Raw genomic sequence first — 144179 nt, 5'->3', positions numbered from 1 at the left:
ATCCGGTTTGTGGTTTTGTCCCAGGAACCGACCTAGACCCATAATGCATTCGGGTTTGGGTTTGATCCTATAGACTCAGACCCATTTAGTAGTGGGTCTAGGTCTGGGTCTGGGTCAGAACCAATGTTTTGGATCGAGCTTAGGATCCGATCTCCTAGAGGGACCCGAATCCGTTTAGGGTCAGTGTTAGTGATCGGATCCGACCTGGTTGGATTGGAGTCAGACCCATTTGGTTTCGGGTCAGGTCTGATCTGGTTTAACTGGGTCAAGATCCAAAACATTTTGGATCGGGTTATGATCCAGACCCATCAGGTATTTAGGTCTGGGTCTAATTCGAAAGACCAAGATTCATTTTTGGATCGGGTTATGGTCTAGACCCATAAAGTATTCAGGTCTGGATCTCATCCGGATAGCTCAGATCTGACATGGTTGGATTGAAACCGGACCCATTTGGTTTCGGGTCTAGTCTGATCTGGCTTGTACCGGGTTAGACCCGGATCCAGTATATACCAAGTTAGACCCGGATCCGGTTTGTACCGGGTCAGACCCAAATCCAGTTTATATCGGGTAAGAACAAGATCCATTTTGTACCGGGTCAGACCCGGATTATAACGCCCCCAACTCATACCCCTTGAAAATGCGGGTTTTTTTTTTTTTTGAAGCCAGTGCGGAAAAATTCTCAGAGACCCGGGGTCCTTACAGTTTCAATTCCAACTGAATAGCCAAACACCACAAAGGGAGTTACAATTATCATCCACAAGAACCAAAGCAAACCTCTTTATTTATGAATCAAGAATCAATTTTCAGAGACAATGTTCTACTCAATAGAAATTAAAGTAGCCATTGACTAGAACAAAAGAACTGAAAAGAATAGTAGAACTAAAAGACAAATAGAAAGAGTCACTCTATCCACTAGTAAAGCTGTCAAGAACCAAGTGTGACCCTCGTGCCCTCCCAGTAGCTGCTGACTTCACTGATCATCTGTTCCTGTGAAAAACCAATAAAGTAGGGTATCATAATCGAAATCGTAAGCACAACTACTTCTTAGTGAAACAGGTGAGACACAGGGTTAAGATAAGATATCATGCAATATTCTGAGAAAAATGCAATACGACATTTTATAGCATTTAAGAAATTTTTCATGCAACAGTTATAAGTGCTAAGCATGCAGAAATATTAAAGCAGTAACAAGTAACAAAATTTCAACATGCAATAAGAAGTAAATATTATACACTCATCATTATGTAATAATTGTAGGAACAATTAAAATATGCATGATCTAATGCATAGCAGGAAAATGCATGATTTATGTGCAATGCATGAATCCTTTTGTTATCTTTCATTTAAGTTTTTCTTTTTCCATATGCATGCCCTATTAAATGCATACAATTTTAAGTTCCTCTTTTTAATTATCGTTTCTCGCGGATACATCAAACGAGTAAAATCTTCGATGTCAAGTTAGGTTCTCAGGGTAGCTTAGCACAAAATTTGTATTTTATTACTGGGTCTCAAACTCAGCCCTCAACTGAATTACCTTTGAAACATTAGACCTCCACATCTAATGTCAGGACACAAAGGACATCCCACGCCCACAAGTATCACTTTCTTGGTACCAAAACAACAGTTGTGTCAAAACACACTACCTCTAGGTCAAGTGGTGGACTCTCCCTAAAACCGTGGTCAGGAGAAGGAACCTCAATATCGGGTTCAGGGGATGAAATAAAACACACAAAATTTTTGTATTCTCACAGCCTCCCCACGACCGGAACTCTAAGATTCTCATTCTCTAGATAGGAGATCTTAGAACGTATATTACACTGTTCTAAATTATTATCTTTTATTAAGAGTCAATTCTTTAAGTTTTACAAGACCATATGCAAAAATAAAGGTAAAAGCTCACATCCACCCCTGCGAGAACTCTTACGAGACTCCAGCCCATGAAGACAACAAGAACAATGTAGTAGTGTACAATACCAACATGTGTGGTTTAAGTGATGCATTTAAATATATATGAAAAACAACCAAGTCCACGACTCTCCAGGCCGGTGATGATCCATTTAGGCCATCGATGCATCACATATCAAAACCAAACTCATGTGCCAAATGCACGTGCACCCACGCAAAACAAAGCTATTCATAAGCATGTAATGTCTCAAATCGTATGCATCCTTGTCATGTGTAATTCTTGCATCAATATTCATGTATTCGTGCCAATGCATACTCCCTTGCATGTGTGTGCACATGAACATATATATAACCATCAAATGTGCACATCTATGTTAAAAACAAAACATCAATAATATGGCAGACGCATGACAACACATATTCACATGTTTTAATGCATCACTACAATAATGCACATAGAAATAAATTTATGCACGTATAACTTCGCATTTCCCTTTTTGTCAAGACAAAATATACTTTGCATACACTTGAACAACTGGTTGGGTATGACACTCCGGTACCGAACAACTTGCTGGCTGATTAGGCGAATCAGCCCAACAATTCAACACATACACAGGTGTAGTCATATGTACACACAATCAGCCACGACTTGTGCAAAAATAATGGGTTTGCATAGATGTCCATAAGCTGCCCTTGTCTTTTTTTTTTTTGAAGGACCACATGCCCTGCCAATCGACTGGGCCCGGCATAGCCTATCAGACCCTACAGAGTGCTGATAGACTTGCCGCTTGCTCATCCAATGCATGAATAACCCGATTTTCTTACCTCGCATATGTGTATGCATAATCATTTTAACTGGATTTTTCAAACCAGAATAAGACTCACATCTTAGATATAATTAAAACACTGATTCAAAGACCAAAAACATGTGCATATGAAATGACAGTTATGTAATATTCCTTTGTTTGGACACAACATGCCTTCACATACACCATCTTTTAATGCCTTGTGTCAATTTTTTTTTTGAAAAGAATATGTACCCATCAATATACATGTCTGCTAATGTATTGAGTAACTTAGGCCACTGGTTTACATCTGTAACACACATATATAGGTATGTATGTATATTTCCTCTTTTTGAAACCATTCAGCCCAACGTAGCATACCAGTTATTACTCTCTTTTTTTTTCTGAACAAATCCAGCCCAATGAAGAGTGTGTGTGTGTGTATATATATATATATATATATATTCTCTCTATTGAACACACAGGCCCAGTTTGGGCCTGTGTGTGCTGCCAGGAAACCACAACATAAACTATAACACAAAAAGAAACTATCAATACACATTATTATTATTATTATTTTGTTACCCGAGTCCACAGGCCAACACCCAACCAACTGGGTCGACTGGGCCTACCTCAACACTGCCAGCACTCGACCAACACCCAACCGACTGGGTCGGCTAGGTTTGCCAAGTCTGGCCAGCAGATGGCAGTCAACAACATACACCCATACCAGAAACAAGTTCTTTTTTTTTTTGAATGGTGTCATGCCCAGGTGATCACTCGGCTGGGCCTGCAACCCAAAGGCACGACCTGACAAGCCAGCCGAATCAGGTTCAACTGGTTTGTCAGCCGAAACCCACAAGCCAATCTGATGCCATACAAAAATTCTTTTTCAACAAAACAATAAGGAAAAATACATAAAATAGATGTATGCCATCGTAGGATTTTGGATCCACCATTCCACTATGGATTTCCGTCAAGAACCATGCACGTAATCCCTCTCTACCCGATTCTTCATCTGTTTCAAAAGGAAGTACATGTACCTTTGATGGAAAAGAACACAAGAAGGGCTGTGGAAGGAGCTTGGGTTGAGGATCAATGACCTCCCTCTTCCTCCTTCTTCCTTCTCTCTCTCCCTTTCTTTCTCTCTTTTCCTTTCTCTCCTTTCTTTTCTCTCTCTTTCTTCTTTTTTTTTTCTCAATAAAGAGTGGGAGAAGGGGTCACGTTCCCCCCCTTCTCCAACCCTTTCTAAAAGGTTTAGAGAAGAGAGTTTCCATAAAATAATGGAACTCTTCTCTCCTTGTTTCCAAAATTTTTGAAACTCTTTTTAAAGTTGACTTTTCTAAAAAAAGCTTTCAATCCTTTTAAAACTCTTTCCTAACCTCTCTTAAGCTGGAATAAGGATTCTTTTAAAGAGTTCCACTCAACCCTAAAACAGAAACTCAGAATTAATATTAATTAATTAAAAATATCTAAAAATTTCCAAAAATTACCAAATTAATCCAGGAGGCTCCCTAACCTTATTCAACCCCAAAATAAAGCTTGATGTTGAATTTAAAGCTAGGAAAGACATTGGGCATGGATTTGGATCCGGATCCAAGATCCAAACCCATACTCATAATGAAAATGGATTCAAATTTGGACCCAAACCAGATTTAAGTAGGACCCAAATAGGACCCCAAACCATAAAAAATTGGATAATAGTCCTTGGATTCAGTCTGATCCAATCCCAGATCCGTTTTGATAAACTACTAAAATTGTAGAAAAACGTGATTTTCGGGCCAACCAGAACTCGAATTTAGAAAAGTAAAATGCCATCACGCTCAGAATCTTGAGAATCATCCAACGATATATTACGCGAATACCAAATTCTAAATTTTGCCTGAAAATAACCCAAATTTCGCTTGAATTTAAAAGTCAAAATTAAAACTCTTTGCTACGTTTCGATTAACTCACCTCGACCTTGTCGATGAGACTTGGGTCAAACCCAAAGTCTAAGACATTGGTCTAAAAATTGAGCCTCAAACAATTTTTCTATCAAATTTAGCCAAATTTTGAAAATCTCATGAATTGACTAAGGACAAAAAAAATACGTGATCTTACACGGATCCAGCTTATACCAGATCAGGATCCTGGCACTATTTGAAACTGAACTGGATCTATGATTGATTCGGCCCTTTTTGAGACCGGTTCAAAGCCGTTTTTGACATGTTCCATTTGAGTTTTCACCGGTTCTGAAAAGCTAAGACTCTGTTTTCATAGATATATAAAGATACATGAATTTTAGCATACGATTATATGGTTTTATGAACTTTTGTTCATACTTAGTATCAGTTTATAAGGTTTAGAACCGGTTCAAACCCTTAGATGACCAGTTCGGGGTTGTTTCAGACCGGTTTGGGGTGTTTTCAGACTGATTCTTGCTTGAGAACTCTAGGTTTTTATCCATATGAGCTTGCTTTTGTTATTTTTCATGCTTTATAAAGTGTTTATTGTATAGAAAACCTGACTTATGCATATTAATTTATGTGTTCTATGTTGGTTAAGTCATGCATAATGATTTTAAGCATTAAGCATGAATTGTAACTAAATTCATGACATTTTATCATCAAAATTAGTTTATGCATATAAATGGAAGCATGAACTTGTATTTTTTGATGATATAAAGTATATCTTGTCATGAATATACAAGCATTAAAATGTGTTCATAGGCATGCTCCATAATACAAATATATTTTCGGTAAAAGATCTTGATTGACCGATTCATGTTATCACCAAAGTGATTTGAGTCGTGTTGATTAAGGATTCTTTAAACCATATTAAGATTTGTTATTATGATTGTGTGTGAGTTTATTAAACAATGATTTTACCCAAAGGTAGGTTGTTGTGTTCCAAATTTATATAGGGTGTGATAGTAGATATATATTTCAGCCCATGAAGCATGTTCGTACTCAAAGGTACAATGCTGAATTGCCTCTGGTTACATGATCTACTAGTCTCACCAACTAAAGTCAATTCCTTGATAATTGAAGAGATGAAGCGACTATGAGCATTGTTGTTTCCACCAAAGTGAAATAATAATGACTCAACTATACTTGTCTCAGAAAAGGTGAATAATAAGGGGTCTCACATTTACCTTTTCAATATGAATCTCGTATAGAGTGATTTATCCCCCACTCATACGAAGAATAGAACAACTGTTTTGAAGGTTGTCTATGAGAAGTGAAAGCACTTAAAAGGATGTCCATGAGAAGTGAGAGTATTTGAATAATCTTAGCATGTTGCTTTTGCAATCACGAGTGACTCAAAATATTTGAGGTGTTATCTCTCACTGCAGGACAGTGAAGGAATTTCTGAAATCCATTGAGATAAAAATTATTGATTTTATCTCAGGCCATTTGGATAAGAAGTTTCATTATGGATCTTGGGTTCTATTGAGAAACCACTAAAAATCTTTTGTGATAATGAAACAACTGTGTCCTTTTCAAATAACAAGCGCTCAATCTCGTGTCGACACATAGAGTTAAAATACTTTGTTGTTAATGAAAAGACTGAGAATCATCTGGTATGTATTGATACAATTGGAATGAAGGAAATGACTCTGGATCCTCTTACTAAAGGGCTAGCACCGAGATTGTATTTCCAACATGTAAAGGGAATAGGTCTTTTTTATTCCTTCTTATGTATGACAATACATTATGTGATCACATTTTATTCTTTATGACTTTGTAAATTATTGATTTTGCATAAAGGATCTCTCATATAGGTTAGAGAGAATAGCAGAATAACAATATTAAAAGGACCAATAGAATAGGTAAGAGACCAACTTATTCATAAAGGTAATTTCAATATGCTAAAACGCTGAAGGTGAATTATGGTGTAGTACATGGGAATATGACATTTTATAAAGGAGTGTTCATCTCTACAACTCATACGATTCATCCTTGTGATAAAGGGTAGCATGTGAACCCACATGTAGAATTAAATCGAGATAACGGTATAAACTTCGATTTAGTGCACTTTTGGTGTCAATGGGTCAAGTGAGAGAATGTTGGACACAACGGATCTGGGTCAAACCCATTTGGGTGACCGGTTTGACACCATTAGTGGGCCACATAATGGGGAGATTGTAGGTGAAAGTTACATACATAATTGCCTCTTTTCCATTATATAAGGGGGTTGGCCGCTACAAAGATGATGAGAGATTCATGACAATAGCCTACCCAAATTCCATATTCAGGTTTACGTGGTATAGGTTCCTGCTCACCGTCGACTTAAGACCTGGGCTCAATGTGGGCGTTGACCGGATGAGGAGAACGCTGAGCACCCGCACACACACTTTGTGGAGTCAGCAGATACACTTGCAGGTACGCTTTCTGTGTATGTTGATGCAAAAAACACCAACACAACTAGCTTCAGACGCACACAACAGAACACAACATGCTGTTGCACAGGCCTCAGTCTAGTTATTTGTTTTGAAGTGCCTCACTTTTACAAAGGAGGTATTATTTTTGGACCTCAAATAGGGTACTTCGCATGATCAGTAGTTAGAGCACACCCTAGTTGCTGGCAAATATCACCTAAGTGCTAGTAGATTCGCCGAAGGTTCATCAAAAAACATGAAACAAGCCACACATGTGTTGTGCACATGGCATAGGCTTGCTCAAGCCCTATGTGGCAGCTATGTGCACAGTGCACTGAATTCAACTCGTGCAAAACTTCAAGCGCATGTTACAAAGGGATAGATCATACAAGGTTTGCTGGTGAAAGACATGAATTTGCTAGAAATGCACGTACAGATCATCGAAAAATGTTCAAACTTCAAACACTCATAATTACCTCAATTCTTAACCAAATCGAGAGTTCTAATACTTGATTTTGAAGCTATCGATCTATAAAACACAGGTCATGGCTCAATTTCCAGAATTGTCTCATGGATCATTCCAGATTTGTATTCTAAGCTCAGATCTACCATTAATCTCCATAAAACTTTAATTAAACGGTTAGATCATTTCTTAAACACTTTAATCTCCATTAGATCACCTCCAGAACTTCAATTACTCATTCACACCAGATCCATGGTTGAATTCTAAGGATCAATCAATATATCAATCAGATTTAAGGAAATTGCTTACCAATTGCTTGAATTCTCCAAAAGAGGTTGAATGAAGAGCTTCAACTGTGCAAACTCTTCGATTCGATGATCAATCCGATGCTCAGCCTTTGGACACGTAAGAGATGCTGTAACACACTCCAATGCATGCCAAAATAGGGCTAGAACTTGTCGGATGTGCATCGATTCCCGATTTGTAGTTGATTAAACACTGAACCAAGCCAATGCTAGCTCACGAGTGGGTTAGACTCTCCAAATGAGATCAATTTGATCTCAACTAGCCTATTTGGGTTGAATGCCCTCTACTCTATAAGGAGTAGCCTAAGAAAATAATTCTCCAAAAATTGTATTGGATTCTTCAAAGTTTGATCCCTATAAATGAGTTCAATAGGCCTATTTATAGGCTCTTACAAAAGTCAAATACCACTAAGATCAAAACCACAAGTGGTAAGTGGTTTGATCTAACAAACTGGCCCAAAAAGGTCTTATTGGAATTCCATGGTGGTGCTGAGGTAACTTAGCCCAACCAAATGCGCCAAGTCATGGTGCACTTGTGCGCTGTGCACGTACATTGCGGGCATACATTGCGCCTGTGCACTGGCACATATGCGCATACATGTGTGCACCATGCATGTATGTTGTGCCCCTGTGCAAGCGCATGGTGCTACGTGGTGTGGCCCTTTTCCTAGGATCCAATGGTCTATGTCTGGTTTCCAGGAAATTTTTGTTTTGTCGGGCAACAGAATGATACTCAAGCTCAATGTCGATCAAGTCTCGCAACTCGCGGCGTTGGGCTCGAGTAGTCAGTGCCAGCGTGAGTGTGTGTAACGGACAAACCACAACGCATAAAGAAAACTCACACAAGAAGAGGGAAAAGGCTTGTTGAACAGGCTTCGTCTAGCCGAAGCTAGGGTTACAAGTTAGATGTCTTTAGTGTGCCACTACACTTGGCATACATGGGCAATGTTTGTGGGCCTTTGCCGTGTGCTGAAGGTGCATGGCCAGTTGGCCTTCCACGACCGCTCCACGTGTGGGTTACTCAAGAAGATGTGCTTTGGCTGTCAAGTGTGGTTAAGTACCGCGGTAGGGCCACGTGCTGGGGTTGACAGTGGCCCCAACATGGAAAATCCGAATTTGACGCAACAAGAAGGGGTTGCTCTTATCTGAAGGAGGGTGTGGTGACATTTGATGGAGTCTGCGGTGGTTCGAATGAAGTGCGGACGCATTAATCCACCATGCTTCCGCTATCCCTTGCCTTCAAGGGTGTCACTTGGAACTTTCTCTTTAACATTGTCACCTAGCCATAAGAGTGCATCCGATACAGGATTATTGGTCCCCTTTTTGTATTCCAAGTTGAAGTCATAGGCTTGTAGTTTTAACACCCATCTTTGTTGACTCGAGGTCATCACTCTTTGCTCCATCATATACTTCAGGGACTGATGATCGGTTTGTACCATGAAGTGTCTTCTCAGGACATAGGGATGCCATTTCTCGATTGCAGGAACTATAGCTAGCCATTTCTCGATTGTAGGTGCTCAATGCATGCACTCTTTTAGGGATGGCCTTGCTCATATAGGCAATTGGGTGTTCTTCTTGCATAAGAACCACTCCTACCCCATAATCGCTCACATCTGTCTTGATCATAAAAAGTTTAAAAAAATCAGTTAGTGTCAAGATGGGTGCACGCGTCATGGCCTCTTTCAACTTTTTAAAGGCTTCTTAAGCCTTGGTGGACCATAGAAACGAGTCTTTTCTGAGTAAGTCTATGAGTGGGGCTACAATGGTACCATATCCTTGCACGAAGCATCTGTAGTAGCCAGTTAAACCCCAAAATCCTCTTAAAGTTTTCAACGTTTTAGGTTGTGACCACTCTTTCATGTGTAGGATTTTTTCAGGATCCGGTTCCACGCCCTTGTGAGATACAATGTGACCCAAATACATAATATTATTGGTCCCAAAGGAGCATTTGGTCTTCTTAGCAAATAACACATGCTTCTGTAATAAGGCAAGCACTTTATGAACATGATCAAGGTGTTCCTCCCAGTTCTTGCTATAAACAAGAATGTCGTCAAAGAACACCAAAACAAATTTCTGCAGCATGGGTCTGAACACATCGTTCATAGCTCATTGAAATGTGGCAGAGGCATTGGTTAACCTGAATGACATGCCCAAAAATTCATATTGGCCATCGTGGGTCTGAAATGCCATCTTAAAGATGTCTCCTTTGGCCATACGGATTTGATGATAACCCGCCCGAAGGTCCAACTTAGTAAAATACTTTGCCCCATGCAATTCGTCCAACAATTCCTCTATCATAGGAATTGGGTGCTTGCCTTTCACGGTGATGGTATTGAGTGCCCGGTAATCTATGAAGAACCTCCATGTATTGTCCTTCTTTTTGACCAAAAGTACTAGGGAAGAGAAAGGACTGGAGCTCGGCCTTATGATGCCTCTCTCCAACATTTTCGCTACCATTTTTTTCATTACTTCCTTATGCGAGACTACATATCGATAAGGTCTCACATTCACGGGATTAGCATTTGCAGCCAACGTGATTCTGTGATCCTGGGACCATGGTGGTAGGGTAACCCTGTAGGCTCCTGGAATACAACCTCAAATTCGGCCAATAGAATGACCATGTCAGGATGTATTTCAACCCCTTTTTCTTCACTGTTTTCATCCACTTGTTGCACTAGGCAAAGAGCTACACAGTGCGTGGTCTGAAAAATCTTTAGGACTTCATGGCTATCAATCTCCTTGCCAGATGTTGCTCGATGAGCACGAAAGGTAACCATTTTGACTCCCTCTTGGAAAGCCATCTCCATCGCATCAAAATCCCATTGAACTTTCCTGAGACTTTGCAACCAACTCTTCCCCAAAATGACATCTACCCCTTTAATGAGAAGAAGGTAGAGGTCTACTTTGAAGTTTGAGTTTTGGAGAGCCACAGGAGCATCTTGACAGAAATGGAAGCTACAAAGGCATCTACCATCCCCAATCACCACTTCAAACATGGGATGCTCCTTAACTGAACATCCAAACTTCTCAGCCACCCCCTCTTGAATAAAATTATGGGTGGTGCCCGTATCAATGAGCATATTCACCTTATGCCTATTTAGCCGACCTTCCAAACACATAGAATGAGGACAGGTGAGTTCAGATATGGCATGATACTCAACCTCTCCAATTTTGCTAGAGTGCTCTTCCTCCTATGGGATACTTTCCTCCTCATCATCATCGATGATTTGGAGTATTTGGAGCTTTTGGCACTTATGTTCAAGGCTCCACTTGTCTCAACATTTGAAACACTCATTGTGTTTCCTTCGCTCCTCCATTTCTTTTTGTGTGATGGTCTAGATTTTTGGAGCGGGTTTGAACATAAACTTAGGACCTTTGGAAGTGTCTTTTATTTTGTTAGGTCTCGGAGCCGACCATTTCAACTTTTGTCTCTCCTCGTACAACTTGGCTACCCAATATGCCTCAGTTGTAGAACGAGCATTTGAGGCTAAAACCTCCAAACATAGTTCATCCTTAAGCCCCCCTACGTAAGATTCGAACAATGTGTGAGGATCTGCGTGGGACACCAAGGAGCAAACATCCTCGAACTCAGTTTGGTACTCTTCCAAGGTTCCTTTTTGTCGTAGTTGTTTGAGAGCAACATCATGATTAAGCAAGGAAGACAGACCAAACCTCTCCATGATAGCATTCTGGAGTTGATCTCAAGTGGGGCGCCTATGCGTAAGTTCCTCCCAATGGAACCAACGTAGAGCACTTCCTTCCATTTTTTAAATGGCCTCATCAACACGGGCATTCCATGGAGTGTTGGCGCATAAAAAATAACGATTGGCTTTGTAGAGCCAATCTCTAGCATTCCGTCCATCAAAGGTAGGCAAATCTACGTTGATTTTGCACCTATAGGTGTTGTGCCTATCTTTCCATGTGCGCTCCCATGGCGATTGACTTCTTACCAATTCATTATCATATTCACGCATAGGGGATCACGTATAGGGAAGTTGCCGATGTTGGGGCAACTCTCTCTCACGAATTCGTCATCCGTTTAGGCTCATGGCAAGGTTGGCAACTAAATCTTCAAGCCGACCGATGCGGTCATTCACTTCTTGTTTCGAACGAACCAAATGACCCATCACGTCTACATGAGAAGTACAAACGGGTTAGTAGAGACCCATTCACTCTCATGAGGAACCTCTAGACCATCCATTGCTTTGAAACCAACTGGTGCGGCCCTTTTTCTAGGATCTGATGATCTATGGCTGGGTTTCAGAAAATTTTCATTTTGTCGGGCAGCAGAATGATACTCAAGCTCAATGCTGATCAACTCTCTCAACTCGCGGTGTTGGGCTCGAATAGTTTGTGCCAGCGTGAGTGTGTGTAACGAACAAACCACAACGTGTAAAGAGAACTCATGCAAGAAGAGGGAAAAGGCTTGTTGAACGGGCTTTGTCTAGCCGAAGCTAGGGTTACAAGTTAGATACACAGGCGCGCAGGCCCAGTTTACAAGCTCTCAAGAGCCACCTCAAAGTACATGTAGGTGCCCACTCAAAAAATGCAGGAATACTTGCAGAGAGGGAGCTAAGATGAAGGGAGGCTGCAATTGCAAGAATTGCAGTTGACCACAGCCAACACAGTATGTAGAGTGCAGGACACAACTGCCTTGTTGCGGGTGCAGAGGGGGATGTTGTTGCAGGCGCAGTGCAGCCAATGCGGCAACAGTGCACTTAGTGTGTGCATGACACAAACACGGTGTTGCAGTGCACAGACGTGCGGTGTAGGAGGCAGCGCAGAAGGGCGCATAACTGATGCCGGCGCAAGTGTTGTGAACGCAGGGGTTGCGGGCACAGGTGTTGCAGGCACAGGTGCTATGGGCGCAGGCGTTGTGGGCATAGGGTGTGCGGCGCAGGTGATGTGCATAGATGCAAGATGCAGTGCAAAGGAATAGGGAATGTGCGGAGCACAAAGCGATAATGCATCGCACGACTAACATGCACAGGGCAGGGTGCGGGCAGCAGATGCAGCACAACCGTTCGGCATGCTGCAGGCTTGCGTGGGCAACACCGCAGTCCGCCAAAATCGTAGGCACCCGATGGGCATCCGTACGCTAACAAAGAGAGAGTGCGAAGCAACTCTAAATGCTGAGTTACTTGCGATAAGGGCTTCACAAAGACGATAGCCTCACCGCGCAGTTGATCAGCCCGTTGCTGTAAACCTTCTTTGGTGAAGGAGGAGGAAGAATGCTCCTAGATCACCGATCAATTTCTTGGCTCATCGGGCGTGCGCCTACTCCACCGATGTCGCCGATCATGTGTTGCCGATGGACCAAGCAGACCCAAGTGTTTCACAATACTTGCGTAAGCTAAAATGGCACAGTGAGAAGGATCTCACAACCTTGTACTGAAAAACCTCTCTTCAGTGAAGGGAAAAGAGAAAATGTCTAATAAGACAAAAGCCAAAGGTTGATTTCATATATTTTGCAAAAGATACATTACACACTACAGTAAATGGCTTAAATAAGCCTTAGGGAATTCAAAATACAGAAAATAGGAAAAAGGCACCAATTGAGAGAGACACGCCCAGTTGGTGTGTCAACTGCCACCGCACGCTACAGAGGTGCATGCTGCAAGCAGCAGAGGTGCATGCAGTAGTGCAGCGCCGTTGCCACACCATGCGTGGTGCATGGCGCACTGCAACGCACAAAACATGTGATGTGTTTGAAATTTGAATTGTCGTAGCTGTCGCGCATGGCCTGTGTGCACAACGATGTAACCGTTGCTGCGCACGACCATTGTGCACTACGACGCATTTGAATTTCAAACATGCATCACTGTCATGTGAAGCCCATGCGTGCAGTGGCGTAATCGCTGCCGCATGCAGCTCATGCACGCAACACGGAGCATTGTTGTCGTGTGAGGCTCGCATGTGCAACGTGATAACCGTTGCTGCACGTGGCTTGCACGCACAATGCAGCAACCATTGCCGTGCATGGCTCACACGCACAACGCGGCTACTGTTGTCACGTGCAGCCAACGCATGTGGCACCTCTACTGTGCGCCACGTGTGTGTGTGCGGTAGTGTAACTGGGGTTGACAGTGGCTCCGGTGTGGCGAATCTGAATCAGATGCAACAAGAAGGGGCTGCTCTAATCCGAAGGAGGGTGTGGCGACATTTGATGGGGTCTCCGGTGGTCCGAATGAAATGTGGATGCATCATACGCGCGTGTGCGCGAAGACTGTTTGTGCACGGGTTCTATCAATCCACCACGCTCCTTCATCTGATTGCCCTCAATGACAGACCCTGGATAGTCCTTGTAAAATTTTGAGGCGGCTATCCATGAGACTTTTACTTCACCTTCGGTTTCCCATTCAGTTTTGATGGATACTCTCTTACCTTTGGATGTATCGATGCTTTCTCTGCAAAATGCAAAATTCTGATAGGTATAATCTCATCAATGGCTGCAATCATATCGGGAGATAAGTCGCCTTTAAATTGATTGAGAAGCGATACATGAAAGACCAGATGTATGCGGAAATTGATTGGCAAGCTTAATTTGTATGCAGCTTTTCTAATCCTCTCTAATATAGTGAATGGTCCATAATACTTTGAGACCAACTTGGAGTGGCTATAAGGATGTATTGATTTTTGTCCTAATGTCCTTGGTGACCTCTTTAGCCATACCTTGTCTCCCACTTCAAAAATTTGGTCTTGTCTTCCTCTATCAATATGCATTTTCATCTCAACTTGAGCCTTGTCTATGTTCCTCCTTACAGTCTCTATGATTTTATACCTTGTCTTGAGTTGTCTATCAATCTCAATATTTTGAGCACTTTCATGCAAGTGATGTTACTCGGAGGTAGATAACCATAAAGAGCTTCAAAATGTGTCATCTTGATGGTTGAATGATAACTCGAGTTATAAGAATATTCGGCACATGATAAATAGTATGTCCACTCATGAGGTTTAGCTTTAGTAAAACACTTTAGGTAGGTCTCGAGCACCCGATTTACCACCTTGGTTTGTGAGAGTGCATCAACACACCCTGACGCCTCAGCTGTTTGCGCAACTGGTGCAACATCATGAACTAGTGTGCCACAGCTGCAAGACCATCTACGTTGCAGATTAACATAGCGGTGAAGGTTATGTTACTAGTGCAGAGCTGTTGATCATCACCAGTTGTGGAACCATTGATTTACTTGATTATGCTTATGTGCACAAGTGTCACTAAGTGATTGCGCACATTATTTAGTGCCACAATGTCTGTAGCAACGCTTGCAATTCCGTAGCACATCACAGTGTACAAGTTCATAGTGTTCATTGCATCGCAAAGCAACACAATTCCACACATGCATCCTTACTAAAAAAATTACATAAAGAATTAGTGTCGGTCGTGTGAATCCTAGATGCAATCTGTAGCTTGGCGAACTCCTCTGTAGCATCACAATGCCGCAATGTACAACCATAACTATTATAGAGAAGAGTCATGTCAAAGTGCATTTGAAACACATAAACAGATCGGTAAGACTGCAAATATGTTGCGTTAAATGGTGACCTACACACGCACACGTGATAACACAGCAGTGCCACAGTTTACTGCACACAATACGTGCATGCAAGTGAGCATAGATGCACCGCAATGCATGGTGCGTGATGCGCTACCGTGCAACATGCGAGATGAAAATTATGCGAGCAGGTGATCACAAGATGCATATAGAGAGTATTGCACAGGCGGACAACTGCGTAACATGTACAATGGCTGCCGTGTGAGCAGTCAGAATACATTTAGCGAGCGTGCAGAGATGGTGCGGTAATGCTACGTGAGCAACGCAGGAGGGCGTGCTACGGGCGAATTGGCCTATGAAGGCAAGTACTCGCTTCGCTTGGTCGGAAGGGCACAATTTGAACCCTATGTGCATGACAGACACAAATTGGATTATGAGGAGCATTCGGAAACCAATCTCTTTGTATGGCAAAATGTTAAGTATGACTATGCAACAGATGAATCTTATAACTATGAAACAGATGAATTGTATGACGATGCAATAGAGATCCTTGAAGAGGATCAATTTGGGCATGAGAATTATCAGCAGGGTAGGCAAGGGCATAGTGCCCAAGCTCAAGGAAAATTTGACACAAACATAGGCAATGCTGCTACGCAACACATGCCAACATAGGGTGAAATTGACTATGTGTGCGATGCGCGCTCTGTATCCGCAAAGGAAACCTTGTTGCATAATAGCAACGAAGATAGTTTTTTGAGCCATAAGGACGATCTTGAGGCAAAGATAGTTTCTTTGCTACAGCGTATGGTGGAACAACTTGCTGAAATGAGAGAGACACTTCGTGGAGAAGATTGAAAAGAATATTTGCTGGAGCCCTCCACAACAAATTGTACCATGGTTGTACATGATCCGTGTGATGATGTATGTGTTGCAACTGATGAGACCAAGACTAGTCCGCATAACGCGATTGCGCAACAAGTGTTAGTTCATGGTGCCAACAATGTGCGAACAGTCACATGCAATGCTTATGCAGGAACATATGACATTCAAGGTGCACACAACATGGATGTTGTGAAATATCCAACATACAAAGTGCCTGGCGCATTGAGCACAGTAGAAATCGCATATTCTGTGCAAGGTGATTATTTGACAAAGGACTTAGCACACCTTGAGTGCGTAAAGCTTTGCCCATGCACACGACCTTCCAGTTGGATGTCTATGCAAATGAAGAGATAAAGCTTCAATGGAAATAAAAAATTATTGAGAATAACATTATCTCAGTCCAAAAAATGGTAGAGAATGACCTAGACTGTAATGACCATAATTTTTAAGCATTTATTTAAATATATTATGGAATATATTTCATAACAGAGGAATTTGGGCCTGGGATCCAAATTGCAGATCCAAGACCCATAAAGGGGTTTTCCGAATAAATTTACCACGTAAATTTGATATGTACCTATAAGTACAATAATTTTTAATTAAGTAAATGATTCGGGGAATAATTATTTAAAAGGGGTGCGTAGATGGGTCCAGGATCCACATTTCGGATCCATATACCCGTATAGATATTTTAATATATATATATATATATATATATATATATATATATATATATATATAATCATAATAAAATAAAGAATGCAGTAAATAGTGGAGGCAGATCCACTCTTTATCCAGCCCGGATCCAAATTGGGATTTGGATCCTGAGTCGTAGAGTTCGGATCCATTACCCGAATCCGTAAATAAACCACAAATGGGGGTTAAATTATATGTATAATGTTAAATTCAAATTAAATAAATAATTAATATTAATTATAAAAAAAATAATTAATAATTTTGGTGCGGGGGTCGGACCCACAGTTGGACCCACAAGGATCCAACTGAGGAACCGCTAGCTTTTGGCAACCCGGATCCAGTTGTAAACTGGATTTGGTATCGCGGGTCACGGGTTCGGACCCGGACCCGGGGCATGCCTTATAAAACCTGTAAAAGAGAATCGTGCCTAAGGCACGATTCTTTCTATTAAGGAAAGGGGCAGGGGGGGTTACGCAGGGTGTAACCGATCTCCCCCATCTCGGCATGGAGGGGCGGGGGGGTCTTGGCCGATAAAAAGGAGTGGAGAGGGGGCCCTCTTCACTCGTCTCTCTCTCTCGTCCCTCGTCTCTCTCTCTCTCTGTTTGTGTGCATGCGCCAGAGGGTAGAAGATCGCCGAAAAAAGCTGCGGCGACCCACATCCACCATCGCCGACCTCCAGCGAGCTCCCTGTCAAGGCAGCAACAAGGAGCAACACCAGTCGGCCCTACCCATGCGATTGCAGCCTCCGATCGCCGGAAAACCAGCGAAATAAGGTACGGTGCTTCTTGGATTTTGGGTGAGGAATCGAACAAGGGTTCGATTCTGTGCGATGATTTGAGATGGGTTCTTGGGAAACCCTTCCTGGGGCTATTCTTTTTCTCAAGAATCATGGGGTTTTCAGTTTTTTTTCGATTACTGGGGAGAATACCTTTGATTTGTGAAAAATCTAGATGCTACAGGGGTGTTCGAATAATAGAGAGGGGTTTTCAAATTTCTGTTAAGGACATATACCTTGATAACCGTGACCCCCCAATTTTATTTCCCTAATTGATTCCTGAATTAGTGTAAGTTCTGAAATTTTAATACTTAGGATGTCTTAATGTGGTGATTTGTTTGATATCCTGGATTTTGCTGTATTAGATAATTGCTTGGAGCCAACTATAGGAAAATTGAATGCCTCGGCTGTCCTATTAATTAAAGTGTGTCCATGTGGTACTGTGCACTTTATTTGTTCCTTCAGGCATGAATCTGTAATCTTGAGTTGGATATTCTTTTTAGTCAATTAATGATTTAAGACTTTAGATGGTTGCTTGTTTACAAATTACTTTTTATGATTCCTTATCCACATCAGCTTCATTCAGGGTTTACCTTTACATAAAGTTAAATTATCATATGTTATACTAAGCTTGGATCTCGGATAGTGAGAGTAGAAAAGACTAGGTAAGCTTTTTCCCATTTGATCCTGATAAATCTGGCCAACACTCAAATGATGTTGGTAACAAAGTTTGGTAGAGAAGCACATTATCTGGTGTGTTTTTTTTGTGGCACCATGCTATAATGGCCTGTTAAAAATGCTGCCGGACCAATTCCTCTTTGTAAGAAATCCACATTAGTTTGGTTCTATCTCCTAGAGCAAGAGTCATTGCATAGTTAACTTCGATAGACGAGCCACCCCCTGGTCTAATTTGATAAAGAAAAGATTCACTTTTCTGGCCCTTGTATAATGTCCCGTGGTAGAAAGAAGTTGTCAATCTGTCTATTTCTTCTTTCAGAACCTTTCCAGTTTATCTTGGTTGGATGTTTCCATTCTGGTTCAGAATTCCATTTTTTCTGGGAACTTATTCTTAGGTTGTGGATTATAAGCAAAAGCAAAATTGGATGTGAATCTCTTGATGAAGAGAGACCTTCGTACTTTAAATACGTTTGTAAATATATATATATAAATATATGTGTTAAGAATCAGTATTTGCATGTTGTCTGTACTTGACCACATTATGCAGAAGATAGGCATGCACTTAATAAAGTTTTGAGTTGACAATCAAGTGGAGCTTGATAGAAATTTGTGTTGATGGGCAGATGACATTTCCAAACCGAGCCAGGGCCTTGATAGTTACACATTTGAAAGAATATGTGCATTTGACGTTTATTTCAGTGAAAAACATGCATTTACAAGTACGTGTTCACATGATATAATAAAATTAATCAAGGAATGACAACATACATTTTGGTATAAATATGTGAATCCTTGCACATGAATCTTTGAAACCATGCTTGTGAGTGTTGTTGTTTCATGTCCATGGTTATATTAGCATATATGGATGTACATTTGGAAACACTTGTCGTGGAGGTTTATGCTTTCACTTGACGGTTATGATTATGGTACGCATGAGTGTGAGCATGATTCAATCATTAGTAATTCTTCTTGAACATGTACGCTTGATTAATATGTGAAATGGTACATGTACGCTCACACACTTAAAGAAACCATGGATTTGGTTAATACCCATATGTGATGTAGGTAACACACACATATTGAAAATGCATATGAATGAATTATGACATGAATATGTTTGGGTTTATGATTTCATAAGTGCACATGCTTTTGGCACTTTGGCTTAGTGTTATAAATAAAAAACTACTTTTGTTTTGAGATATGATGCCTCGATGGCCTAAGTGGACCATCATCGGCCTTGAGAGCCGTGGGTTTCGTTTTCTTTTATTTATGTTTTTAAATGCATCACTTAAACCACATAAGATGGTTTGGCACATTACTACACTGTTCTAGTTGTTTATACGGGATGGAGTTCCGTAAGGGTCTCCGCAGTGGAGGATGCGGGTTTTCACTTTACTTTTGCATATGGTGTTGCAAACTTAAAGAATTAACTTTAATAAAGATATAATAAGAATAATGTAATATACATTCTGGGATACCTCATCTGGAGTATGAGAATCTTAGATATCCAGTCTTGGGGATACTGTGAGGATACAAAAACTTCGTGTGCTGTAATTTGGTCCTTTGAACCCAATATTAAGGTTCTTTCTCTTAGCCACGGTTTTAGGGAGAGTCCGCCACTTTGCCCGGGAGTGGTGTGTTTGACACAGCTGTTGTTTATGGTACCAAGAAAGTGACACTTGTGGGCGTGAGGTGTCCCTTGTGTCCCCGACATTAGATGTGGAGGTCTAATGTTCCGAAGGTGATTCGGTCGAGGGCTAAGTTGGAACCCAGTAATAAAATACAAATTATGTGTTAAGCTACTCTGGGAACCTACTTGACCTCGGGGATTGTACCCGTTTGGTATATCCGCGAGCCACGGTAATTAAAAAGAGGAACTTAAAGATGTGTGCATTTAATAGGGCATGCATATGGAAAGATGAAACTTAAATGAAAGATAACAAAAAGGAATCATGCATTGCACATAATCATGCATTTTCCTGTCATGCATTAGATCATGCATGTTTGAATCATTATCTATATCAGGACATGAGTTGGTGGTAGCATAAGATTTACTTATTGAAATCATGCTGCAAGATTTGGAAATTTAGTTCTTGATATATGGTACTGATTTACTGTTCTTGATTGGTGAGCATATGTAATTGTTGGTAGGTATGGATATTTGAATGCTGAAAATTTTATATCTCTACACTCACTCAAATCACTGTATGAAATCTTATCCATGTTCTTTCTCTAACCTGGTTTCTTTAGAAGTAGTTGTGCTCAGAATTTCGGTTCTGACACCCTACTTTGTTGGTTTTTCACAGGACATGATGAACAGTGAGGCTGGACTGGCTACTGGGGATGGATGAGAGTCATACTTGTGCTTGTCAGTTTCAGTAGGGGACATAGTGGCTCTATTTTTGCTTCTTTTAGTTCTTTTTACTTTCTGCAGTTGATTACTTCACTTTTAAGTTGTGTATGAGACTCTTACCGGTTCATTAATAAAAGAGTTTTAGTTGGTTCTTATGGATGATGATTGCAACTTCGTTTGTGGTGGTTGGGCTATCCAATGGAAAGTGGAACTGTGAGGACCCCAGATCTCTGGGAAGGTTTCCGCATTTAAAAAAAATATTCCGCATTTTTAAAGGGTATGGATTGGGGTCGTCACAGGTTTGGTATCAGTGCCCACCACAAAGACTTGCAATTTTATCATCTTTTGAGTATTAAATTTTTATTTTGGTATATGAGCCCTATCCTGAAGCGTCGACAAGTGTGACTCATCCTCCAGAGCAGTCTTCTTCACTGGTATGATTATTTAATACTTTTACTTAAAGTATGTGAATTCTGTGTGATTGATTGCAATTATAGTTTAATAAGTCTTGGTGTGATTACGTGAACGATTATTGTTCGTGATCAACCCTAAGGGAGTAGGATAAATAAGAGTCTAATTCGTAGAAAAGGTGTGCATTGTAGATGTCGCATTATACCCGCAGAGGTGCTTCGTCCTCTACTGCTGCTCCAGCGAACTGGCAGGAACAAAGAGACTTTATGATGGAGGTCATTCACACACTGACTGAGACTATGACGGCTCAGACAACTCAGACAGCACAGGCGATGCAAGCGGATCAGACTATACAGGCGGCACAGGCGGCGCAAGCGGCAAAGGCTGCGCAAGCGGCACAAGCTGCCCAGGCAGCTGCGCAGGCAGCCGCACGGGCAGCAGCTTGTGATCCTCTTGTTGATATTGTTCCAAACGCGGGTGGCGTTTCCTTCGAAAGGTTTCTGAAGTTAGACCCGCCAACTTTTTTAGGGAAGACCAACCCAGAGGCAGCCGAGAGTTGGGTCGAGGAAATAGAGCGAGCGTTCGACGTCCTGCTTGTCCCCGAGGAAAGGAAGACACCTTTCGGCACGTATCGTCTGAAAGGCGATGCCAAGAAATGGTGGGACACCCTGCGAAGGGTGAAGTTCGCCGATTGAGACGAGATCCTCTGGGAGACGTTCAGGGAAGAGTTTCTGGACACGTATTTCCCTGCGTACGCCGAGGAACAGATGCAATGAGAGTTCCTTAATTTGACACAGGGAACCATGAGTCTGATAGATTACACTACCAAGTTTTGGAGTCTCGAGAGGTATTGCCCGAACCTCTTCAAGAATGAGAAGGCTAGGGCGACAAAGTTTGTGCACGGACTAAAAGATGGGTTACGGACTCGTGTCCTGATAGGTCGGCCTCCTACTTTGGCCGATGCGATTGAGTCAGTCACTGTTCTGACCAAGGACTGGGAGAGGTCTAGGAATGTATCACAAAAGGGAGGCACAAATGGAGGTGATGCTTCGGGCGAAAAGAGGAAGGATCCACCTATAGGCGGAAAGACTCAGAGTGGCAAGAAGCAGCGGACCTATAATAGGCAACAACAAGAAAAGGCCCCACCAACATGTCATAAGTGCGGCAAGAACCATCCACTAGGTTTTTGCCTGTTGTTCAAGGGAAATTGCTATCATTGCCAACAGCCAGGGCACATTGCTCCTTTTTGTCCGAACAAGCCAGCGGCTCAGGTAGGACAACAACCACTGCAGCAGCAACAACAGATACCTCAACCGCAACAGAGTCAGCGGAAGACTAATGGGAGAGTTTATGTTGTTACGACATCCACCCAGGACGATCAAACTGATCTAGTCTAAGGTATCTTCTTAGTTGTCAATCGTTAGGACTCGAGTGATATTTAATTTTGATACTACTCACACTTAGTATATTCTAATTTCGCGGACGAAATTCTTTTAAGGGGGTAGGGATGTAATGACCATAAGTTTTAAGCATTTATTTAAATATATTATGGAATATATTTCATAACAGAGGAATTTGGGCCTAGGATCCAAATTGCAGATCCAAGACCCATAAAGGGGTTTTCCGAATAAATTTACCTCATAAATTTGATATGTACGTATAAGTACAATAATTTTTAATTAAGTAAATGATTCGGGGAATAATTATTTAAAAGGGGTGCGTAGATGGGTCCGTGATCCACATTTCGGATCCATATACCCGTATAGATATTTTAATATATATATATAATCATAATAAAATAAAGAATGCAGTAAATAGTGGAGGCGGATCCACTCTTTATCCAGCCCAAATCCAAATTGGGATTTGGATCCTGAGTCATAGAGTTCGGATCCATTACCCGAATCCGTAAATAAACCACAAATGGGGGTTAAATTATATGTATAATGTTAAATTCAAATTAAATAAATAATTAATATTAATTATAAAAAAAATAATAAATAATTTTGGTGCGGGGGTCAGACCCACAGTTGGACCCACAAGGATCCAACTGAGGATCCGCTAGCTTTTGGCAACCCGGATCCAGTTGTAAATTGGATTTGGTATCGCGGGTCACTGGTTCAGACCCGAACCCGGGGCATGCCTTATAAAACCTGTAAAAGAGAATCGTGCCTAGGGCACGATTCTTTCTATTAAGGAAAGGGGCAGGGGGGGTTACGCAGAGCGTAACCGATCTCCCCCATCTCGGCATGGAGGGAGGGGGGGTCTTGGCCGATAAAAAGGAGTGGAGAGGGGGCCTTCTTCACTCGTCTCTCTCTCTCTCTTTGTCTGTGTGCGTGCACCGGAGGGTAGAAGATCGCCGAAAAAAGCTGCGGCGACCCACATCCACCATCGCCGACCTCCAGCGAGCTCCCTGTCAAGGCAGCAGCAAGGAGCAACACCAGCTGGCCCTACCCACGCGATTGCAGCCTCCAATCGCCGGAAAACCAGCGAAATAAGGTACGGTGCTTCTTGGATTTTGGGTGAGGAATCGAACAAGGGTTCGATTCCGTGCGATGATTTGGGATGGGTTCTTGGGAAACCCTTTCTGGGGCTATTCTTTTTCTCAAGAATCATGGGGTTTTCAGTTTTTTTTCGATTACTGGGGAGAATACCTTTGATTCGTGAAAAATCTAGATGCTACAGGGGTGTTCGAATAATAGAGAGGGGTTTTCAAATTTCTGTTAAAGGCATATACCTTGATAACCGTGACCCCTCAATTTTATTTCCCTAATTGATTCCTGAATTTGTGTAAGTTCTGAAATTTTAATACTTAGGATGTCTTAATATGGTGATTTGTTTGATATCCTGGATTTTGCTGTATTAGATAATTGCCTGGAGCCAACTATAGGAAAATTGAATGCCTCGGTTGTCCTATTAATTAAAGTGTGTCCATGTGGTACTGTGCACTTTATTTGTTCTTTCAGGCATGAATCTGTAATCTTGAGTTAGATATTCTTTTTAGTCAATTAATGATTTCAGACTTTAGATGGTTGCATGTTTACAAATTACTTTTTACGATTCCTTATCCACATCAGCTTCATTCAGGGTTTACCTTTACATAAAGTTAAATGATCATCTGTTATACTAAGCTTGGATCTCGGATATTGAGAGTAGAAAAGACTAGGTAAGCTTTTTCCCATTTGATCCTGATAAATCTGGCCAACACTCAAATGATGATGGTAACAAAGTTTGGTAGAGAAGCACATTATCTAGTGTGTCTTTTTTGTGGCACCATGCTATAATGGCCTGTTAAAAATGCTGCCGGACCAATTCCTCTTTGTAAGAAATCCACATTAGTTTGGTTCTATCTCCTAGAGCAAGAGTCATCGCATAGTTAACTTCGATAGACGAGCCACCCCCTGGTCTAATTTGATAAAGAAAAGATTCACTTTTCTGGCCCTTGTATAATGTCCCTTGGTAGAAAGAAGTTGTCAATCTGTCTATTTCTTCTTTCAGAACCTTTCCAGTTTATCTTGGTTGGATGTTTCCATTCTGGTTCAGAATTCCATTTTTTCTGGGAACTTATTCTTAGGTTGTGGATTATAAGCAAAAGCAAAACTAGATGTGAATCTCTTGATGAAGAGAGACCTTCGTATTTTAAATACGTTTGTAAAAATATATATATATATATATATATATATATATATATATATATATATATATTAATATATGTGTTAAGAATCAGTATTTGCATGTTGTCTGTACTTGACCACATTATGCAGAAGATAGGCCTGCACTTAATAAAGTTTTGAGTTGACATTCAGGTGGAGCTTGATAGAAATTTGTGTTGATGGGCAGATGACATTTCCAAACCGAGCCAGGGCCTTGATAGTTACACATTTGAAAGAATATGTGCATTTGACGTTTATTTCAGTGAAAAACATGCATTTACAAGTACGTGTTCACATGATATAATAAAATTAATCAAGGAATGACAACATACATTTTGGTATAAATATGTGAATCCTTGCACATGAATCTTTGAAACCATGCTTGTGAGTGTTGTTGTTTCATGTCCATGGTTATATTGGCATATAATGATGTGCATTTGGAAACACTTGTCGTGGAGGTTTATGCTTTCACTTGACGGTTATGATTATGGTACGCATGAGTGTGAGCATGATTCAATCATTAGTAATTCTTCTTGAACATGTACGCTTGATTAATATGTGAAATGGTACATGTACGCTCACACACTTAAAGAAACCATGGATTTGGTTAATACCCATATGTGATATAGGTAACACACACATATTGAAAATGCATATGAATGAATTATGACATGCATATGTTTGGGTTTATGATTTCATAAGTGCACATTCTTTTGGCACTTTGGCTTAGTGTTATAAATAAAACACTACTTTTGTTTTGAGATGTGATGCCTCGATGGCCTAAATGGACCATCATCGGCCTGGAGAGCCGTGCGTTTGGTTTTCTTTTATTTATGTTTTTAAATGCATCACTTAAACCACATAAGATGGTTTGGCACATTACTACACTGTTCTAGTTGTTTATACGGGCTGGAGTTCCGTAAGGGTCTCCGCAGTGGAGGATGCGGGTTTTCACTTTACTTTTGCATGTGGTATTGCAAACTTAAAGAATTAACTTTAATAAAGATATAATAAGAACAATGTAATATACATTCTGGGATATCTCATCTGGAGTATGAGAATCTTAGATATCCAGTCTTGGGGAGACTCTGAGGATACAAAAACTCCGTGTGCTGTAATTTGGTCCCCTGAACCCAATATTGAGGTTCTTTCTCCTGGCCACGGTTTTAGGGAGAGTCCGCCACTTTACCCGGAAGTGGTGTGTTTGACACAACTATTGTTTATGGTACCAAGGAAGTGACACTTGTGGGCATGGGGTGTCCCTTGTGTCCCCCACATTAGATGTGGAGGTCTAATGTTCCAAAGGTGATTCGGTCGAGGGCTAAGTTGGAACCCAGTAATAAAATACAAATTGTGTGTTAAGCTACCCTGGGAACCTACTTGACCTCGAGGATTGTACCCGTTTGGTGTATCTGCAGGCCACAATAATTAAAAATAGGAACTTAAAGATGTGTGCATTTAATAGGGCATGCATATGGAAAGATGAAACTTAAATGAAAGATAACAAAAAAGAATCATGCATTGCACAAAATCATGCATTTTCCTGTCATGCATTAGATCATGCATGTTTGAATCATTATCTATATCAGGACATGAGTTGGTGGTAGCATAGGATTTACTTATTGAAATCATGCTGCAAGATTTGGAAATTTAGTTCTTGATATATGGTACTGATTTACTGTTCTTGATTGGTGAACATATGTAATTGTTGGTAGGTATGGATATTTGAATGCTGAAAATTTTATATCTCTGCACTCACTTAAATCACTTTATGAAATCTTATCCATGTTCTTTCTCTCATCTGGTTTCTTTAGAAGTAGCTGTGCTCAGAATTTCGGTTATGACACCCTACTTTGTTGGTTTTTCACAGGACATGGTGAACAGTGAGGCTGGACTGGCTACTGGGGATGGATGAGAGTCATACTTGCTCTTGTCAGTTTCAGCACGGGACATAGTGGCTCTATTTTTGCTTCTTTTAGTTCTTTTTACTTTCTGCAGTTGATTACTTCATTTTTAAGTTGTGTATGAGACTCTTATTGGTTCATTAATAAAAGAGTTTTAGTTGGTTCTTATGGATGATAATTGCAACTTCGTTTGTGGTGGTTGGGCTATCCAATGGAAAGTGGAACTGTGAGGACCCCAGATCTCTGGGAAGGTTTCCGCATTTAAAAAAAAATATTCTGCATTTTTAAAGGGTATGGATTGGGGTCGTTACATAGACGGTAATGATTTTCTTTATGGATCTAGCCTAACCACATGTGCAGAAGAGAAGCAACTTAAGCAGTCGGTTATATCCATGTTTTATCAGAACGACAACAAGGTTATGTTGCCTTATCCGTATGAGAGGGATAAAGGAACTGAAATTCCTTATGCAAACTATCAATGGAGGTCGTTAGGCCGATTCTTAATGGATAGAAATAAGCTACAAAGTTGTCAAAGGTAGTTCACAGTAACCATGCAAGAATGGCATGAATTTCCATTTGATCTGGGAGGTTGAAGATTTGTTAGGGATGGATTTGTGGCCACTAGTAGCATAAAAGAAGAAGAGCCAAATAAAAAACCTCGAAGAACATTTAGAAGCTTGAAATAAAGCATGGAGATGAAGGGCCATAACCCACAGGTGTGCCAGAGTCTTGAGGTCAAGACAAGCAGAGCGAGGTGGATTGATACAAACCCTCCTATAAGTGCCTAGCAGAGCATCAATCAGGGTGATGTGTGGGCGCTCATGCCGTAGAATGCATGAGCAATGCGGCATAGGTGGACGATGCACGAGAGGTAATGCGCATGGCACGTGGGCGTCAACGCATATACGTGTAGTGCATAGCATGCGTAGAGCGTAAGGCGGCGCAGTTGTGCGATGCACATGCGGGCATGTGACGTAGCGAGCGACGTGCGGGTGAGAGCACGCATGCATGATGCAGCACGCAAGTGCATGACAGGGGATTCAGAAGGGTGTTATGCGAGGCACAAGCGCAAGCACACAATAGGTGAGCATGCAATGCACAGGACTATAGAGGCGTTCATGGATGGTGAGTCAGCGAACGTGCTGGCAATGCGAAGGTGGCGTGTTATGATTGGAAGCCACTAGCAACCATGTTTGACCTGCCAGGTCAACAGTTGACCCAAATATGGCATCATTCACTGGTCTTCAAAGCCTGAGCCTATAAATAGAACCCCAACACTATGCATTGTATCTTTGAAATAACTTTTTGAATCTTTTATCATTTTGGAAAAGGGCACAGGCTCGTTTAAAGCCTCCGGGTTTCTCTTGGTCTATCTCTTGAGAGTAGACCTCACTTTGTGAGGGACAAGCCTTGGGAATTGAGTTAGCTCATTACCTAAGGAATCACACATTTCCATTCTTCTCTTCTCTCCATCCGTTCTTATATCTTCCTCTTAGTTTTGAATTGTATACAAGTGAAGATCTGTAACTGGATCACGTATTGGAATAATACATATTTGTAATTGCTTATAAAAAAAGGATCATTGATCAATTGAACAATTGGTGCAAATTTGAGAAGATGATCGACTGATTCAAGTCTTCATCTTTGTACTGAGATAGCTGAAGATTCATTTGCAAATGATTATCGTGAATTCAAGTTTTATATATCCAATCTGGTTAATACAATGATTTTGTTGCAAAACTTCACAATTTAGCGTAAGTTGCTGTAATAATACAAGTTTGCACGCTACTTGTTTGAGGAAATGAATTTTGATCTTGTGGCAAAGCTCTTGGGCAAGGATCTCTAGTAGAGACCTTATCACATGTGTGCAGGCGCGTGTGCACCACACATGTGTGTTGCACCTTTGCGGCGCCCCTGTGCGCATGCGTGGTGCTACGTACATATGTGCGAAGACCATGTGTGTGTGGGTTCTATCATGCACAACACAAAGGCAAGGTGCTGAATGGATGGACCAAGTATTTGGGAGAAGAGAGACATCCTGACGAGTCTGCTCACTGAGAAGGAAGTTGATGTCATCATCAACACTCCACCATTTGTCCCTGAAAGATTAAAGTATGGAAGGCAATAATGAGTGGGAAAAAGAGAGGGATGCTGACGAGTCTCTACCCACTAAGAAGGTGCATAAAATCAATTGATTATATTATGCGATCCTTTTACCGCATCGTCGTGTGAGCAATAAAAGTGAGCAAACTTCACCTGCAAGACTTGCCCAAGAGAACATCGAGCTAAAGCATAACACATCTCCTTAATGCTCTTGAAGAGAGAAGGGTCACTACACCAAGGTGTCTAATTGATGAGTGAATGTTTCATGCAATGACGAGCACCTATAGTAACGAACATCACTACAAAGCCTTATAAAGTGTCCTATAACCGCCTCGCTTAACTCTATAGTAGCACTCGTCGGTAGAAGATGGGGCATGTTGTAGGCAAGGTTACTCCCATGCTACTCCAACCAATAGAGATTAGAGGAAGTGTAGGAGTCACTTCTGAATTTTGGAACTAGATCATGCAACCTTCAATAGTGTTGTAAGTACCCTCGATGTAGATGATGAATTTTGAAAAGTAAACTCCACCACAACTCACACTTGCAGTGCATTGTGTCACAATCAATCTGCCATGAATTGACGTGAAGATAACTTGAAGCATTCACACTAACAATATCAATAGAGAAACCAAGAATCAAGACGGTTTATGTTCTGATAGTAGTCTAGGCAGCTATAATGACGTTCCAAAGCTAACAAGTAAACTCTAATAACAACTTGGGACACTTCTGATGCTAGTTTGATAAGCTCTGATACCAATTGTCATGGACATTTTTTCACCATTTTCTTTCTAGCGTAGAGTGGACGCCTAGCGAATCTTTGTACCATGTGACACACAACATGCCTTAGAGGTAGAGCTACGTAAGCCTATCAAAAGTGAATTTGATGTCATGCATATCCCATGCATGCTTAGTACAACAGAATATGCAGATAGAAGCCGAGTCGAGCTGGTCGATGCCAAAGCCTTCTGCGTATAAGTGTCTAAGCCAACGAGAGGCTGGTGTGTTGCCTTCCTATGATGAACACATGAGAAATCGAGGGTCATAGTGAAAGCTACACGTCCAAATGAGCATCACAAACATTAGAGTGAGCATTTAGTTCTCAAGAGGCACTAAACGAGGGACATTGATTTTTAGGACATGTAGGCCTCGCAAAGTGTATAGCGCACCCACCAAGAACCTCTCGTCATGGTGGAGAAGGTCTTTCGACACCCAGTCAAAGTCAGTTGCTAGTATGACCTAGTGAAACTCTCTAGCCAAGAAGAATCATCGTCGCTAACCATGCACTCATCAAGCCCATCATAAGGGTCTGAGGTTGGGCAGCACAATGAGGAGCAACAATGATCCCTACACATGCTTTATATGTTAAAATGTGGAATTTGCATACTCGTGAGCACCTTTGTGCACTTTGATGTACTACTCATTAGATATAGTTGTTGCCAACCCAAGATCACATAGTGGTGTACTAATGCAAGTCAAGAGGAAGGGTCCCTATATAGGTGTTGTGGGCATTTACTCCCGCCATTAGGAAGAACCTGAATAACGCTTGGGAAGGCAACACTTTTGGTCTCCAATGGTGCTCTAAGATGAAGTGTCGTATTTCACCAAAATGACTGCACCACGGCCTTCCTTACATATGAATGTGTTGGTGACATTTCAATATTGGCTTTAAGATTCTCAATGTGCATGAAAATACGTGGCCTCAAAGTTTGGGTGGGCCCAGGTAGGCATCAACACAACACCACCAGATAAAGTAGCTCATTTTTATGTTCTGACTTCATAGACTTGTTTTCGCATGCAAATACTCGATCGTGGCACATAAAATCTGAATTAAAGGTCTTTGTTTGCGGACATAAAGTTGAGACGGGCTACGGGTGACATGGCACCCCTAAAGCGTGGCACATGGCTGTGGATGGCCGAAGAGACCTCTGTGGCATAGAGCATAGAGCTAAGCAGATGCACTTGAGATATGTGAAGTACACTAATGCTTGCTTGTAGGGGTGCTTACGAGCATGTTGTATTTCCTCGTACTATTGTTGCATGCTATAGCCATCGACTTTCCACTTAGCAACGTGCATGTCACCAAAAGCCCCACCGCGATGCACACACACGTGTCCTACTCTCAGCCAATGATGAATGAAATTTATTACAGTAGGCTAAACTCCATCAACACACACATATATATAGCTAGAGAGAGAGAGATTAATATCCTAAATCTTATAAAAGCATAAGTAGAGGCACTAGGTGTGAAAAAATACATGCTTTATTACTTTTGGTAAAATGAGACTCTCATCATGTGTTGTAATATTGTCATTAAAAAATTGTTTGCCCTTCTTCATAGAGTTTTCCAAAAACACAAATTTGTTACTCACATGGCACATTGTAATTTTAACTAACAATGTCATATTGTAATTTTTAGCAACACAAAAGCATGTACCAACCTCTTCCTCTCTTGCTCTAAGGGTTTGGCGTAGTGGGGTGGGGTTTTGGGTGCTAGATGGGCAGTCAAGGTTTGATTCTCATGGGGTCACCCTTCTGCCCAAGCCAATGCGTAGCATAGGACCTGGAGGTAGGGGTTCTATCCTCGGAGTTTATACAGTTGCCACGACAACCGTAGGTATGGCAGGCTGAGCCTGTGCGACTAGGTCTTCTTACTGGGTACGGTTTCTTCGGGTTATAAATTAAAAAAAAAACCTCTTCCTCTCTTTTAGTAATTGTTATATATAAAAAAAATTAAAAGGATGGTAAAACACCCTCCCTCCTTCTCTAATGTTCTTGATTGCCAATTTTGCATGGCCATTATAAGTTGCACCTAACACTACAAGAAAATTATTAATTAGCGACAGAATATTGCGACAAATTTTTTCTGTCGCTAATTAGCGACAGATTAGCTAGAGAAACCTTTCTTCATGAATCTGTCGCTAATTCGCGACGGATTAGCGAGGAAACAACTTTTATCGCCAATTCGTCGCTAATTAGCGACATCAATTTTTTGTCGCTAATTCTTAATACAAGAAAACCATTTTAGCGAAGGATTTAGAGAGGGAATTGTGTCTTCGGTAATCCGTCGCTAATTAGCGATGGCTTAGCGACAGAATATATTCCGTCGCTCTTTTGGTATTTTGATTTACGACGGCTTAGCGACGGAATTATTCCGTCGCTAAATGTCGCGTAAATCCCTAATCCCATCCCTCTTTCTCTTTTTCCTGTTTCGCTGTCTTGCTCCCGCCCGCCGCCCGTCGGCCTCTATCTGGCCCCCACTGTCCACCACTCGCCAGCCGCCGCTCCCCGTCAGCCTCCCGCCACCGCCCGGCGACGCGCAAGTAATCATTTTCGACAGCAAGGGGACGACCCCCTTGCATTTCCGGCAGCAGGGGGTCGACCCCTTGCGTTTCCGGCAGAAGGGGGTCGACCCCCCTGCGTTTCCGACAGCAGGGGATCGCCCCCCCTGTGTTTTCGGCTGGGGGTCGACCCCCTGCATTTCCGGCAGCAGGGGGTCAACCCCCCTGCGTTCCCGGCAGCAGGGGGTCGCCCCCCTGTGTTTTCGGCTGGGGGGTCGACCCCCTGCGTTTCCGGCAGCAGGGGGTCCCCCCCCCCTGTGTTTTCGACTGGGGGTCGACCCCCTGCATTTCCGGCAGGGGGTCGACCCCCTGCATTTTCAGCAGGGGGTCGACCCCCCTGCATTTTCGGCAGGGGGTCGACCCCCCTGCATTTCCGGCAGCAGGGGGTCGACCCCCCTGCGTTTCTGGCAGCAGGGGGTCGACCCCCCTGCATTTCCGGCAGCAGGGGGTCGCTCCCCCTGCGTTTTCGGCAGTAGGGGGTCGCATCGCCCCCCAGCGTTTCCGGCAGGGGGTCGCCCCCCAGCGTTTTCGGCAAAGGGGTCGCCCCCTGTGTTCTGTGAAACTGCATCTGCCTCTTGTTTTTTTTCGGCAGGTGGTGACTTCATTTTAACCTCAACGGAACTCGCTTGTGCCCCGCCACCCATGGTAAGTAAGTGACAAAAATAATGCAAATCGGGTAAATACCCGTGGTGAGTAAGTGATGCAAGCGCATCACATGTTATTTAATTTATTGAATGTAACACTTTATTGTTCACACACTCACTTAGTTGTTGATATCTAAGACTGCTTTGTTGGAGTTCAGAGATCATGCTGAGCATGATTTTAATGTATGAATATGGAAGTGTTCTTATTTTTGGAGTACAGAGTCCATGGTAGGCATGGTAGTAGTTAGTGGGATATTGAAGTGTGTTTGCTGCAGGTACATGTTTGACATTTGTTTGATATGAATTATTTTGATGTATTGCAATGTTTGATGTGATTGTATCCATGCTTGCATGTAGTTACTTTCAATTTGATTATGTCTTCCATGTGAAATTGTATACTGAAAGCATGCTTCAAATGAATGTATCGTGTCATGAATAGTTTGCACATGAAAATATTAAGTTATCAATGCATGTATCATAATTCTTGTGATTGTATGACATCATATATTACATGATAAATTTGATATTTTCTTCATTATAGCATTCTGATGGTTCTCTTTTAACTGGTTAGGATACTATTCGTAACATCATACAACAAAATGACTGCAAACCGTGAATGGATGTACCGTAGGATAGTGGACAATGAGTTATCGCATGAATATATGGATGGTGTTGACAGTTTTATTGAATTTGCAATGACAAGTGTCAGTACAGTAGATCCCACGGGTCGGATTAGGTGTCCCTGCAAGATTTGTAAGAATAATCGATTTGTAGAACCTCATGGCGTTAGACATCACCTATACAGGAAGGGTTTTGTGAGTGATTATCAGAACTGGACGTTTCATGGAGAAGAATTTAGAAACGATTTTGATGCACGGGTGAATGTGGTGCACGATAATTCATATACGAATTTGATATTTGATGCCGCAGGAACAAAACTGGGTTCTGCTATGAGTTCTAGTGATGTAAGAACTGTCGTAGATGAAGAATCGCCAAACGATGCAGCTAGTAGATTTTATGATTTACTTAGAGATGTTGATGAGCCACTTTAGAACAGTTGTGAGAGTCACACTATCTTGTCTGTAGTTCTTCAAGTAATGAATTTGAAGTCCGAGTATAATTTGAGTCAATCATGTTTTGACCATTTGTGCATGATTGTAAAGAGTATGTTGCCCAAAGATGAGAAATTGCCACAAAATTTCTATCGTGCGAAAGTTATGGTCAACGCTTTAGGTATGGGTTACAAAAAGATTGATGCTTGTCCAAATCACTGCATGTTGTATTTCAAGGCGCAGGAAAACAACATATCATGCCCGTCATATGGGCATCCTCGGTTCAAGCCAAAGACAAGAGGCAATGGTAGCACGAGATCAAAGTAAGTTTCATACAAGTCGCTCCGTTACTTTCCTATCACTCCTAGATTGCAGTGATTATATATGTCTTCAAGGACAGCTAAACACATGAGATGACATGCAAATAAAGTTCGACATGATGAAAACAAGATCACGCATCTTGTTGACGCTGAAGCTTGGAAGCACTTTGATCGTACTCATCAGAACTTCGCAATGGAAGTGCGAAATGTTAGACTCGGTCTATGTACAGATGGATTTAATCCATTTGAGGGTAGATCAACTCCATACTCATGTTGGCCAGTATTTGTAACTCCATACAACCTTCCACCAAGCTTGTGTATGAAACGTCCAAATCTTTTCTTGTCTCTGTTGATCCCTGGTCCGACCTCACCTGGCCAAAATCTTGATGTATATCTAAGGCCATTGATTGATGAACTAAAAGTACTGTGAGATGACGGTGTTACCACGTATGATGCCCACAAAAAACAAAATTTCAACATGAAGGCCGTTGTTCTATGGACAATCAGTGACTTCCCTGCATATGATATGTTATCTGGTTGGAGCACACATGGGAGGTTGGCTTGTCCGTACTGCATGGAGGATTCCAAAGCTTTTAGATTGAGGCATGGAAGGAAGCCTTGCTGGTTTGAGTGCCATCGTCGATTTCTACCCAGCGATCATCCGTTCCGACGACAAAAGAATGCGTTTCAAGCAGGCACAACTGAAACGGAAGGTCCATCCTCAAGATTGTCCGGCATAGAGATTCTAAGAAGATTGCGATACTTTCCAGATGTATTAACAGATGCCTGCAGTCCTACACCCTTCCGTGGATTTGGGAAGGATCACAATTGGACGAAGAAATCTATTTTTTGGGAACTACCGTATTGGCCGACCCTATTGATAGGACATAATTTGGATGTGATGCATGTAGAGAAAAATGTGTTTGAAAATGTGTTCAATACAGTAATGAATATTAAAGGAAAAACGAAGGATAATCCGAAGGCCCGTATGGATTTAAAATTAATATGTAAAAGACCAGAATTGGAACTCAAAGAGTATAATGGCAAAGTATTGAAACCAAAGGCAAAGTACGTGCTCAGACCTGATCAAATAAAACATGTATGTCAATGGTTGAGACAACTGAGATTTCCAGATGGATATGTCTCTAACATTGCTCGGGCTGTGAAGATTGACTATGAACAGTTATATAGGTTGAAAAGCCATGATTGTCATATCTTTATGCAACGATTGATACCCCTAGCATTCCGTGATATGTTAGACAAACCTATATGGGGGGTATTGTCTGAGTTGAGCGGATTTTTCAGAACATTGTGCGCATCAGAGGTTGTTGTATCAGATGTAAAGAATCGCGAGGACTCTGTCATCACCACTGTTTGTCTGCTAGAAAAGATATTTCCGCCAACATTTTTCGATGTTATGGAACATTTGATCATACATCTGCCATATGAACTAAGGGTTGGTGGCCCTGTGCAATATCGATGGATGTACCCATTTGAAAGGTATATGTTTTTTTATATTTTTCTATTTAATTATAGATATTTAAAATTTGAAATGTATATTCTTGTGAGATGCATGTTCGACTTAAAAAAAAGGTTTGTAATAAAGCAAGAGTAGAAGGCTCTATTTGTGAGGCGTACACTTTAGAAGAGATTTCAAATTTCTCATCTATGTACTTCAAACCTCATATTCCAACACGTTACACATGCCCGCCCCGTAACGATGATGGAGAACAAGTAACTGTAGCTGACAAGCTGTCGATATTTCAACCACTTGGGCATGCATTTGGTAGTTGTCGATCAAGGCTATTGACAGATCGAGAGCAAGATGCAACACACATCTATATTCTTTTTAATTGCTCAGCGATCAACCCATACATCGAGTAAGTATATGTATATGCAACTCAATTATAAATCCTTTTATGTTCTATATGTGGATACATGGCTCGGTAATATAAGTATTTTTGGTTTGCAGACGATTTGATCTGGAGTTGCAAAGCGAAGTTTCACATCTCACTGATGCAGAAGTACAAAAAGAACGTGACACTAAGTTTGTGGAGTGGTTGAAACAGTTGGTAAAGAAGCTAACGTAAAATTTGTACTTATAAACAACACTAAGTTACTTAATTGATCGTGATCACAATCATTGTTTATGTCTGTGCGTAGGTTTGCCATGGTGATGTTAAAGATCAAGGAATATGTGATTTAGAAAATGGTCCGACCAAAGTTGTGCAATGCTACAACGGGTATATCGTAAATGGTTATCGATTTCATACAAAAGACTACGGTATAAACAAATCAACGATAAATGGTGGCGTGTGTGTCAAGGGTAGCAGCTACGGTGAAAATGAACATGATTACTACGGTGTTATAGAGGAAATAATGGAGTTGACTTACTTAGGCATGAATAACAGGGTTACGATATTCAAGTGTCATTGGTTTGATCCAACTGCAACAAGACTCGACAAAGCTTTAGGCATTGTGGAGGTGAATCATAAATCCAGGTTTGGAACATATGAACCATTCATATTAGCCTCGCAAGCTCAACAAGTTTATTATACTTCATATCCGAGTATAAAAAAGTCAGATAGAAATGAATGGTGGGCAGTTTGCAAGGTGAAGTCCAAACTATACATCGAGTATGATCAGTTACAGGAAGATGAGTTAGCTGAAGACAGCGATTACTATAAATCAGATGATGTCTATGACTTCGCTTATGGTCACGATGTTGCGCATGATATGCATGTCATATCTCCATTCGCCGATGAAACATTCATAGAAGAATGTGATCCAAATGATGTACCAAGTGGATGGGCAAACAATGAAGAAGAAGAAAAAGAAGAAGAAAGTCAAACTAGTGACGAGGAAGAATTCTCAAGCTAGTGAGCAAAATCTTATACTACAAACCTCTATTTAAATGCATTGCAGTACTTGATTCGAATGCATTGCAATACTTGGTGTGAATGATTAAAAATTTTATTTGAATGTATTGTAATACTTGATACGAATGATTTGAATGCATTGCAATACTTGGTGTGAATGATTAAAAATTTTATTTGAATGTATTATAATAATTGATACGAATGATTTGAATGCATTGCAATACTTGGTGTGAATGATTAAAAATTTTATTTGAATATATTGTAATACTTGATACGAATTATTAGAATGCATTGCAATACTTGGCGTGAATGATTAAAAATTTTATTTGAATGTATTGTAATACTTGATACGAATGATTCAAATGCATTGCAATACTTGATGTGAATGATTTGAATTATTTGAATGTATTGTAATACTTGATGCAAATGCATGAGTTGTATTGCAACACTTGATGTGAATGATTATAAATTTTATTTGAATGTATTGTGATACTTGATACAAATTATTTGAATGCATTGTAATACTTGATGTGAATTATTTGAATTATTTGAATGTATTGTAATACTTGATACAAATGATTCGAATGCATTGCAATACTTGATGTGAATGATTTCAATTATTTGAATGTATTATAATTTATGCAACGAATGATTTGAATTATTGCAATACTTGATATGAATGATTTGAATTATTTGAATGCATTGTAATACTTGATGTGAATGATTTGAATGCATTGCAATGCTTGATGTGAATGACTTGAATGCATTGTAATACTTGATGTGAATTATTTGAATGTATTGTATGACATATGTTATTTGTTAGAATATGGTTCGTGGAGGTTATAGTGGTCGCTCATTCAGTAGTAGCCAGGCTCAGCCTTCATCTTCACGGGCTCCTGTGATAGGTATATCATATAACTAATTGGATGCTTGATTAGTTCAAATGCGTATTCTGAGAATTTCTAACGTATTTTTTTACAGATGATGTTGCGCCTGTACATGACCCACCTACACCAGTTGATCACACAAGTCAAGAGCCAACACAGAAAACAGGGTCTTCTCAGGCTGGCACAAGAAGACTCATTCGAATAGTGTATATCGATAATCGACCGTAAGTATTTTGTTTTCAATTATTTCATATCTTATAAATATTTTATATTGATATTTACTGTGTAACAATTCATGTGCAGCACGAGGTTTGAGCCACAAGAAGTAGTACGGGAGATTACGAATTCACTTATTTAACATCTACCAGGACCGATTGCTCAATGAAAAGAGTACCCAAAGGAGGTGTTAGACAGATTGTGGTCCTTATTCATGGTATACAGTTGTTCCTCATAGTTAATGTGTTTCATATTTAATTTATTAAAGTAATGTCTACTAACTTTCTGAAAATATTTGTAGGCTTCGAATCGTTTCGCAACTACGGTGGAAGAAAATGATGCAAGGAAGGTGTGGCAGAAGGTGACTGCCAATCGATTTGCAGACATGCTGCACACTATGAAGACTGCAGCAAAAAAAGCATCTGGAGTAGTAGATGATCCATTACTGTGGAATGGTCATGGTCCTATTACTATCAGGAGAGATTACTGGGATGAAATGTGCGATAAGTGGGCGGGAGATGCATTTAGAAATCGCTCTGCGAAGGCTGCACAAAATCGATCGAAGATGCCCGAAGCCCATCTACACACAGGTGGATCTAAGACATTTGGGAGCCACCTGAAGAAAATGGTAACTCATCAATATATAATATTAATTTTATAAGTATTATTGCAAACTTGTGTACTAAATCTTTTGTCATTTAACTTCGCAGGAAGCAGAAAAAGGAGGCAGTGTACCATATAAGGATGTGTTTGTTGAAACACATAAATGGAAGACCACGGGAGTCTTCGTATCAGAGAAGGCAAGAACGACAACGGTATGTATTAATTCTATTAATAATCATTGCAATATATATGCAAGTTATCATAATGTTATCATTAATTATTAATGAATACTTTAAACATTATTTTGTAGGAGGCATATGAGCAACCGATGGTAGAGCGATATGGCGATGACGCTACTCAGCATCCATCATTTGATCCTACAGCATGGGTGACTGCAGCAGGTGAACCCAAAAAAAGGTCGCGTGTTCGGGTTTGGGAGTAATATGAACACTTCACCAGTTATTGCTTCTTCCAGTTACGGCTCACCGACTTCTTGCGCCGACATAAGCTCCAAGCAGCAGACTATTCTTTCCGGTGATGATGTATGCCAGATCGTTACTGAATCACTGAATAACTACTTCCATGACACCGTCGCCCCCTTTCTCCGAAATGAGATCAACAATCTTGTTCTTAACAGGGGATCTTCGATTTCAGGTCCCTCTCAGGTATAATCACATATTCAGTTTTTTGTCTGCCTTAGAACACATATGAGCATAATCAAATCACATATATAACTTTTTGTCTGCCTTAGAGCACATATGAGCATGATAGAATCAAATATAGAGTTTTTTGCCTGCCTTAGAGCACATATGAGCATGCTATAATAACATATAGAGTTTTTTTATTGCCTTAGAGCACATATGAGCATGCTACAATCACATATAAATTTTTTTACCTGCCTTAGAGCACATATGAGCATGCTATAATCACATATTCAATTTTTTGACTGCCTAAGAACACATATGAGCATGATAGAATCACATATAAAGTTTTTTTGACTGCCTTAGAATACATATGAGCATGATAGAATCACATATAAAGTTTTTTTGACTGCCTTAGAACACATATGAGCATGATAGAATCACATATAAAGTTTTTTTGACTGCCTTAGAACACATATAAGCATGTTATAATCACATATTCAGTTTTTTGACTGCCTTAGCACACATATGAGCATGATAGAATCACATATAGAGTTTTTTTATTGCCTTAGAGCACATATGAGCATGCTATAATCACATATAAAGTTTTTTTGCCTGCCTTAGAGCACATATGAGCATGTTATAATCACATATTCAATTTTTTGACTGCCTAAGAACACATATGAGCATGTTATAATCACATATTCAGTTTTTTGACTACCTTAAAACACATATGAGCATGCACAAATCACATATAAAGTTTTTTTACTGCCTTAGAACATATATCATTTATGATAGAATCACATATAAAATTTTTTGCTTTGTCTGCCTTAGAGCACATATGAGCATGCTATAATCACATATTCAATTTTTTGACTGCCTTAGCACACATACGAGCATGATCGAATCACATATATAGTTTTTTGCCTGCCTTAAAGCACATCTGAGCATGGTAGAATCACATATAGAGTTTTTCTAGCTGCCTTAGAACACATATGAACATGCTATAATCACATATTCAATTTTTTGACTGCCTTAGCACACATATGAGCATGATAGAATCACATATACAACTTTTTGCCTGCCTTAGAGCACATATGAGCATGATAGAATCACATATAGAGTTTTTTTATTGCCTTATATCACACATGAGCACATAAAAGAATCACATATAGTGTGTAATTTATTTCATTATATTTTGTTTATCAATACTGACTGTTCTTTTCTTGTGTAGGCTACTAGCGATAATCAGCGTAGTGGAGCTGAAGGGACAGATAAAGACAATGAACAAGAAGACGCACAAAATCTTGACGATGATTAGAGAACTGTGTTGAAGAAGTTCTATTTTTTTAGGTTTCCTAATTGTAATTGTTGAATTGTAAATAATTAAACTTGTTAATTTTAAGGTGGAACGATTAATTGTTATAGATTCTTGTTATATGAAATTTTTTGTGTGGTTTGTTTTTTATTTACAGGAAATATAAATTGTACAGGAAATATAAATTATACCGTTCTCGGTATTTAATTTTCAAATAATTTTTTTTAAAATTTTTTTCGTGTTTGCGACGGATTAGTGACGGAACCATCCATCGCTATTCATATAAATCTAGCGACGACATAGCGATGAAAGTAAATATGTCGCCAAGCCGTGGTCGTCGTTTAGTACCGGCGGATTGGTGACGGAATACAGCGCTCATTAGTCCGTCGCAATTAGCGACGGACCTGGCGATGGAATAAATCCATCGCTAGTTAGCGTCAAAATATTTGCGACGTAAGCATACCGTCACCTCGTTGTCGCTAATCCGTCGCTACGCCTGTTAGCGACGGATTGTGGTCGTCGCTAATCTGCTGCTTTGTTGTAGTATAAACCATTTTATGCATGGCATGCATAACTCAATTGAGAAATTGGGTATTGTAGAAATTAGCTATCCGTTTTCTATAGTCATCTTATAAATAGAGGACAAGAAATAGCTTCGTCGTTGGCACTACCGATTTTTCACTTCAATGACATCTTCAGCACTTTTTACTTTGGCTCATGTACCTCCCAATTTATATATGCAGTTTGGTATGCATTTTTCTACACTTTTTTTATGTAAATGTGTTAAAATTAGTTTTGTTTTTTATTTCTTTTTTAAAGAGGAAGCTGGGGTTAGGCAGAACCCTACCAGTTATACAACTATACCATAGGGATTCAAACTTGCAAAGTCTCAACACAAGGTGACGTGCACTAACTGCTCCTGCCACACAAGCAGAGCTCCCGGTGGTAAAACTCCGAAGCTAGGATCCCTGTCCCCAAGGGCTTATGTTGCGCGTTGACTTGCCCATGAGAATTGAATCTTGACTGCCCGTATAGCAGCCAAGGCCCCACCTCGCCAACCCTCTTGGGGCTTGTTTTTATTTCTTTCTCTCAATTGTTGATAAGATGCTTGGTTAATCTTTTCAAAACTTTATTTTTCAATTACAAGTGGTATGAAAGAATACTTTTGGCTTTATTTTTCAGATACATGTCTTTGAGAAAAAAAATCATTTTATAGGTAGACTTATTTTTATGTATTCATTAATTTTATTTGATCTTATAATAAACTTTTGATATAAACTTCACTCATCTAGAGCCCAGCCATATGGACGGGGCCTCTTGTCCTTCTAAGTAAGGATATAATGGGGAAAGGGAAGCATATTTAATGAGGGTCGGGTATAATTTTGTATTTATTAACTGTCGCTAAAAGGAGGCTAGTTACAAGGTTATGAATTTGAATAACAGAACATAAAACTAAGCATAATTTTGAATTGCTCCAAGGGGGTTGGCCTAGTGGGGTGGGGGCCTTGGGTGCTAGACGAGCAGTCAAGGTTCGATTCTCATGGGTGTCGCCCTGTGCAAGCCAATGCGTACCCTAGCCCCCGGGGGCAGGGGTCCTATCCTTGGAGTTTTACGCTGCTGGCATAATGACTGTAGGTGTAGCAGTTTGAGCCAGGGTGACCAGGCCTTTGTGATGAGTGTGGTTTCTTTCGGTTATAAATTTTTTTAAAAAAAGTATAATTTTGAATTATAACTTACAAATATTTTCAAGTATGAATTTGAATGATCAAAACAGTTTGGTATTTGTTTTTATAAATAACCTTTTTTTTTTTTTGCCAAGCCAAGGAAAAAAACAGCATCACCAACCACATGTTATGTAGGCCTCTGGTTGGTAAAACCCTTCGAGTCCCGCTGCCCACCAAAGAGTACACTGAACTTAACATTGAGGCCACGAAGGCGCCCATTGGGTTTCAAACCATAGTCATCTGATGACAGGTGAGAAACCACGAATGCCTCTGCCCTGGTTAGGGCGGCTGAGCCTGGTGGGCAACATCTAACAGATAAATACCGAACCAAAAGGGTTACATCTTTTTCCAGAATACTGATATCAAGTCTCTGGTGGGGGCTACCAGATAATAACAACTCCCATATCCATATAGCTACAATTTTTTATGGACCTAGTGACAATGCAACCAATCCTCTTGGACACTTCTCCCCAAATTTTTGTATCCTTGAAATATACCAAATCCTACTACTGGTAACTGCCTTGCCTTTAATCCAACAAAGCTTTGTCTTGCACACATTCCCCCACAAATTTGGTATCCTTGGAGTTTAATACCAAACCTTGTTAGTGGTAACTGACTTGCTTTTAACCCAACCCAACCCAACAAACTTGAATTTCAAGGAGCTAAGGCATCCAGAGATGCTGTTGGTCATGAAAATGAGAACGTTTGGATGTTTTTCAGCAGCATAAGAAATTTTTGTGGAGCCTATCTAGAAAGCAACCAACATTTTAGATGGTTTTCGGGTGTCATTCATTTTCCATGATGAACGACATCTAGATGCCTTAGAACGACTTTTCCATCCAAGGCTCATTGGACCTAAATCTGCTATTAACTCTCATAGCATTTTCTTCCAAGGACAGGCCTCCAACCCCAGCAACCAACCCCAAGTCTCAACATCAAAAGTCCAACCCCAACATAGCTTACTCCCATAAGTCTACCATCCTCAAAGGATAGGCCTCCAACCCAGCAACCCAGTTCAAATCATCATGTCATGTTGACTGTGGACCCCAAGGGCAATACACCAATTTCAGCCACTTTAAGTGACAAAAGAAAAAAAAAAGGGTAAACAAATAATTGAAAGAGCATGAGAAGTGAGAACCCAAGAACAAGTCACCCTATTATAAATAAAAAACCATCCCTTGAATCTAACCACATCTGATAAACTAAATGCCACTCATCCAGTTCTAACGTCTTGAAGATAAACATGGAATTTTGGTCTTCATGTGTTGCCGACATCATGGCAAAGCAAACCCTACTTCTCACCATTCACAGGAGAGAGAGAAAGAGAGAGAGAGAGAGAGACTTGTGTTAGTAGCAATTTTCAAATAAAATAAAAAACGAATCATTCTAAATTGAATCAAATCGAACAGATTTAAATCGGTCTATTAAGAAAACTTTTTTCAAAAAAAAAATAGAAAACAATAGTGACAGCCCTCCCAAGCCGTCACCACTACCCTGTTTTCGTGTAGTGCATGAACTGACGTGGGATGAGGAATGAGGACAATTTTCTTTAAGTTATTTCTTCTATAGTTTTCACAATGGGATGTAGGCCAAGCTTCCCTTTTGTTTCCTTTTCGTGTAAGTTGGCCAAAATAAGCCCATAACTCCTAGCTAATTAAAATCCTTGACTAAAAGCCGACAAGGTTAGGTCGATCAGACTTGTCAAGTTAGGACATAGACTTGGCTCACCGTAACAACCTGCTAAGGTGTGTGTGTGTGGGGGGGGGGGGGGGGGGGGGGGGCAACTTGCTAAGCGTGTCAAGCTGGCCTGGCTAGTTTGCAGCATCACCAAATGACTCACTACACCAGTTCTACTTTGATACAGTTAAGGCCTAGTCTAAAGTCATGATGCTAAGTCCATATTGACAAAACGTTTAAAACAGCATTTATCGGCAGCCAAAACCTTTTGAGAAATTAATTGAAATTTTTCATATTTCTCGTGATATTTACGTTCTTGTTGCTAGGCAATTTCTTGCATTTTTTTCACTTTTTTTTTTTTATGCCGATATATTTGTCAACTATAGTGCTAACAAACCAACTTATAATATAGACTTCAACAAATTAACCTTTAGCTCACTTAATCAACCAGCAATGCCACTTATTTCCAAAATATCAGTTGAATTGATTTGACCTCAAGCCCACCAAACAAAAGGATCATAAGTTCAAATCTGAACGAGTCTTACAGTAAATACACTAATTAGACAGCGATAGGTGCCAATATATATAAAGAAGTGATCATTGCAAGGGTTCAAAATAGCACTCCATCTTTAATAATATAAGGCCAAAAATTCTTTGTTTTTTTTATGAAAGGCAAGCTGGGGTTAGGCAGACCCCTACCAGTTATACAACTATGCCGTTGGGTTTTGAACCTGCAACGTCCCGTGCACTAGCTGCTCCTACCAAACAAGCGGAGCCCCGTTGGTAAGGCCAAAAGTTCTTACCCACCCTGTGACAATCATAAATAGCACCCATCATTCTCTTATTATTGCAGTTCCACCATCACCCCAACTCTACAGAGAGAGAGAGAGATTCTTTCACCATGCAGGCAGTATCTCCCTCTCCTGTCTTCCCCATCACCCAATCTCCGTTCCTCTCCTCTCCACCACCATTCTTTGCTGATCAACTGCGCTCCCCACCCCTCCCAACTAATGCCTTTTGGCAAAACTACGTCTTGAATAATGGTGACCAACCAGAATACATCCACCCTTACCTCGTCAGGTCCTCCAATAACTCTCTCTCCATCTCTTACCCTTCCCTCCTGGTCACTCTCTCCTTGATATCCCAAATCTTCCTCCCAGACCTCACCATCACCACCACCAAACCACCACCATCATCATCTCACCATACCATCTCCCATTTTGATGACCTCTCTATCATTCTAAACATCCCAGGAGGCCTTTCCTTCCCTTTAGTCCGCGGCTCCCCTTACATAACATGCGTAGTTTCCAGCAGTGCTGCCACCGGAATCTCAATTTCCACCACCAACACCATCCTCTCCTTCTCTTCCTCTGCTTCATCAACTTCTCACACCATCAAGCTCAATAATGGCCAGACATGGAAGCTCTACACCATCCCCAGTGCAGTCCTCACTGCCACCAGTGCAACTGTCTCTGCCTCTCAGTTTGCCGGCGTCCTCCGCCTAGCTGTCCTCCCAGACCCGAGCTATGAATCCGTTCTTGACCATTTTAGCGCCGTGTATCCAATATCTGGTGTCGCCACCATCACTAAACCTTTCACTATACAATACTCCTGGAGCAAACAAGGAAGTGGGGACCTCCTCCTCCTTGCCCACCCGCTCCACCGTCGACTTCTCTCCAACACCACCAACACCACAACCATCATGCCTGAATTCCGCTACCAAAGTGTAGATGGCGAACTTATCGGTGTCATCGGTGACTTATGGACTCTTAGTCCCAATCCAATACCGATCACATGGCACTCAATTTCTGGTGTGGGCAACGGATCTTCACCGGAAATTATCGCCGCTCTTCAACGTGATGTGGCGGGCCTTAGCACCATCAATACTTCATCTTCCTATTTCTACGGGAAGGCGATTGCCCGAGCGGCAAGACTCGCCATGATAGCCGAGGAACTGCAAGTTCCAAGCCTAATTCCAACCATTACTCAGTTTCTGAAGGACTCTATCAATCCATGGCTCAGTGGAAGCTTCCAAGGCAATGGATTTCTCTATGAGCCGAAGTGGGGAGGGATCACCACGCGAAGCGGATCAGTGGACAAGAATGCCGATTTCGGGTTTGGAGTTTACAACGACCACCATTTCCATCTAGGCTATTTTGCCTATGCCATTGCCGTGCTTGCGAAGCTTGATCCAAGTTGGGGAAGAAGCTTTCAGCCACAAATTTATGCATTGGTAATGGATTATATGTCGCGTAACTCATCGGCAACATATACGAAACTGAGGAATTTCGACATGTGGAAGCTGCATTCCTGGGCGGGAGGGTTGACAGAGTTCAAAGATGGCCGGAACCAAGAGAGCAGCAGTGAGGCGGTCGCCGCGTACTACAGTGGAGCACTTGTTGGCTTGGCATTTGCAGATCAGCAGCTGGTGATGGTGGGTTCAACTATGGCAGCATTCGAGATACAGGTATTTACCTCTACTAGGATTCTATTCTTTATCCATGGTATAGTTAAGGTGATGAATCCAGTATAAGATTGTGCTGGTGGAGCTTAGGGCTTTTTTTTTTTGGATTCTACATGTTTATGATGCTGGAGCAGTCACCATGCTGGAACCATCACATAACTTCCCCATGCATCATGTTGTATTTTTGTGGCCCACTATATATGGTCCTTGTCATGAACACCAGGGAAGAGAAACTGATGGTGTATGGTGGCTGACCATCCACCGCATTATGTATCAGGGATGTAAAGGATCTGATTGGGTCAGATGTAGCCTTTACTGAATCCGACTTGGCTAATTCCATTCGGAGTCACACGGAAAAAACGTAAAATTGAACCCGACTGATTACGAATTTGGATATGGGTGCCTATCAGATTTGGACATCCTTTCCATTCGGCAGATTCAGTTTGCTTTATAATTGGACTTGGGTTCAAGTCTGGTATCGGATAGCATCTGATCCATTGACATCTCTATCATGCATAGCCTCTGGTTCCACACCCTCAATTTTGGATATGGATCATAGATGGCCATTGAATGGATTCAGTATTGGAATATTATGCTGGATATAATGTAAAGGATCGGTGTGGGAGGAAACGTGGAGCTTAGTTTTGACTTAGACGGTTGGATGAGCACGCGTTGTGCATCAGTGCATGGTCGTGCAGGAAGAAAGTGGGGATTGGGGGCTGAACCACCTTCAACTGCTACAAGCATGATGGTAGCCGTTCATCTTGGAGATGAACGCTTCTAAGGTAGTGTAGCTTTTAGGGTTTACTTGGGTAGTAATACGTCTAATCAATATGAGGTGCACGATCACGCGTGCGTGGTCAAAACCAGGGTGAATGAAAATGATTTCACGCCTAACGATGACATTTGCATTAAATACACATTCTCCACACCTACTAATGGGATTAAAAAAATGAGCCACCATATTTGTTTTATATCATACCTACCATATTTGTTTAGTAGGAAACGGGTTTCGAATCATGACATGTAAGTGAGGCTTTTGAGGGCTTCAAAAGTCAATGGCCCCAATATACCAAAATTTTACCACTCAAGAAAATCATGTTTTTACTTCAAAAAAAAAAATTTTTTGATCCAGTATAGATGAATTCATCTTTGTGGTCAATTGAGCCGATACACCTTGCATCTATGTTTTTTAACTCAATAGTTTTGTACCTTCATTAGTATCAAATATAAAAAAAACATATTTATTGTAAATAATGTTTGAAATGTTAAACATACTCCATTTGCACCTGTCGAAGAAAGGCAGAGGGATTCAACTGTAATGCAGGAACTTTACTCTATAATAAGCTTTAATTTGCATGTACACATGGCTTGCATATCCCTTTGAGATGTGTTTGGGAGTATGAAAATTGTGAATGTTATTTGAATTGGCTTCTTCATATAAGTTGTAAGTATCATCTCATACTGCTTTAGCAAGGACTTGCGGAAGGGTTTGCCAACACAGTGGTTCGAACTCAGGATAAGGGAGACCTCCTCCCTATCTACGATCCCCCGAGGCCATGTGGGTGTATGTATGTGTGGTGAGGCTGGTATTGTTATTTCTGCATATAATGGGCAGCATCAGTTTCACATTTTGGTTGCCTTCAATACAGGCGGCACAGACATGGTGGCACGTGGGGGATGAGAGCATGGTCTACAACTCCACGTTCAGCAGCGACAATAGAGTCACAGGTGTTCTGTGGTCTAACAAAAGGGAGAGTGGCCTGTGGTTTGCTCCAGCAGAGAGGAGAGAGTGCAGGCTAGGCATCCAACTTCTCCCAATCTTGCCCATCACAGAGACCCTGTTTCAAGATGTTGGGTATGTCAAGCAATTGGTGAATTGGGCCATGCCTGCTTTGGCAAGGCAAGGGGTTGAAGATGGTTGGAAGGGTTTTGTTTTTGCACTGCAAGGTGTTTATGATAGAGGCCAAGCATTAGGAAACACAAGAAGCCTTAGTGGGTATGATGATGGCAACTCCCTCAGCAATTTGTTGTGGTGGCTTTACAGCAGATCAAATCAATGAACATAATTTAGGAGTCTTTGTCTTTTAAGTGTCCTTGGTGTAGTAAAACAGCGCGAGTAGTTTTTTCAATAACTTTTATGGATTTACTTTGTATACTCCCAACTGATTCTATGTTGGAGTCAGCTGTGTATTTGTATTGTGGTTGTATGTTAAATTGACTTAGCTCACAACATTTATGAAATATTTTCTCCGTTGTTGCCTTCAATTTTCAGATGCTCCTCGATCTTTTACAGCTAAGATCAATCAAGAAAAGGATGTCATGGTGTTGACATGATACTAACTATTGTCCTGATTCAATGAGTTAGGTTTGAAAGTTTGCATAATACACGGCACCTGCTATGTATATCTTTTGGAAGTCCTTGTAACATTGGTGATAGAATTATTTGCATTTTCCAAAAGTAATGTGAACAGAAATGCTTGACCTTCTATCTGATAGCCATCATTTTCACCTCAACCACTATAAATGTGCATGCTCTGTCTTATTACATGTGACCAAATGTTTCTTTCCAGAGAAAAATATGAAAGAAGCATGATATACAACACTTTGTCAAGGAGTTGACACCTTGAGGATTTTTGACAAGCCTAAATAATAGGCTATGAACAGGGCAAAAATAAAATTTGAATAAATGTTTAATGTTGGCTACATTAGTTGGTATGTGCAAACAACTTAGCAAAAACTGTTTTTTCTACTGAAAATAACCCATGGACCATCTAGATAGTGCTGTTAGTATGAACCAGTTGTTGAATTGTTAGATTTCAACCTGTGTATAGGCTAAGTCACACGGACTCCGCTATAAGGTTGATGCACCCGCGTCGATATGCCCCGACACAGGTGCGGACATGGGTGTGGCTTTGGACACGGGGTGGACATGATCAACCAAGTGTCGGACTCGGTCAATGCACTGAGGTTGAGTTTGTTCATATTTTGAACTTGATCAACTTTGACCAAGTCTGTTTTTATTCATTTTTAGGGCAAAAAGCATATAAAAACTAAAAAAAAAAGCAAACTTTATATATATATATAGCTGAGTCTTATTATTGTTATATATATATAGTTGTGTCCCTTAATGAGCACAACTTTGACCGAGTCTTATTATTATTATTATTATATATATATATAGCCGTATTCTCGTATCCAAAATTTTTAAAATTGCTCCGCACCCGTGTTGCACCCGGACCCATACCCGCACCCATGTCACATAGTCTTTAGGTTTTCTGACAATTCAAAAAGCATTGGTATAATTGCACCAATTTTTCCTAAGTAAAACAAAATGTTTTTTTTTAGAAAAATCGTAGTGTAAGAGTCCATTCTCACAAATCAATCATGTTGCACATGAATTAGATTCACTCAAAATGACTTGCATAATGAGTGAAGGTACAATATATACCATTGAGTAAACCATTTGAAATAGAAAGGGTATTGAACCTGAATGACTAATTAAACTCAATTGATTCCTTCAGAATAAAGGTGACTGATTTGAATAAGGGTCCCAATCCACGAGGGCTTAAGTATATTTTACTAGTTAACCTGAGAAATGTTAAGATAAAAACGGGTCAAGTGATTATGATCCTACATCTAAGATCAGACAAGTAGAAGCTTCCAGTGCACATGATTGTGATAAGAAGATAAGAACTTGTTTCTAGAAGAATCCAGCTCACGTCAGGAACATAAGAAGATGGCAAATGAGAAGTTTGAAAAAATACTGTTGTGTATCCTAATGGATGAGTCACAAATCCTTTGGATGTAGCAAAATGGAGCAAGGGATTCTTAAATCCAATGACTTGAAAAGCCGGGTGTAATGATATTTTAAATAGAAACCAATCACCTCCACAAATTGTGTGACTGATTTTGTTTCCCATGGACGTAGGCAAGCTAGCCGAACCACGATAAGATTTTTCTGGGTCGTCTTCTCTTTCTTCTTGCTTTCACGGATTGCTGTGTTGGTTTCATACCCATGCTCATTGTTAAGACCTTCCTTGAAGGTTCAGAAATGGTGGAAGCACAAGGAAAATAAAGGAGAGGTGAAGGGTAGGTGGGTCAGCTAGTTGGGAAGAAACAAGGGAAAGAGAGAGACTAGGAGGGGCGACTTTGAGAGAGGAGATAAATGAGAGGTTGGTTAGGGGGTTGAGAGGGAGCTGAGAGGAAGAAAATTATCTAACCAAAAGTGGTTGGAGCCAGTTATCTAGCCAATGTGGTTTAAAGACCCAATTCTCATTAAGATACATGAAAATATAAGCAAAAAAATTATGCAAAGAGAAAGCTTGGGTATTTATAGACTCAAAACTAACCACTCATGGCACTTGGCCTAGCTAACCTCCCACGTAAACTCAGCCTTTTTTATTGCCCCTTTTACCCTTTACAAATCTCATATTCTCAGCCAATGCCCCTTTGGATCCACCTAGGCTAGACACTCTAGCCAATCCACCTGAACTTGCTAGCGGGCTAGTGCTTGTTGACCCGGTTTGGCCTTGGGTCATATCTATTATCCCCTTCCTGAAAATGGGCCTTGTCTTCGAAGCTTGAAAATATGCCATGACTCAAATCTTCCTTGTTGAGTCGAGTCCTTTTTTGTTGGATCTACGAGCTTCTTGGTCTTCTCTTCAATACTACTAGGCCTTTGCTTTAAAATTAGAAAGTCTCTCTTAATTCTTTTCCATGGTGAGAATCTATGAGTAGTGGGAGAGCTTTTGTTCCTTATTTCCCAAGATAAATTCCTGACAAGCATGAGACTATACATGGCCTTTTGCTTCTTTGTGGCTTGAGCTTCTACTTAGTAAGACACCAACATGAGTAGCTCTTTGGAAGTTGTTGCCTTGGATTGGTTTTCTTCTTTTCTTACAATTTTTTTTATTTTCTTGCCATCTTGTTGGAATTCTATAGTCAATGTTCTTGAAGTTCCAAGTCACCTTTCCAAGGTCTTGGAGCTATTGAACTTTTATAATCATATTGGTGTGAGTTTTATTAAAATGATTTTTAAAACAATATTTTATGTAAAAACAATGTGAAATCCAAACATCAAATAAATAAAAACAATCTCGCACGAGTGGTGAAATTTGGGTCGAACTCAAGAAACGAGAAAAATACTTTGTATTCCATAGAAAAGCTAAACTACTTTTTATTGCCTTGAAAATAAATAAATTAATTAATTAACTAAAAGTGTAGCCCTCTGAAAAGGGCTTAAACAAATAAAAATAAAGTGTCATATTACAAACCCAAATTGAATGAAATTAAATAAAATAAAAGTCTAAGCTAAAAATAAATGAAAATGTATTTAGTGCTCTCAGCTTCTAGTCCCTTCTTTGTTGCTTGAATATTAACTTATGTTCTTTTTTTCTTCTTTGAGGATTCCTTGAGGGCTCTTTCTGAAGGCCTGAAGGGCCTTTTGAGGAGACTTTTTAGGGACCTCAGAGAGCTTTTTGGAGGTACTTTTGAGGGCTCATTGCACGTATGAATGCTTCCCTGCAAAAATCAAAAGATGAAACAAATAGAACCACTTAAAGAAACACTACTAAAATCTAATAATTTAATCAAGCAAAAATCAAGAAACTAACTCAACATGTAACAAACTTGAAGTAAACTAAATAAAGTAAGCACTAAATAACAAAATAGTAAAACAAACCAACTAACTATTATATAACAAATTAAAGTAACAAACTATTATTCTAACTAGCTAACAACTATGAACAATTAAACTAACTAGTAGAACTAACACCTAAGAAATTAAATGTGCATCACATAAACAATGTGAAAAAATCATAAATCTAATTTAATCTAATCTAACTAATTAATCAATGAACTAAGAAATTACAATCTAATTCAGAAAGTTGAAAGCTACAAACTCATTCATAAAAGTAACGATTACACTAGATCAAACTTAACAAACTAATTTTATTGAGTCTATATAAACTAAAAAAATTGAATACCTAGATGTCAGACTAGAGGTAGTGTCAAACACGCTGAATCGTGTTTGACGTTAGCTCCTCGATTTAAAACAGCGTGAATGCTATTTTGTATTTGCAAGTGGCTCGGCTATCCATGTACGATGTTAACACTAAGATGGCAGTAATCTAATCTACTTAATTAAAATAAGAACAAATTATGATAGAATAATAATAAAAAATAAAGAAAATTAAAGCATAGATCAGTGTCAATCACGCCTACTGTATGATTGATGTTGAGGTCGGTTGATCTAGCGTTTCACGCTGGTGGTCTGATCGACGTCAATCACGTCTAACAACATGTTTGACGTTGATCCAAGGTTGATTCTATTGATAGTGTGAACCGCTATTCAGATGACAATATGTGCGAGAATATCCATGCAAATGTCACAGTTTGTGTGCTTCAGCAAGGAGAACATGCAGGCCATGTTGTAGTGTTTCTGAACCATGCACCATGATTCACATGGTTCAGTGTCGCACAGATCTTCTAGTCGTGTGATGCTGAACCGTGACCCATGATATGCGTGAGCTCAGAAAAAAGAAATAACTAGCAAACAACTAAGGATCAATCTACAAACTAGCTCTTGCTAAAAAAAATGTATTGTTAATCTACATTATTTAAAATGATCAATCAAGAATCTAATAAGACAGAAAAACACAACAAAGCTAATTTCTATAATGCATATGACTATTCTAAGAAGCGAAAAAGAAGCAAATAAAAATCAGATTAAGCTATATACAACAAAGATGTGAAAAAAAATGAAATATGATGCAATGATACTAAATACTATGGAAAAGGGGAAGAAGCGACTCATTGAGCATCTCACCTTCGACAGACAGGTTGATAAAAAAAATAGCTTTTTCCCTTGTCGCAAACACCTCCCTGATGAAAAAGAAATAAAGACCAGCAAAGATAAGGGCAAAAAGAAGAAAAAAAGAAGAAGAGACGAAAAGAGGAGGAAAATCGGTGGAGTGAGAGAGGGAAAAGAGAGAGAGAGAAGAGAGAGATGCAGAGGAGGGGGCGTGAACTCTAGAGAGGAAAAAACATGTTCCTCTACTCAAAATTTTCCTTTTATAGTTTTCTAATTAGGTTTTCAGAAAATCTTTCAAAAAGAGTCTGTAAAAAATTTAATATTTTAAAAGACCTATCTTTCTAAAAACTTAATTAATTTCCTCAAATTACTCCAAAATGGCTCAGTTTACTCAAATTACATTTTTGATAAAAATCATGAAAACCTTAGCATACAAGCATTTATTTCACATGATCATGCATGAAAATGTATGAAATTATGTATAAAAATTATGCATAATCATATATTAGATCATTTTCATGGTATCACATATATATTCATACAAAATTTGTGACCTTTAATGTCAATAATCACATTCTTGCACACCCCATTCCATTGCAATGCATTCCCATTTGCACCATTACTTTAAATTGATTTTGAGGGTGGACTTAGATTGTGGATTTTTGATCCATGAAGGGACATGTAAAGTTGTGTCTCATCCCAGAATCATAGATCACAATTATCGATTGATTGTTAATTTTTTTGGTCACCTTCATAGTTTGGGGAGAAGCCACTCCAGTCATGGCATGGTAGGAGATTTCCATAATGTAATCCAGATCAATGCCCTTCTCTTGCTCACTCTCTTCACTTCCTTCATCATCATTGACAATGTTCAAATGAAGGGGCTCACACGTGTGGCCCAATGTCTAACTTTCATTATAATAGAAATATTGTCTCAATCTTCTTCTTTCTTGTATTTAGGATTTGGTCAAGTGTTTGATCTTGGGTTCTTTCTTTGGAAGCATTTCTTACTGCAACTTAGGATAAGAATTCAAGGGCTTCTCAGTAACTTTTTTTGTGGCCATGATTACTTGTAGATGCCTCCCTTTCAATTCTTAAGAATGGTTCGTTCTTAGGTGCTCCTTTTGTTTGGTTCTATATCATGCCCATTCTATTTTATTTTTCTTCGAGAATTTTTGCTAACTCATAGCATTGCATGAAGCTTATTGGTCTAGAGGGCTGCACTTCAATCATAATATCAGCCTCCAGACTAGCAATGAAGGCACCCATAAGTTCTCATAACCAGCCCATCACAAGGTTGCTATATTCTTAAACTCTGCTTGGTAGTCTAGGCTGTCACTATAAATAAAAAGACAATAGATATGAAGTATTAACTAAAGCTTCTTAAAGCCAATTAAAAGTAGTTATTAACTATTATTTAATTAATAGTCATAGCTAATAATGGGTCCTAGAACTTTTAACTACAGTTATTTGACTTTTAACTACAACTTCAATTATACTTAAATAATTGCATAGGGTATACACTTTTAACTACGACTATAAGGAGCCGTAGTTAAAATTTGTTTTCGAGTATTCGATACGACTTTAGGCCGTAGTGAATGCTCTCATGCTAAATTTTTCGTGTAGGGGGTAAAAAAAAACTACTCACCTTTTCCTTTTTTCATTCTCCCTCAAACCCTACTCTCTCTCTCCTCCTCTTCTCTCCTCGAACCCCTCTATGTGCCACTCTCATAAGATAAGAAAACCCTAATCCTTCTTCTTCCCCAAGAAATTTTATGTGCGATAAAACCCTAATTTCTCTTGTTCTCGATCACTTCTTCCTCCCTTCTTCGTGGATAAATTCCTCTCTTGCTTGTGTGAATCACTACTTTTCGTCTCTTAGAGCGCTTTCTTCTCTCGAGCCTTCAGAAAACCCGATAACCCTCTGCATGTTCTGCCTTCTTTTCTTTTTCCTGTACCATATTGACTTGATTTGGCAATTTTTCATTGTCTGGGCAATCAGATCCCTAATTCACATTCTTCTTGAATTTCTGGTTATGTGCAGTGGTGGAAGCATCAGTTTTGTGCATCTTCTTTAAGTCATTGTCTTTGTAGAATCTTTGGATCATATATGAGACACACGAGGCTGTGTGAGGGATTTGAGGATGGGCTTCTCCTCTAAGCACATTCTAAGTCCTTCATCGTCTAGGTCATTACAAGATTATAGTTTCTTGAGGCAAAAAAACCGAGACTTGGTTACTAGGGTAAATGCAATAAGGCGACAGTTGGCCGAGCTCAAGGAGATGATTACTCAAATCTGTAGGTCTCGTGTATATATTGAATCTTATAATTGTATAATTTTTTTTAAAGGATCATTAGTTTTTGTGATACATTTACTTAATAATTGTTTATTTTAATTTTCTAGCATTTGTCATCATCGTCCAAGCAAGAGAGCTAATGATCATGTGCCACTTTTTGTTTCTTAAAGGTGAACAATCTTATGCTACTTTTAGTACTTAAAATGATTGGTTGTGGTGGGTTTCTTAGGAATGTTATATTTGTTTTAGTTTGTTGCATTAAATTAATCATGCAAATTGTTTGCTATGATTAGACCTATTGGAAAAGTTAATGACTGTCAAAACATGTGCATTGAAAGGTTAGATATGGTGTTTAGTGTTGCGAACTAGTACCACCATAGATCATAAATATCATGGCTTATATATATATATATAGAGAGATAGATAGATATATATATATATATATATATATATATAGAGAGAGAGAGAGAGAGAGTATAGGTAGTAGTTGCCTACCATCTGCCTACCGAGTTTTGAAGAGTTTTTTTTCATGTTTTCCTTAAATCTGATGATATGGATGTGTTTTACATGCTTGATTTTATTGGAATATACTCTTGGATCTTTTTCACTTAGACATTTAGCTCAAGTGGTATTATATGCTTGTAAAGTGCACTAGTTATTGTATGATTGATGAACATTCATACCTAACATGTAACTTTAAAAACTTGCAAGTTGTTTTAATGCGTAAATAAAGCTGATATCTAGTAGAACCTTTTGCTTGCTATGTAATTTACATGTTGATGTTATTTGAACAAGCTCTGTTTTCAACTCTCAAATAACAGTATTGGATGTTCTTTTTGCAAACGGTGGTTATTAACCCATCTCGCATGGATATGGCTGCAGATATAGAGATGCAACCATTTTTGTGAAGTTTCAAATGTGATTGATGTATAAAGGGATACACAATGAGACTCAAAACAAAGTATTTGTGTGGTATAGCTGCTAATTTGTGTTGATGATTGTCTTCAATATGAAAATTTTGACTTTGCACATGAAGTGATTTCTTTTTGTCTATTATTGGAGTTGGAATAGAATTTTGATTTTGTATTTAGCGAGTTCAATTCTAAGTTAATGTTCTTTAGTGTTTGATATGGTAAGCAAAATTTCCCTCTATGTTAAGATCATATCGGACATTTATCTGTATTGTTTAGTTGTTTTAGATTTTAGTTTTTAGATTTTGTTTTCTTACTCAAGTCTTCATCTAAATCCAGCCTTCTAGTCTTTGAGATTCTTCCTTTATTTATGATACAGTGCTATCATCTAAGTATAGCCATGCAAGTTTTGGTTCCTTTAAGGCCAGTGATGTTGATATGCAAGAAATATCTAGAGATCATCTTTTCAGTGCTTCAAATGAGGGTGTGGCCTTGCTTCTATTTATTTTCTAACTAGAAAAATCAGCTATTAAAAGGCATTGTCAGTGTTCCTTTAAAATACTTGAAAGGCCATGCTTTGAACATGAATTTTATGCTATTTGAGATGACTCATTAACTATGGTGCCACTAGAATGCCTTTTCCTTCTCACAAGCATATGCAATTCAATTCCTTTTACCAGCATTTTAATATAAATCTTTTGATGAACAAAATCACATGTAAGCTTGGATGGCATAGAGGGAGATGAGGACATGAGAGCATTTTTTAGTGTCCTTTCTGTTATGTGGATATTGAAGTAACCCTTCTCTGTAGACACCTCTTGGAAGAGCATTGTTTTGATGTGAAGAATTAGGTATGGTATTGTTTTCATGGTTTTTATATTTAGATTTTCTTAGTAACAAATGAAATGTATGCGTTCAATGTGAATTAGTCCTACATCTTTCAGTTGCGCATGTAAAAAAATATCATTAACTACGGTCATGAGTTGTAGTTAATACTCATCAGTGACTATTGTCATTCACTAAGCCTTTAACCGTACTTAATAGTCATCATTGACTACGGTCTCTGGCCGTAGTTAATAATTTGTCATTATCGGGTCTAACTCGGCCATAGTTAATGGTTATTAGATATAGTATTATTCACTATGATTATTAGCTGCAGTTAAATCTTATTTACTATAACTTTTTTAGCATTAACTACAGCAAGAGGTCGTAGTTAATAGTACAAAATTTTGCATCTTTCAACTTGTTTGATTAGTGACAAGGTGACATTGTGATTGATGAAGGCTAATTGTCCAAACCTCAATAAAATAGCTTTTGCAAATGATTCCCAGCTTGGAGTCTCAATTTGAGACTCATACAATGAGTATCAAGTAATGGCTTTATCTTCCAAGTGAAAAGTGGCCAAGTGGACCTTCTCTTCCTCGAGTACATTCTTAATTTTAAAATATTATTCCACTTTGAATATCCAACTTGTAGGATCTTTTCAATAAACTTTAGAAAGTCTAATTTTGATTTTCTTGTAGTGAGGGAGTTCAATAGGCAGATGACCTACCTTCATGGTTGTTATGCATACTTGGACCTTGTGGTGAGGGCCCTTGGTTTCCTCTTGATTTATGGCCATGTGAACATTTGATTCCTTGCAATAGCTTTATCATTTCTACAGATGTCTCATCAAATTTTCCTTTAAGACACTTCAATCTTTGTTGAAGCTCGTTTCTAATATTAGCTCTAACTTTTTCAACCAACTCTTGTGCTCTTGTAGTCATGATTGATATTGTTGACCTCCCCTCTTCTCTCTATGAAAATGAATAAACAAAGAAAAGAAATAAATAAATAAAAGATGACAAGAAAAAAACAAAGAGAACAAAGTTTGAAAGAAATACTTACCTTTGAGTGAGAGCCTCAAATAGGCAAGAAGTGGGTGCGCCCTCTCATCTTTTCATATTTGGTGTGAGGCCCACTAGGGAAGGGAGACTCACACACCCAACCTTTCTATATCAATCTCTCATTGTCTATCTCTATCGAATTCTCTCTTTTCTCTCAATCGTTTTCTCTATCTCTCAACTCCTCTTTTCCCTCTCATCTCTTCCACATGATTTGTGTGAAGAGCCCAGCAACGGAGAGGTGTTGATCAGTGCTCGTAGGTGCACACTAGATCATTGGTTTGATCATTCTCATACATGTGTTTCTATTCAATTGATTGCAAGGTAGGGTACTTCGACCAAATCATGTAGATGGTGGACCAACGTAGAGGACTATGTTGGACGCACCTCAAATATGTGCATCGATCCACCTTAATTCGATGAGATCGATGGCACCATTGGTGCAACTCAAAACCCCTAGTATTATGTATGGGTTTTGATTTAAGAATGATAATGATATAGATTTTTTTTATCTTGAAATTCAAATAGCTAATTTTATGCATGGGTTATGATTAAAGAATGATAATGATATGGATTTTTTATCTTGAAATCCAAATAGCTAATGTTATGCATGGGTTTTGATTAAAGAATGATAATAATATAGTTTTTTATTGTGAAATCCAAATAGTTAATGTTATGCATGACTTGTGATTTTAGATTTTTAAGTTTTGGTGTTCAATTTAATTACTCTTTTAGGTATAGCAGTTTTTATCACATACGATTTAAGAATTTTAGTATGTCTGGTACCTTGTTATTATTTCACAGCGTTAAATGATACATGTAAATTGATTATTTCTTGTTAGATTAAACGATTTAAAGTTAAGTAAATAGAAGATTTCTTTTGATTCAGAAAATAAGATGATATTACACTTTATTTCTTTTTACCATTAATGTCATTACGAAAATCTGATCACTTGTTCCAGATCTACGTATAAGATTGTATTCCTAATTCATTTATGTTACTTGTTAGTTGAATCACTTTCAAATCTACTTGCTCACAACGTACCTACTCATATAGGAAAAAAAAGTTTTATGTGGTATGAGTGTGCAGGGAATGGATTGGAACTACACGATCCAGCCCTTTCCTCCGCACTGACCCAGGATCATGCTGGTCGGACCAAACCAAACATGGCCAGTCTGACCCAGCCCGACATGGGTTGGTGCTGCTTGGACCCGAGTGCAGCAGGGCGCACGACACCCTGTTGGGCACTGTTGTTGTTCATGACAGCATGCCACAAATTGGCATGCTGGGGTTTGCATGACCCCCAGCCTGCTGGTTTCGGGCATTGAGACTATAGTCACCATGTATGTTGCAGCCGAGTAAAAAAAATTATATAAAACTATGGCAGACCGGCTGGGTTCTGTCAAGCCTCAACTGACTACTACCTTGTGGTTGACAGCAGGACGTTGCACATTATCGAACACAGCAGATCCGCTCTGATGTGTTGAGCAAGGTAGGCAGCATCTGCATCTACTTCACTTGTTTAGGTGTAGCAGGTAGGGTTCAATCCAACCAGCCCGCGTATAAAAAAAAATTGGGAGGCAGCCTGCTGAAGATCTTGAAATAGGTAATATATATATATATATATATATATATATATATATATATATATATATATATATATATATATATATATATATATATATATATATATATATATATATATATATATATATAGATATAGATATAGATATATATATATTAAATCAAATGTTTACATTTCGTGAGTGTATCATTTACTTTTGTTAAATGGATACTTGTAAGAATAATTGTTTCTTATTGAAACAGCGATGAGAGTAAGATTATTTATGGTCATACCCATCATTTTATGTAAACATAAAGGCATTATCATACAAGTTACAATTTTTATCACTTGTGCATGAAAATATTTATATCTCTTCTTTGAACTTTGCAAAAACAAGTGATATGGGGTATGCTTTTATTTTTTGCACTAAATTATATTTGTTTCGCATATGAATATTATGACTGATCATGCATATATTTTGTATTTGATGCATATTATTTTATTCATGATTCATAGAAAAAATGCATTAAAAACTCATTTTTATCGTTAGTTTTGAGAAACCGCATTGAAATTGAAAATATCAGAAAATTGTGTAATTCAAAGCTTGCCCTGCATTTTTCAGTGTTTTTATTAGTTTTAGAATTTTCTTAATTATAGTTTAGTTAGGTTAGGTTTAATTAAATAATTTTAGTTAGTTTAGAAATACTCATTTTACATAAATATGTTTTACTAAGCAGAGTCCTTTTTGGAAATTATTAAAAATGCTTTGGACTAATTTAGAAAAACTTGTTTTAACCTAATTATTTTAGTATAAATAGGATTCTTTAAGCATGGAAAATCATTTTTTCCAACATTGGAGTTCACGCCCCCCTTGCTCCCTCTCTCTCTTTTCTCTTTCCCTTGCTTTCTCTCTTCATGTCGGTTTCTCCCTCTTTCTTCCTTTCTTCTTCTTTGTCGTGCTTCTAGCCTCGTCGTCGCCGACAGCCTTGTCTTCTTCATTCGGGAGGCATGTGTTAAGCTAGGATCAACCACCTTCTTCTCTCATACAATCCGTCGGAGGTAAGCCATCAAGTTTGCTTCTTCCCCCCCTTCTCCATAGCTTAGGATCATTGCATCGTAGTTCATTTTTAGTGTCATTGCATGTAGCATGATTTAATCATATTTTCTTTTCAGTATATTGCATATTAAATAATTAATTATTGTTCAGCATTTGAAAATATAAAAAAATATAGATGTCATTTTGATATAGTTTAGTTGTTTCTTGATTTATGCATAGAATAATCTTGATTTAGGTAGATCAATAGTTTTAACATAGGTTTTTATATTGTTTTTTTATTCTTGATTAGTTTAAGATTAGATTTAGTTTAAGAAAGTCTGCAACATGCTTTTTATATTCGGTGTTTTGTTTTATTTTGTTTTTTATCACGTAAATAGCATCTTTTTTTTATTAGCCGATATGCCTTTCTTTATCCAATTATCATTTTTTTTAGAATAGTTTAGATTGAATTTTGTTTTGTTTCTGTTGTCAGTCAAATAGTTTAGTCTTTTAATTCCAGAATTTTTCCATTCATTAGTTCGATTAGAGTTAGTTGTTTTAAATCACTGATTATCCTTTTAGATAGAATTATTGTTTTAGCCAATTTAGGTAGAAGTATTGTTATTTATATTTTTTTAGTTAATTTTAGTGCAACGTTAAATCTGTTTTTTTATCAAAAATTAAATTAGTATATGTTTGGTTTTATCTCATTAGAATAGTTAGATTAACTAGAAATTAGTTTATCTAGAATAGATTTAGCCGAATTATTTCCTTTCTCTGATTATCGTTTTCTTTTAATCGTTAGTTAAAATTAATTATTTTATGCAATCATGTTTTGTTGTAGATAAATCTTTTTGTTTTGTTTTGTTTTGTTTTGTTTTGTTTATTAGTTAGTTCAGTTTAAAAATTAGATTCACGGCAGTTTCTATTATGTGATTTACGTTATTCATTAGTTTAGAATTAGATTATTGTTTTCTTTAGAAATACAAATAGCCGATTGTTTTGCTTTTCATATTTCATTTAGTCATTAATTGGTTTAGGTTATTAGTTTATTTCAGTTTTTATTTGTTTATTCTGAAAATTCGTACAACACTTAGTTTATTAGATTCTTTTAGTTTTTGTTTTCTTGCTTTTTAGTTAGTTAATTAATTAGTTATGCTAATTTGTCTTCTAGTTGATTTGTTTTATAACTTAGTTCTTGTTAATTAGATAATTAGTTTTACTATTTTGTCTTGTAGTGACTTGTTATTTTATGTTAGTTAATTTATGTTTTGTGATTTTTCTTCAGACTAACCTTCGATTTTTGCATAGATTTCTTTCTTTGTTTTGTTTTTTGCAGAGAAGCAATTGGATGTGCAATGAGTCCCAAAATGTACCCCCAAAGAGTCCTCTAAGGTTCCTAAAAGGTCCCCTTGAAAGACCCTTCAGGCCCTCAGAAGTGCCCCTCAGAGAGCCCTCAAAGATCAAAAGAAAACATGCATTACCTGATCAATTAAGGGGACACAAAGGAAACTGAAGACTCAAGCACTGAAGATTTTTTCTCTTATTTTTAGACTAGGTTTATTTTATTTAATTCATTTGGGTCTGTAATAAAACCTTTTATTTATTTGTTTAAGCCCTCCATAGAGGCATCACTCCCTTGTTTATTTAGTTAATTATTTTTTTTTGGCAATAAAGTGTAGTTGAATTGTGTGTTTAAATATAAAGTATTTCCCATTCCTTGAGTTTGACCTGGACTCCAACACTCGTGCGAGCTAGTTTTTATTATTTGATGTTTGGCTTTCACTTAGTTTTTATTAAAAATATTGTTTTAAAAAGTGTTTTCCAAAACTCATACCAAATTTTTTGCGTAGTTGTTGAGGGATGACAATTAATATGAGTACTCACTTTATTGCCATTGTTTGTTTGCGTTTTGTTAGGTTGTTAGTTTCATTTTTGTTCTTTTCTTAGGACTGTTTAGTTTTCTTTCCCTGCTCATTATTTAGGATTGTTTAGTTTTTTTTCAGTATTTAGGTTTAAAACTACGTGTTTGCACACTCTAGATGTCAGCTTACCTTTCTAGCATGGCCCACCTATTAGGATACCCTTAGAGGTGACTGCACACGATTGGTACCGTGCTCTTAGTTTATTTTTTGGAGGATATTTGTTGAATGCAATTGTGTGGTGCTTGTTTACTATTTTTTAGTGTTATTTTTCTTTTACCTGCTTTGTGGTTTGTTGTGGTTTGGCCACATTGCACATTAGGTAAGTAGAAAATCAGTGTCTTAATATGGTTGTTGCATCGGTCTACCCTCAAGTGCATGCAAGGGCGACACTTGCTTGACCCCGAGCTTGCATAGATAGTCAAGGACCCAGAGTCCCTTATTTGAAGCACCCGTCAATCCGGCCCCATGGCTCAGGATCAACAGTTTACCCATCCTCTAAAGGAGTACTTCACTCTCAATGCTTACACTCCCGCCTCCTACATCACTAGACCTGATGTAGGAGCCAGTCATTTTGAAATAAAGGCCAGCATAATCCAAATACTTTCATCTTTCTATGGCTTGAACAATGAAGACCTCTACTGTCATCTCGACGAGTTCCTTGAGATGTGCTCTATGGTGCGGATCAATAATTTTGGGGATGATGCGTTGATGTTGATGTTGTTCTCGTTCTTCCTTAAGGACAAAGCCAAGCACTGACTGAAGGCCCTCGATACTATTCAGATTACCACTTGGGAACGCATGTAGTGTGAGTTCTTCATGAAGTATTTTTCAATTGGTAAGATAAACTACTTTCATAAAGCCATTACCAGTTTCTCTCATATTAAGGGAGAACAGTTTCATGAGACCTGGGAGAGGATGAAAGATCTTCTCCAGAAGTACCCCCACCACTAGGTACCTCGTTGGCAAGTGGTGCAGTACTTTTATGATGGCCTGACTGAGGAGGACATGTAAATGGTTGACTCTTCGTATGGAGGCATATTCATGCTCAAGAGCAAGGATGAGGGATAGACATTATTTGATACATTGAGTTAAAATGTCATGCACCATGCCCTATCATCGCGACTTGATAGAACCACACTTGTTCCTAGTGGTCCTAAGAAGAGAGGGATTTATGAAGTTGGGTTTGAGCATGATCTGCAAATCAAAGTGGACTAGTTGACAAGGAAAGTAGATAAATTATTGGCCAACCCAGCTTCGCTAAATCCAGTAGGAAAAGTGTGTGAGCTATGCCCTAGCCCTACACACTTTATTTTTTAGTGTCTGGCAGCACCACTATATCCTGAATTTGTTTAGAAGCAAGTGAATGTTGCCCAAGATTTCGCAAGACCGATGCACGATCCTTATGCACCTACCTATAACCCGAGATGGCAAAATCATCCCAACTTTGCATAGAGAAATTCACAAGTGTCACCCCACATGCCTCCCCAGACACAGCACAGACAGAGTAACCTCTCACAAGGTTACTCGCGACCCACTTTTCCACTGGTTCATCCTCAGTTTAGCTTGCCTTCTCCTCAGGAGCCCAATTGACCCCATCTTTTCAGGAGAAGCTGCTTGAGGCATTTTCTAACATTAAGGTCAACCTTAGTTCTCACACACTGTCAATAGCAAATCTATAGACCTAGATGAAATAGTTGGTTGAGGCCTTGAGCAGGCGAAGCGAGGAAAGCCTCCCTAGTCAGTCTATTGTCAACACGAAGGGGAAGAAACACATGTATCACGACCTGCAACTCACAGAGTCTCACCAAGAGCATGCCAACTCTGTTATCATCCTTTGGAGTGGGATGGCATTCTACCCTACTTCAGAGTCGACTGGCGAGCTCACTGACACACCTACTGACCAGTTGATTTCCTCCACCATGCCCAAGGAGAATGGGCATAGCCCACAACCTATGCCTTCTTTGTATATCCCCCAAGCCCCTTTTCCTCGATCCTTAGAAAAACTGATTGATTTCGGCAAGCAGAGGGTGCGCATGCACAAGATGCTTGACATGTTCAAGCAGGTTCACATAAATATTCCCCTGCTTGATGTCATCCAACAGGTTCCTGCCTATGCAAGGTTCCTCAAAGAACTTTGCATGCATAAGAGAAAATCAAGGTTGTTGCCCAAGACGATCTTCTTAACTGAGCAGGTGAGCTTCGTGTTTTGGCACCAATCCCCACTTAAGCTCAAAGACCCTGGGGCACCGATCATCTCATGTGTTATAGGGAACATGACTATCGAGCGTGCATATCTTTGATCCTGCCAACAGAGCGAGAGGACATGATGACTACTTTCAGGTGACCGATGTCACAGGAAAGTAATTTGATCCACAGTTGGATATGTGTCTTGATAGTTGTTCGATTTATGACTCACCATCACTTGAGACTAAGCTCTGTCCTTTCAGGTTTCAGAGTCATCTTAGGGTCCATAAGGGTAGAGTTGGAGGACACATAGTGCACAGTGTCACAAATGACACCATTTTTCTTAGAACCCCTGATTAAGCATGACTTCACATCCATTGATCTCATGAACGATGAAGGGTCACCAGAGATCTGTATGGCTGAGGACGTAAAACCTAGCACTTTATGGGAGGAGCCTATATTTGTGATATACTATTAGTAGTCTTTAGTAGTTTTTCTCTTTTTAGATAGTTTTCTTCTTTCATGAGCACAAATGATAGAGCATATATGCATTACATTTTTGGTATATGAGTTACAAACTGTGAGACAGATGGAACCTTTGTAGAGCCATTCACATGCCATATTAAGTAAGGTTTCATAGTGTGAATTAGGTAACTTCTATTTCTTTTCTCCCAATTTTTTTTTTCTCATATGCATTCACTCAGTTTCATGCAAGCATAGGGGAGTGTCACTGAGGACAATATCATTCAAGCATGGAGGAGTGTGTAGTTTGCACACCCAAATTTTTTTGTCTTTGTACTTGCACACTGACGACAACTCATAAAAATTAGGCTTTTAAGGAATGAGTTTGAACTTATATGAATGCTTTACAAAATCTAATATTTTTAGAAAAAATTTAAGCCCCATGAAAAAAACTGATCTAAAAAAATATGGTTATTTATGTGGATTTCAAAGAAATGATGATAGATGCACGTTAGAGTTTATTTTGAATCATAATTATGAATATGCAGAGTTTTATTTTTGAAAAACTAAGCAAATGAACAACATTACATTCATGAGATCAAAAAGTGAATAGAGCATACATTTAGTTGTTTGATGTATTTGTATTCCCTAGTAGTTGGGCTCATACACAAGTTGAAGTGTTTGAGTTTCATGTTGAAAAGGATAACAAAAGAAATCAATTCTTTATCTAAGTTGATATATATGGCCTATTTTGTTTGAGCAAGTACAGTCTGAGGGGTGTTTACACCTGGTGCCCTAAAGTCGTCTGGTTTGGAAGTCACTGGTCCGAAAGCCCGTTACATAGACTTTATAGAGAGCCTAATAAATGTTGACATTACACATGATAAGAAGCAGACTATACATAAAACTATGAAAATTGGTTTAGTGACTTGAACAAGTAAGTCTAAGGTATACTTAGTATTTGGTGCCCTAAGGTCTTCTGGCATGGGAGTCACTGATCCAAAGCTCGTTACACGGGTCATGAAAACTGAAAATTTGATATAGTGCTCAACAGAAAGAAAGAAAAAAAGGTAAAAAATTTGAAAATCAAGAAAAAGAAAAAGAAAAGAGCATAAAAGAAAAAGTTCACTACTTAGAAGTAAATATTGAGAAAACCTGTGCAGAAAACATACGAGTGAGGATTAGTAAATAATAACATGTACATATTTGATTTTTTTAGAATAAAGCATAGATGATTATGATATTTAGAAAAATAAAAAAAAAGGTTTTATTCTGTGGTGGTAGGTAAAAGACTCTAATCATGTTTCGATAGTGTAATGGCATAAAATATTTGTGAAAACAAACTCCTTAACTGTCTGATGCTTCTTGATTTAAAATCTTTATGCATACATGATAGATATGTTTGTAGGTAGCATCACTGCAAACCCTCATGAGACCTTACTTGTCTACTAGGGTAACCCAGGGGTTTAAAGGGCTTGTTAACCAGAAGGTTTGCTTGATAGAATTCCCTTATGACTTTGATAGAATTGATAACCAGAAGGTTTGCTTGATAGAAATTGGTGACCCGAAGGTCGATTGATTGTTTGAGCTAGGATCTTAATAAAAGATAGGATCATAAGGGATGGTTCAAAAGGGGATTCACATTGGTTCCATAGGAACAACATCCATTCTGTAAGAACAATATCGGTTCTGTAGAAACAACATTGGCTCAACTAAGAACAACATCGGTTCACTTAAGAACAACATCGGTTCAATTAAGAACAACATTGATTCGATTAAGAACAACATTTGTTCACTTAAGAACAACATCGGTTCAATTAAGAACAACCTCAGTTCGACTAAGAACAACATTGGTTCAATTAAGAACAACATCGATTTAATTAAGAACAACATTGATTCAATTAAGAACGACATAGGTTCAACTAAGAACAACATTGATTCACTTAAGAACAACATCGGTTCACTAAGAACAACAACAGTTCAACTAAGAACATCGGTTCACTTAAGAACAACATCGGTTTAATTAAGAAAAATAATTTTGAGAAAAAGAATCGGTATAAGGCTTGAATTTGAAAGAGCGACCAGTACAATAATTGGATTCGGTAAAAGAACCAACGCAAAGCTGGATTTTGGTGAAAGGACCAATTCAAAAATTGGATTTGACATAACCAGTGTAAAACTAGGTTTGGCAGGAAAGTTTGAGTCAGAACTCGAATATTCAAAAGAAAACTAGACAAATTAGATTTGAAAGAAAATTCGAGTCGGAACTCAGATCTTCTACACCAATTCTTAAATTTGAAGGAAAAAAATTAACGAACTGGATTTGAAGAAAACTTTGAGTCGAAACTCGGATCTTCTAGACTAATTCAGAAGTTGGATTTGAAAATTGGCTTGAAAGCTGAATTTTAAAAGCTTGGTCAGTGCGAAGATTGAATTTTAGAATGGTGCGACCAATGTGAAACTGGATTTTAGAAATAGGCTTAACCCGAAGGTTAATTTTGACTTGATCGGCAAAATGGTTTCGACAAAAGATTCGACCCGAAGGTCGACTTTCAAAAAGACTGGTGTTTTGAAAGTGTTTGATAATTGTGATGGGAGATTTTCAATCTTCACCCTCACGATGACTTGGACAACTACTGGGGTCTTAGGATTTATCCCTTATCTTGAATGGGAAATAAATTTGATGCAAATTAATACAAATGGATGCAAATAAATGCAAATGAATGCAGATAGATGAATGCAAATAGATGCAAATGAATGCAACTAGATGCAAATGAATGGTGAAAGATTTTGTTTGATCTTGCCTGCATATAGGACGTTTTAAAGTAAAAACAAATTTTTAAAAAAATACCCGTGTAACCGGGGAGTAAGATGTTGGATGAAAGGATAAATAATTGATATTTGAAGAGCGCTTTCTAAAGGTAACTGACTTCTTGATTGATTTGGGGGGCACTCTGAAAGGGGTCACTCCTCGCAAGAAGACATTTTGCAAAGAAGAAGAAAGTGAGGAAAATTGATACTTTTATTGATGCATCTGATAAATTGAGGAAAGAAATGAGACTAAATTGTTCTTTTAAAGGCAAAATAAAAAGAAGGAGAAAATATTGGCATTATCATTTTGAAGGAGAAGCTCGATCAGGATGGCTAACTGGTGTCTTCTTCATCTTCAACAAGGAGCTTTTTGTCGATGCAGTCTTGAACGATGTTCTTGAAGACAAAACAGTGGTCGGTGTCGTGCCCTATTGCTCGATGAAATTTGCAGAACTGTTCTTTGAATCTGCCCATAATTGCTGGGGGATCAATGACTTTAGGCAAACGGATCATATCTCTCGCGAGCATGTATTCCAAAACACTATCGAGTGTCTATTCCAGAGGGGTGAACTTTCGATCAGTACTCCAGTTCTTGCGCTTTCGTTTTTCCTGATCTTTCTCTTTATGCTAGGGACTAAATTGGAGAGGCTTATCATTGTTGAAGAACTTTCCTTTTTGGCCTTTGAATCACTCTAAATTGTTATTATGATTATTCTTGTTGCATTTGTTATTGTTGAAGGAATTGACAGAAAGAGTGAAGTGAGTCTTCTTCTTAGCATCTTGACTGCTTCTTGCAATGATAATGCCCTCATAGACCTCGTTCTTCATTCTCATCTCGAGCTATTCAGCTCGTTCAGTGAGCTCAATGAAAGACTTGGAGGGTGAAGTAGAAATAAAACTTCTCAGAGGTTGTGAGAAGTTGTTCAGGATAATCTGGAGTGTGTGCTTCTCTAAAATGGGGGTTCTCATTTTGTTGCAGGTGCTTCTCCACCTGCAAATGAAGTCTCTGGCTCTCTCATTGTCTTTCTGCTTCAGATTATAGAGATGATTGAGCGTTGGCAGTGCTTCAGAATTGAAAAGAAATTGTTTGATGAACAGGTTGACCACCTTATCGAATTCTCGCAACTCGATTAAATTGATATGCTTGGAGTACCATTTGGCTGTTATGCCTTTTAGGCTGCGCGGAAAGCATCTGAACAAAAGCCTAATTATCTCTCTTGAATCGATTGCACTCTACAAAGAACATGGCCAAGTGAGACTTGGGATCACCAGTCCCATCAAATTTGACAAATTTGCGGGAGAGATCTTCTAGACTATCATCCCCTTCAAGGCCATTGTAGAAGTCTTCACTAGTGTAGACTTTCTTGCCCTTATCGAGGGCCTGTAGGTCTTTGACCATCCTGGTCATTTCCTTCAGCTGAAGCTGGACTGGATCATCGATTGCTCGGGTCTGCTTCTTCAACTGGTTAAGGGATTTGAGCTCTTGAATGAACAACTCCTGTACTTCTTCAGAATCTTCCTCCGTTGAATCTGCCCCTTCAGACTCATTGTTATATTGAACCTTCTTCTGAGCAATTTTGATGTGCTTCTTTACTGATTTGCCCTTGACTTTCTTTTTGGATGACACCTTTGTTGAGCTAGCCTTAGCTTGCTCTGACTGCATCTTGGTCATCATCTTCTGGAATAGATCATACATGGCAGGATTGATGTCATCGCCACCCTGTTGACCTTGTCCTCTAGCTGAACCTGGGGAACTCATTTTTTCTACTGCTACTGATATCGCTGACGCGCTGATATGGTGCAGTCTTCTTGTCTGATCTAGTCTGAACCATTCAACAATGTTGATGCTCTCTGTAGGACAAAGGGGATAATCAGAATGATGGAAAAAAATTAAGGGCAACAATTTTGACGGAAAAGGATAGAAGGAAAACAATAAATGAGATTCGGGAATCAGCTTGACAATTTTGGAAGAATATCTCATTACCAGGGATTGGGTCATCACTGGAATTGTGATAATTGTGTTGTTACTTCGATGAAGGAAGTACGCAACTAAGGTAAACCTAAAAGGGAAGGTGGGCGAATAATTTCCCAGTGAAGAAAAATAAGGTGAAAAGTTTTGAAAAGGGATAGCAGGATTGAAATCCATGAGAAAACACATGATTTTTGAAAGCTGCAGGCAGGATCAAATAAGGCTAAAAAATTGAGATCAAGATGAACGAAATGATGAAAAATTGCCTGGAGTTTTAAGGAAAAATAGAGGATTTGCAAAAATTATCCAGGGTTTAAGAAAATAAAATGGAATGTACATAAAAATAAATGGAAGATAGGGTGCTTTGAAAATCATCTAGTATTTTCAGAAAAATTATGGAAGAATAAAATAAATAAAAAGAATAAAAGAAAATAACTAAGATACATTCAATCACATCTTGTACAATCAAGTATGCTCATACAGCATTCCCTAAAAAGCTGACTCTAGATACACAAGTTTTGAAATAGTTGTAGGACCCTAACCCTAACTCTAAAACTCAAATCATTTATGTCCAATCATGCTATGCCAATATACTCGAGTCGAGGCCCGATGTATATGGCATAAAAGAATTTCTCTAGTTCTAGGCTCATGTGTTCCAATATCATTGAGCGTCTGCCGATATACTTTGGACTATGGCCCTAGTGACGTGGCAGGAAGGATCAACCCAAATAGGTGGCCTAGTTGTGAGGCTTTGTCCCGAACTATGGTTCTGGAAGAAAGCCCAGCAACGTGGTGGCTAGGTAAAAATAGGTGGGGTTGTTTTTGAAATATGATCATGTAAGAAAACAGAAAGCTCTAATGACCTAAAGAAGTAGAATTTTAAAAAGTTTATGAGAAGCAAACATTATTCTCAATCATATCCTAGATTGAGGAGGATTGTATTTGACCTAAGTCTAAGTGAGCATGAATAATGCCTCTTCAATCAGTCGTACCAAACCATGCCTAAGTCTATATGCAATACATGTCAGTTGGATTTGATTCTAAGCTCTTATTCACATGAAATAGAGCTGACATTGTAGAACACGATTTTGACAAATTGAATAGTGCAAAGCACTAGATTAATCAAGCGAAGACAAGTCCCATCACGGTCGCCAAACCTGTTATCATTGCAAAATTTTACTTTTGCAAGTCAAACTAACCTTTGAAAAAGTTGTTGAAAATAACTTGTCTCTGTTTTAAAGTGCGAGAAAAATCTGAAGAATGGGACTCGCCTGTCGGTACGAGGTCCAATCATTCCTGGTGTCATAACCAAGGGTAATCGAATCAAGGATCAATCTAGTGTTTTGCTTTGCTTAACTGTCTAAATCGATGTTTTATTTCTAAATGCACAAAGAATCAGACATATGCTATGAATTTTTGAAAAATGCACGTTGAAAACATGATGTATGCTTCAAATATTGGAAAATACTTGAAAAAAGACACTTTGAAAATTGTCAATTGCATTGAGAAAGTATTTTGAAGAAAGGCAAATCGATTTTTGAGAAATTTTGATGTTTTGAGAAAATCGATTTCTGAGAAAAATCAAATAACTTTGAGAAAATCAACTTTTCTGAGATAAGATTTTGAATTGGTCAAAAGAGTGGTCGTGTGGCCCTGTGAAATCTTTTCATGATGCAATCTAAACCTAGATGATGTATGAATGTAATTTGAGAAAATATTTTCTGAGAAATTTTGAGAAATCATTGATAAAAGGAGTTTTTGTGCCTTATAAAACTTAGATGAAATAGATTCAGCATATATCCCTTACTATGGCCACGAATATACATTGAATTATATCTCATTTGGTTCTAAAAGGGAGAAATACTTGGAAAACTTTTAAGAAAATGCAATGATTTCTGAAGATAGTCTAAGAGTGTAGGTCATTTGTGGCTAAAAAGAAGATAAATCTGGATATTGTTGGTATTCTGACTATGGTCACAAATACGAACTCAATCGAGTTTATTAACTTCTTAGAAGTGAGCGCACGTGCCATTCATGTAGACCATGATAAATTTGAATATGCATGAATCATCATTCATCACATGAATCATATTATTAAAAAAAAACTATATGCAATGCAACCCTAATATAAGCAGAAAAGTAAATTCTTATTCTAATTTTTTTATAATTTACATCAATAATAAATTGAAATAAAGAAAAAAAAATAAAAAAATATAGTCTTGCGTGTCCCTGTAAAACTAGCAAACTTGTTAGTGAAGATATGTCAGTTTTTCTGGATTTATCCAACAATATCTGAAATTGAGTGATTTATCTGGATATAAGCCTTTTTTCATGCTTCTCTAAAATAAATATAATAAATGATGATGCAGAATTAAAGAAATAATAAAAATAAACAACTTTGAAATTCAGAATTTTGGTAAAATAATCAAAATTCCCTGAAAAACAAGACTATGGTTTTGAAATCAGGGTTTTCATAAAAGATTTTTGTAAAATTTTTAATTCAAGGATCAAACAGATTCAAATCAACACAAAATCGGATGTAGAGCACCCTAGCATGGTTATGAGTATGATAAAACCCTAAAAATATAAAAAAATCATGAAAAATAGGAATATCATAAAAATATTAATTTTTGCCCGTGTTTTAGTTGAATCGAGACTCTGTGGGCATCCTGTTTTCATGATTTAACCAAATAATGCATCAAATGAATTACAAAATTTATAAAAATTGACATGGATACTTATAATAACCCTAAAACTAAAGTGCAATAAAAAAAATATATTTTTACTATTATTTTGATATGAAAATTAAAAAAAAAAACTAAAAATATATGATTTTGCCTGCGGGCATGTACCAGCCATAGTGTTAGACCCAAACCAGATACAAATCACAATGGAAATTTATACAATTTTATAGATAAAAACTAGATAGATATAAAAAAATATTCTTTTTTACAGATCAGAAAAACCATCTCCGATTATGGAGATATCATTTCAGCAATATATGCTTGATTCTGGCGAGCACGTAACCGGTCAAAAAAGAACAGTTCTGATTTTGGTCTGAATAAAAATAGCATAAAGAGTTCAAAAATTACCAAAATCACATTTATAAGACTAGACATGCTTATTAATTTGTGACATTTTATGGATTATCAATTGGATCTTCGGTTAGAGAAATACAATTCATGCAAGTTGAACTAGGGCTTAAATGATACATAATGGTCACTGTGAAATAGATTCTGATTTCTGACAAAGTAAAAATAGCAAACAATCATAGAAAAATCTAAACATTTTACATGATATACTAGACATCATAATAAACACATTGTAACTTACAGATCATCGATAAGATCTTCGATGAGGGAGATATCACTTCGACAAACCGTATATGTTTTTGTACAATGTTTTCACAGTACAGGAACCAGGTTTCAGTTTCTGATTTTTTAGCAGGGTTACAAAACTTAAAATAATCCATTTTTTTTATAAAATTCACTAACATATGCATGGTTTAACACTAAAAAAATCAGAATTTATTGACAAAAAAAATACACATGAAATAACGTCGTTCCCGCATGCCTGAAATCAAGAATGCATATTATCAATAAAGCACATGAATGGACCTAATTTAAGCATGTAAAAATCATACAAGAATGCAGATGATGTAACGAATCATGATTTGATACATGAACACATAAAATAAACATTAGCATGATGAAATAAACAAAAAAAAATAGGAAAAACACGGTTGGAATTTGATTTAGCCATTAAAAGAGGGATTCAACCCATCAAACAATCGAATCTCGATGTTTTTGGGGTGTTTAATAAAATAAATAAAAAATAAATATTATTAATGAATCAAAACATATAAGAGACCATCAAACATCAGTTGATCATCATCTTAAGGCCCTCACATGATTTTGTTTGAAATAAAAATAAGAGAAAAACATGCTAAAAGAGGCGACAATGATGATTTTAATGAAAAATAAACAAAAATTAAGAAAAGGAAAGAAGACCTTACCTTGGAGCTTCAATGAAGGAGGTTGGAGCTTGGAGGAGAGAGAGCCACAAATTTGAGAGAGGGAGAGGAGAAGAGAGCCTGTGGAGGTTGACCCCTATGGCCTCTATTTATAGGCATTAATTAGGGTAGAGTTTTGAGAATTTGGTTTTCTCAAAACTCTTCCTAATTAGCTTAAATAAGGTAGGATGGTTTTGGTGGAGTTTTAGCCTAACCAAACTCTAAACAACTAACCCTAATTAAGACTCCTAATTTTCTTTAAGAAATCTCAAATGTGGCGCCCCCCTTGTGGGCCTGCATTTGGTTTTTAAAAGTCCTAATTATAAGTTTTAAAAACAAGGTTTTCAAAAGTGAAAGTAAAGGTTATGTTTTAAAATCAATTTGGATCTTTTTGAAATTTTAATTCAATTAGGACACTAATCGAACTTGAACTAACCTAAAAACATTTTCAAATGTGGCACCACTTGCTGTGGGCCCCGCTTGTTTTTCAGAAAATGATTTTGAAAATAGAGGGGTTAAAAACAAAATTTTCAAAAAGAGTTTAAAACAAAAGGTGAAAATCAAAATTCTAAATCCTCTAGAGTCCTAGATGAATTAGAAATCTATGGAATGTGGCGCCAGGTATGTGGGCTCTGCATCTGAGTTTTTGAACAGGTTAAAATAAAGGTTAAAAAAAAGTTTTTGAAACAGATGAGAATAAAAGTAAAGGATAAAATTTAAGAAAATTAGAGTCCTAAACCAACTGAAACTCTGAAACAAAGTCCTGAAAATTTGAAAGTCCTAAATTTTGGTTTTTTGAACGACAAACAAAAAGATTTTTAAATATTTTCTTAGAGATTAGTAAGAATAAACAAAAGACGAAACCAGGGTTAGAGTCTTAATCAACTGAGACTCTAGAATAGAGTCCCAAAATTTTGAAATTCTTAAAATTGAATCTGTTTTCGAAAAACAAGTAAAATAAGGGTAAAGAAATAAAATCAGAGTAGAGTTCTAAACCAATTGAAACTCTGGGGCAGACTCCTAAAAATTTGAAACTCTACACTAAAGTCCTGAAATTTTAAATTTTAATTTTTTGAAAATAAATGAAGTTTTTGAAAGATTTTCTCAAAATTAAAGTTAAGGTTAGAGTCCTAATTCAACTAAAACTCTGAAACAAAATCCTAATCTGACTAAAACTCTAAAATTCTGATCTTTTTTAAAAGATTTTAGAAGATTTCCTTGAAAACGGGTAAAAATAGAAGTGAAAGGTAGAGTTTTAATCCAAGTGAAACTCTGTGATAGAGTCCTAGTCTGATTGAAACTCTAAAATTTTGGCCAAAATGAAATATTCTGAGAAATTTTCTTAAAAATATGTAAAGATAGAAACTAAAGATAGAGTCCTAATCCGACCAAAACTCTGTGATAGAGTCCTAGTCTGATTAAAACTCTGAGATTTTGGTCAAAATGAAGGAAATAGAAAAGGGATAAGGTTTCTTCTAATTTAAAACTAAAACAGAATTTTGAAAAGGTTCAACAAGGTGAAAAGACAGAGTCTTAAGTCAACTAAAACTCTAAAATTTGAGAAATGAAGGAATCCAAAAGTGACACCACCTAGATGGGTCTCATATGAGCATTGAGCTCAGATAAAAATTGATTTTAAAATGAATCCAGATCGCTTTCTAAAGAAAATGTTTTGAAATAAAGATCCAGGGGGTTGGCAAAGGGAAAAATATTGATTTAAGACCCAGATATTTGAGATTGATTTCGAAATAGGGTTTTAAAACTCGAATCTGGATTGAAGATTTTGAAAAACTAGAGTGTTGGATCGAAAAAATGATATGCAATGACATGTAATGCAATGAATTGACATGAAATGATAAGAAATGATATGAAATGATATGCAAAATGCAAACCCTGGATGAGGAATTTGAAGTTCTGGACCTCTGGCAGAGACAAAGAATTGAACATTCATGTTCGAGGATGAAAAATTGATAATTGAAATTTATCCAAAATGGAGATTGAATTTTGAAATATTTGAATTTGAGGCAGAATTTGGGCTCTGAATAGCCCTGACTCAGATGTCTACCAACTGGTTTCTTGAAGGATTTAGAGAGTGGGTCCCAGTGGCAAGAGGAAGGGGTTTGTGAGCGAAGGTAGAAAATTTAGGGTGTTTACAGCATCACATGCATCCTAGTTTGTTTTTAGTGTCATCGCATGTAGCATGATTTAATCATATTTTCTTTTCAGCATATTGCATCTTAAATAATTGATTATTGTTCAGCATTTGAAAATAAAAAAAAAATATAGATGTCGTTTTGATATAGTTTAGTCGTTTCATGATTCTTGATTAGTTTAGGATTAAATTTAGTTTAAGAAAGTCTGCAACACATTTTTTATATTCGATGTTTTGTTTTGTTTTTTATCACGTAAATAGCATCTTTTATTTATTAGTCGATATGCCTTTCTTTATCCAATTATCATTTTGTTTTAGAATAGCTTAGATTGAATTTTGTTTTGTTTCTGTTATCAGTCAAATAGTTAGTCTTTTAATTCCAGAAATTTTTCATTCATTAGTTAGATTAGAGTTAGTTGTTTAAAATCACTGATTATTGTTTTAGATAGAATTATTGTTTTAGCCGATTTAGGTAGAAGTAATGTTATTTATATTTTTTTAGTTAATTTTAGTGCAACATTAAATCTGTTTTTTTTTATCAGAAATTAAATTAGTACATGTTTGGTTTTATGTCATTAGAATAGTTAGATTAACTAGAAATTAGTTTAGCTATAATAGATTCAGCTGAATTATTTTCTTTCACTAATTATCATTTTCTTTTAATCATTAATTATTTTATGCAATCATGTTTTGTTGTAGATAAATCTTTTAGTTTAGTTTATTAGTTAGTTTAGTTTAAAAATTAGATTCACGTCAGTTTCTATTATGTGATTTATGTTATTCATTACTTTAGAATTGAATTATCGTTTTCTTTAGAAATACAAATAGCTGATTGTTTTGCTTTTCATATTTCATTTAGTCATTAATTAGTTTCGGTTATTAGTTTATTTCAGTTTTTATTTGTTTATTCTGAAAATTCGTACAACACTTAGTTTATTAGATTCTTTTAGTTTTCATTTTCTTGCTTTTAAGTTAGTTAATTAATTAATTATGCTAATTTGTCTTCTAGTTAATTTGTTTCATAACTTAGTTCTTATTAGTTAGATAGTTAGTTTTACTATCTTGTCGTGTAGTGACTTGTTATTTTATGTTAGTTAATTCATGTTTTTATGATTTTTCTTTAGACTAACCTTTGATTTTTGCATAGATTTCTTTCTTTGTTTTGTGTTTTGTAGGAAAGTGATTGGACGTGCAGTGAGCCCCAAAACGTACCCCCAAAGGGCCATCTGAAGTTCCTAAAAGATTCTCTTGAAAAGCCCTTCAGGCCCTCATAAGTGCCCCTCAGGGAGCCATCAGAGAGCAAAAGAAAACATACATTACCTGATCCATTAAGGGGACACAAATGGGACTGAAGACTTTTTCTCTTATTTTTAGATTAGGTTTATTTTATTTAATTCATTTGGGTCTGTAATAAAACTTTTTATTTATTTGTTTAAGCCCTTTGCATTAATTTTTTTTTTTACAATAAAGCGTAGTTTAATTGTGTTTGAATACAAAGTATTTTTCGTTTCTTGAGTTCGACCCATACTCCACCACTCGTGCAAGCCAGTTTTTATTATTTGGTGTTTGGCTTTCACTTAGTTTTCATTAAAAAATATTGTTTTCAAAATCATTTTCCAAAACTCACACCAATAACCATTGTCCCGAACATGAAAGCATGTGTTTGATAATTTCTATAGTTGTGGGCATTTGTATGGTTTATGAATGTGCAAAAAACTCAAAGCAAATTTGGTAGAACCTCGACAGTGCCACATGAGCACTTGGAATGTCTTTATGTATCACACCAATACTATGTTGTGATGGTGTCCTAAGTGCACGTGTGATCGCCCTTGAGCTGAGTCAATGGTCAAATTGGACCAACGAGGTACTCCATGTATGCCCAGATAGTATCAATGAATAAAGTACATGAACATAAACATAAATCAAGGCTTGACCGGTTTTGTACTGAGGCTTATTTTTGAACTTCATCGGTGTTTTGACACCATGAGTACACTGGATGGGTGATCATAATGTATCATAAAATAATGAATTTACTACCACACTGGTGTAGTTGGTGTTCTTGCCATGGTGGCAGACACATTTTGTACCCTAGTGTGGTACATGGGCTCTTGAAGCCCTGGTTGCCCAATAAGGCAGGTACAATAATGTCATAAACATTATATTAATAAGATTGATGCCCATCTGGTTTTGGTGCTGCCTTGGAAAAAGTTGATGGCACAAACTCTAGTGTGCTTGTGGTGTATACCCAAACTTACTATAAGCGGCAATATATAGCTCGATGGTTCCTCGCCCTAGAGAGTTAGGAAACTTGATCTAGTACTTTTGTCCTAGGGGGTTAGATCCTATAACTTCTATAGAAGTTTAATGCATCCTGGAATTTTAGCCTTTAGGAAAGTTCTCTCGGTCATTACACCACCCCTTTAGGAATTTGTTTCAAATAATCATTTGGGGAATTAAACCAGTCAAGTATAACAAACCCCTGAATAATCTCATCTATCTCGATGTAATAGAAATGTGCATACCCGTAGGGGGTTAATTATGGAACATAAAAGATAATCATATAGCTTTACTTTTTTTAATATAATTGACTTTAAATCATGTAGATGCACTCAGTTAGTTCTGTGATATACTTTGAGATATATTAATTAATGTTCTAACAGTAAATTATGTATGATGTATGTTTTTCGATTTGAACTAAGATCAACTTTGGTATATGCCATGAAGATGGCATTTCTAAATATTCAACATTTAGGTCATTAGAATGCATACTCTTATATGTCTGGTACATTATTTACGTGCTTTGAAACAAGATTCCCTACTAAGACTAGTGTAGTTTGACTGGCGTTGTGTCAAAAATCTATAGGCCAGGAATGATGATATGAGAGCTATTGTGGGTTGTTGTGGATGTGATCGTGATTCACACAATATCTGAGAAACATGGCCATTGTTTATTTAATTAAACAATTTATCATTTCTTTTGAATAAACTTCTTGTAATAATTTATTTAAATTTTTAAGTGATGAACCTCTAATTTTATATATTTGCTTTAATCAATGTCATGTTTGGCTACTAACACCTGCAACTCACCCAAGATTTTCACCATTTTATATTTTTATTGTGCTCACTATTTAAAAAAATTGGGCAAAATTTTAGGGCATTATAGATTTGGTATTAGAGTCAAGTTTAAAAAACAGGTCCAGAAGTGTGAATCATGTTCCATTCAGGCAACCTGATAATACTCTTTAAGTATAAACTATATTTAACTCAAATTTATTTAATTTTTCTTCTTTTTGTGAAACTTGTTTCGTGATTGATATATGGCTATGAAAATTCAGATGTGTGTGTTGATTGAAGCTATTCAGGATCTTGTAAAGATGGTACAACAACAGGCCACAACTATTTGGGATTTAAGGCTGACAGTCTTGGGAAGTGCCAACCCTGGAGCTATGATTGAGTCAGGTGCCCAACCAAGACTCGGTTGTTGGTGGTGCCATCACTTCATGGAAGGGCAAGTCTACCCCATAATGGGGAGGGTTGCATCTACTGTGGTGAGACAAACCACACTATCAAGGATTGCCAAATCAAGAAGGCTGCAGGTAGGAAGAGCATGACGGTGGTAACTCTCGTCGATGACAGCTTAAGTCACTCGATGGGAAACGAGGCGGAAGAACATCTACCAAAGCAAAGATGCCCAGGTAACGTGAGAGAGTACCTTAGGGCATATTCATGATGCTTGTGAAGGACACCAATCTTTTTTGCTTTCATTAGTAGTTGAATCGAGTCAAGAATAAACTCGAAATAAATAAGTTTTTTTATTATTATAAAAACAACAAAATCACAAAAAATTTTGTTTATTTCCACCAAAAACCCTAATTTCCCATAAACACATGCAAGATCACACTCAAAGAAGGAGAAAAACAAAATGATTTTTTTTCACAATCAGCCATAGTTAAAAGGGACTCACATGAAAATTTCACCAAAGGTGGATTGAGAGAATTATGAGTTGTGTTTCCTCGCCAACATTTGTTGTTTTGATTAATGGGGAATCGAGTAAAACCTTTTGGAGTACCCGAGGGATACTTCAAAGGGATCCACCTTCACTTTATTTGTTTCTTATTTTGATGGAGTGATTAATGAGAAGGCTGGTCCTCACAGAAAGGAGGGTGAGATTGATCCTTCCTCAATTTGGTCATTTTGTTGGAGACATAGTTTTTATGCAGACGAAGGATAAGGGACGTTCAGTTGAGAATTTTTAGAAGATTCTAGAACATTTTCAACATGTCTGGCCTTCTGAACAGCAAGGAAAAATCGACTTTCAGTCCTTTAAATTTAACTCGGGGTCATATTCTCTCTATTTTGGTTAGAAAAATTAAGGTCAGCCATTCCATTATTTGGGGAACCTATCTTTACGAGACGCCTCACCACCACCCTGTGCAATCCACTGATCGTGAAATGCAAAAAAAAAAATCTTAAATCTTGTCAATGAAAATTACTTTCAATTGTGGGGTGGCTCTCAGGATGTTAATGCACACTCACGTGGGACAAAGTTTGTATTCCAGTGCCTAAGTGAGATAGTATGGGCCATACATTCTCACCATTTGTAATCCTAGATAAGCACAGAAATCAGTGAACGTCCCCCAATTACTACAGTCTATTCTTGTAGGAGGTTTGGGTATTAAAAGGATCACAGATATGAACCTTGCTCTCCTGTCCAAAATGGCATGGTTGGTTGCGTCAAAAAATAAAGATCCGTGGAAGACATTAGTCATGACCAAGTACCACCGCACAGGCTTCGTCTGGTTTACTTGGAATAAGGATGGATGTTCTTGGGGATGGAAGAGAATTTTGAAAAGCAAGCCAATCTTAGAAGACCTTGCCCAGTCAATTTCTGGTTCGACCCGTGGTGCATAAACTTTCCTCTTGTAAAGAAGTTGCAAGAGGATATGCCTATTCTTATGCTGAAACATCTCCAAAATATGATTGTTTGTGATAGAATAAGCATGGACTTTCTTGACAAGTATGTTCTAATTGATTCTATTTTGCAGGATTGCAGCCAACATCAGGTGGTGAGCTGCATCGCTAATCGTGTCAATGACCAACCATGCCATCCCGAAGCTGGAGATAGGTTGATATGGCATTTTGACCAGGGATGCTTGCGATGTTTGTTGAACTCCAAGCCCTCCTTTTCATCTCAACAAATTTATCTGGCATGGAGAACACATCCCTCACACAGCTCTAACACTTAGGTTCGCAGTGGTGGATGGCCGACTGCCAACTATGGATAGGCTTCAAAGAATGGGTATTATGATGGTAAATCGATGCATCTTATGTAAGACTGTTGATGACTGACCACTTATTCCTTTCATGCATAGTAGCAAAGTTTGGCAAATGACAATCACCTTGTTTAGTAAAAGGAAAACTCCTCCCACTCCTCTCCTTGCGACTTTGAGATGGTGGGGTGAGCAGAAAATTGTAGAGAAGAATATCAAAAGGGTGTGGTTAGTGTCCTTCTCGATTGTTATTCGGAGCCTTTGGGATATTAGGAATTGAATGGTGATGCAAGGCATATGGAGAATGCATTCAGAAAAAAAAATAAAAAGTAAAAATATTTCATCAGGCCCGAACCTGCGAACTTAGTCCATCTAGGACATCTGATTGACAATTTTGATATTTTTGAGTTTTCAGAATTTTTGGTATTAAGATTTTATCTAAAAATGTGATTTATTAGAATTTAGGAATTATTTTGATTTTGATTTTTGTTTTTGAGATTTTTTTAATCTGATTAAATAATCGAATCTGGATTTGGGTGTGACAGCCCGTTAGAATTTCTTAATTAGGGCTTGAAGGGTGTATGTGTATTTTGATAGTTTTAATTTTTTTAGTTGGACCTAGACCCTCTCTATGTTGGTACGAATCTTCTTTGATGGGGGTCTTCATTTTTAAATTTAAAACCTGGAACCCAGGAGACCCATTGACCCAAAAAGAGGTGGATGGTCTGGCTTGTTCCCTCTACCCTCTATTGGGCCAATGTGGGGTGGATCTCTCCCTTTGGACCTAGGGGGCGACAACCCTAGCCCCTTCCTCCCCTTCACAATTTGGTTCCTTCTCCCTAAAAGAACCCTAAAGAAAAATGAGAACCAGTATGTTTTTCTGAAGAAAGAACAACCTTAGGTGTGAAAGATCATTCTCCTACTTTCTACCCTCTTTGAGGGTGCCTTGTGCTTGAGCTACTTAGATCCCATTTGGCCACGCGTCAATTGTGAACTGTTTGTGCGTGAGTTGAGAAACCGAAGGAGGAATGTGTTCATCGTTGGCCAGCTTCTATCCAAAGCTAACAAATTCAAACATCTCCCTTAAAGTTTTATTTTTCACGTTAAATGTTTCACATGTTCTATTTGTAACTACTGTATTTTTTTTCCTTTCCCTATTCTTGATTGATTTGTATTTTGGTTGTCAATATATATATATATATATATATATATATATATATATATATATATATATATATATATATATATATATATATATATATATATATATATATATATATATATATATATATATATTGCTGATGTCAAAAAACTTAGAGAAATAATTCTTATTTATCCTTAATTTGTTCATGCTGAATCATTGAAAAAATAATAATAAAGCATATTGCGAAAGCGTAGCCGAATCCATCATTGCACCGATAGATCTTGATGGGGTTTTGATCTTCCAAAACCTCTATTAGTGGTTTTTGCTTCTTCTCTAATCCAAATGAGAGAGAAATGGTCTCTTTTTTGATGGGGGAGAGAAAACAAACAGTCACTATATATGGTTTTAGGAACCATAATCCGTTTGTAACCGCCACACTATCTTTTTTTTCAATTCAGCCCATCATAAAATCAAAAATTGATATATGAGCACACATTAGGTATCTACACATTATTATAACTATACTCTATGGGATGTCATATAGCCCAACCCCAACCAACCATATAAGATCACTTTAAATGAGCTCATACCTTAGATAGTTTTTAATGAGTGATTAATTACATATTTAAGCCCACACAAAATATCTAACAAACTCTCACTTGGGCCACATATGTCATTATACAATCACACACTATACAATAAATGTATGAGCTCAATAACACTATCTTACCAAATGACATATCTAACAATATAGTCCATCGATCATGTCAACATAGAACCAAAGCGATCTTCATTATATTCATCATAAATAGACCCATTAATGATCACATATATTGACATAACCAATTAATGTGATCTGAACATGCCTATTTTCAACTGGTCCTACCTTATTCTTTAGTGAGATCACAATAAATGAGTACAACGTGAAACTGGAACCTGAACCTTATACTGTAATAAAAAGAAAAAAATTGTATCTTTATTCTAGAACATTCAAATGCAAACTCTCACTAAACCAACATATCATTAAATGATACAACACTCTTTCGAGCAGTATACTCATAAAAAACCTTAGGTGGTAAACCTTTGATAAGCAAATCCGCAATCATAGAGTTTATGACAATATGTTCAATAGATACTTGACCATTTTGCACTCTTTCTTTAACAACAAGGAACTTGATGTCTATATGTTTCGACTTTGACGAGCTCCTGTTGTTGTTGGAATATAGTACTACCGACTTAGTATCACAAAACAACTTCAACAGTCTTTTAATGTTATTCAAAATCTATAGGCTAGTGACAAAATTGTGCAACCATATTCCATGATTGGATGCCTCATAACAGGCTATGAACTCTGCCGCCGTAGTGGGAAAAACAATGAGTGTCTGCTTAGCACTTCTCCAAGAGATAGCTCATCCGACTAATAGATAAACATAACCCAATGTGGATCTATGATTGTCTTGACACCCGGCAAAGTCAAAATCAGAATACCCAATGATCTCTAACTTATTCAACTTCCTGTATGTGAGCATATAATCTTTTATTCTTATAAGTACTACATAACATATTTGACTATTTTTCAATGATCCATTCTTGGGTTACTCAAATATTTGCCTAATATCCCAACAATGTATGCAATATTCAAATGTGTACACACTTGAGCATATATAAGACTCCTTATAGCTAATGCATAGAGAATCCTTTTCATATCATTTACTTCAAACCGATATTTGGAGCACTGAGTGAGACTAAACTTGTCTCCCTTAGCAACAAGGGTGTCACTTGATTTACAATTCTTCATGTTAAATCTGTCAAGAATCGTTTCGATATAGCTCTTTTGTGATAATCCAAAAATACCTCAAGAACAATCGTAATGTATTTGAATCTCTAATACAAAAGAGGTGTTACCAAGATCTTTTATTTCAAATTTCTTTGTCTGAAATCTCTGGGTTTTGTGCAATGAACATATATCATTACTAGCAAGTAATATGTCATCGACATATAAAACCAGAAAAATATATTTATTCTCATTAAATTTATGGTATATGCATTCATCAACCACATTCATCTCAAAACCAAATGAGATGACAACTTGATTAAATTTATGATACCATTGACGGAAAGACTGCTTGAGTCCATAGATGGATTTCTTTAATTTACAAACCATTTTCTTTGTATCACCTGAAATAAAATATTCTGGTTGTACCATATATATTGTATCATCAATGTCACTATTAAGGAATGCATTCTTTACATCCATATGATGTAGTTCTAAATCAAAATAAGCCAAAAGTGCCATCATTATTCTGAAAGAGTCTTTCGTAGAAATTGGAGAGAAAGTCTTTGTATAGTCAATGTCTTCCCTTTGAGTAAACCCTTTCTCAACAAGATGAGCCTTATATCTTTTCACATCATCTTATGAATCCCTTTTGGTTTTAAATATCCATTTGCAACCCTCCATGATGAGCTCAGGCCATCAAGTCAAAGGTGAGCGAGACCTTGAACCCAAATGAGAGCGAGCATCTTGGTTGCACCCATCAAGCAACCATGCCTCTCTTTATATAATGGGAGGATAATGGGAGTTACATGCATGGCATTCATGTATGTGAACCCTCCACATGTCATATTGAATGTGAATTTTTAACATTCATGTAACCCCCTCTCTACTAATGTCCTTTATTAAGTATGTCTTGTGTCAAACCGGGTCACTTACAGTTAGACCCAATCCAAAATGTTCAATATTCTCCCACTTGACCCATTGACACAAAATTGTACATAATCGAGGTTCCTTAGTGATATCTCAATTCAATTTTCATATGGGTTCACATGCTATCCGATATCACAAATGAATTATATGAGTCATGGAGATGAACACCTCTGTTAAGATTACCTTTATGAATAGGTTAGTTTCTAACACATTCTATTAGTTCTTTAATATTGTTATTTTGTTATTCTCTCTACCCAAATGAGAGATTTTTTATACAGAATCAATAATGCATAAAACTATAGAGAATCAATTTAGCTTCATAAATGTGATCACATATAACCATAATATATTGTCATACATCAGAAGGAATCAAACAGACCCATCCCCATTACATGTTGAGAATATAATTCGGGTGCTAGCCATTAGTAAGGGGATTCACAATCATTTTATTCCTACCGATTATATCAATATACACTAAATGATTCTCAGTCATTTCTTTAATAATAAAGTATTTTAACTCCATGTATCGATTATGTCAAAACAAGGTTGAACTCTTGTTGTTATTCGAGAAGGACACGATAGCTTCATTATCACGAAAGATCTTCAGTGGTCTCTCAATAGAGTCCATAATCTCAAGACCTATAATGATATTTCTTATTCAAATGGCCTGAGATGAAGTCTCGTATAGAGCAATAAATTTCATCTATATGGTATGAATTGTAGTTGTAGACTGGTTTTTGCTTCTCCATGAGACGACATCACCTGCTAGTAAGAATATGTATCTAGTAGTAGACTTTCTATTATTGAAACATGCCCCTAAGTTTGTATCAAAGTATCCAATGACCTCCAGGTAGTCAACTTTTTTGTGTGTCAACATGTAGTCCTTCATTAGTTGCAAATAGCACATGAACCCTTCACATGCCATATTGAATATGAATAACCTCCTCCCCACTAATGTCCTTGATTAAGTGTGCCTTGTGTCAAACCGAGTCATTTACGGTTGGACCTGATTCGAAATGTCCAATAGTGAGTTGGTTTGTTGCAGCAAATTTATTTGGTTTGATTGTTATTTTCCTTGTGTTGCCTTAACTACTAAACTTGTATTGGATGGTTCTCTCTTAACTCATGTCTCATGCAGTTAGGAATGAACATGGTCAATCAATGTGTTCTTTATAGACAAAGTTGGTAGTCATGTGATCACATTGTTATCACTTACCCTGTTTAGTAAATTGGTGTGGAAGAAAGTTACATGTTTATTTGAAATATGGTGAGATCTCAATCACAATCTAGAAAAGGAACTATGTCATTCCCAATCACAATGTAAAAAATGAACTATGTAGATGGGGTAATGAAGACTAAATATAAAACTATTAATAGATGTTGGCTGATTGCATTTCAATTAGTGGTGTGGAGATTGGTCTATTCGCAACATAATCACATTTGAGAATGCAATCATGCCAATGCAGAAAGTATTCAGTAGTTTCTTGAATGCAGTTTGATGTGTCCTTCATGTTGGTTGAAACCATGTTCATCTTATCTTGAGCCAATGGAGGAATGTAGATTGTTGTGCCCCCCCCCGCTCCCCCTCATTTACATTGGCTAAACATTAGTATTCTTATATGCTTTGGTAGAGGGTGACATATTGGATTCACTGTTAGAGACTTTTCTAGGGTGTTTCTTATTGTTGGTTGGTATAACGATACATTGGTGTTAAATGTGAGAGAATGGTATTGGTGGAAGAAAATTATGGTTCAAATTGATATATAAAATAGTGTTATAATTGAATCATCTTGGCATAATGTAGTTTGGGTGGTGAATTCTCAACTTGAAGGAAGGGCATAGAGTAGATTGATTGATAAAAAATTATTAATTAATGATGCTATTTCGGTTTGAGAGTATCATGATGGTTGGTTGAGGCATGGTTAGGTGATTGGGTCTAACTTTAGGAAGTAGGCCACACAAAACACAAGAAATTTTTGCTGCATGTAGTGATTTTTTATGCCAAACACAAAACACAAAAGGCATGGTTAGGGGATCGATCCCTAAGAACTTACAGGGTACTCGAGCCACACAAAATACAAAACATCTCTACTACATGTGATTTTCTATGTAAAATGCAAATCACAAAAAATTGCTATACATAGTTATTTTTTGTATTTTGTGTTGCCCGAGCATTTGGTAAAGTACTTAAGCCTGATCACTGGATCTGCTCCATGGTTTGGAGTGCCTAAATCTTGTAATACTTGGTAGATTATTTGCCTCTAAAGATGTTTCAAATAATTATTTCATCCAAAAAGATAAGCCTTTAGGGCTTCCTTAAGTGTTTGATCTTCAACCTTGTATATAATGTTATATATTTATTCAATGCACTAGATTTGCCTAACCCCAACTCTACTATGCAAAAAAGTTATCTCGATGGTGTCATGTCTCTACATTAATTTAGATAGCATAATGTCCCTTGCAGTTGTTTTTTGTTTTTTGGAAATGTTACATCATGTTTAATTTGTGTCTTTTAACAGGTAAAACATTTTATGGCATTGAATTGAGTAACAATAAATAGTAACCAGAGCTCTCTTTCTCTCTCCTTTTGGTGTAGAGCACCAACCATTTCTAGTGGTGATGAATTGATCTTGCTCCTCTTTAAGGGAAGCGACCTCCAGTAAAGTTATTTATTGATTCTTGATAACTTATTTATTAACAACATTTAGGTTATTTATACTCTTCTCAATACAACTAAACCCCAACAAAACCATGTTATACATTGCCCCATATCTGTCCAAGTAGGATTCGATTTACAAGATTCAGATCCATATTTGCCCAAGAGTCTCAATCTGATTGGCATTGGGGGACACCCCTTTCTATTGGAATTCTTGTTTTTTTGGTTTCTTGAGACTCTTTTCTTACACTCTTAATTTCTTTAGGATTCTTGGTTAGACTCTTTAAATATGTGTTCTTTTATTCTTGATTAATTATGAATGAAGTTTGATTAAGATTATTCTCATCTTTGTTCTTGTTTAAGGTTTTTAAACTCGATGAAACATGTTTCTCCTTCCTCACGCTATTATCTCTTTCCCTACTCAGGACATTGCTTAGGAGTGAACACTTTTCTCCCTCCTCCATATTATCGTCCTTCCTTGGGATTCACACCTAGGTAAAAACATCTCTCCCTTTCTCTTGTTCTCCTTTATTGGTGTCAGGCCATGCTGAAGCTGGATATGCAAAATTGTTTCTCTTTAAGGTCGGGTTTTGACATTGGTATCAGAGCAAGGCTCCTTACAGAATCATGAACGATGGATCTGCATTCTTGGAGATAGATCAAATTATGTTTCATATCAACAAGAAATAATGTCTTTCTCGATTCCAATCAAGTACAACTGACCTTATTTTTGCAATTATTGCTGAGTTTAGTTAAAAGGCATCACCTTGTGATTTTATTTTTGTACCAGACACCCTATTTTCGGCAGCCTACTAGGCGTGAGGTTGATTTTTTTACAGCTCACACCAATATTGGATTATTGGTTTTTGCCTGGATTAGTCAGTGCTTTTTGGGAGGGTCTGGCCAACCTAGGCGTGTGGCTGAACTCAACTCACAATACTAACGATTTGATCTTGCATGCAAAAGCCCTATACCTATTGGGTTGTACGTGTTTGAGAGTTATTTTGTTTGATTATCAATCCCCAATACACACTTCTTGAATTCATAGCCATCTTGAAACCCCCAAAGATGGCATGTGTCGAAGATCTTATTAGCAAGCTCTGCACTGAGATCCAAGCTCACAATAATCACGTTGAAGAGAGGATTAATAGGGTGACGTAGGGCCTCAGGGATATGAACAAGCATATGGATGCACTGAATGGAAAGCTAGATGAGCGGTTTCAGCAAGTCCTTATGATTCTTGATTCCCTCCAAAACCAAAGAGCCTAGGGTCACACCTCGAGATATCTTGGGGGATCTAATATGAATAGTTCAGAATCGGGATCCACCAATGAGCCCTATTCAGTTTGCCAACCATAGTTGGACTTCCCAAAGTTTGTTGGTGAGGACCCCACCAACCAGTTATTCTGTGCCAAGCAATATTTTAAAATCGCCAAAATGCTAGAGGAAGATCGGGTTGAATTTGCCTTGATTCACATGGAGGAAGAGGCGATCCTCTAGTACCACTGGTTGGAGACCCAGTTGTGTATATTCTCTTGGAAAGCCTTCTTTAGAGCTTGGGTAATACAATTTGGTCTATCTACCTACGCCAACCACCATGTCACACTGTCAAAGATTTGCAAACATGGCAGTGTCATTGACTACCAAATAGAGTTCGAGCGAGTGAACAACCTCACGACGAGATGGTTTTATGAATCAATGATTGGGACGTTCATAGTAGGTTTCAAGGCAAACCTACAGATCAAGGTCCAAGTTGGGAGACCTATCACCCTGATCCAGTGTTTTGAATTTGCATGAGTGATCGAAGAGAAACTATCTAGGATGGGCTCATACTTGTCTTATACCATTGGGATGACCAACTAGATATTCATGTCCCATGAGGTTGACCATCCAATTGAGCTACTTTGGTCGTGCAAATGCAGAACAACTCACCTTTGGACCCACGCCCGAGTGCAATGGGTCTAAGGCCAATCTAGGACTATACAAGGAAGATCTGTCCAACTCAAAGAGGGCCAAACAACTTGAAGTTGTTGTTGATGCACATGCAACAAGCCTGTCATGGATGAATGTGAAAATAGGACAGTCAGCGGCTAATTGCCCACTTATTGAGGGTGAACATCGCACTCTACTTTGAAGTTTACCAGTCAAGGTGGAACTGATTGTTGCCTCACTCTTTGAAAACTCATGCATTGCCCTATCTCGAACTAGCATAGCCCAAGCACAACATGCCAAGAGTTGGTCTGGCGCTAGTCATGCTCAAGGACGCAATCACTTTTCAAGCAAAATCAAGTTACGTGGAAAAACCCCATCCCTAGTGTTTAACCCCGGAGGTGATAAGGATTGGTTGCCGTAGTAGTTTCTGGATATTTATCACCTTGAAGACAATGCAATTTTGAGATGGGTGAATTATTACAAGCCACTCCGGACTTGTTCAAGGAGAATCCGATTTACAAGATCCAGATCCATCCAAGAGACTTGGTCTGACTAGGTATTGAGGACGCCTCCTTTCTATTGGGATTCTTGTTCTTTTTGGTTTTTTGAGATTCTTTTTTTACTCTTATTTTCTTTAGGATTCTTGGTTAGTCTCTTTAAATACGTGTTATTTTATTCTTGATTAGTTTTGAATAAAGTTTGATTGAGATTATTCTCATCTCTTTGTTCTTGCTCAAAATTTTTAAAACTGAAGCAACATGTTTCTCCCTCTTCATACCCTTACCTCTACCTGGGAGCAGGACGTCGACCTAGGAGAAAACACTTTTCTCCCTCTGACTCACCATTGTCCTCCCTTGGGATTCACACATAGGTAAATATGTCTCTCCCCTTTTCTCGTTCTCCCTTATCAACACCAGGCCATACCTAAAGCCGGATCTGCAAAACCATCTCTCCTTAAGGGCAGGTTCTAATAAACCATTTAGTTATATCCCCCTTTCTTAGACTTCACAGATGCTTACAATTATTACAGTCCCCATATTATAAGCTAATACTACCACTATTACCCACTTTCTAAACTTTCTACTATCACTCTTTCAAGGCATACCATAATATAGAGAATCGAAATGAACATTGCACAAACTGGGTTTGGGTGGAAACCCAGTTTGGATAGATTTAGATGATAGGTTGGCTTGGGTGTGGGTTGATTCAGGTATATGTCAGGGTTCATGCATAGAACCATAATTAAAAATGAGTCGAGTACAAATGGATTTTGGTGTATGTTTTGTTTTTTTCTTACCCAAAAACTGACCTGTTTGTGAGGTGGAGCGAAAATTCAGACCCAAGTTACAACGATTGTAGGTCAGCTAACAGCAGATTTTTGTCGTTATAGGATCTCAGCATACTAAGGCTTCGTTTGTTTCATTCTCACCGAAAGGAAAGGCTTTACGTGAGAATGAACACAGATTTTCTAAAAAAATCCTGTCAACTCAGCTCATGTGAAAACTTTCCTATAGGGATGTATGACTGGATTTTCACATCTGGTAGGTGGTGAGAAAAACTGAAATCCACTTGTACCAAGATACGTGAGAGTTACCAGCTCAGCACTTTACCATGTAAGTTTCATGAAACAAACGAGCGGCCTAAGTTTTAAAATATGCAATTGACTTTCGATGCGTAATTAAGATTATATTAAAAGAATAGATAGACCAGTGCAACGGCAGTTGTTTTCCATCCTTTATTGTTGCCGTCATTCTTTGAAATATTGTTGTCTGCTTGCTTACCATTTCTTTCCTTGGATTCCATTTAATTAATTAGTTGATGGATGAGATGAGCAGAGCAGCTCCTCGTAGTCGTAGGTAACCGAGTTTTGGTGTGTAGCAAGGGCGTAGCTAGGGGGGGTGTAGCCCAGTCCTGCCTCCCGAAACAGTTAATTTTTTTTGTTTTTTTTTTAAAAGCCCAGCCCTCATTCCATATGAAATAGATTTTTATCCATTTTTATAGCACAGTCCAGTCCTAGCCCAGCCCTGACTGCAGCAAATAGTTTGATTTGTTCATATGAAATAGATTTTTATTAATAATTGTAGCCATTTTTTATTTTATCTCAAAAAAAAAATTTTTTGGGGGCGCTGCCCCCGAACCACCAACTATCACACAAATAAATTTTTTTCCCTACACCCCTGTTTGCCCCCCCCCTCCCTCACATGAATCCTAGCTACGCCCCTGGTGTGTAGGGATCATACGAGCGAGCGGCTTCGCATGCACCATAAACCTCGCTGTCACACAGGTGACCTGTTTTTTCTTGACTTGTGAGATCACCTTCCGCGAGTCATATGCTCCAAGTGAAAGGAGGATAGCAGGTGCGATCACAGAAGCAATACTCACAAGCTATGTTACATGGGTGCGAGTGCAAGTGTGGCACTTTCAAAAAACTTGGGTGCAGACAAAAATATAAAAAATTATATATATATATATATATATATATATAAAGTTCAAAAATTGAACATAAATGACTCTAGGTGTGTTGCGTACCCAAAATACCAAGGGTCAAGTTGATCACACCGGGCACCACAGCCACACGTGCATGTGCACCCGCATCGTAGGTAGGACACCTAATTGGCGGAATCTCTGTGACATAGCTCACAGGTAACAAGATAGAATAGAGGTATCGTGGCACATTGCATTTGTGGAATTCGATTGAAACTTTCTCCAAGGAAAGTATCTAGTCTTAGGTGAAATGATCAGTTGCGCACAAACATTTGTTCCTTAGGCACCTGATCACCCTCCATATTTTGAGCACAGGGTCTGTCAGTTGTAGTGCCCTGGAAGACGAACCAGTACTAAATGCACAAATTTCGTGTCATGTGATTGCACCCGATCGATCGAGACTTTTGTCTCAAAAGAAAAAAGAATTTTTTTTTTCATCATTTTTAAACCTTAGGATTCCTTTTGCTGCTTTTTTTGTTGCTATCCTTTGGCAATTCACATGCAAAAATGCCAAGGAGAAAGAGAAACCAGTGAATTGAACCGCCGAGGGAGCAGCCCGGGCTCCACGCTCCAAGCGACAGACAGGTGGACGAAATGAAGCTACTGCGCTGCTGAGTTGTATTTGGGGCCCACCATAGATTCATGAGATCCAAGGTTAACGGGCCAGGAAAGATGATTGTTTATTAGGCCAAAAAAAAAGAGGAAGCGAAAAGAGAGCAGCAGCATTAGTCTCTGCGGGAAATTTGTAAAATGTGACTAAATAGGCATCAACGACGTCTTAAATGATCACATGATTCATCAAGTATCGGTAATGACTATCGTATCCCCTTCTCCTATTCAGCTTCTCATTTTTTCACAGGCATCTTCTGCTTTCACTCGATCTGCGGTGAGAGCCCTCTCTCAACTCAACGGCAGCAATCATCATCATCGTCTTCGCCATAGCCCTCATCATCACGCAGCGCACTGAAGCCCCCTCTCTAGGTAATTCTCTCTCTCTCTCTCTCTCTCTCTCTCTCTCCAATGGCAAGAGAGCCGCTGCAGCAGAAAGAAGAGGAAGGGGAAAGGCCTGGGACCACCACCCCCTGCCCCCTCTATCTTTCTCTCTCTGTTTGTGGGAATCCTAAATTGGACAAGGAGAAGGGTCGCCATCCAGACATCCCCCCCGCCTCTAAGAAAATAAAAAGAAAAGGAGGGAGGGAAGGGTCTCTTTCTCAGAGGAGAGGGAGGAAGGGAAAGGGGAGAAGGAAACGGAGTCCCCACCCCCCCACCCCACCCCACCCCCACCTTCCTCTAATCTCTAAAAGATAAGCATTTGAGGAAAACGGGTCGTCTCCAGCTACCGAGCTCACTCCCTCTTTCCACTTCTCAGAAAAAAAATAAGAACGGAGGGGGGTCACTGGCTGGCGAACCCTCCCCTATTTCTCAACTCTCAATTTGGAAAAAGAATAGAGAAAGAAAGTAAAAGGGGGTGGCTGGCCCGCGAACCCCTCCCACCTGTCTTTCGAAAAAGGAATATAGGAGAAGGGGGGGTTGCCGACCATCGGCGAAACCTCTCTTTCTCAAGAAATGGAAGAATGGAACAGACGGTTTCCCGCTGGTGAACTCCTCCCCCCTTGCCTTCCAGCGAGCCCTAATTGAATTGTAGTTAGAAATTTAAGGCTTTAAGCTTCTTCTTTTTTACTCCGTTAGTTCTTTTTCATGTTGTTTAACAGTTAACATTTTCAATGCTGAAAAATGAAAGGGTTAGGAAAGATGCCGCTTGAAAAGGATCCTTTGTACTTTCCATTTGGGAACTTTATGGAAAATTTTGAACATTTTAGATGGTTCTGTTTTTAAATTATATGGTTGCTTGATGGTTGATAGATTTTTGTTCTTAGTTCATTTGTTGTTATTTGTTAATGTTAATTGTTATTAGTATGCTGTTATTGCACATTTTATGCTTTTGTTGAATATTTTTAATTTTGATAGGTGTCGAATAATATATTTATGTTTTCTCATTTTCATAACTTTCATTTTTGCCATATATATTTTTAGATTTTCCTTGTTTATAAATTTTCTATGATTTTCCTAAGAAAAACAAACTCTTTTTAAAATATCCTGAGATTTTCCCTTGCAGAGAAACTCCCAAGAATGAAATTTGGTGACTATGCTACACAATTAGTGGGGTCGAATAGCTTGTTTCCCCGCCTTTTTTTTTGTTTCTATTTTATGACGAGGAAGACTTTTAGCCCTCCTAACCTCAACTCTAACGTGATTACTTCCCTTGCCTCTCTTGCTTTTCTCTTTTTCATGTTGCTTTGTTTTATTGCCTTTTTTAAAAAGTTCACTTGAGAGAGAGGGTGAGATTCCCTTTTTTCTCTTGAAAAAAGCCCTAATGATGAGAATCGAGCAATTGACTCTTCTTTCTGATGTGATTTTTTAGGACAACCTTGAGGGTAGATTCCCTCCTCTTGTAGCTACGATTTCCTCTTCCACTTCTGTTGCAAGAGTGAGAGAGAGAGTTGCATAGAAACACAAATGGGTACCTGCTTGTCGACGGAAGGAGTAAGTAACCCCGACTCCTTCCCTCCCCGTTCCTCTTCCTCCTCATTGTCATCATCCAAGACGGGGAGGAAGAGCAGGGGGATGAGCTTCCGCAAGAGGAGGGCCGACTCATCCAAGAGTGGGGATGTGCTTGGGAGTTCCAAAGGAGGAAGAAGAGGAGGAACTGGCTCATGCATTTTGTTCAAGGGGGAGGATGATCTCCAAGATGTCCCTGGAAGGATGTTCCTCAATGAAGCCAGTGAAGTTGCCTGCCTCTTCACTCAGCAGGGGAGGAAGGGCACCAACCAAGATGCCATGCTTGTCTGGGAGGTACCACAAGATTCATCATCTTTTCCCTCTCTTTTTTTTCGTTTTGATATTTTGGTGTGTTGAAATGGATTTGTTGCGAGTTAGATATCAGATACTACCTCAAGATTGAAAAATGTCTTAGAAATTCATGAATAAGGAGGATGAGATTGTTTTATGTGGCAGCTGTTATTTATCGCTTGGTTTTTTGGTTTCAGCACTATTTACTTTTTTGCTAAATCCTTGCTCCTTGCTTGAGGAAGAAATTTTAAGCTGCTAGATGAACAGTTGGCTCAACTCTAGCCGTGTCTTGTCTCTAAAAAGACTCTTGAATCAAGAAAGCATTTGTGCAGTATCTTTGATGACCCGAGTTGTCCACTGCTATGACGTTATTGGAGATTCAATGTTTCATTTTGTCAGTCTTAAGATGGGGAAATCCAGATGCATTAGTATCTTCTGATTAGTACAATGTTTATTCCTGATTACATTAGATAGCCTTAGTATGGTACCATACATATCAATCCTACTGCATGCTTTTCAATCATGCTTACTTTTTTATAATTTTCCTAGCTGAGTAGACTGTTGCAGCACCTAATGCTTGGCCCATATTCACAGCCTTCGGTCCTTTAGTACTATGTTGAGTTTTCAAGGCTGAATTTGACCTCCCATGTCCCCTCCTAACTAGACCTTGTATGCGTTAAAGAATTTTTCTTCTAACTTTCTGTGCCATCAGTGTATTCCTGGTAGCTTTCTCGAGCGAAACCAGCTTAGATCTTATAATGAATTTGTTGTTTTTTTTCACCTTCGGCTACCTTACGTCCATGTTGATCATAGTTTCTCTTGCTGCTCAGAGCCCAATTTGGGGGCAAACTTTCTTCCATTGAGTAGTTCATTATACAGGCATCCATGAAGTTTACATGGAAATAGTAAAAAATAATGAATGTATGCCATAAACTGGTAGCTTGATCAAATTTCATTGTGTCTTACACAGTCTCTGTTCACCATACCGACTTATTATTCAAAAAAATGCTCAGGTGGAATTTCACTGTTCCATCACTCGTCAAATATGTTATGAACATGCACATTCTTCACTTCTTTATATACATTTTTAGTCTTGGTTATCTCTTGTAATACTCTAGGTTTAGTAAGCCACCTCAATTGTAGAAGGTATCAAGAGAGGTTTTCTAATGAGGTTGCTACTTGGAAATTATTCATGATCTTATTTCAAAGAAACACAATCCAAGGTATGATTCCTAACAAACAAATTATGCTTAACACATCAGCAGGGTTAGATTGCATGAAAGAGATGTTCTTAACCCTAGGGCACACCAGGGTGTTAAGAGGTGAACTCCAGGTTTACCTGCGCAAGGAGGAAAACGAGAAAAGAAGAAAAGATGGCTGCAGAAGGTCACGACTGAATCTCTCTCACGTGACTGATCTATTCAAAGCATATGTATATAAAGATTACAAAGATTAGGGTACAGAAATACCCTTTAATGAATGTTTAAAATTACAACATAGCACAACCCTTATATGGATACAGGTCTGGATTGGATTCAGATCCATAAATGATTCTTTTCACCCTCCCTCAAGTTGTACATGATCTTGGATCATGAACAACTTGCCTTTTAACATCCAAAACATGTCCTTTGTTAATCCTTTTGTGAATATATCTGCAACGTGTTCTTCTGTTCGGACAAAATTGGGCTCAATTTCTTTTTCTTCGACCTTTTGCATTACAAAGTATTGATCTATCTCAATGTGTTTTGCTCGACTGTGATAAATAGGATTGAAAGACATATTGATGGCACTTTAGTTGTCACATAGTAAAAATGATCGAGCAATCGATTCTCCTATCTCTGTGAGGAGATGTTTTATCCATGTAGCTTCTGCAGTCGCGGAAGCCATCGATCTGTATTCGGCCTCTGTGTTTGATCTAGCTATGGATTTCTGCTTTCTACTGCTCCAAGAAACTAGGTTTGACCCAAGAAAACTGCAATAGCCAGATATCGATCGACGTTCGTCTGGATCACCTGCCCAATCAGCGTCAATATAAACAATGATCTCATGTGCGCCTTGATTCAGCCCACTCTTTCTGTACACAAGGCCATCGCCGCCAGTACATTTTAGATATCTTAGTATTCTCTTAACTGCCTCCATATGTGATGTACGAGGTTCATGCATAAATTGAGATACCTGATTGACAAAATACACTATATCAGGTCGAGTGAATGTTAGGTATTGTAACATACCTACTATGTTGCGGTATCTAGTAGGATCTTCATATAAGTCTCCCTCTTTAGAGCTTAGTTTCTGATGCATGACACTTGGGGTTGCCAATGGTTTACAATTCATCATACCCGCTCTACTGAGAATATCCATTGTGTACTTGTGTTGAGTGAGAGTAAGTGTATTACATGTCTTGTCGACTTCCACCCCAAGGAAATATCGTAGATCTCCGAGATCATTTTAAATCTCTGATTCAACAATTTCTTTACTTCCTCAATATGAGTTTCGCAGTTACCTATAATGATGATGTCATCTACATATATCAATAGGAGTGTGGTCACACTCTGCTTCTTGTAGATGAACAATGAATGATCAAGAAGAGACCTAGAGAAGCCATGTCTCTGTATTTCAAGCGAAAAACTCTCGAACCAAGAACGAGATGCCTGTTTCAAACCATATATCGCTCGTTTCAATTTACACACATATTGATCAGTATCTTGTTCTGCATATCCTGCGGGCTGCTCCATATAAACTTCCTTCTTGAGATCTCCATGCAGGAAGACATTTTTAACATCTAGTTGACTTAATATCCATCCATGTTCAACAGCTAGACTCAACACAATTCGAATGGTCCCCATTTTCACCACAGGACTAAAAGTTTCATCAAAATCCTGCCCTTGCTCTTGTGGGAATCCTTTGGCAACAAGTCTAGCTTTGTACCTTTCAATACTCCCATCAGGTTTATATTTAATCGTGTAGACCCATTTCGATCCAACTACATTTCTATTTGGTGGTCTCGGAACAACCTCCCAAGTACCACATTCATGTAGAGCTTTCATTTCTTCATTCATCGCTTTAATCCACTTCTTTGAGTTGGCAGCATGATAAAAGGTGAGAGGTTCATCTTCTTTGGTTACGGCTGTAAAAAACAATTGAAAATCCAGTGAAAATTTTTTGTAGCTGACTCATTTGTCAAGTGGGTGACGAGCCCGAGTAGACCTTCTGACCGACAACATCTGTGAGGAAGTAGGAGGCATATTAAGGTCCGGACAGGGAGTAGAGACGGGTGGAAGTTCCTTCTCACGTCGAATGTAGACGATGCCCTTATACTTTCCTGTTTCCAAGGGTTGACCATCAACCTCTTCTGATTGTGATGCATCTTCTGACTCCTCACATGCATCCTTCTGACTGCAGTCTGGAGCAAGTTTTTAAAACTCGTGACTCGGAACTCGACTCGCTCTTTATTGACTCGTGACTCGGCGGGTCAACTCGGTGACTCGGACCGGGTTTTGTTAACTTTTGATTTTAAAAGAAAAACAATATATAATTTGTCTGAAACCATGTTTTTGAGTAAACATAGTCTCCAAATGTCTGTAAGAATATAAAAACAACTGCAAAGAGCTATAGAGGTTTGCTTGAATAATTGAATTTGATATCTATACAAGCACTTTGACAGTCAATTTGTCATGTGCCACAGAAATTTGGGAGTTTAAAGATTAAAAGTTTATTAGATGTAGAACAGTTGGTCACGACAAGCAAAAATTCATTAATTTTGCTAGTTTAAGTCCCGACTCCCAAACCATTTCATCAGCTTGCAGAAAGTACTAGACTCTTTTAGCCTTACTCAAGACCTGGTTCTCCATTTCAACAGTTTATCTGATTTTTCATATCAATCCCAATTTTGAGGTAAACAAGGTCTGAAACTGCAAAATAGACCATTTTTTATTTGACAAAAGCAAATGCATACAAAAATCTCCTGGTTTTGCCAATAGAGTAAGTTTTTCAATGTATGTTTTTACACAGTCAATTGTACATACAATCTATTAGAACACAATTTTTTTTTTCAAATAGTTTGTCAACATGTAAGCAAGTTTCTCAAGGGCTTCACAAATCAATGGCCTATAATATGCCAAAATTTCATGACTCAAAAAAACATATTTTTACATAAAAAAATATGATAAAGGTGTGATCCCTAGCAAATAAACCATGTTGAACACATATATGAGGTCAGATTGCTTAGATACAACTTTCACCTGTGATTTTTTAACTAGATTATACAGACAGTAAACAGTAGACTGCATATATGTATATATATCATTACCATTTGAAACTCAAAAAACAAATTTCAAACATCCCAGAACTCGCCCGAGTCAGGCCGAGTCAAGCCCGAGTTTTGGCAAACCGAGTTTGCCTTGCCGGGTTGACTCGCTGGAGGGCCGAGCCGAGCCGAGTCAGCTGAGTCAACGAGTTGACTCGGCGAGTTTTAAAACACTGGTCTGGAGGGCATTCAATATTAATGTTGGTGAAGAGTTCGAAGCTTAGCCATGGATAATATACCTCAACATTGGATCCTAAGCCAGAGAAGTTAGTTGGTTGATTATCAAAGTTCATCTCATCAAAAATAACGTTTCTCGACACTTTGATGCGTTTACTCGAAGGATCATAGCACCTGTACCCCTTATATTCATGTGCATACCCCACAAATCTACACTTCAAGGCTTTGTCTTGAAACTTATGCCTTAATGAGCTATCAATGTACACATAACAAACTGATCCAAAAACACGTAATTCATGGTAATCAGGATGGATGCCAAAAAGTGTAAAGTATGGTGATCTGTTTTCCAACAGTGACATAGGCAAGCAGTTTATCGCATGCACTATAGAGTGAAAAGCCTTTGTCCATAAAGTAATAGGGAGATTACTATCATGCATCATGCTCATTGCACTCTCAACAATATGTCGATGCTTCCTCTCAGCAATCCCATTTTGTTGAGGTGTGTGTGGGCAAGACACTTTCCTCCTTATTCCATTATGCTGGAGAAATTCAATAAAATCACTAGAGGAGAACTCTCCCCATCCATCACATTGAAAATGTAGGATGTTTTCAGAGAAATGGTTTTTGATAAAGGAATAGAACTTTCGAAATATTCCAAAGACTTTTGATTTATGCTTCATGAAGAATATCCAAGTGTAACATGAATAGCTATCAACAAAGATAAGGTAATATCTACTTCCAGAAGCAGAAGCAATTGGGGCAGGGCCTCAGACATCAGAACATATGATCTCAAAAGGCCTTGAAGCTCTTTTATTGATTGAATTGAAGGGTAAAACATGACTCTTACATAAATGACAACTCGAACATTTTATTTGACTTGTTTCTGAACTCAGACTAGACTTAGGAATCAAATTATTTGAGACAAGTTTTTCAATGAAATGACGACCACAATGACCCAATCGACTGTGCCAAAGGATTGGCTTATTACATTCAGAAATAACGAACACAGACTCAGATGAGACTAATGATGGATGCAGATAGAGCTTCGATGAACAAGTGGAATGAACTGTGCAGGAGGGATCTTCTTGAAAAATGTCCATATTGCCTCGCTTTTTTCCTTCAGCGAATGTCTCCTTCGTGCGAAGATCCTTGACATAAATAACAGAGGGAGTAAATTCAACTGAAGCATTAATATCATCAATAAGTTTTGACACAGAAACAATATTTTTCTGAATATTTGGTGCATGAAGAACATTTGGAAATTGAAGGGAAGACTTAGACATGGGTATAACAACATTTTTGATATGCGATATAGAGTGGGGGGTCCCATCTCCTGTGACTATGCTATTTCTACCAACATAAGGAATAAGGTTTAAGAGTTTACCCGCATCACCTGAAACATGGATTGCTGCCCCTGAGTCAACATACCAAGTGCCTTTATCATTTTGCTTCATATTTAGCCCTACTAGTGATGCCAATAGTAACTCTTTTACTTCTCCCCAAGCCTTTGAATTTTTTGTGTCTTTCTTGGCTTTTAATTGCAAAGATTTTCTTTTATTTTGGGGATTGAACCAACAATTTGCTTTAATATGTCCCTTTTGTTACATAGGAAACAGGTAGGAATGGGTCTTTGACCTTGCAGATTGGAAGAAACATTGGGTGTTGGAAGTAGTCCACGACCCCCAAAACTAGGTCTTCCCTGTTCACTCCTGCCTCGAAAAGCACCACCTCCTCTTCTTCTGCCATAAGTTAGCCCTATAGCAAGAACTTCTTGAGTCCCAGATTGCACATGATTTTCTTCAGAAAGCCCCTTCAGACTCATCTCATATTGTAACAATTTTGCACGTAGATCTTCGAACTTAGGGAGCTCTAGGAGGCACAATAATGACGTTGTCAGAACATGATAATCTGACTCGAGTCCGCTTAGAGTTTGTTGTACTTTGTCTTTGTCATTAACCACACATCCCACGATAGCCAGCTGATCTGTGATACTCTTCATTCTATTTAAGTATTCCATGATCGACATGGAATCTTTCCTCAACATCTGAAATTCTCACTTAAGAAACACAACTCTAGCCTCAGATATTTGCGAATATGTCTGAAGTAACTTATCCCACAATTCCCTGGCTAAACAATCATCAGGGATGGCTACAAGAACCTCTTGTGACAATGTAGAGGTGATGTATGCCACCAATGCTTGGTCTCTCTTCATCCACACGATATAATATGGATTTCTAAGAAGCACAGTAGAATATGCCCCTTTATCATCTTCCTTTTCCTGCGAGATAAACTCTGGAGGGGTTGGAATTGACCCATCCAGATGTCCAGAGAGATCTTGACTCCTTATAAAAGTCAAGAAATTGCTATTGTTTAACTTCTCAGAGACGAGTTGACTAAGAAAATTAGAAGAAAGAGGCGTTTGTGAGAATGAGGAATCCATTGAGGGTAACACAAGTGATTGGGAATAAGGGAAAAGGAGAATTTCCGGACCAGATTCAGTTAATAGATAAAAGAATCAACGACTTTTAACATTCTGCCTTTTTTTTTTGCAGAAGTTTAACCAGGAAAATTATATCCTGTCGTGGTCAGCAAACATAAGAGGTTTGATGTTGTCAACACTGAATCAGTTTCAGATTGATAAAGAAAAAAAAAACTCTTGTTGAATGAATATAACTAGTCTTCAACAAATCCTGTAATCTCAAATGCAAGAATGGTATAGATAACACAAAAAAAATTTCAAGTAAAACAGATTGGCAGCAGATCGATGATCCCTTTAAAGGATCAAAGATTGTTGTCAATAGAAGAAGATAGAAGTCGAGAGACGTTCCTGATTTTAGAGAAAAAGTTTCAGAAATCGATGATTAAAGAAGCAGAAATATGCTGAGACGCTGATTTAAGAAGGCGCAGAAACAGAAATATGTTGAGATGCTGATTTAAGAGGACGCTGAGACGCTGATTTAAGAAGATGAACGCAGATTGATTGGAGGTCTGGGTTTAAAAAGATTCAAAAGGGAAAAACGCAGATCGATTCTGGGTTTAAAAAAAACGCAGATTGAAGGAGACGCAATTTTGGAGAAGACGTAGATTGATTCTGGGTTTAGAAAAAGAACGCAGATTGAAGAAAACACAGTTTTGGAAAAGACGCAGATGAGATATATTGAACTCACAATTTTTTTTTTTCGGCTTGAAACTTAAGATCTCTTTGGACAGTTATGTTTGGAGAAGCAATCCCAGGCTACTGCTCTAATACCATGTTAAGAGGTGAACTCCAGGTTTACCTGCACAAGGAGGAAAACGAGAAAAGAAGAAAAGAGGGCTGCAGAAGGTCACGGCTGAATCTCTCTCACATGACTGATCTATTCAAAGCATATGTATATAAAGATTACAAAGATTAGGGTACAAAAATACCCTTTAATGAATGTTTAAAATTACAACATAGCACAACCCTTATATGGATACGGGTCTGGATTGGATCCAGATCCATAAACGATTCTTTTCACAGGGCACACCAAAACTAAGGGAACACCATCCAATTTGTCATGTGAATATATATATATATATATATATATATAGAGAGAGAGAGAGAGAGAGAGAGAGAGAAAGTGGTAGTTGTGCAACTACCAGCGCAAAAAATGCTAAAATGCGCAAAAGCGCGTTTTAGCATCTTTAGCGGTGGTTTTTTAATCTGGGACCTTTAGTGACAGGTTTTTAAGCACCGCTAAAGGTCTCATTTTCCGCTGGGACCTTTAGTGGCAGTCAAAAACCGCCACTAAAGCCTAAAAAATGCTGTTTTCAGCATTTTTCACTGGCCGTCCATCAAGGCCGTGATGGACGGCCAGTATGAGTCCACTGGTAGTTGCGCACCTAAGGGTTGCATAGCTACCACTCACTATATATATATATATATATATATAGAGAGAGAGAGAGAGAGATGGATATATGCATCTAGATAATCCTTTTCTTAAACAATAATACATACTTACATATATTATATATATAATAGCCATATCCTTGTTACCCATGTTCTTAGAAATTTATGTGTCATGTTGAACATACCCAAACCCGAGCCCATACCTACACCTGTACCTATATCACATAGTTTGCAAGTTTAGAGCTTTAATAGAGACTGTTATCTTAATCTGGGTTTTAGTAACAGGATTACACATTGATCATGATTTTTGTTGCTTGGATTAAGCACAATAAAACAAACATATCTTCTATTTTTCATGATTAATAAGCCTTGGTACTTAATGACCTTTCAAGATTCTATCATGGAGATGACTTGGTGGTCAAATGGAAAGTCTTCTGATGTTTAACCTAGGGATAGTGAACTAAAATTCTATGCCTGCAAATAGAAATGGAAAGGATGATGTTGGGTCTACATACCAATCATTTGAGATTGAGATTTAGTTATGTGTCAATGACAAAATTCAAACCAATAGCTTAGTGAAAGTAAGAATGAAATTAATAGTTAAAGCAATAGTAGTAGTGGTGCAGCAAAGCATGAAAGAGGAATTGTGCAAAGACAACATGTGCTGGAAAATGGTTGCCACGGTTAAGGCTTATATGTTCATTGGAAAGACATTGAAGGCTATGCTTTTGTTGGCTAAGGGATCCATTAATTGTTTCTTTCTAAGAAGCTATCTGAATTGATATTATTCATCCAAAGCCAAGAAGTATGCATTTGGAAATGTCATGTAGATATGGGTGTAGTCACAGGGTACACCATGCATATGAAGGGTATAACGTGAAATTTCTAAAACAGGTGGTTCACTTGGTTGGAGAGGAATGGTAGAATATTCAAAGGGAGTTCCTCTACCTGCATTTTGGTGAGAGTGGATGCTAATCACCCCTTATTTACTTAATGATTTTTTCTTCTTTCAAGAAAAATGAGATAATGCAAGTGCAAGGATTATTCTTACACAATTTTTTACATTCACGATGAAATATTTCTTCATAATCAAAGCCATGCTGTTGGTTAAGTTTTTGGCGACTAATCAAGATTTGGACCTTTCTTTAAACCCATCTGGTTTATATTTCACTTGATAAAACCATTTGTGAAACCAAGCACAATTTTGTTCTTTAGTCTTTCAATATTGTCCATGTATTATCGTGATGCGTACTTCTATTTCTTCCATAGCATCTATCCATCTTGTCTTTTGTAGCTTGTGTGTAGGTATTCGGTTCCTTGAACACCTAACTAATATATGTGTGAAATTCTGTTGTGAAGTTTTCATATGGGATAAAACTAAAAGTCTTTATGAGATGATGAATTCTCATGGATCTCCTTGGTGATCCTTTCTTGTGTAGGCTGGATGCTAGATGACATTTCTAGCTGCATCTGTTTCTTGAACGTGACTACAATTTCTAGCATCCAGATCAATTGTAATTTGGTCCAAGCTGTCTTCTTTGATAAACAATATAATCACCAACTTGGTGCTAGGATTTTTCATGTGTAATTTGGTGCATTGCTTTGAAAATCAGCATGCTGCCCTTTCTTTAACTTTGAGGCTTCAGATGGCTGAACATTAGATGTGCTGTTATCCTGTGAATTGCTGCCAAAATGTTGATAGAAGTCCTCTCTCGGGCCACTCAGTGCTTCACCTATGTGATGGTCATCTCTGTTGCATGCTGTCCCACTATTAAAAATGGCTCATCAGCATGAGCCTCTTCAATGAATTCTTAAACTGTATCTTGATTTTCTGCAATACTTTTATCAAGACAAGTTCCATCAAAAGTAACACATTTGGAAATAAGCCATGTTATTTCAGCCGGAAATAAATCATCTCTGTTGCAGCTCTGTGTCACTAATTAGCCTCCCTCCCATGTCTTCAAGCAATCACCTAAGCCATGTTATTTCAGCCGTGGTCTAAGCTATAGCTCAATACTCAACTTCTATAATAAACAATGGTTCTATTGTTGCTTTTTACTCTTCCATTGTATCAATGAATCACCCAAAAAGATATAAAATCCTAATGTAGAATGTCTATCCTTGGATGACTCACCAAAATCTGAGTCAGAATATACTCTCAACTCAACATCAATGATGCTAAGAATTTGTGATGCATGGTATCTCGAATGTATCAAATAATCCAAAGAATAGCAGCCAAGTGCACTAATTTGGGTGCGCTCGTAAATGGACTCACCACATGAACTGCAAAGGTGATGCCAAGTTTAGAAATAGTCAAGTAAATAAAACTTCTCACAAGTTGCCTATACACTGTGGGTCCTCCAATTCCTAACCATCATCATGCTTCAGCTCTATGGGAGTGTTAACATATTTGCTGTCATCCTACCAACCTTAACTCGACTATCAAAGTCAGCTGCATACTTATGCTAAGTTAGAAGATAGCTTCTCTTTTGAGTATGCAACTTTACTTCAATTTGCCTAGATCTTTCAGCTCAAATGCCTTGACAAGTTTTCTCTTTATATCTTTGATAGCTTGTGGATCATTACTTACAATAATCATATCATCGCATAAAACAACAACAAACAATATCTAGTGTCAGGTGTTGAGACAAGAAGAGAAGATGGCATAGAAGAGAGCTTGGAGAGGCAAAACCAAAGGAAACTTCATTAAGCCCTAACTAAAATGATTACAACACTATATGGGAGCCTACCTCCCTTGGCTTACAAAAAGACAAAAATGGTTGATTATTTAACCCCCATGGCTAAGTATAAGAATACCCCTCTGAAATAATAATATGTACACGAGCAAAGGGTAGCACCATTGTTATCAAAAACGCGCCTCAAGGTGCAAAAAGCGTGCCTTGCCTCAAGGCGAGGGGCTTTGTGCCTTGAGGCACAGGCATAAGGCGCAATACCCTTGAGGCGTGCACCTCATAGGCCTTGAGGCGAGGCGAGCCTCGGACTGAGGAGCACACGCCTCGATTTATTTGGTCAAATGAGGGTCAAAACCCTTATTCAACCAAAAAAATAGGGCTTAAACAAAGCCCTACCGACCCCTTTTATGTGTTTTTATTTTTTTCTCACCTCCTATCTCCCTCTGCCTCCCATCTCCCTCTCATTTTCGTGCACGACAGCAGGACCACTGTCGTCGGCGACCTCATTCTCGCAACAACAACAACCCCAAACGCCGATTAAGGTAGGATCTCTGCATAGTCTTCTTCCTCGTGTTCACATATAATGCATTTGTTGGCCACATGAATGTCTCTCTTTTTAAGGTTAAACTGGGTTGTCAAGAGAGACCAACCATGAAAACATGCGAGCTCTAGGGGAAGTCTCAACACTTAATAAGGCATGTTTGGAAACCACCCAATGCCAGATCTTGTCTTCAGTGCATCACACCCACCCCCAGTCTGCCAGCAGGGCTCTGTTTAAGACATCTAACCTGGTGATGCCTAGTCCACCTCTGTCTATTGGGGAGGTGACCAGTGCTCATTCAACTATCTCCTTTCATGGTTTCAGTAACACCATACCAAATAAAGGCCTACATCAATTCAGAATTACAAATTCCAGTGACATGGGTATTATTGTATTTCTGAGCAATGTATATAGAAAGAGATCCCCAGCCACACCCAATATCCAGAATTGTCTGCCCATCTTTTACATCTGCTCTCTCACAATATGTCGCCAGCATTGCTCTCTCAGCTTCCTCTAATGTGTCAAACTTATTTCTGAAGTAACAATAGTTGCAAAATACAATTCATAATATTTCAATTTGTTTAAACTGGGTCAGAAAGACCTGGTATAAGAAAGAACCAAGAGTAGCACACTTCAACAAACAGTTCTCGTTTATTCTTATTTTTGGCATTCTTGGGTCCCAGCAAACAAAGTGTTCTATGTTGATTACATAGGATTTCATTTTTCAACTTAGATTTATTTGATTGATTGCATGTTTTCGTTTTTGATGAATTTTTGTATTAAGGATATTGACAGAAATTTATTTAAGTTAAGTTCCATGACAGGATATAGATGTATTAAGCCTAATGACAGTTTTGAATTTCTGTGTTAAGCACATTGACAGAAAGTGATCTATGTGTTAAGTTCCAGGGCAGTTTTGATTCTTTTTAGAAAAGAATAATTCGTTTGTTTTTTGTCCACAAGGATGCTTACTAATATTCTATGCTGCAGTTCATGCGCAGATGTATGATGTTTATCTTTTTTTTTTAATTTTTCTATTTTTTTTAATTCAAGAAAGCATGCAGCTGTAGAAAGTGAAACGATTTTTAATTTAATGAATGCCCATGTTTTATTTTTTAGATACTTGCATAGATTAAGTTGTTGCATTAATGTTACTTTTACATGTTAATCTCATATTTTTTCAGTATTTATTTGAGATTTTTTATTTTCTGTTGGTTGTTGCTTCATCAATAAAGATTTTTGTATTTATTTATAATTTTAGATATTTTTTATAGTTTTTTTAAGTTTTTTCAAAAAAAAACTGAGGCTTACGCTTCACGCCTTGAGGCTTACGCCTCGCCTCAGATTTTGGAGGAGCGTCTCGCTATGCCTCAACGCTTTTCACAACACTGGGTAGCACAAATACTAGTAATACATATGTTTCATTCCTCAACATCAGATATGGACAATATTGCCTTTTCAAAATCAGTAGGAGGTACATTTGAGCTCTGTTGAGAAGATCTTCCACCTTTTGAGCATGTTGCTCATAAAATGATCTGGAGTCAAACCTAGGTGTCCTTCTGTTATAGGTCACAATCTTATTTTCCTTTTCTATCTTCGAATTTTCAGGCAAAAGAGGAATTAAAGAAAATTTTGATTTGATCTTATCAACCTTTTCTTCTAAACAAAAACATGCTTGATCTTTTGTACTCCACATGTCTAGATACCCATTTTCTTTGGTATAGGATTATAACACTTGTATGAATTTTTACCCTCTGAATACCCCAAGAAACAACAAAATTTACAGCCCTAGGCAACAATTTATCTGTTTGATATAGTGGAACAAAAACAAAGCAAATACTTCCAAACATTCTCAAGGATTCATAGTCGGGTTTCTTTTCATATAATTTCTGTAATGGAGTCAACTTTCTAATGACACTTTATAGCATACTATTAATCAAATAAACTACTTCAATTGTTTTAGCCCAGTATAACTTGGGTACATAACTGATAAACAAAAGAGCTCTTGTAGTCTCAATAATATGTGTATTCTTCCTTTCAGTTATGCCATTCAGTTCAGGATTACAAGGACATGATATTTGATGTACAATAGTCATACTATTAAGAAAATCTTAGAAATTATTCCGAATATATTCTCCCCTAAATCTAGATATAATGTTTTAATTCTAGTATGGAATCGAGTTTTAACAAATATGCAAAATTTTATGAAAATTTCAAGCAACTTCTACATCTCATGAAACATAAGTAAATTTCGTATAATCATTTACGAAAATGAGAAAGTAAAACCCCTCTTAGATCTCACAGGAGAAGGGCCCCCCAAACATCTGATTGTACAAGATCAAAGCAACTAGAAGACTCGACCTCTCTAGATGCAAATGAATGTCTTGTGACTTTCACAATATTTAACCTCTTCATACTCTAAGACTCTAGACTCTACTTGAATACTAATCGACAAAATAAGGTGTAACCTAGAATTGGAAACATAACCTAGCTAACGATCCCATAAAACTATAAAATTCAAAATTGCAACATTAAGGCTTGACTCCAACCTTTGAGATCCCAAATCAAGGTAGTGCACATGGTAGAAATTGTTAAAATGTATCTAATATATATATATATATATAATATATATATATATATAATATATATATATATATATAATATATATATATAATATATATATATTCTGTATATTACAAAATACCCGATAGGGGTAGTTTTGTAATTTCACAATAGTTGTTTTAGAAAACAACTATTTTCAGTTTTTATTTAAATGTATTTTTCTTTTTTCTTTTTTCCCTTTTAATTTTTGTATTTTTTAAATAACAAAAAGGGGCTCCAACATTGAGTCGTTGGAGCCCCCAACGGTCACAAATGTGACCGTTGGGGGCTCCCAACGACTCCATGGGAGCCCCCTTTTGGGCTCCCCTTTTGAGGCATTTTGCCTCCTCCTCTCTCCTCTTCCTTTTGTATAAATAGGGGTGATCCCCTTGTATATTTTTCATCCTTGAGAGCTTCTCTCTCTTTTCAATAAGAGGCTTTGTATAATTTGTTGTCTTCTTAAAGGCTTGTGCTTGTATTGTCCCTTCGTGGACTTGTGATATTGTCTCTTTTTCATTGTTGTATATGCTTGTATGCACTCTTTATATTTCCGCAATATCTCATTACATGGTATCAGAGCCACTCGATTCTTGAAGGAAAGGTGTGGTTCGTGTTTTTTCATATCTAATAGATATCTTCTCACTTCTTGGCAACATCATGGAGACAAAAATTGACCTTTCTTTCAAGCTCAATGGAAAGAATTATATGATGTGGGCATCGGCAATGGAAAATAATCTCAAAGGGAAGAAGCTTTGGGGTTTTGTCATGGGTTCCGTTCCGGAACCTAAGCTTATGCTCACGAAGATTGAAGAAGGTCAAGAAAAGGCTCTTGAAGGAGATGCTCGCCTCAAGGCCATTGAAAGTCATCAAAAGGAAGTGGAAGATTGGGAAAGCAATCACGCAAAAATTCTTGCGTGGTTTATGAATAATGTGGAGCTTAAGGTATGTGCTAATATAGCTAAATTCCGTAGAGCCAATGAGGCTTGGTCCTTTATGAAGGGTATGTATACCCAAAAGGATCTTGCAAGAGCATACTTCTTGCAAGAAAAGATTAGAACCACCAAGCAAGGTGATTCTAGCATTCAAGACTATTATAGTGCTTTAAACCCACTATGGGATGAATTGGCTCTCTTGGAGCCAAAATGGGTTTCTATGGAAGATATTGATTTAAGGCAAAAACAAATGGAACAAGAGCGATTGTTTCAATTTCTTTTTGGGCTACGTCCCGAATTTGAGCAAGTGAGATCTTCACTTCTCCATAGATCTATTTTTTCTCCTATTGAGGATGCTATTGCCGAAATCACTCAAGAAGAGACAAGGCTTGGCATGAGTAAGCATGTTGATGAAGTCCTTGCCGTATCCAAACCGGGTAATAATGTTAGAACCTATAAGCCTCCTCATTTTGGGAAACAAGGAAACTACAATGGAGGAAGAAAAATGATTGTTTGTCATTATTGCAATGAGCCGGGTCACATTAGACTCGCTTGTCCTAAGCTTATTGGAACCTTCAAGCCTAAAGTGGCTTCTCTTGAGGAAACCACCACCAAAGAAGATGAAGGCAAGAACAATGACATCAAAGAAACTCTTGGACAAATATCTATGGCTCTCCAACAAATGCTAAAAGTTTCTTCCTCCACATCGGGTGCGGCTATTGCTTCATCATCTTCACCCGGTACGTATTCTTGGATCCTTGACTCCGGAGCTTCTTTTCATATGACCCCTCATGAAAATGCACTTATTGATGTTTGCACCAATTCAAAGGACTCTTGTGTCTCTACGGCCGATGGAACCTTTTTAAAAATTTCAAGTATTGGCTCTTTTAAAGATTCACAAAATTTTTGTGTTCCGAAAGTAAGAGTTGTTCCTAAACTAAATTTAAACCTATTTTCGGTTTCTCAAATTGCCGACCATGGATGTGAAATATCTTTCTCATCTAATGGTTGCTTTGTGCAGGATCTCCGGTCCGGGAAGCGGATTGGGCAAGGCCATAGAAAGGGAGACCTATATTATATGGACCATCTTGATCTCCCTACAAACTTTTTTTTGTTCTTATGTCCAAGAAAAAAACATGGAAACTTGGCATAAAAGACTTGGTTATCCAAGTTATTCCAAAATGTATCTCTTTCCTTTTGGAAACAAGTTTTGCAAGGAAAAAGAAATTAATTGCAAAGATTGCATTTTTGGAAAAATGAAGTCTATTCCATTTCCAACTAGAACTTTTCTTTCATCAAGGCCTTTTGAATTGGTGCATTCGGATGTTTGGGGGCCTTCTCCGGTTATGTCTAAAGGGGGTTACTCATATTATGTCACGTTTATTGATGATTTTACTCGGTATGTTTGGATTTATTTCTTTAGTCATAAATCGGAAGTATTTACTTTCTTTAAAGATTTTCATAAAAAGGTTCAAAATCAATTTCAAAGTAACATATCTATTTTAAGATCTGATTCTGGTGGCGAATACTTATCTCACGAATTCTAAAACTATTTAACCCAAAATGGCATTTGCCATCAAAAGTCATGTCCTAGGACTCCCCAACAAAATGGCCTAGCGGAAAGGAAACATAAGCACATTATTGAAACCGCTAGAACATTACTTATTTCTAAGAATATTTCAAAGAAGTTTTGGGCCGAAGCCGTCTTAACCTCAATCTATCTAATCAATAGAATGCCCTCTTCTAAGTTAAAAAATACTTCTCCCTATGAAAAACTCTTTAAATTTTCACCCGATTTTAATCGTCTTCGTATTTTTGGTTGCAAATGTTTTGTCCTATCACACAAAAGGGATAAGTTATCTCCAAAAGCAATTGAATGTGTTTTTCTAGGATATGGTGAAAATCAAAAAGGGTATAGATGTTATGATTTTAAGAATGATAAATTATATATTTCAAAAAATGTAACATTTCTAGAAGAAGAAAACGGTTTTGATAAACTAGAAGAAACAAATGAAATTGACTATATATTCTTATATGATCTTATTGATGACATACAAGAAGATTTTCTTGAAAACATTGATGATTCTCGTGAGGTATCCCCTCTTGACATAACACCCTCAAATGATAGTGATTCTAATATAAATGTTCATGATAGCGATACCAATATAAATGTTTACTCAAGAAGAAATCAAGAAAATCCTATTAGTGCCCTCGAAAAATACTCTCAAATTTCTGAATCCACTGAGGAACCACAAGTTAGGCATTCTTCTAGAATATCAATACCTCCAAATAGGTTTGTATCCTATGATTCCTTAACTCCCAACTATCGGGCATGTTTAATAACCTTACACTCTTATTTTGAACCGGCACACTATAATCAAGCTAAATCTATACCTCATTGGGTTGAAGCAATGCAAGTTGAACTTACTGCGCTAAAAAAGGCCAATACTTGGGAAATAGTTAATCTACCCTCACACAAAAAACCTATTGGTTGTCGCTGGGTCTTCAAAGTTAAAACTAAAAGCGATGGCTCTTTAGAACGATATAAAGCTAGATTAGTTGCTAAGGGATACTCCCAAGAATATGGCATTGATTACGAAGAAACATTCGCTCCTGTAGCTCGAATGACCAGTGTTAGGACTTTAATAGCTGTTGCATCAACCAAAAAATGGCCTATTTATCAACTTGATGTAAAAAATGCTTTTTTAAATGGAAGTTTAAGTGAAGAAGTTTATATGGATCCGCCACCCGGAATAAATCTTAAGCAAGGTCAAACTCTTCGGCTTTTAAAGGCATTATATGGCCTTAAACAAGCTCCTAAGGCTTGGTATGATCGTTTCAGTGATATCATGCTAAAGTTAGGATTTCACTCTTGTTATACTGACACTGCTCTTTTTGTTAAACATGCAGGTTCTAGTATCGTAATTTTGTTGCTTTATGTTGATGATATGATTATCACTGGGAATGATCAAAATAGTATTATTAATGTTAAAAATATGTTAAAAAATAATTTTGATATGTCTGACTTAGGTTTTCTCAGATATTTTCTTGGAATTAAAGTTGCATATTCTCCTAGAGGATATATTTTATCACAGATGAAGCTTGCTGCAGATATATGTTCTAAGTCTGGGATTTCCGATGATAAGAAAGTAGAGACTCCCGAGGTTATTAATGTCAAATTGCGGTTGGAGGATAGGGTTCTTCTGGAAGATCCTACACCTTACAGACAACTCATTGGGTCTCTTACCTATTTAACCATCACCAGACCAGATATCACTCATGCGGTTCACTCTGTTAGCCAATTTCAGCATGCTCCTACAACTGTGCATATGAGTGTTGTTCTCCGAATCATCCGCTACATTCGGAATACCATCAATAAAGGGCTATTTTTATCCTCCTCTTCTTCCTTGAATCTTCTTGCTTATACTGATGCAGATTGGGGAGGTAATCCCAATGATCGAGTCTCAACTATTGGTTTTTGTGTTTTTCTAGGAGACTCTTTGATTGCCTGGCGATGCAAGAAGCAGCAGAAAGTTTCACTATCATCCACTGAAGCTGAGTACCGGGCTATGGCAACCACGACAGTGGAACTTGTATGGCTTTGCAGTTTGCTTAAAGACATGGGAGTTGATATCACCGAAGCCTCAAAGCTTTGTTGCGACAACAAGAGTGCCATCTATATTGCGAGCAATCATACTTTTCATGAGCGTACAAAACATATCGAAATGGACTGCCACTATGTCCGTGATGAATTCTTGCGATGAACTATTGCTCTTCTGTATGTCACTTCAGAATATCAGTTGGCGGACTTCTTCACTAAAGCTCTTTCGGCTCCTCGCTTCATGTTTCTTCTTGGCAAACTTTCCGTCATCTCCCCGTAAAGTTTGAGGGGGGTGTTAAAATGTATCTAATATATATATATATATATATATATATATATATATATATATATATATATATATATATAATATATTTTGTATATTACAAAATACCCGATAGGGGTAGTTTTGTAATTTCACAATAGTTGTTTTAGAAAACAACTATTTTCAGTTTTTATTTAAATGTATTTTTCTTTTTTATTTTTTCCCTTTTAATTTTTGTATTTTTTAAATAACAAAAAGGGGCTCCAACATAGAGTCGTTGGAGCCCCCAACGGTCACAACAACGACTCCATGGGAGCCCCCTTTTGGGCTCCCCTTTTGAGGCATTTTGCCTCCTCCTCTCTCCTCTTCCTTTTGTATAAATAGGGGTGATCCCCTTGTATATTTTTCATCCTTGAGAGCTTCTCTCTCTTTTCAATAAGAGGCTTTGTATAATTTGTTGCCTTCTTAAAGGCTTGTGCTTGTATTGTCCCTTCGTGGACTTGTGATATTGTCTCTTTTTCATTGTTGTATGTGCTTGTATGCACTCTTTATATTTCCGCAATATCTCACATATGACTAGTTCCAATCCTCCTCTCTGTGGATTGGTCTTGCACGGGACAATCAACTGGAATAAAGACAACATTATAATTTTGTTGAGTGATTTGGCCAACTGAGATTAGGTTCATAAAAAGATGGTATACTTGAGAAAGATCCAATTTATTCTTGAAACCAAAAGAAGAGGTAATATAACCTATTTTTTATAATAGATCCATTAGTAGTAAGAAAGGCCCCACTACAACAACAACAACAACGCCTTCATCGCAAACAATTGGGGTCGGTGATATGAACCAAAAGAAAATCATTTTGGGTCTTCCACATGAATCCTTCTCCTCCACTCATTTCTATCCAATGTCATGTCCTCAGTGAGGTTCAAAGCATTCATATCCTTTCTTATCATCTCCATCTAAGTCTTCTTAGGCCTATCCCGACCTCTTTTAGCTAATATATTTTCCCATTTCTCCATCCTTCTAACCAGAGCATCATTAGGCCTTCGCCGAATATGCCCAAACCATCGTAAACGATTCTCACTCATCTTATTTTCAATGGATGCAACGCCTACCTTACGTATTTCCTCGTTCCGAATCTTATCTTTTAGTGTTTTTCCACACATCCATCGAAGCATACGCATCTCTGATTTACATCTCCATCAATTTCTCCATTCTTTTGAATGATAGATCCCAAATATTTGAAACTGTCATCCACCGCTATTTCTTGCTCACCAAGCTTCACTACACTCTCATCACTACTTCGTTGCTTACTAAACCGACATTCCATATATTCTGTCTTACTCTTACTCAACGTAAAACCTCTTGCTTTCAAAGTCTGTCTCCATAATTCTAACTTAGCATTAACCCCAACTCTAGACTCATCAATCAAAACAATATCATCAGCAAACAACATACACCACGGCACATTTTCTTGAATTGATCTCGTAAGTTCATCTATCACTATAGCAAAAAGGAAAGGGCTTAATACAGATCCTTGATGTAACCCAACCGTTATAGGAAAATTGTTTGTCACCCCTCCACAAGTGCAAACATTGGTTACTATTTCGTACATATCTTTAATTATACTAATGTACTTGAGAGAGATACCTTTCTTCATCATTGTCCACGAGAGAACATCCCTAGGTACTCTATCGTATGCCTTCTCCAAATCAATAAAAACCATATACAAATCTTTGTTCCCCACTACATGGTCTATAATTGGTTAGCTTTTTTCTCATTGGCAAACACTTGACAGAAAAACCTTGAATCTATTAACCAACCTAAATCAGTTCTAAGAATACTTGCAAAGACTACTAAAAGTGGAAAAGGCATGAAAGGAAGGGAGTAAGATGGATAAAGAGCCAAGAACTGATGAATCTACTTGCATCTCTTCTAACAGTTGGGAGTGTGCACTTGGTGTGAGTCTGCAAAGATGGTTGTAAGAGCGTACCTCCTCTCTCTAAACTCTTCTCATCGATTGCAGCATCAGGTGATGTGTATGAATTAGCTGCTACTCCAAATCTTTTCTTCCTGAGTGCTGGACAAATGTTCTTTATATGCCTCGCATCATCAAATTCTGGTCGCAAAAGGCATGAGCAACTCAATCACATTCATCCTCTCTTTAGCCTTGTTGTCCTCCATGCAGGCGTTACAATCCTTGCATTTCACACTTTTCATTAGTCTCAATTAAGGCAAAAGTCTCATAGTTGTATCTCTATAAAGAAGCGCTAAATTGACTTGTTCTTTTATTTGAGGGTTCTAAGTTCATGCATCAACTTGTACTTCCTTGCCCAGTTCTCCTTATACACTTGATCCAAAAAGGCCCATGCATCCTTAGCTTCTTGAAACTTAGCGAGGTTGATAACAATCCCTTGCTCCGTTGAACATGCAGCCTTGGCTTTACTTTTGCATTGTTTATCCTCTACCTTTACTTTTGCATTGTTTATCCTCTACTTTTTCAACAACTTATCATAATCAAGAACCCCTACCTTAGGTTTATCACACGTTCTCATCCAAGCACTCTCTAAGACTTTTTCCTTCTATAAAAACCATCATGAATTCATCTCAGTATGTATAATTAGTGCCATCCAACTTGACTGGTATCTAGGGCATGGAAACGAAACTAGCGGCTCGTTGTTCGGCCTGGATCCTCTCGTATAGGCTTGTTTTACATATTATATATTTGTATATTATATGTATTGCATATTGTATATGTTTATACATATATTTTATATATTATCAAGCCTTAAAAACATTTAAAAAAATATTTTTTTTTATAAAACGAGCCAACTCATGTTTGACTCGCAACATGATCGGGTTTGGCTCGGCTCATGACGAGCTCATGACCCGATCCCAAGCATATGTGTACCCATAGGGGGCATTTGATTCGCAGATAATGCTGGACAAGGACACCATGTTCTATCAAATCCTGTCCTGACCCGGTGTTGTACAGTTACAAAGTGCACTTGTCTAGCTTTTGCATCGACCATGTTAGAACACTATTGTTTGTGTGTCTGGTGTTTGATTCACCATTATGGACAACTTGGACACAAATGTTTAAAATTTGTGTATTTTGGATAAAAAAATCATATTCTAAGCATAAAAAATGCTTTTAGCATGCATTCACCCGCAAAAATAGTGATTAAAATACAAAACCCTTAAAATCTAAGCATACCCGAAAAAAATTGGATTTAGCATACGTTCACTCACTAAATTGCAAAAATAGAGATTAAAATACAAAATCCCTAAAATCTTAAGTGTACCCCAAAAAAATTGGATTTAGCATCATTCACTCAATAAATTGCAAAAATATGGAGTAAAATACAAAACCCATAAAATCTAAAGCATATCCGAAAAAAATGAATTTAGCATAATTCACTCAATAAATTACAAAAATAAGGACTAAAATATAAAATCCCTAAAATCTAATCGGATTTAGCATCATTCCTTCAATTAATTGCAAAAATATGAATTAAAATGTAAAACCCTTTAATTCTAAAGCATAACCGAAAAAAAATCGAATTTAGCATCATTCACTCAATAAATTGCAAAAACAGGGATTAAAATACAAAACCCCTTAAATCTAATCATACTCGAAAAAATCATATTTTGTCTGCATTCATTCAATAAATTGCAAAAATAAGGATGAAGATGCAAAAACCCCTACAATCTAAGCATACATAAAAAAAATCGGATTTGGCAAACCCTAACCCTAAAATTGGATTAGTGTTTGTTCTTGTTAAACTGTTAAATATTAATATTCATAAATCTTGGGGTGGTCATACGTAATTTTGTATAATTACGTATGCCTACTTGTAATCTTGTTTGACCTAATCACCTATTTAAATAGGTGATTAGGGTTAATGAAAGATTGTGCTCTCTCTCTCTCGTCTCTCAAAAATACAATCTAGGGTTGACTGAAAACAACATGGTATCAGAGCGGGTCTCCCTTCTGGGATGACGTTGCTGCTGTAGATTAAAAAAAAAATTTTTTGCTGCCATGATCATGTTCCCACTGTTGGTGACGTGCTGTTGTGAGCAGTGCAAGTCGTGCATGCTGGTGTTGTGACCGTTATTGTGCTGACGTGACCAGTGGTGTTTGTGTGTTGCTATCATGATCGTGTTTCTCCCTGTTGGTGTTGAGGTCACTTGTCGACCGTGATCGTCTGTTGGTGTTGATCGTGGCGATGAGGCTGCCACTGATCGTGAAGAAGGACCAGATGCCATGGATCTGATGACGCTGGTGCTGATCAGGAAGCGTGAAGAAGGTTTGGATGCTATGGATCATGATCTGCTTGTGGGTCTGTGTCTGATCATCGTGTTGCATAAGAAAAACGTCGGTGATCAGATCATTATTGTGAAGATTAACTGGTATGTGTTTCGGTCTTGAAGTTGGTCATCTTTGCTGAAAAAAAAATCAGTCTTGAAGTCGATAGTCATTGCTAAAGAATATTTTCAGTTTGTGGTTGGGGTGATGATCTGATCGCCATTCAGATTTGGAAGTAGAGTACACAGGTGACCCTTGTTGCGTCGAAATAAAAAAAAAACTTTTTGGTAGTGTCTTGTTGCGGTCCTTGGTGAGCAATTTTTTTTGTTCTTGTTATGGCTGATTCTCATGCTCTAAATAACGACCAAAAAATAGAGGTCATTGGTGAATATAAGGCCTTTGCAAATCCCTTTTCATATGGATCCTCAGTTAAGCTGGATGACACTAATTATGTAAGGTGGTCTCGCACCTTCATGATGTCTGTTTCGGGTTATCGGAAAAAGCACATCCTGTTGGAATTGGAGTCCACTGAAAGAACTGGAAAATATGTCTCCTGGGACGAAGACAATGACATTGTGATGTCATGGATAATGAACAGTGTACAACCTCATATAGCTGATGGACTGATTTATTACACCTCAGTTAAACAAATGTGAGACAATCTGCGTGATACATATTTTCATGAAACCAATGTGAGTCGTATTCTATAAGTTGAGCAGGAGATTTATCAGTTGCAACAAGGAGATCAAACTTTGGCCCAATACTATGCCTCTGTTAAATCTGCTTTTGAGAGGCTAAATGCACACAGACCCTTATGTTGCACCAAACAGAAGACCCATCAAGAGCAGATTATGGTTGCTCGGTTCCTTACAGGGTTATCATTTGATTTTTTAGTTGCCAAAGTTCAAATGTTAACTAGTTCTGATGTTCCTACTCTTGCAGAAACCTATAATCGTCTGAGTAGGCTTGCAATCACTCTTCCTCAAACTCAATTTGAATCACAGGCATCAGCCCTAGCAATCACCTCAAGTCGTGGAAGAGGTACTTTCTTGAATTTTTGAGGAAGAGCTCGCGGTTGCAGTACTAGAGGAAGAGGAAGAGGAAGAGGAAGGATTCAATGTACATATTGTGGTAAACTTGGACATCTTGAAGATAGGTGTTGGGATAAGACTGGTCGACCTCCTATTCTATCACCTAAACCGAATGTGTTCAAGGCTCAAGTTGCTAAACTCGAGGCAGAGAACCCCACTACCTCCTCCAGCGATTCTGTTATTCTCAGTCGTGCAGAGTACGATAAATTGGTGTCTCATCGGCTTCCTAGTTCGAGTGCTCCTATACCGGTTGCTGATGTGGCATGCTCTACAGGTGATAGCCTGAGTTATCAAGGTAGTAGATGGATTATTGATTCAGGTGCCTCTAGACACTTGTGTGGAACTTCCCATAATTTTGATAAGCTACATCCTATTGCTGAACCTCGCAATGTTATACTTGCTGATGGTAGATCTTCTTCTGTTGTAGGCCAGGGAAACATTCCTATATCCCCCACACTTCAATTGACTAATGCCCTTCATGCTCCTTCATTTCCTCAGAACTTACTATATGTTAGTCATATTGCTAAGGAGAATAACTATAGAGTGATATTTGATCATGTGTGTTGTGTTTTTCAGGACTTGCTGACGGGAAAGAGGATTGGTGAAGGCCATGAGGAGGGTGGTGTCTATTATCTTCACCAGCCGGTTGAATCCATGAATTTTGTGTCTGAGCCATCTTCCAGTACCTATCAGTGGCATCTCCATCTTGGTCATGTTCCTTTGCCAAAGCTTCGTAGACTTATTCCTCAGATTTCTCCATCTGATTCATTTCAGTGTGACGCCTGTCAATTGGGCAAACATCACAAAAGCTCCTTTCCTTCTCGTCAGGGCCCATCGAGTCAAGCAATGTTTGAGATTTTGCATGTTGATGTATGGGGACCTAGTAGAGTACCTAGTCGATCTCAGTGTCGTTATTACTTAGTTATTGTTGATGATTTTTCCAGATTGTCATGGGTTTTCTTAATGAAAGAAAGGTTGGAGGTTGCCTCCATTCTTATGTCTTTTGTCATTGAAATAAAGACTCAGTTTCATTCTCTTGTCAAGATTATCTGCACTGATAATGCTCTTGAGTTCAAGTCCAATGAATTGTTACAATTTTATCAAAATCGTGGCATCCGTCCTCAAACTGCGTGTGCTCATACATCTCAGCAAAATGGTGTTGCAGAGAAAAAACATAGGCATCGACTCGATGTTGCTCGCACTCTTATGTTGCAATCAAATATGCCACCCTCATATTGGGGGGATGCTATTCTCACTGCTTGTTATCTCATTAATCGTATGCCATCTTCATCCTTGGAAGAACAAATCCCTTTTCAAATTCTATCCCAATGCTTCACTGTTCCCGATTTCTCCCAAACTATTTGGATGTGTTTCCTTTGTTCATAAACTTGGACCTAACCGTGATAAATTATCTGCCCAAGCCATCAAGTGTGTCTTCCTTGGATATCCAAAAAATAAAAAAGGCTACCGATGTTATGATCCCATCTCTCGTCGAGAGTATATTAGTGCAGATGTATCTTTCTTTGAATCTGTTCTGTTTTTTTCTACCACTGCATCCAGACTATATGGTGATACCCTGCCTCTTACTATTCTTCCTTTTCCCTTGGAGTCGTTTTCTCATACTATCTCTCAGTCTTCCCTAACTGCTCGGTATCATGATCCTCCTCTGGTGTACACTCGCAGATCACCACCTGAATCAGCACCTACATCACCGCCTTCTTCAGAAGTAAGTTCTCCTGAAAATATTGAGATGTCTAATGTTGATGACGATAGACCTATCGCTTTCAGAAAAGGTAAAAGACAATGCACATTACATCCTATTTCCAAGTTTGTTACTGAGGCACGACTTGGGGTTCACATGAAGAATTTTCTCTGCTTTATCTGTCACTTCTGTCCCACTTAATCATCATCAAGCGTTATTAGATCCTAAGTGGAAGCAAGCGATGCAGGTTGAGATGGATGCCTTGCTCACATGCGACACATGGGAGTTGGTTGTTCCTCCCACTGATGCAGATATTGTTAGATGTAAGTGGTTCTACACCATTAAGTATAACTCGAATGGCTCAATCGAAAGATACAAGGCCCGGTTGGTCGCAAAAGGATATACTCAAACATATGGAGTTGACTTCTTTAAGACTTTTTCTTCAGTAGCTCGTCTTGGGACTATTCGGTTGGTCATATCTGTAGTTGTTCATTATGGGTGGAGTTTATGTCAGTTAGATGTGAAAAACGCCTTCTTATATGGGGATCTGTCTGAGACTGTGTACATGCAGCAACCTCTCGGGTTTGAGGTTCAGGGGGAGTGTAGCAAGGTGTGCAAAATAAAGAAGGCCATATATGGTCTTAAACAAAGTCCCCGTGCATGGTTTCAGAAGTTATTTGAAATTATGTCTGCATTTGGCTTCAACCGGTCATCTTCAGATCACTCATTGTTTATCAAGAAAACCTTTGTTGGTATTGTGGTTATGGTTGTATATGTAGACGATATTATTCTTACAGAGAGTAGTGCAAAAGACATCTCAGACACAAAGATTCATCTTCAGAAGCACTTTATCACAAAAGATCTCAGCTCTCTTAGATATTTCTTGGGTATAGAGGTGGCCAGAAACAGTAATGGGTTAGTTCTATCACAGAGAAAGTATGTACTTGACCTACTGCAGGAAACAGGGATGTTAGGCGCCAAACCAGCAAATATACTAATGGATCCTAAACTGCATATGTATAATGAAAAAGCTGAACCTATTGACAGTAGAAGTTTTAGATCCTTGGTTGGTAAACTTTTATATGTCACTGTAACAAGGCCATATATCTCCTTAGTCATGAGCAAGATAAGCCAATTCATGGACAAACCTACTCAAGTGCATTGGCAGGCAGCTATGATGATTCTCAGGTATTTGAAATCCTCTCTTGGAAAGGGATTGCTATATAAACAAAGCTCCAACCTTGATATAATTGCGTACTCAGATGCAGACTATGCAGGGGCCATCGATGATAGAAAGTCCACCATAGGGTTTTGCGTGCTTGTTGGAGGAAACTTAATTACTTGGAGAAGTAAAAAACAAATTGTGGTAGCTCGTTCCAGTGCTGAATCAGAATATAGAGCTATGGCTCAAACAACTGCTGAAATGATGTGGGTTCGGTCCATTATGAAAGATCTACAAGTGATGATTTCATCCCCAATGTTGATGATGTGATAATCAAGCAAGCTAACAATCCAGTTTTTCATGAGAGAACAAAACACATTGAAGTTGATTGTCACTATATACGTGACTTAGTGCAGGCGGGGCATATTTCTACTAGTCATGTGACTTCTGAAGACCAAGTTGTTGACATCTTCACCAAGCCTCTCGCAAGTGCAGGTTTATCAAGATGTTGCAGCAAGCTGAGCATGATAGATATATATGCTCCAACTTGAGGGGGAGTGTTAAAGTGTTAAATATTAATATTCATAAATCTTGGGGTGGTCATACGTAATTTTGTATAATTATGTATGACTACTTGTAATCTCGTTCCACCTAATCACCTATTTAAATAGGTGATTAGGGTTAATGAAAGATTGTGCTCTCTCTCTCTCTCTCTCTCTCTCGTCCATCTCTCTTTCTCTCGTCTCTCTAAAGTACAATCTAGGGTTGATTGAAAACAACACTTCTAACCATGAGAAAGAGAGAGAATACCACCGGAGGGTCTCATCGCCAGCAGTGCGTTGCCACCAGAGTGTGCTCGCCTCACCAGAGGGAGTGAGAGGAGAGGAGGGGGATGAGCGAGTTGGGCTATACCCCTATAGACTCTCCCCATTTTTATTTGTGTCCGGGTGTCCCGTCCGATGGTGTTCTATGGGGAGGGGCAGAACACCAAGACAGCATCTCATTGCCCGCAGGATGCCCATGAGCGTTCGCGCGTCCCCACGTTTGCATGGGTGCCGTGCAGGCACATGTGGGCCTCACGCGGCAGGCATCCTGCAGGCAGCCCTGTTTGCAGGATCAAGCACCCCTTAATGAGCCGAGCCCGAACAGCCCAAGCTCAGCTCGTTCGGCTCATTTCCCAGCCCTACTGGTATCAATTGATTATGTTCTCCCTTGTCCATGTCTCAAAGAAAGTCACCATCCAACCACTTCTTCAATGAAAAATATCCAAAAGAGAACCACTAAAGGCAAAAAACTGAAACCAGCAGCATATAATGAGACAAAAACCATTCTTATTATCTCAGCAAATTCCAACGTGATATCAGTCAAAACAGGTTACCGCCCCTATAAACCAACCATAAACACATCAAAACACCCAAAGTACTGAACAAACTGCTTCAAATCTGGTTTCACAGAATCTTCTCTCAAAGACAATCCAAATAGAAGTAACCTCAGCCCTCAAAAAGCCCAGAAACAACCAGAATTTATGAATTTTTAAATCTATCCAGAAATTCTTGTGTTGATCCATAAGTCACAAGAAAATTCATAGAAAATTTGAATCTCAACCGATCATCACAAAGTTTGACTCATAAATCTTCTAAATCCACTCTCTACTGAATCCCCAAATCAAACTAGGTGAAACTTACAAAGTTTAACCAGGTGTCATACCTATGGATGACACAAGGCTGATGTTAGCTTGCCTCCCTGAGATCAGTAGTTGATCATTTCTTCCCACTGTTTGAAGTTTTTGAAATCCCTTTGGATGTCTTCTTTGTTGCGGAATAGCTTTGATACCATATGAAAATCTATAAGAAAGAAGATAGATAAGAGGCAAGGTATCAATTACAATGCATGAAATCTTTAACAAACATTAGTATCCTTTATAAGCATCAAAATATCCAATTAGCACACATAATTCAGGCTTAGGATCTTTGTGAACATGGCATATGCAATCAAAACTCTTCAATTTGGAATAGTTTCTCACTTGCTCCTATGGAATCAAGGACAAAAACATTGAGAAAGTCAATCATTCACAACCATGACGAATCAAACTCCCTAAAGAACTTCTTGGGAAATTTTAGCATTCAACACATTACTTGGCTGCTTATTTATCAGAAAAGTGGTCATATGGAAAGCCTCACTCCTCAGCATCTTAGGCACACAGTGAACATTCATGCCAAATCCACTTTTGTGATGTTTCTATGCTTTCTTTTAGCCACTCCATTCTGCTGAATAGTGTTGGGGCATGAGAATTGTTCAATTCCATTGTCAAATATGTTTTTAACATATTGGATGTGTATTCTCTTCCCTTCACATTGAAAGATATGGTTTTTGAAATTGGTTCTCAACAAAGGACTTAAATTCCTTTAACATTTTAAATACTTCAGGCTTGTGTTTTGGAAAATAAAGCCATGTATATTTGGAGTAATCATCAATAATTATGACATTTATTGCTGGGTGATAAGACATTTACATTTCCTGCCAATTGATGGCCATGGTATAAGTATGACCCAACATAAACATCAATAAGAGGAATGACACCTGAAAACACAAGTGCACAAGAACAATGCCACTAAGGGCTACAATGTGTGCACACACACAAAAGCCTCTAATGGGCAAAATACAATAAGCCACAAAGAGCTAATACATCACACACAAAAGGAGCAAAAGAGCACAATAAAAATAAATAGAATTTGTAAGAAAATGAGAATCTTCCACGAAAGCACAAATGCTTGTAATCGGTGTCTATTAAAGACACTACAATCATAACCCACAAAAGAGTATAAAAGGAATAACGCAGATAAAATAATAAACCTTTATTTCATTCACATGAAAATACTTAAGAAACATTAATACAAAGGAGAGGGGATCACTCCTATTTATATACAAGGAGCGAGTAGGAGAGAAGAGCTTGTAAGGAGCTCTCATAGAGAGTCGTTGGAGCTCTATTTATAGCCATTGGACTAGCTCCAACGATTATACCAACTAGTAAAGATCTAGTTGAATCTTGACTAGTTTAAAGTCTAGTTCGAATCGAACTAGAAAAAAATAAAAATACAAAAGAAAAGAAAATAAAATAAAAAATAAATAAATAAAATATCATATTATTATAGTATATATAATTACATTTTTATATTTTTAACACTCCCCCTCAAACTTACGGTATAATGAGCTAAAGTTTGTTTAAGAGAAAATTATATCTATGAGCAGTGAGAGGTTTGGTGAAGAAATCCGCTAATTAATATTCTGATGTAACATACAACAGATCAATGGTTTCATGTAGATACTCTTCTCTGACATAGTGATAATCTATTTCAATATGTTTGGTGCGTTCATGAAATGTTCGGTTGCTGGCAATATATATCGCACTCTTATTGTCATAGCACATGCATGGAGCTTGTGTCACTTCAACTCCCATGTCAGCCAGCAGTCGTTTGAGCCAAACTACTTTCATTGTCGTGGTGGTCATGACGCAGTATTTAGGTTCGGTGGACGAAAGAGATACCTTCTGTTGCTTTTTTGCACCATCACAAAATCAAGGATTCACCTAAGAAAACACAAAAAAACAGTGGTTGAGTGTCTGTTATTGAGATCACCTCCCCAATCAGCATCAGTATAAACAATTAAATATAATGAAAATAAAGCAGACAAGAAGAAACCTTGTGAAATGGAGGACTTAATGTATCTAATAATACACAAAAGTGCTCACATGTGAACAGAAGTGGGAGCATGTTGAAACTAACTAGCTTTGTGTACAGTGTATGCTATATCAGGTCTAGTAATGAAAAGATAGAAAAGTGCTTCAATAAGCTATCTATAAGGAGTGAGATTATCAAGAGGTTCTTTATAATCGATTATCATTTTGATGTTGACAACTTTTGGAGTATCTACTTATCATCTGTAATTTCAGACTTGGAAACAATATTGAAACCAAATTTAGATTGAGATAATAAATAACCTCGAGGAGAATAAGCAACTTCAATTCTTAAGAAATATCTCAATAAACCTAAATTAGTCATTTCAAAATGATTTTTAAAAAGCTTTTTAATGTTTTCAACTCTCTGTTTGTCGCCTCCAGTGATCATGTCATTCATGTAAAAAAGAAGAAGAATAATCATTGCATCAGAAATCTTAATAAATAAAGCAGTGTCAGTCAAACAAGTTATAAATCTAATATCAAGTATAACATGACTAAACCTGTCATACTAGGCTTTTGGTGCCTATTTAAGGCCGTAAAGAGCCTTTTTTAAACGAAGAGCTTTACCCTTAGGAATACTAATACGAGCCTGTTCTTCGATATAAACTTCTTCAACTAGGTTTCCATTAAGAAAAACATTATTGACATCCATTTGAAATATGAGTCATTTTCTAATAGAAGCTAAGGCTATTAGTGTCCTGACGGTGGTCATTCGGGTAACTGGAGCATAAGTTTTTTCGTAATTGATGCCATACTCTTGAGAATATCCCTTGGCCACTAATTTGTCTTTATACCTTTCAAGAGTTTTGTCACTCTTGGTTTTAACTTTATAAACCCACCTACAACTTATAGGTTTTTTTCTTCGTGGAATATCTTGAATAGTCCAAGTAGGAATTCTGGATAACCTTGTGGTTTGTGCTTCGAAATATTTTTCCATTGCACATGGAAGATTGGATTCTCTACGTCTTGAGTATTGTAAACTGGTGTCCCTATGGGTTTGCTCTTCATTAGCAACATTATATTTAAAATCAATAGTATCATGACCATCATCTAAATCGTATTCATGGTCACATCCATCATATTTCAGAGTCAAATCTATCAAAAAAAAGAATATTCGGTTACTTAGTTTTTTCAAAATAAAAAAAACTTTCCTTTTTCAAGGATACATTTTTTGATACATACAATTTTTCAGTTTTAAAATCAAAACACCTATAGTCTTTGTTACTATCTGCATAACCTAAGAAGGCACAAGGAATGACACAGGGGGAGAGTTTATCATTTTTATTGGTGAAAACAAAACATTTGCATCCAAAAACTCTTAATATAGAGTAATCAAGAGATAATTTGACAAGTTTTTCAATTGGAGTTATATTTTTCAAAAAAGAAGAGGGCATTCGATTAATGAGATAGGTAGCAGTTAGGGCCCAAAACTCTTTTAAAACTTGATTTGCTATTAATAAAGTTTCAGTGGTTTCCATAATGTGTCGATGTTTTCGTTTGGCCAAACCATTTTGTTGTGGTGTGTGTGGACAAGATCTTTGATGTATAATGACATGTAAATTGAGATAGTCTTTAAATTCTTTTGACATAAATTCTCTCCCTGAATCAATGCGAAAAATAGAAATATCATTTTGAAATTTATTTTTAGTCATTTTGTGAAATGTTTGAAAATGTGAAAAAACATTTGATTTGTGCTTAAGGAAGTAAATCCAAGTATGCATAGAGAAGTCATCAACAAAAATTATATAATATGCATATCCGCCTTTTGATATGATTGGTGCAGGACCTTAAACATTTGAATATATTAACTCAAGTGGTCTAGATGAAACAAAAGTTCTATCATGAAATGGTAATCTTTTCATTTTACCAAGAATATAATCTTTACAAGCAAAACTTTCAGAATTACAAAATTTTTCTAAACTTGGAAAGTGTTGGATTTTAGATATATGAGGATGGCCAAGTCTTTTGTGTCATAGATCCAATTCTATTTTCTAAACATTATAACAAAAGGAATTCTTGGGTAATTCCAAAAACTCCATATAATAGAGTCCTCCTCTATGGCTTTTCCCAATCAGTTTCCCTGACTAGTGATCTTGTACCCAACAACCATGAGAAGAGAGAAAGATGTTACACTCATAATCAGATATTTGAGAGACAGATAAAAGGTTTATATTTAGTTTGAAAATATATCTAACTTTTGGAATAAAGAATTTTTTGGATTTGTGAATATTTTCAAAATTTTCTATTCCTTTTATTTCAAGAGATCTACCATCTGAAAACATTTAATACACTTGAGTTATTGTTAAGACATTCAAATAAATTATTGATGTTTGGAGTCATATGAAAAGAAGCACCAGAGTCAAGGAGCCAAAGAAAGTTACTGGGATCGGAGAAAGATGAGACAACGGTCCAGTTGAGAAAGATACTCCTTTGAGAAGAGGTTGAAGGATTTTCACTAATTGAGCCATGGATACAGGTGCGTCTTGATTGATCTGATCTTTGGATTCTTGTGATGAACCAACGGATGCAACCTTCTTTTCTTCTCTTTATTTAGAACATTGAGGCCTATAATGTATCGGTTCATGGTAATGATGGCAAATGACTTTATTTTTGTCATAATCATTATTTTGCCTACCAAAATAAGACGGTTCATTTTGGTGTAGATACAGCTAGAACGGAATAACGGTGTCAATAATAGAGGAAACTTTTCTTTTATGTAAAAGGGTCGATTTGGTGGTTTCAAATTCCAGCCTCAAACCATTTATGAATTAGTAAAAATGTTCTATATCGAATTGTTTTTGGCGAAGCTCGATATTTTCGGGACAATGTCACTTTGGCTCAAGAAGAGACAACTCATTATAATATTTCCTAATACTTTTATCTTTTTGAGTCAAAATCTGAACTTGCACATATGTGCAATGTCTTTAAGGGAATACATATTTCTAAGATATTCCAAGCCTTATTGGCATGCTCGAATTTGGCTAAACTAAAGCATTTCTTGATGTCAACGCTATTAATTAGCCATAACATAATTTTTGTATGCCCTATCCTTCATTTTTTTTCACTTTTTCTCATAAGTGACTAATGCTTTATTTTTCTCTCCTTCCGTGAGAAGCACCTCATTCTCATTCTCATTTTTTGTGAGAATTAGTTTAGGTTATGAATCGAAACCGTCTACTATTCCCCACAACCCTTTTTCTCAAATGTGATGTTTCATGATTGAAGCCCACGTCATATAATTTGACGGGCATGATGGTGATTTTATCATTGTCGTCCATTTTTATAAGAGTGAAGAAGAAAAGAGAGATGATAAGAGAGAAAAGGGAAAAAAAGAAAAAAGGGAAGAACAAAAGCACAATCATAATCTTGAGTAGCCAATGATCCTCCAAAACGTCTTCTTTCTTAAAAAAAAGATACTTAAATCACGAACAAAGCGATGAATCAACTTTTGTTAAAGCGGCACAAAAAATGAGGTAAAAACTCTCTAATATCTAAAAGCTTCCAAGTTCTGATACCATGTAAGGAAATGAGAATCTTCCACGAAAGCACAAATGCTTGTAATCGGTGTCTATTAAAGGCACTGTCATCATAACCCACAAAAAGGTATAAAAGAAATAACACAAAGATAAAATAATAAACCTTTATTTCATTCACATGAAAATGCTTAAGAAGCATTAATACAAAGGAGAGGAGATCACCCTTATTTTCATTCACATGAAAATGCTTAAGAAGCATTAATACAAAGGAGAGGAGATCACCCTTATTTATATACAAGGAGAAATAACACAATGATGGTGATTTTATCATTGTCGTCCATTTTTATAAGAGTGAAGAAGAAGAAGAAGAAGAAGAAGAAGAAAAGAGAGATGATAAGAGAGAAAAGGGAAAAAAAGAAAAAAGGGAAGAACAAGAGCACAATCACAATCTTGAGTAGCCAATGATTCCCCAAAACGTCTCCTTTCTTAAAAAAAAAAAGATACTTAAATCACGAACAAAGCGATGAATCAACTTTTGTTAAAGCGGCAAAAAAAATGAGGTAAAAACTCTTCAATATCTAAAAGCTTCCAAGCTCTGATACCATGTAAGGAAATGAGAATCTTCCACGAAAGCACAAATGCTTGTAATTGGTGTCTATTAAAGACACTGCCATCATAACCCACAAAAAAGGTATAAAAGAAATAACACAAAGATGAAATAATAAACCTTTATTTCATTCACATGAAAATGCTTAAGAAGCATTAATACAAAGGCGAGGAGATCACCCTTATTTATATACAAGGAGAGAGTGGGAGAGAAGAGTTGAGCTTTCATAGAGCGTAGTTGGAGATAGTCCAACGGCTCTATTTGTAGTCATTGGACTAGCTCCAACGGCTATACCAACTAGTCAAGATCTAGTTGGATCTTGACTAGTTTAAAGTTTAGTTCAAATCGAACGAGACAAAAATAAAAATATGAAAATAAAATATTATATTATATATAATTACATTTTTATATTTTTAACAAACTTTGTATTCAAAATGCTTTAAAAAGGCTTTAACAAGAGAGAGGCTGAAACCCTCTTTAAATAGGCCATAAAGCAGCTCAATAGAGTTGTTGGGGATCTCCCAACAACTATAAATAAAGAAAATGTCGTTTCACATTAAAGGGACACCAAACAAAAAAATAAAAAAAATAAAGAAAGATTACAATGTTGCCCCTAATGGGCAGCTCCTATTACATAAAATGCTCCTGGTGGGCATTACTAATTTACAATCATAGGAACATAATATATATACATATAAATGTATATATATACATAAACAAGATTATATATATATATATATATATATTAGTCATAGGCGCTAGGCGGAGCCTAGGCGGTGAGCCCCTAAAATGGCCTAAGCAGTACCCTAAATAAAATAAAAAAATATAAAAAACATAATGATGCAGAGTAGGATCAGATGGGCCTGTCCCGCGTGACCCAGGCACGGCCAGGGAACCTGTGTTAGATTTACAATCTCCAGGTCGTTCCACGCGTGAGAGCTGAGAAACAGAGAGAGATAGAGAAAGGGAGAGAGAAGTTGGGGAAAAACCGATACCCCTGTTATGTTAGGGTTGGCTGCTGTGTATACTCCTTTATATTAACCTGCTATTACAAAATTAGGGTACTAAAATACCCTCATTATAATAAAATATATTACACAATGCCATTAATGAGAAGTGAATGTCACGGGTCTGGATCTCCAGATCCATGACCCGTAACCAGAGAAAACACTTCTTTTCACCCTCCCTCAAGTTGTGCATGATCTTGAACCATGAACAACTTGCCTTTTAACATCCAAAATCTGTCTTTTGTCAATCCTTTTGTAAATATATCTGCCACTTGATCTGTAGTTCGAACAAATTCAGGCTCAATCTCTTTCTCTTTTACCTTTTGTCTCACAAAATGCTGGTCTATTTCAATATGTTTGGCACGACTGTGATGGATTGGATTAAAGGACATACTAATGACACTCTGGTTGTCACACAAAAGAAGTGATCGAGAGATCGATTCTCCAACTTCTGTCAGTAGATGTCTAATCCAAGTAGCCTCAGCAGTGGCGGCTGCCATTGACCTGTATTCAGCCTCTGTACTGGATCTGGCAACAGCCTTTTGTTTCTTACTACTCCAAGAAACCAAATTCATCCCAACAAATACACAATAGCCGGATACTGATCTGCGTTCATCTGGATCTCCTGCCCAGTCCGCATCAGAATAAATAGTGATCTCATGTGCATTTTGCCCATTTGTCTTTCGCTTATATATGAGACCATCCCCAACCGTTCCCTTCAGATATCGTAGTATCCGTTTAACTGCTTCCATATGTCCTTCACATGGTGCATGCATAAACTGAGAAACTTGATTCACCGAGTAGACTATATCAGGGCGAGTAAAAGTGAGGTATTGTAACATACCCACTATGCTACGGTACTGTGTGGGATTATCAAATGGATCTCCGTCTTGAGAGCTAAGCCTTTGATGAAGAACGCTAGGAGTGCTCAAGGGCTTGCAGCCTTTCATACCCGCTTTATTGAGAACATCAATGGTATACTTATGTTGAGTGAGAGTCATCTCTTCAGAAGTACTGTCGACTTCAACTCTAAGAAAGTATCGTAGTTTACCAAGGTCCTTCATTTTGAACTTCTGATTCAAGAGATGTTTGACTTCTTCAATGTGCTCATTGGAATTACCAGTGATGATGATATCATCCACATATCAACAACAGAGTAATTGTGTCTTGGTTCTTAAATATAAATAAGGAGTGGTCAAGAAGAGATTTCTTAAAACCATATTTTTGTATTTCAAGAGAAAAGCTGTCGAACCAAGATCGAGATGCCTGCTTCAATCCATATATTGCCCTTTTTAGTCTGCAGACATATTTTGTAGGATTACCTTCTGCGTAACCAGTGGGTTGTTCCATGTATACTTCTTCTCTCAAATCTCCATGAAGAAAAGCATTCTTCACATCAAGTTGGCTAATAGTCCATTGGTGTTCAATAGCTAAAGAAAGTATGACTCTGATTGTCCCCATCCTCACCACTGGACTAAAAGTTTCATCATAATCCTGTCCTTGCTCCTGTGTAAATCCTTTGGCTACAAGTCTCGCCTTGTATCGCTCTATAGTCCCATCTGGTTTATACTTTATTTTGTACATCCATTTCGAACCAACAACGTTTCTGTCAGGTGGTCTTGGCACGACATCCCACGTACCACATTCATGTAGAGCTTCCATCTCCTCATTCATTGCTTCAATCCATCTTCTGGAATTTGACACTTGAGAGAACGTTGTGGGTTCATCTTTTTTATTCAAGGCTGTTAGAAAAAGTTGAAAATCTAATGAGAAATTTTCATAACTGATCCACCTTTCAATTGGATGGCGAGAACGTGTGGATCTTCTAGTATCAACGATTTTGGATGTAGAGGATGCGTCCACATCCGAATTAACTATGGTGGGCGGCTCTTTTTCTCGTCGAGTGTAGACGAGGCCTTTATACCTTTCTGGATTCAAAGTTGGGTCTATATTTTCATGGGTAATCATTTCATCAGTAGACACAGATCTCTTATCCTTTTGAGTGCAGTTTGAGCAAACATCACTAGCTCCTGAGAGAAGTTCATAATTCAACCAAGGATAATAAGCCTCAACTTTAGGTTTTGATTCTGAAGAACTAGTACATCGACAATCAAAATTCAATTCATCGAAGATGACATTTCTTGATATTTTGATGCGCTTGCTCACTGGATCATAGCACCTGTACCCTTTATAGTCATCAGCATAACCCACAAATCTGTACTTCAGGGCCTTATCCTGAAACTTATGCCTCATTGAACTGTCAACATGAACATAGCATAAACAACCAAACACATGCAAATCATAATAGTTGGGATGTACACCAAAAAGAGACAAGTAAGGAGACTTGTTTTCCAAAACAGTCATGGGCAATCGATTTATCACATGAACCGCAGAATGAAAAGCCTCTGTCCATAAAGTGATCGGAAGACTACTGTCATGCATCAGGCTCATCGCACTCTCAACAATATGGTGATGCTTCCTTTCAGCAATCCCATTCTGCTGAGGTGTGTGTGGGCAAGACACCTTTTTCCTTATCCCGTTACTTTAAAGAAAGTTAGTAAAGTCAATGGAGGAGAATTCACCTCCTCCGTCACATTGGAAACTTAGGATGTTTTCAGAAAATTGGTTTTTGACAAAGGAATGGAAGTTACGGAACAACTTGAAAGTCTCAGATTTATGTTTCATGAAAAATATTCAAGAATAGCGAGAATAACTGTCAACAAATAAAAGATAATATCTAGTTCCAGATATGGAAGCAACTGGAGCAGGCCCCCAAACATCAAAACAGATAGTCTCAAAAGGTCTTGAAGCTCTTTTATTGATAGAATGAAATGGTAAAACATGACTCTTACATAAGAGACAACTAGAACATTTGTTGTCATTGACATTTATTCCTAAACTTGACTTGGGAATGAGGTTATTTGAAACAAGCTTTTCAATGAAACTACTACTGCAGTGACCTAGACGACCATGCCAAAGGTTTGGCTTATTGATTTCAGAGACACTGAAAACACAGGTAGGATTTTCAGAAGGCAACGATGATTGGAGCTTCAAGTTTGGGTCTGCAGAGCGAATATGTGTTGAAGGATCTTCTTGAAAAACATACATATTGCCTTGCCGTTTTCCTCTAGCGAACGTCTCCTTCGTGCAGAGATCCTTGACAAGAACAGAAGAGGGAGTAAATTCAACTGAGGCTTTGATATCATCAACAAGTTTAGAAACTGAAACGTTGTTTTTCTTGATATTAGGGGCATAAAGAACCTTTGAAAGGTTGATGGAAGATTCGAGCAAGGGTATAATGGAGTTTCCAATATGCGAGACAGAGTGGTGTGATTCATCTCCAGTAACTATACTACTTCCACCAATGTAAGGAACAAGTTTTAGGAGCTTACTTGCATCACCAGTAATGTGAGTCGCTGCGCTAGAGTCCACATACCAAGTACCTTGCTCATTTTGTTTCAGATTCAATTCTGCTAATGCTGACAACAATAACTCTTTTATTTCTCTGTTGGTTCTTGTACTGTCTGTGCCTCTTTTTGCTTCAGTTTGTGTTGATTCTCCTTTATTTAGGGGATTGAACCAGCAGTTAGCTTTGATATGCCCCTTTTTATTACACAGAAAGCAGGTAGGAATTGGCCTCTGTCTTTGTGGATTGGTATATGTGTTGGGTGTAGGCAATAATCCACGACCTCCTTGACCACTTCTCCCTTGTGCTTCCTTTCCCTTGATATCATAGCTTCCTCGTCCTCGTGCATAAGTAACCCCTGTAGCAAGAACTTCTTGTGCCCCAGTATGTATAGATGATTCTTCAGAAAATCCCTTTAAATTCATCTCATATTGCAACAATTTTGCACGCAGATCTTCAAAGTTGGGTAGCTCAGGTAAACATAACAGGAAAGTGACGATCATATGATAGTCGTGTCCCAATCCACTGAGGGTTTGCTGTACCAAATCTTTATCAGTAACTGTACTTCCAACAACTGCTAGCTGATCTGTGATAACCTTCATTTTGTTCAAATATTCCATGATGGTCATGGAATCCTTTAGTTTTGGGATGAAGGCGTAGTTGTTGTGGTCATGGAATCCTTTCTTAACATTTGAAATTCTCTTTTAAGAAACATAATCCTGGCCTGAGAAACCTGTGAGTATGTATGAACAAGTCTGTTCCAAAGTTGCATGGCAGTGCAATCATCTGGAATGGCTACAAGTACCTCTTGAGACAGTGTAAATGTAATATAAGCAACTAGCGCTTGGTCTCTTTTCATCCAAGCCATAAATTCAGGATTTCTAACATATACTGTAGTAGATTCCCCTTTGTTGTCCCTTTCTTCTCGTGATATGAACTCAGGAGGAACTAGAATAGATCCATCCAGATGTCCAAAAAGATCCTGACTCCTAATGAAAGGTATGATTTGCCTCTTCCAAGTCAAGAAGTTACCATTATTTAATTTTTCAGACACGAGTTGGCTGAGGAAACTTGAAGAAAGAACCGACTGGCTAGGAAGTGAATCCATGAAAAGAAGTGGGTTCAGCACAATTTGCCTATAGTTTCTGTAACCTTTTTTTTTTTGCAGAAACTAAATCAGATCAATGGCTATCAGATTGTTGATTTGAAACAGAAATTGAATATCTATCAGATTTCTTATTTGTATAGGAATGGAATATTGGGTATGAAAATAACACAAAAAATTTGTGAATATGAATTCCCACTTGATATTGACGCAATGCTTTCAAGCTAAAGGAGATAAAATAGAAGAAATGAGAGTGGATCGGCTTGATCAGATCTGATCAAGGATGCAGCTGAATCAAAATAGGGCCTGATTGCGTGATTAGATCACGTTGTGATCAAGAATGATAAACAGGGTATATTAATGACAGAAAAAGGTATTTTCAACAAAGGATTTGAGTCGAAAATCTAGGCTGAGTCACTCAGTCCTCTCTGAGTTGACTCAGATTAGATTGGGAGATAGTTTGATCAGATCTGATTAACGTCAGATCTGATCAAGTTCAGGAAACAGAAATGAAACTGTAGGGAGAAGAAGGAAGGAAGGCAGATCTGAATGATGTCAGGTCTGGTTGAGAAGAAAAGAATGGGATTGGGTCAGTCGTGAACATGGACTGGGTCAATCATGAACCAAAAAAAAAATAGATGAGATGGGGGGGACAGACCAAAAAAATATTTTCTTGACTTAGAAGAGGAAATCGAGAAGGGATAGATCTTTCAGACGTACCTTTGAGATCGATTCTAGTTTCAACTGAAGCGTGGCTCTGATACCATGTTAGATTTACAATCTCCAGGTCGTTCCACGCGTGAGAGCTGAGAAACAGAGAGAGATAGAGAAAGGGAGAGAGAGGTTGGGGAAAAACCGATACCCCTGTTATGTTAGGGTCGGTTGCTGTGTATACTCCTTTATATTAACCTGCTATTACAAAATTAGGGTACTAAAATACCCTCATTATAATAAAATATATTACACAATGCCATTAATGAGAAGTGAATGTCACGGGTCTGGATCTCCAGATCCATGACCCGTAACCAGAGAAAACGCTTCTTTTCAACCTGACCCACAGGGGATGGACGATCGGACCCAGGACCCAGGAGACGTCTTCAATCGCAGGTAAGGTGACCCGATGCAGGGACGTGACCCTACGCACCTACTCCAGACAAGGGAAGGCCTGGATCGTCCCAGATCCATCTGCAGAGTGAAGACGTCTCGGGTCCAGGATCGGACCCGAGACCCGGGTCCACTAGCAGGCTTTAAAAACCCTCTTCTAGGGTTGCGTGAGGCAGAGAATCTGGAATATTGCAGTAGCCTTCTTCTTCTTCTTCTTCTTCTTCTTCTTCTTCTTCTTCTTCTTCTTCTTCTTTTCTGTCAGCAGTTTTTCTTTGGGTTTTCTTTATTCTTTTTTATTGCTTGTCTTATTTTGTTTATGTTCACCCCATTGTTCGATTGAGAATCATATTGAAATAAAAGCAAGTGCCATCGTTTCGGTGGACATTCTTCTTATCTTCTACGCATCGCACGACTGTGAGAGTCATGCCATCGTCTTCCACAACCAAGTGCATCAAAGTCGATCCCCTCGCTCATCACATAATAAGAAACATGTATACAATATAAAATCAATCAATAAGAAGCAATAGACAAATAATATGTTGAACACTGTAAATCAATTATATTACGTAACTTTAACTTGCTCAAACAAATTAAAAGTAAATTAACAATTGAATAAACAAACCATACAACTAACAATGTGAATGAACAATACACAAAAAATAAAATCATGTATACAACAAAATTAACAACAATAATAGACATGATACAAGCAATAGACAACTAATGTCTTCTTCTTTTCAACAATAGACATAATACAAGCAATAGACAAATAACATGTCTTCTTATTTTTCTTCTCAACAATAAACATAATACGAGCAATAGACAAATAACATGTCTTCTCCTTCTCGAAAAAGAAAACACATGATATTTCAAAAAAAAAATCTTAAAAAAAAAGCCTAAGCGGTCGTAGCCTAGATGGCGCCTAAGCGGTAATATAGGGCCCCACCGCCCAAACCTGGTCGCCCAAGCAGTGGGGCTGCCCCTAGGTCGCCTAGGCACTACCTTTGACAACTAAGTATATATATATATATATATATATATATATATATATATATATATATATTAACATGTCCCCTCAAACTGACAGTGAGAACACTGAGAGTTTGCCAAGAAGAAAAAAAAAGAAAAGTGAGGCGATAACAGAACTTTGGTGAAGAAGTCTACAAGCTAATATTATGATATAACATAAGGAGGCTCAATAGTGTCGTTTAGAAATTCTTCTCGAACATATCAAACTCCTTAGCCAAACAAGTTCAGTATTAGTAGTTGTCATTGCTTTGTACTCTGTTTCAGTGAAAGCCAACAACTTTTATTGCTTCTTACATCTCCATGATATAAGTGAATCCCCAAGAAATACACAATATCCTGTAGTAGAAATACGATTATTGGGGTTACCACCCCAATCAGAGTCAGGATAAGCAATTAAGTTAAGCGATGCAGAGGATAACAAAAGTCCTTTTGTCATTGTCCCCTTTAGATATTTGACATCAACCATGTGAACAGTAGTAGGTGTATACTGAAATTGACTTGCACTATGAATAGCATGTACTATATCCGGCCTGGTGATAGATAAGTAGCTAAGAGACTCAATCAACTGATGATAGGGAGTGGGATCCTCTAAAGGAGCTCCATCATTAGCCCTCATCTTTGCATTGATCATATATGGGGTATCCACTTTTTTCGTCAGTAAGACCAGATTTAGCAATAATATCCGATGCAAGCTTCATCTGAAAAAGCACGTACCCCTAGGGAAATATGCAACTTCAATACCTAAAAGGATCTCAAAAAATTAAGGTTAGACATATCAAAAAAAAATTAAAATATTTTTAATTTCTTCACTGTCTTTTTTATCACTCCCAATGATAATCATATCATCAACATATAATAACAAGATAATTATACTGTTTCTTACATTTCTCACAAAATTTAAAATAATTCCATCATTAATTAACTAAGCTTAGTAATTTAAATGTCACTGAGATATAGTTAACAACTAAATATCCATTAAATCTAATTAACAATTAAATAGTTAATTGGTAAATAAATAGAAATTAAATTTAATTAATAAATAAATCCCAATTTAAAGTTAATCAGCGATTAAATGCAAATTAAATCTAATTAGCAAATATATGTTAATTAAATATAACTAACAATTAAATAAAATTGACAAATAAGTGCCAGTTAAGTATACTTACCAAATAAATGCCAATTAATTCATAAAATAGCAATTTAACTTATAATCCATACTTAAATGCCAGTTTAATATAAAATAATAATTGCCACTTCATTCCTGAAATTCCCATTCCTAATATGCAAAATTTGGAAATATTACAAATAGTCCCTTACAATGTTATGAAAAGTGTTGAGGCGTAGCGAAGCACTCCACCAAAAATGAAGCGAGGCCTCAAAAATATATTTTTAAAAACTTTTAAAAAAATTTAAAAAAAAATATCTAAAAATACAAATAAATAAAAATTGCTTTATTCATGAAGCATCAACCATTATAAAATAAGAAATATCAAATAAATATCAAATAAATATCAAAAAATATGAGAATAACATGTAAAACAGTAGAAGTAATATTAACACAACTTGATCTATCTAAGTATCTAACAAATAAAATATGAGCATTCAATGGAAATTTAAGTAACAAAATCACTAACAATCAAATTCCTCAACACCATCATTTAATGCACACAAATTCATCTAAATTTAAGTAACAAAATCACTAACAAACATTAGGCTAATTTTTCATGCATGCTTGTTTGAAAAATTAGCTCTATCAAACTACTGAAATCACACATAATAATTCATATCTACACTTGGTCTCACAAACAAAAAAAACTAACAATTTCATTTAACAAAACAATATTTTTAATTTTCACGATTTAATGGTCAATTACATGTACATACATAGTCACATGCATATTTGCAAATAATTACACAAACTGAAAGTAACAATTTCACATATATGATTTTTATATAAACAAACTAACAAAATTGACATATACAATTTTTATATACAGTCAATTAATTGCAAAAAAATCCAGTCATTGTGAAGAAGGAGGAGGATGAAAGAAGAACGGAAGCAGCAAAAGAAGAAGACCGGAAGAAGAAAAGGAAGGAGATAAGAAGGAAACAAGAAAAAAAAAAAGAAGAGAGGAAGAAGAAGAGGGAAAAAAGAAAAATAAGTAGAAAGAAGAGAAGGACGGAGAGAGAGGGGGTGGGGGTACGTGCCTGGTGCTCTTCTTTTTTTTCTTCGTCGGCTTCTTCTTATATATATATATATATAGAGAGAGAGAGAGAGAGAGAGAGAGGAGTGCCCTAACCCATCGGGCCTCCCCTTTTTTTTTACGTATTAGATTTGGGTCAAATGGGGGCTTTGACCCCCATTTGACCCAATCAGTTTGAGGTGTGCACCTTAGCCTGAGGCGTACGCGTCGGGCCTTTTGCGCTACACATTCACGTATCAAGGCACAAAGGCCCTCACCTTGGGGCAAGACGTGCTTTTCACAATTTATGCTTTGCTTCATTTTTGGTGGAGCACTTTGCTACGCCTCAACGCATGGTCTTTTGATGTAGTTGCTAGGCATGATGACTCTTTTCATCAGTGTAAGATCATGTGGAAATTAGCTGCATGGTTTAGAGGAATTTAAGTGGTGAAACTGCTGGTTCTGGTCTGTTGTTTCTAATCAGGAAAATCACACTTTAATACCTGTTATGTTAGCATATTTCATGTTGATTTCTTCGATAGTCTATATACCTATATGATTCGTTCTTGATGAGATTCGCTACATGTATTTCTATATGTATCTATGCCTTGCTCACATAATTACATATGATTGGTCTCTCTTGTTAGAACTTTTGCTCAAGAAGCGGCACTGTTTTTTGTGGAGTATTTGATGGGCATGGTCCATTTGGGCATATGGTTGCTAGAAAAGTCCGAGATTCTCTTCCTTTGAAGCTTTGCTCTCACTGGAAAGTTAATGATACCATCCAGAACAGCCTTTCTGAAAGCAACAGTGCAGCTGGAAGCATGAACTCCGAAGAAACAGCATCCATTAGTGTAGATGATGAATGGGGGGAGTCCCTTCATCTTGATGATAATGAAAAGCTTCCCGAGATGTATCTGACACTCAAACAGTCTTTCTTGAAGGCATTTAAGGTAATGGATAAGGAGCTAAAACTGCATCCGACAATTGATTGCTTCTGCAGTGGAACTACTGCTGTCACATTGGTGAAGCAGGTAATGGTTGATGGATTTTTTTTCAGTGAACACCTACATCATGTTGTAGCTGATGAAACTTTTATGTCCAGGGTCAGGATCTTGTGATTGGAAATGTTGGTGACTCGAGAGCGATACTGGGTACAAGAGATGAAGATGGCTCTTTGCATGCCATGCAACTTACTGTAGATCTAAAACCCAATCTGCCAAGTATGTTGTGTTTTACCAAGAGTTTTCTTATGCATCAATGGCATGTCAATTTGTAATCCAGCCAGCTGGTGCAGTAAAACACAAAAAAACTATCAAAAACTGACCAAAGAAAGGAAATAAAAAAAAAAGGAAACAGTAGGCTGGTCATTGTTGAGTTGTCTCAGGATCTAGACTAGCTGTTCTTCCAACTTCCTGTCTCGGTTAGTATGGCCATTCCTTTGCTGGGTTCTCTGACCTCCTCTAACTGATTTGATCTTTCACTTTAAATCACATCATAAATCCAAAGTGCATTTTCTTGTGATTGGAACAACCATATTCCTGGATTTCTGAACTATAAAAAAGTGTGCCTGAAGCCTGATTATGAGGTAATAATACCTCTGGAACAATTTTTACCATCTGTCAGAAACCTTTAGGGCCTTGCCCCTGAATTAAAAACCCTTGATAGATTTAAATGTTAAATTTATCACCAGGTTGTGGATACAAGAACGATTTACTGGATTCCAATATAGGACGTCAGAAAAGGATACGGATCATGATTCTTGCATGGCCTTTATCCTAGGTTTTTCATTGAGAATGTTAAATCTTGACCAGATGTGTTTTAGGAGAAGAAATCAAAACAAGTCATTGACGTTTTTTCTATTTATCTGATCTTTTTAGCAAATTCTAATTTTATATGTGATCACTGTCTATAGGATGAATGATTTAACTGCATTGCTTTGCCTCAGATGTCTTAAAATCCATTTGTTTCATTTATAGGGGAAGCTGAGAGAATCCAGCAATGCAAAGGAAGAGTTTTTGCATTGCATGACGAGCCAGAGGTTGCACGCGTTTGGTTGCCTAATAATGATTCCCCTGGCTTGGCTATGGCTAGAGCTTTCGGGGACTTCTGTCTGAAGGATTTTGGTCTTATTTCTGTTCCAGATGTATCCTACCACCACGTGACAGAAAGAGATGAATTTATTGTTCTGGCAACTGATGGGGTATAAATCAACTTCTTTGTTGTGTTTCAGCATTCCATCTTTTACTCGGATGAAAGCGCTTTTAAAATCAGCACCTTGCAGGTATGGGATGTGCTTTCAAACAAGGAAGTTGTTGATGTTGTGGCTTCAGCACCAAGTCGTGCAACAGCTGCCCGAGCGCTTGTTGAATGTGCAGTACGGGCTTGGCGGCTCAAGTTTCCTACATCCAAGAGTGATGACTGTGCTGCAGTTTGTCTGTTTCTGAAAAACCCCTCCTCATCCGTTCAGTCAAGTGCAAGAGCTTCAGAGGTAAAGGAATCACTGTTGCCCACACCTATGTCTACGGAAGCGGTAGAGGTGCGAATCACTAGTTCAACGATAGAAGATTCAGGTGGGAAGTCCGGGGGTCCTGTGGCAGCAATAGGAGCTCCTTCTCAGAACCCTGTGTCTACTGCTACCGGAAACACCCACATTGATGATGAAATAGTACCTGTTTCTGAATCAAATGATGAAACAAAACAAACTGAGAGGTCCCATTCAAGGAGGAGCCTTGCAGAATGCATTTTGACTGCAGAAGATGAAGAGTGGTCTGCACTTGAAGGCGTGACAAGAGTAAACTCTCTTCTAAACCTTCCAAGATTCTTTACTGGGGACAAAAGGTCAAGTAGCTGGAGGAAATGGTTGTAGATGCTTTATATCTCGAGTATACGTTAGGAGATTGAAGCTGCAATGGGCTCTGGATTTCCAACAATTCTCATGGCAACCAGCTTCATGCCGTCTTTTGGAATTGAATTCAATTTATCTTGGACCATCAATCGTCTTCTGTTTTGACAAGGTGTAATGTATATATGTTTTTTTGCTCTCGTTGCATTGAGCCTGGTGCTGCTCCTAACTACCATCCATTCTTCAACCATACTTTATGCCCGAAATATACATGTGCTTGAATTGGAGATGAAGCCGGACATGTCCGATGAGGACGAAAGAATCAAGTGCATCCCCACATGTATGTGTGTTTTTTTCACAGAAAAAGCTGGGGTTAGCCAGACCCCTACCAGTTATACAACCATACCATTTGAGGTTCGAACTTGCACCGTCCCAACAAGGTGATGTGCACCAATTGTTCCTGCCAGACAAATTGAGCTCTCGTTGCAACGTCCCAACACAATCAAATAACTTTTTTTTTATAACCCGAAGAAACTGCGTCCGCACGAAGGCCTGGTCGCACTGGCTCATCCTGCCATACCTACAGTCATCGTGCCGATAGCATAAAACTCCGAGGCTAGGAACACTGCCTCCAGGATCTATGGTACACATTGGCTTGTTCAGATGGACAACACTCATAGAAATCGAACCTTGACTGCCTGTCTAGCAGCCAAGGCCCCACCCCACTACGCCAACCACCACTTGGGGCTACACACAAAGTAGTTGATTCTTGGAATAGGGTTCAGTCTAATAATATGAGAAAAGAAGAGAGGAAGAAAGCAAAGCCTAAAAATTCCC

The 144179-nt window shown here is 37.9% G+C and overlaps 3 protein-coding genes across 4 annotated transcripts; 2 read left to right on the top strand and 1 right to left on the bottom strand.

Annotated features, from left to right (window-relative positions):
• Positions 1-10328: 10328 nt before the first annotated feature.
• On the bottom strand, positions 10329-10901 carry LOC149837422 (uncharacterized). The gene has a single exon (XM_090008036.1). The coding sequence runs from the start codon at positions 10899-10901 to the stop codon at positions 10329-10331; it is 573 nt and encodes a 190-aa protein (XP_089864162.1).
• A 34066-nt stretch (positions 10902-44967) lies between these two features.
• On the top strand, positions 44968-48642 carry LOC149837421 (glucan endo-1,3-beta-D-glucosidase-like). Its single transcript, XM_090008034.1, has 2 exons — positions 44968-46533; positions 48183-48642. The coding sequence occupies exons 1-2, from the start codon at positions 44968-44970 to the stop codon at positions 48591-48593; spliced, it is 1977 nt and encodes a 658-aa protein (XP_089864160.1). The 3' UTR covers positions 48594-48642.
• A 44956-nt stretch (positions 48643-93598) lies between these two features.
• On the top strand, positions 93599-143681 carry LOC149837420 (putative protein phosphatase 2C 6). 2 transcript variants are annotated; one of them, XM_090006030.1, is made up of 6 exons: positions 93599-93722; positions 95164-95594; positions 141145-141531; positions 141603-141720; positions 142477-142700; positions 142782-143681. In XM_090006030.1, the coding sequence occupies exons 2-6, from the start codon at positions 95259-95261 to the stop codon at positions 143364-143366; spliced, it is 1650 nt and encodes a 549-aa protein (XP_089862156.1). In that variant the 5' UTR covers positions 93599-93722; positions 95164-95258; the 3' UTR covers positions 143367-143681. The 2 variants fall into 2 exon arrangements, with proteins under 2 accessions (XP_089862156.1, XP_089862155.1); XM_090006029.1 differs by lacking the exon at positions 93599-93722 and adding an exon at positions 94211-94338.
• Positions 143682-144179: the final 498 nt, after the last annotated feature.

This window comes from Nuphar pumila, chromosome 5, assembly GCF_984573655.1.
Source record: "Nuphar pumila chromosome 5, dmNupPumi1.hap1.1, whole genome shotgun sequence".
Taxonomy (NCBI): Eukaryota; Viridiplantae; Streptophyta; class Magnoliopsida; order Nymphaeales; family Nymphaeaceae; genus Nuphar; species Nuphar pumila.
This window is presented reverse-complemented; position numbering and strand designations above follow the sequence as displayed.

Coding starts and splice junctions, on each gene's coding strand:
- LOC149837422 (XM_090008036.1), bottom strand. CDS start 10,901: ATGCTCATTGATACGGGCACCACCCATAATTTTATTCAAGAGGGGGTG.
- LOC149837421 (XM_090008034.1), top strand. CDS start 44,968: ATGCAGGCAGTATCTCCCTCTCCTGTCTTCCCCATCACCCAATCTCCG. Junction 46,534..48,182: donor TGGCAGCATTCGAGATACAG/GTATTTACCTCT, acceptor CCTTCAATACAG/GCGGCACAGACATGGTGGCA.
- LOC149837420 (XM_090006030.1), top strand. CDS start 95,259: ATGGGTACCTGCTTGTCGACGGAAGGAGTAAGTAACCCCGACTCCTTC. Junction 95,595..141,144: donor ATGCCATGCTTGTCTGGGAG/GTACCACAAGAT, acceptor CTCTCTTGTTAG/AACTTTTGCTCAAGAAGCGG. Junction 141,532..141,602: donor CTGTCACATTGGTGAAGCAG/GTAATGGTTGAT, acceptor TTTTATGTCCAG/GGTCAGGATCTTGTGATTGG.